At 41.5% G+C, this 144,179-nt stretch overlaps 2 protein-coding genes and 2 long non-coding RNA genes across 10 annotated transcripts; 2 read left to right on the plus strand and 2 right to left on the minus strand.

The window, feature by feature from the left end:
- Window positions 1–739: 739 nt before the first annotated feature.
- LOC309366285 lies at window positions 740–7,359 on the plus strand. The gene is made up of 3 exons (XR_014166626.1): window positions 740–812; window positions 2,715–2,773; window positions 6,996–7,359. It is a non-coding gene; the product is annotated as an uncharacterized lncRNA (long non-coding RNA).
- Window positions 933–47,018, minus strand: LOC309365466 (mucin-5B-like). Of its 7 annotated transcripts, XM_081903513.1 has the most exons (46): window positions 46,606–47,018; window positions 45,798–45,912; window positions 45,012–45,099; window positions 44,179–44,315; window positions 43,618–43,843; window positions 41,831–41,956; window positions 41,419–41,536; window positions 40,556–40,694; window positions 39,454–39,555; window positions 38,849–38,918; window positions 38,598–38,735; window positions 36,898–37,062; window positions 35,871–35,965; window positions 34,903–35,029; window positions 33,795–34,047; window positions 33,493–33,545; window positions 32,047–32,147; window positions 30,850–31,001; window positions 29,704–29,842; window positions 28,723–28,833; window positions 27,437–27,616; window positions 26,403–26,639; window positions 24,609–24,765; window positions 23,581–23,709; window positions 21,475–21,559; window positions 21,233–21,270; window positions 20,208–20,273; window positions 18,982–19,077; window positions 17,856–18,121; window positions 16,080–16,254; window positions 14,867–15,117; window positions 14,287–14,470; window positions 13,495–13,702; window positions 12,684–12,862; window positions 11,197–11,266; window positions 10,939–11,063; window positions 10,491–10,522; window positions 9,165–9,342; window positions 8,257–8,361; window positions 7,479–7,519; window positions 6,934–7,056; window positions 5,629–5,724; window positions 4,748–4,876; window positions 4,266–4,305; window positions 2,866–2,989; window positions 1,019–1,369 (listed from the first exon to the last, which is right to left on the minus strand). In XM_081903513.1, exons 1-46 carry the CDS (start codon window positions 46,908–46,910, stop codon window positions 1,204–1,206), a joined length of 6,240 nt encoding a protein of 2,079 aa, XP_081759639.1. In that variant the 5' UTR covers window positions 46,911–47,018; the 3' UTR covers window positions 1,019–1,203. The 7 variants fall into 7 exon arrangements, with proteins under 7 accessions (XP_081759635.1, XP_081759638.1, XP_081759633.1 ...); XM_081903509.1 differs by lacking the exon at window positions 46,606–47,018 and having other exon boundaries at window positions 933–1,369; window positions 20,208–20,270; window positions 44,179–44,292; window positions 45,785–45,912; XM_081903512.1 differs by lacking the exons at window positions 1,019–1,369; window positions 46,606–47,018 and adding an exon at window positions 933–992 and having other exon boundaries at window positions 44,179–44,292; window positions 45,785–45,912.
- Window positions 46,628–48,101, plus strand: LOC309366301. Its single transcript, XR_014166630.1, has 3 exons — window positions 46,628–46,763; window positions 47,182–47,359; window positions 47,888–48,101. It is a non-coding gene; the product is annotated as an uncharacterized lncRNA (long non-coding RNA).
- A 6,197-nt stretch (window positions 48,102–54,298) lies between these two features.
- MUC2 (mucin 2, oligomeric mucus/gel-forming) lies at window positions 54,299–117,198 on the minus strand. The gene is made up of 52 exons (XM_081886299.1): window positions 117,125–117,198; window positions 115,569–115,833; window positions 112,969–113,083; window positions 112,079–112,169; window positions 111,231–111,340; window positions 110,740–110,956; window positions 110,214–110,339; window positions 109,976–110,093; window positions 109,314–109,452; window positions 108,694–108,804; window positions 106,670–106,739; window positions 106,069–106,206; window positions 105,421–105,585; window positions 104,733–104,827; window positions 103,375–103,501; window positions 102,224–102,476; window positions 101,460–101,512; window positions 100,822–100,922; window positions 99,871–100,022; window positions 99,544–99,682; window positions 98,773–98,883; window positions 98,339–98,521; window positions 97,742–97,981; window positions 96,827–96,983; window positions 94,929–95,057; window positions 94,348–94,495; window positions 93,792–93,835; window positions 92,289–92,492; window positions 92,019–92,054; window positions 90,692–91,456; window positions 87,468–88,178; window positions 83,459–83,887; window positions 80,985–81,437; window positions 76,672–79,137; window positions 73,889–74,280; window positions 71,685–71,859; window positions 70,302–70,549; window positions 69,516–69,699; window positions 68,981–69,176; window positions 67,802–67,980; window positions 66,613–66,682; window positions 65,461–65,561; window positions 64,543–64,574; window positions 63,396–63,573; window positions 62,246–62,350; window positions 61,818–61,858; window positions 60,591–60,713; window positions 58,788–58,886; window positions 57,198–57,326; window positions 56,218–56,257; window positions 55,422–55,560; window positions 54,299–54,629 (listed from the first exon to the last, which is right to left on the minus strand). The coding sequence occupies exons 1-52, from the start codon at window positions 117,192–117,194 to the stop codon at window positions 54,323–54,325; spliced, it is 11,469 nt and encodes a 3,822-aa protein (XP_081742425.1). The 5' UTR covers window positions 117,195–117,198; the 3' UTR covers window positions 54,299–54,322.
- Between the last annotated feature and the right edge of the window lie 26,981 nt (window positions 117,199–144,179).

Raw genomic sequence — 144,179 nt, forward strand, 5'->3', positions numbered from 1 at the left:
CTACTTGTAGGGCAAATAACTTCACCAATCTAACCAAACCACACTTTGCAGTGGAAGATCCCCATTCCCTCAAATGCCCAGTGTGACTGGCCAAGCTGAACGGTAGGAAGATTTCCTCTCAACCAAATACCAGTTAAGAGTATAAGGAAAACATCTACTCAGTGATGTGAATGAAATTATGCTAGGAACAGCTATTAAACAAACTAGTTGTAACTGTGTCCCAAATATCTCCCAGAGGAGGAAGTAATGTGGGGAGGGGAAAACATGAAGCTTATGTTCAGTGTGGTGGTGAATCAGACAACTGAGAGTTAATCACACAACATCTTATCCAGAAGAAGTTAGCAGAGTTGCGGTTAAACTGGTCATGCAGAGGTTGCAGAGACCACCCCCGCTGCTAAATACCTGTGTCTGCACCCTACCCCTGGCTCCATATCAGACCTTTGCCCACATTCAGCATCTTAGCAGCTCCAGTACTGAACTTCTACCCACATTCCACATCATTTCAAGGCTTCTCAGTGTATTTACCTGAATGCAGCGAGAAGCCCCCCTCCATCCTTTGTGCTGGTCAGTAGAGACAGTCGGGAAAGAGGCTCTGGAAGTGGTGCATGTGGCCCCTACACCAACTGTTTAATTCCAATGATAATAACACGCGAGTAGGGGCTACCCTCTTTCATAACTGTATCCGACTCTTACTTTGAATACAGTAATGTTCTTTGTTTCTACAGATCCAGAATGCTACACTCCCCCCCCCCGACTTCCACAATGAATTTCCAGCCAAGTCTTTCACCAATCTTCTTGCAAAGATTTTAACGGTGTGTGTTCACATTGTGAATGTTTACACTACTAATTCTTCTCTGTCAGGTCTTTGAGAGTGAAAGAGAAGAGGATATACTGTAGCTGATCTAGATGAGGTTATTGCAACAGAAAGCAAGTCAACTTGGAAACATAGTTTATTTGACAAATATCAACATTGTTCTTTGTCATTCAATTTCCTGTAGCAACTGGAATAAGAAACATGATTACAGGGATGAATCACTTTGTAAAAAAAATCCTAAACATCTCATATTACAGGAGTAAAAATGGATATGTGAATGCTTGCACACACACACACACAATTGCACACAACTGCTTGAAGCAATTTTTAAAAAATGAATAATTCAAATAAAGACAAAACATTTCGCCAACATTTTTTGGTTCATGTTTCTATGTTGGGCATTTAGTTTCGACACAGCTACACTCATCTACATGAAGATATCTGTATTTCATATGCCTCCTTTTGCTGCAAACCAGTTCCACTCTCACTTCATGGTATTTTGTGGCATGGCAACATGTGCATCCATGCTTCATTTTGTGAGTGTCAAAGGAATATCTGAGGGAGAAAGCACAGGTGAAACGTTTTGATTGATGTTCCTCTTTACACAAAAAGCAGCCAGTGGTGTAAGCCAAGAAATAGTTTTCTAGCATTTATTCATTAACCAAGTGCACTGGTCTGTGTTTTTGGTTTAGCCTTCATCAATATGGTGCCCTCCACATGTTTTGGACAACAGTTCCCACCATCCCTGACTGTTGGTCATGCTGATTGGTGGGGATTGTAGTCCAAAATATCTAGAGGGTGAAAGTTGGTTTAGGTCATTATGCTCCACTTTCTTCCCTCCCCACCAGTGTTCCATGCTAAAAACATTGAAGGAAAAAGGATGGAGACTGTGTGATTTTAGATCTCTGGGAAACTCTGCTTCTACTTCCGCTTCTGTTGTCCCCCCAGATCTGTGCACAATGTTAACTTTCTTTGACTGTGGCTTGTAAGCCATTAGGTGGCTTATAAAACTCATAAATAGTGTCACTATCAGCAGAAAAAGGCAGCAGCAAGGTTTCCTAATCGATATCTGCTTCCATTGCTAATAGAGGGGTGCATGCTGCTTCTCCTGCTGTCCAGCTCTACCAAAACAACAGGGGAAATACAGAAAGAGGAATTGCAGAGTCCCACTGAGTTCTTGACAGGTTGGAGCCTGATCTATAAGAAGACACTGGGTATATACATGTGTCTCTCACAAAGGAGAAATGCCCATGTAGATCACAACATTCAGTGCTTTTGTACAGTGTGACAGTTTGAGTCCTGATTATCAGAAGCTTTCCGCTATATTCAACACCTGACTGATTCTGAAATCTTAACCTAGGTCTTGCTCAAGCTGCTTAGATACCACCTACACTTTGGGGGTCCTACCCCTGTGCACTAAATTAACAGGCTGTTAAAAGAACTTGCTAAAGGCCTCTCAGTGCCTATTCTTTTGGTGTAACACCCTTGGAAAATAAGGAACATGTTACCACTACTTTTCACTGGGGAGAGGAAACACATTCTTGTTTAATTTATTGGAACATCCAGTCAAGTGATTGTGTCATTATACCAAAAACCAGCCTTTGGAGAATAATTTGACGGCCAGTTAATTTGTGTTATCCTGGACTCGTGGCAACATGCCAGACAGGTTGACCCATAGAGACCTTGTGCACATACTAAAGCAGTTGTGCCATTGGCTCACCTTATTTTCCCATAAATCTTGCAGTAAAATGATAAAATGTTGAAAGTCTCTGCATGTGTAGTGAAGCAACCATATGGTAACAACATATCTGTGTGTGCAAAGTGGGCAAATATGAAACTCAACTACTTGTTACAAATCCAGGGTGACTTAATAGTGCAACTATTATTTGCTATTTTACAGAGGGTGGCAGTGGCAAAAACTGAGGTATATTCGTGCTCCCGGCTCATTTCCAGAAAATGGTAAGCAAAGAGGCACAAAGAGAGAATGCTGTGTCTGTGTTGTGCTGTAGAAGTCAAGTTGACTGAGACAGGTGGAGCAATCTTTTACTTACACAGAGTAGGTGTTGCAGGATCCTGCACAGGAAGGAACGCTGATAGGCCTGGCTGATTTACAATTCTTATAAACAATGAATTGCCTCTTCAGGTTAATTGTACAATTATGTGACAAGGGGGTACCTGAAAATGAAAGGGAAACTCAAATAACTTGACCTGATTGGAACTTAAACTATCAGGAACCAGCAGCTTTGAACTTAAAAGCAGTTTTATCTATCATTTCAAGTGTAGCTGCTCATTCCACACACACACACACCCGAATATATGCATTTCTGTAGACATTGTTTGGTTGCAGGGCTACATTGTAAAATTCAAATAAGTGTGCATTTCAAAGGATGATTCTGTTTTGGTTCTCATATTGTTATGGAAAGTGCAATTTCGATAGATTCAGCTTTAAACGCAAACTGAATCAAATATTTTCCCCTGCCCTAGATTTAACAGGCCTCTTTGAAGAACTTTAGATAGCTCTTCTTTTTGCTCTAATGCTATTGTTATTAATCAGCTGACATCACAGAAAACAGATTAGAGAAATGGATTTTTACTGGTATTCCATTGTGGTTTTGTGGTTTGGTTTTGTGTTATTGTCCAGGGGCTGTCAAGAGACTGCAGGTTCTTCCACAGGTTTGGAAAAGGACTCGAGACGTGAAATGCAAATAGCTTTTATTCACAAAAGTAAAAGCACAACCAAGTTCATCTAGGCTAGTCTCCCCTAGTTGAAGACATTGCTGGAACTGGCATCTGGCCCCCCTTCCCTCACTCTGGACTCCTCTCAAGTAGCCATAGACTGCAGCAAAGGAGAGGGATTCCCCTCTGGGCCCATCTGGCCCGTTGCTCAGCAATGGGCAGGACTCTTCATGATCTGGGTGTCAGTGGAGGAGGAGAGCTAGCTGGAGCGGGACTGCTGAGCAACAGAGGCAGTATCTGGCTCTTTGCTGTAAGTCTGAGCTCACAGTGCCCAGCCCTGTCCTGGAATGGCTTTCTTCTTCTGACTCTCCATGTTCACGCAAACCTCCTGCTTCAATGACCTCCCAGCTTGCCGCTTCTGCAGACTGGTCCTCCATGTCCTGGGCCCAAGTCTCTTTCCTCTCTGTCATCCCTGGGGGGGCTCTTGGAAGGGCAGCGCCCCCCCCTCATCCAGCCAGTTCCTGACAGTTATGTGCAGTGCTTTTTTTCTTAAAAAAATGTTTAGGGGTACTCTCATTTTGAAAATAAAAATTTTATAGTTCAAATCAGAAAAATAAATACAGTAAATGGACAAAGGTACAAAGATTCACAAAATGTTTTGGGGTATGCGTACCCCTGCATACCCTCAGAAAAAAAGCACTGGTTCTCTGCAAACTAGGACTTTATAAAAGCTCTTTCGCTTTCATTCATCAACTATTGTAAAGAACATACTCACATATCTCACAGCATCCATCAGCAGCAGTTTGAATAGTTGCCTATTTTGAAAAGAAACATGAGAATATGTCACATTATAATATTAGTGCTTCACATCTTAATATTTCTTTTTTTTTTTGCATGTCACTCCTTTTCCTCCTTTATGTATAGATTATAAATCTTTAAATCCATCCATTTTGCACCTGCTTTGTTCCTTCCTGCTCCTCGCAGCTAACTCTGGAAGGCTAACCAGCGATGATGGTTTATTTCACTCGCAACCAATCATAACCTGAAGTCAATATTCAGGAATATGCAGCTGTTCCATACAGGTATTGAACCTGCAGCCTTGGCATTATGAGCACCCTGCCCTAACCAACTGAGCTACCTGTTAGTGGGTTAGTGACATAGATCCCCAAACACAATCCAGCCGGCCTCCTTCTGTCTGGCTCTGGAAGCCAAATGAGTTGAACTGATAAAAGCAAGCACTGCTATAATAATACTCACTGGGACACAGTTTGATCGATCAAACACTGGGCAAGATATTATTGTGGTACTCAGTATAAATTTATCTGATACCCTGGTGCATAGATACTGAGTACAGTTATCCTGTGGATCCTTGTAGGTCTTCCCAACCTGTAGTAGAAAATAATATCCAGAAATAGGTGCTATTGAGCAAAAGAGCTGATCTTCATCTAGACTTTCCTACATTCCCTACATTCCTACACTCATGCAAGTGTTCATTACATGAATGGTGCAATGCCTAGTTGGGCTTGATAGTGGCTGACTACAGAAATAGAATAGGGAGTTATGTTTTAACCAAGGCATTCACTGGTGGTTTCTCTCCTGTTCTGAAGATCAGGAGGGTCAGTTCAAATTCCCTCCTTTCCCAAAGACATCCTGGGTGAACTTATGTCAGCTGCAAATCTTTCTTCCTTAGTGCCTGTCCTATCTGTATGAAAAGTTGTTTTCTTCAATACCTGCATTTTGGAATGTATAGAAGTATCTCACTATTGCTAAAATCTAATTTCATGAAGGCATTTTATTCTATTGTTACACATGAAGCATTCAAAGAGAAGTCTCCTTAAAATTGTGTTTTTGAGCTAACTGAGTAATATGTTCACAACAAAACAATTACAGTAGTACCTCGGGTTAAGAACTTAATTCGTTCTGGAGGTCCATTCTTAACCTGAAACTGTTCTTAACCTCAGGTACCACTTTAGCTAATGGGGCCTTCTGCTGCTGCTGTGCCGTTGCCATGTGATTTCTATTGTCATCCTGAAGCAAAGTTCTTAACCCAAGGTACTATTTTGTGTTAGCGGGGTCTGTAACCTGAAGCGTCTATAACCCAAGGTACCACTGTACTCATAAAGAAGGTAAACAGATACCTCAATGGTCACTATCCCAGGTGAAAGCTTTCTCACACATGCTGTCTGCACACATTCACCACAGCATTTTCCTTCTTTCTGGACATAGTGGAACCCCTGAGGATGAAAAGATGCTGATGGAAGGGATGGAAGGAGCTGCCAATTTCAATTCCCCCAGTTTCGCCTTTTTCCAGTCTTAAATTCAGTGGTCCACATTTTGCGTTATAAAGAAAATCCTCATGGAAATTCACCAGCATTTCTCCTTATAAACACATTTTTCCATGCAGTTTTGACTAACGTTCACATTTTTGCAAGTTATTTTTAGATTTTGGGCAACCCCTACTTCAGATTCTGATGGACCTCCCAGTTTGGGGTGGAATCTGGAGTTTTGAATGGAAGCCCAGAAACTACTTTAATCCACAGAATTGTCCTTCAGGCTTCCTATTCTGTCTAGCTCAAGAAATATCAGGCTTAGTATCTTAACCAAACGTGATCATTATATAGCATTTTTATTAACTAGCTGGTGTTAATGGTAGGCATCACAGCTCTCCCCTATATTTACATTCTGGTGTTATTTTACTTAACCCCCATCTTTTGGAATCACCATGTGTTAGTCTGTTATATGCAGTGATGGATCATCTTCAAGGTGCTTTGCCCATAATGTACATAAGATTCATCAGATCTTCTGCTTTTCTCTCTTTTTGTGCTTTTCCGAGCATAATTCAAAGTGTTGGTGCTGACCTTTAAAGCCCTAAACGGCCTCGGTCCAGTATATCTGAAGGAGCGTCTCCTCCCCCATCGTTCTGCCCGGACACTGAGGTCCAGCTCCGAGGGCCTTCTGGCAGTTCCCTCACTTCGAGAGGCCAAGTTACAGGGAACCAGGCAGAGGGCCTTCTCGGTAGTGGCGCCCGCCCTGTGGAATGCCCTCCCATCAGATGTCAAAGCGATAAATAACTACCTGACATTCAGAAGACATCTTAAGGCAGCCCTGTTCAGGGAAGTTTTTAATCTGTGATATTTTAGTGTATTTTTGGTTTCTATGGAAGCCGCCCAGAGTGGCTGGGGAAACCCAGCCAGATGGGCGGGCTACAAATAATAAATTATTATTATTATTATTATTATTATTATTATTATTGAAAAGCAACCTTTTATGGAAGCTTTCTCCCAGTGCTTCTCTTGGGAATTGTTGTTGTTGTTAACTACTGTAGTAGGGAAGCCATTTTCCAACCAGCTGCTGTTCACTACATTTGTCTAACCACAATAACAATGGCAAGGTAAGCTGAGTCAGCAACAGAGGAGAAGTTAGTCATCAATGTGTCTACCTACCTGTTGACATTCAGTAGAACAATTAATTGGAGTGCACTTAATTTTATTGGTTTGGGTTTTAGGATCCTGTGTTACAGTGCAAAAGCATTCATCACAAGAGTCTGAAGGTACCACTGATCCAGGCTTAAACGAGAGATGGTAAAGCAGAAGGGGAAGAATCTGGTAAGTAAATCCAGCATATTAACACAGAAATGCTATTAAGCAGCATGGGATTAGTGAAAGGGTGTATTTAAGTCATACTCAAACTAGACCCATTGAAATCAATGGACTTTAGTTCTAAATCCACTGCTTTCAATGGGTCTATTCAGAATAGCTGGATATAACTCAAAGACTAACAGCTAGCATTAAAATAATTATTAGATTTTCAAAGCCAAAGAAGACACTATATTAAATTTCAAATTTCATTTGCATATTTTAAAAAGCAGCTGTAAAAGTATTAGCCCATTGAGGGCACTAAAGAGCCCACCCTTTAGGTTAAAAAGTTCTCCCACCCCTGAACTAAAGGAATATCATAGCAGTGAATTAAAGCAAGCAGCAGACCTTACCTGATACTCAATTCCTTTAGATACACAAACATTTTTTGGTTCTGTAAGTAAAAGAAAAATAATGCTCAGAAATGCTGAGGTTTTCTTGACTTCTCTCTTATGGATTTCCTGGGTTCTTTTCTCCTTTTTCTGCTATATTAGTTGTAGGGAAGAATCTCTCACAAATTAGTAACAACGCATTTTGATCCAGATAGTGAAAATACACATAATATCCCCTTATAGCCAAATGTGTTTTTAGCATTTTGTGACTAAGGCTGCACACATACACAGATAGCATGTTATTCTAAAATCATGTTTTTTCAACGTGGTCAACACTCAGTCTAGATCTATTGTGTATATTTTGCCCCAGAAGAGTGCTTCTTCGGAAACTAGTTTCATTCCAAAAATAAAAGCTCATTACAGATTGATTCTGCATTTCCCCATAGGGTGCCCATTTGAAAATAGGTGTAGGTGTTAGCATCCACACCTGCCTAATAATAATAATGAGGTGGATGAGTGTACACCATGATCCCTTTTCATTTACCCAGGGTATGTAGAGGTAGAAAAAGCCACTCAAGGGGAGGGTTTTCAAACAAATACCAAGTAACAACACCTACCTCCTTGGGTGGCATTATGTAAAATCAATCTAGATTTAAAGCAGCATGTACAGGATGAGCATGAATGATTCCAGATTGGGGTGTGTGGACCTATATTTTCCCCTATACACATAGGGTAGTGTGTATGTTGCTTAACTGTGCTTCCACTCCAAAAATGACATGTATGTGATTTTAGTACTTACTACAAACATGAATGGGACAACAGGCACCATCAGAAGTGATTGCTACAATTTGGAAGCCTGGATTGCATATCTGTTTGGTTAGAGGACACAACCTTTCATTACATTCTGTGAATGAAGAAACAGATAAAATATGAGGCATTCACTTTTTCTTGCATTTTGATAATGTTGTAGGTAGAGAAACCCTCTATTCTTCGTGGGCTGGCAACAATCTACTGCTGCTTTTTAAAACAGTATTCACCTATAACCTTTATACCCCACCCCCTGAGCTCAAGGTGGCATACATGGTTCTTTCTCTACACAACCCTGTTAGATAGGCAAGGCTGAGAATGACTGATACATGTACTTCATGGCTGAGTGGGAAACTGAACCCAGGTCTCCCAAGTCCTTGTCCAGCACTCTATCCAGTGCACCACACTAGTTGGTGGTGATGAATATTTTTGAACAAAATGTCCTGGATTATTCATGCAGAACTGGTGCAGTGAGGGCAGCATGCATTCTCTGTACATTATTCCAGAAAACATACAGTCTTTGTTCTGCATTAGTAAATACATCCCTAAAACTTACTGAAGTAAATAAGAGAACATACATTTAAAGAAGATTGGGCAATATTTATTGTGAATATATGGGGGGCAACTGTGTACACTTGATAACGCTGGCAGCATTAAGATAAATTCAACAATGTAAATAAGTTTTGATGGATGTAATAATGGAATACTGAATGGTTTAGTTTATGTAAAATATGCAGGGATTTATGGTATATAAAATGAACCATGGAAAGAGAAGAAGGGAAGTCACTGATATTTTAAGGATGTTTAAATGAGTATTTAAAACTGTAAAAGAAAAAAATCTAATAAAAATTCTATCTATCTATCTATCTATCTATCTATCTTACTGAAGTACTTGCTTACCACACACTATCTCTGTGCAGCAGGGATCTTCTGGCTGTATCCGCACTATAGGTACAAATCCTTCCCTTGTGCAAGTGATTGGCGGAGATCTTGCACAAATGTGGGGGGAACAAGAAATATCCAGTGTGTCCTTGCTACAGGTGCAGACCTGACAATCTTTTTCCCACCTCTCTCCTGGCTGTATAATAAATGTTCAAAAAAGGAAAAAAATGTTGACCAGAGTAATTAATCATTCTGGGGCTGAGTTTCTGCTAGAGTTTTTGATGGGGAAAGACCACAGCTCAGGGGCAGGGTACATGCTTTGGTAAGACTGGGATGGACTCCTATCTGAAATCTTGGAGAGCAAATGCCAGTTAGCATTGACAGTTCTGAGCTAGATAGACCTGTGGGGAAGTGTGTCTACTGTAGGGTTGTTTTGAAACTACTTAGTGTTTTTGTACACTTTCCTTCCTCAAACAAAGGCATAGTGGGTTGAATCTAGCACAGTCACTGAATGAGTAGAACAACTTCCACTTGTGCAGTGAAACTTCCTCTCATTCTCCTTCCCTGTACACCTCTGCCTTAATCTGCTCTAGAGGTTTGGGTGATACCTCAGAGCAGATTTGGAGGGAGTGCTCTGAGATTTGGAGGGAGTGCAGAGGCATACACAGGGGGAGGAGAGAAAAGGGAAGTTCTGTTGCACTTGTGCAGTAAGGTAAGGTAAAGGGGACCCCTGACCATTAGGTTCAGTCATGACCGACTCATGTGGCCAGCATGACTTAGCTGCTTCTGGAGAACCAAAGCAGTGCATGGAAACGCCGTTTACTTTCCCGCCGGAGCGGTACCTATTTATCTACTTGCACTTTGACGTGCTTTCAAACTGCTAGGTGGGCAGAAGCAGGGACCGAACAACGGGAGCTCACCCCGTCACGGGGATTTGAACTGCCGACCTTCCGATCGGCAAGCCCTAGGCTCTGTGGTTTAACCCACAGCGCCACCTGCATCCCTTACTTGTGCAGTAACTTCACCCAGTTGTTTCTCAATCTACCGTTAAGGAGCCTTTTCTCATTCTTCTATGGATAAGTTAACTAATATGAAACCATGACATGTGAGTTCCCAACCTGCTATAGAATGTGCATGACAAATAAACTCTTGCACTATATTGGCTAACCATAATAAGCACAGAATGCTGTGATAGTTTGTCATACAATTGCTCTGGTTCTTGCATTATATTTGATCTGTGCCAGTGTTCAGCAATTTTAGGCAGTATTAGCTTGTGGGCAGAGTGCAAAATATTATTCTGGCTGTATATCAGCTGTAGAACACATCTTCTGCACTCCTCCTTACCTGTCTCAATAGTCCATCAGTTCCTGTGCAGCCTACAAGTTAAAACAGTTGGAATATGAGACAAACCATTTCAGAAATAAAGTTAACAACACTGAAGATACATTCATATACAAATCAGGACCCTGAAAGAGTGTATGTCATATGAAAAATCATGAGAGAGCCACAGCCGAAAAAAGCATTGCTCACATTTCTAAATTGTGACATTTTCCTGCTTGCTATATCATCATGCAAGGATTGTTCTAAGGGGGCATTTTATCCAAGCTAATATAGCTAACTTCCTTTCCCAGTTTTTCTTTCCATAGTGCTTGCTTCATTGCTTCCTGATCCTTTCTAGGTTCCACTAATCCAGCATGCAACCTACATGCTGCATAGGCAGCTGGTGTGGGTGGGCAGTCTCATATGGGCATCTTGGGCCAACTGTATTCCCAATTTCCCCCAATTTCCTTACCACAGACAGAAACACAGATACTATCATGGTGATTCAATTGGATCATTCCATCCGGACAGAAACATCCTTCAACAAGGATTCCTGGAATGTCAACTTTTGCTGGATTTGCACCAACAGCATTTTTTCTGTAGGATTGTGTTAACAGGATAAAGGAAAGGTCACTGAGGAATTATTGAGTTATTCACACACACACACACACACACACACACACACACACACACACACCATTTGATAAAGATTTGTCTTGCAGTTACTCACCCACTATTGCAAGTGAGCCTTTCCATTCTTCCACATGGCTTATAGACTTGATCCCGAGAGCATCTGAGTTCTGTGAAATATTGACAAATTTCATTCAGAGTGCATTTACATTCTAAAAAGCTAGAACAAATTCTAGGAAGCAATTCCACTGAAAATATTCATGCAGATTGAGCGGGGTAGTTTCATTCACATATATTTTGATGGATGCAGGGTTGTCCTGCTCTACTGTTTTTTTTGGGGGGGGGTTCTTTGTGTACTAGCCATAATCTTGTACGGATGAGCAAATGGATGTGGCAGTGGCAAACAACACTTGCCACTACTTGGTAAGGATGAACACATTGATCAGCTTCAGTTCCATGTCAATTGTGCATTTTTTCATTCATAAATCCAATCTGTCCCATTTCCACATTAATTAAACAAATGTTTATTATTTAAATATGTATTTTATCTCAGTGAACACATTTCTATTTTATCCTAAAAATCACATTTAAGTATGTATTTTGATTTTTTAATACAACAACTGTATTGTGAAATTCAGAGAAGTGTAAACTCTGAATGAAAATTACATTCCAATTCATACATTTGTCTGAGGTGTGTGGATCAAAACGGTCCACGTAGGAATTCATAGAAATATATTTCCTCACATGATGCAGTGCACACACACCATTTGAATGGCAATGCCCAACAACTTTGGGGGAGCCTGGCCCTCTCAAATATTTTATTGGGGGGCAAGGACCCCATGGCCCCTAGGAGTTGGCTCCTCTGTGTCTGCACAGTGAATGAGGAAAGGTAGTAGAGGATCTACCAGTACAACAGTTGATAGTATAGTACCGAGTCGGGGGGATCCCATTTTCTCTGTAGAAGAGAGAGAGACCCAATCTTCTAAATCTCACTGCAACTCAAAGAGGGTAGGCTGTTGTGGCTGTTGTTGTGATGCAGAAGTCAAGGGTCATCTCTGGGTTAAACTCAAGCCACTGAACCTCAACAGCTGCCTTATAATGTCAATGGCTGATGCTACCCTTCAAAAATTTGTTGTATCCACAAAACTAGTACATTAGGAAGAAGCCTAGCTTTCCCTATTTATTTATTTATTTATTTATTTATTTATTTATTTATTTATTTATTTTAGTGTGAACATTCAATCATGCAGCCTTCTGACTAAAATGGTATAGCCCTCAGTGGAGTCTCTCTCCACTTCAAAAGATAATCTGTTTCATATTCTAATCCTTACAAGTTTTCTATATCTAATGATTTATATCATGTTCAATTGGACACAGATTTATAGGGATGAAGTGCCCTAAACTAGAAGACTGCAATTTGGACCTTCTTTTCAAACTAACATTATACTTTGGGAATTCAGATCTCAGTGTTCCTGAGAGGAGCTTATTTTAGGCTCGTAGAGCCAGCAGATAACAGATCAAGAACATGTCAGCTGATAAAAAGGAGTAACCCTCAACAACCCTCTCCTGGGATGTCATTCAGCTCACCACACTTCCTGTTGGCTTTGCTTCTCCAGTCTACACAGATCCCATGGGACCCACACAAGGCTGCATAGGCCTGGAGACTTCCACATTCCATGTTCTGCTTTGGTGAAGAGCAGCCATCCACAACACAGGCATCATAGTACGGCCGTGGCGGAACATCATTGTGACATTCTGTAAAACTCCTTGTTTAATTTTAAAAAATGAAGTTTATTTACAGAGTGAACTAATGTGTTCCAAATAAGAGAGAGACAAAATAATTAAGGATGGAGATCTGTTATTATTCTAAACTTGCTGACTGTAAGACTTACTTAAGAGAACATCTATGGATTCTGCCCAATACTAGTCAGACTCAGACTCACTGAAATGAATGGATTTGGTCAACTCAGCTTTCTTAATTTCTGAGTCTACCATGAGTAACACTTACTTGAATACTACCATACCTTATACTAATAATCCAGCATAAAATACATGTCTATTATAATTACAGCGAACCGTGCTTTGCATCATTACCAACACACACTCACTTTGAGCTGGTGCATAACCTTCCTTAGCTAGTTTTTTCTACAGCAACTTAATGGAGTTCACATGGGTATTTCTACTTCAAAATTAAACTTGAAAACATGCATACCTATTATTATTATTTTTAGTTTTTCAGCAAACTTAAAAGCAACAACCAAATTTAATTGCCTCAACACTTGGGTGTCCATCTTAAGATGGCTACCCTGGGAATAGTAAATGTTGCTGCGCAGGATTTAAGTGACCAAAATAAAGAGGAACCTCAGTTTATGTAACATTCATTAAAAGTGTGCTTTACCAGATAAGTTTACATAGGGGAGGCACTACACAGGCGGCCATTTTGGATGGTGACATTTGAGTCTGAAAAGGTGCCAAGTGTTGCCCTGCATCACAATGTCTAGTGATGAGGTCCATCATTTTCCAGTCCATTGCCATTTCTGTGAAAGAATCTGCAATCTTGCCATTCCTTTTCATTGCATCATCTGTCTTTTTGTTGGTGCACGTACCTGGTCAAGATAAGAAGGTCACTTCAAGCAAAGGCTAGGAAGGCACAAGCATCTATAAACCGTCTAGTACAAAGGAAAGTGGCAATTGCTTACCCATTGAGTCTGTAGAAATAAACATTGCTTGCCCCCCCCCCGCCAATGCAAATAGCAATAGGGTGGAAAGGCATGGCAGTGGGTTGGAACAAGTAATGTGAGCCTGGTAACCAAGGGACAAGAAGGCGAAAGACACACAGGGAATACTAAATTTCACATACTGATTTAAAGTAAACTAGAGGGCCTCTTTTATTGATGCTCTGGATATTCTCCTCTGCATATATAACCAAGAGGAAAGAAGAAATAAAGAAGGAGGGAGAAGTCCAAATATATGGACTTCTACATATAAAAAATTGGTGAACAAAGCATGAGGAGAATGAAGGGACCTCGGCTCCTAGAAATTGGCTCCTATCTATGGAACGCTGTTTCTTTCTCTCTCCTTTGTCTCTCTCCAGTACCAACAAATATTTAAAATCAAAAGTAATGACTGAAATAAAAGGCTATAAACATAAATCAGGTGCATTCACTCTTTAGTTGTAGCCAATACTTACCACATAGCCCTTCAGTATTGTTATAAAAAGTGCTGAAAGGCAGGTTTACTTGAAAAGCAAGGCGAGTATAGGTGACATTAAGGCCCATTTCAGGTATTTTCACCACAACGTAGTGTCCAGAGTTGGTGATGTCAATGCCATCTTTTGAAAAACTCGGTGTGATTTCTTTATTGTTATATAGAACCTTAAGAAGTAATTAATTGGAAGAATCAGAGCAGGTCAAACATAGTATGTGAAATAGCCTTCCTAGGAAGTGCTATATTACCTTTCCAGCTGATGAAAAGGATACACACATATATGAGATGCTTAGCACTATGTATATTTACACTAGCACTAATTTACCCACAGGATCACTATATCTCAGCTCTGTTGCCCTCCTGCCGCCGTGTGCAGTTTGCTACTTCTTTGATTTTCTAAGAGAGGTGATTTTTGTGCTCTAACTCTGGTGAGGGGAACACAGCTTTAAAATGCTACTTCATAAACTGAAGTAGTATTGCTGGGGGTGGGACAGGAAATCTTTGTTTGATACGTGGTCATATAATGTCATGTTTACACACAGAGAATCTGATCAATGTTTTACCAGGTTGCTTTCTTCTCCATTTTCAACTCCTCGTGTCAAAATGACTGTAGAGTGGTTGTAAAATATGAAAAGGCTCATAGAGCATAGAGCTCTCTCTCTGGCAGCGCAATAGTGATTGTCCAAGTAGATCCAGAAATTCTGAGAGCCAGGTATGATTGGTTTCATAAGCAGATAGGTGCAATTCCCATGGAAATTATAATAGGATCCATCAAATGTTACATAGTGTTGATTTCCCCATCCATTGCAAGCACCTAAAAGGAGCAAACACATACGATTAGAATGAGAAGGCTACAGGCTCAGAGAGGTAAACCAAACAGCTGTCAAATCCACCTGTCAAACCATCCATTCAAGTTGGGGAGCATCCATTCATTAGCCTACCACACATATATCAAAACATAAAATCAAAGGGACAAGAACAAAAGCCTCAAAATGTACTATAGCAAGGAGCTAGAAGAGCACAGCTCCAGAAGGATCAAGGAAATGTAGCAGCTGGGCCTGCTGTGGGTCTCATGGATGCAGTAAATGTGGACCCTTGTTCTTCACCCAGCACTTGCGTGTCAAGACCCCATAACCATCCCCTCGTCGAAGAATAAAACACAAGGACACAGATATTAGGTTAATGTTATTGGGCAAATTTTGGCCACAACTTTATTGGTTACAGCATGTAAGTGGTACTGGCTTACGCATTGGATTGACCCGACTATATCTGACTCCTGCCCGTCAGTGCATGCAAAAGGTCCCAGGTTCAATCTCTTGACATATTATGCTAGAGTTGGGAAAAGACTCCATCTGGAAACTTGGAGGACTGCTGCAGTCAGCACAGACAGTACTGAACTAGATGGTCCAATGGTTGGACTTGGCAGAAGGCAGCTTCAGATATCCCTAATGTTTCATTGGGCTTGTTCTGATATTACTTTAGGCTGCATTTTGCTCTTGTGTGAATCTTCCCAGTGCCTACAACTGCATGCACAATGTAACACAGGAGCTCAGCTGGGGCAGCTTCTGTGATCTCCATTCTGGACAGCCAGAAGATCACAGAAGTTAAAGGGGTGCTGTGATGCTTGTGTGCTCTGTATCTTTCTACCTACCTACCTAGGTATGAGAGAAATGTTAATCTTACACTAATTTATAATTGAATGGAGCACATGACCTCCTAGATTTTTGCTTTTGCTTTAAAACAATGGAATTAGTACTTTGTTCGATTATCACTTACATTGACACTCCAGAGCCCAACAACAGCCTGATGCATCATAGTTTTTCACAAGTGGCAATCCATTGACACAGATCTTTGACTTTTGAGGTGGGCAGCGCACATCAGATACTTTAATATGTTTTCCACCTAAGCAAGTGGCGATTTGGCAGTTTTCAAATTTCCATAATTCTTGATACTGTTGATGTATAAAAGAAAACCGCAAAAGGAATCAGTACAATTTGCTCTGCCTTGGTACTCATTCAATTCAACTTAACTCAGTATATTTACTGCACCATAACACAACACACAGGTGGCGCTGTGGGTTAAAGCCTCAGCGTCTAGGACTTGCTGATCGAAAGGTCAGCGGTTCGAATCCCTGCTGCGGGGTGCGCTCCCGCTGCTCGGTCCCAGCGCCTGCCAACCTAGCAGTTCGAAAGCACCTCCGGGTGCAAGTAGATAAATAGGGACCGCTTACCAGCGGGAAGGTAAACGGCGTTTCCGTGTGCAGCTCTGGCTCGCCAGAGCAGCGATGTCACACTGGCCATGTGACCCGGAAGTGTCTCCGGACAGCGCTGGCCCCTGGCCTCTTAAGTGAGATGGGCGCACAACCCCAGAGTCTGTCAAGACTGGCCCGTACGGGCAGGGGTACCTTTACCTTTACCTTTTTAACACAACACAATCAGTAAATCACTGAGTCTTGTCTATTTCTATGCAATACCATGCTTTCCTTTAAGAAACAATTTTTAGATCAGGCTATAGACAGCTGCTTTGTTGTTCACACTATATAAAATATATATGTTGGTGAGGAAGAGGTATTTGCCTATTGCTTTCATAGACCTTTGATACTATTGGCAGGGAGAAGCTGTAAATACTAACTTGGGCTGTCAGCTTTTTCAGCTGGTTAAAACTCTGATTTTTCCAAACACTGTATCATTTATTTATTTCCATGACTAGAAAGTGCAACAGATTCTATAAGTAGAAATAATAAAATATTACAACATCAACAACTATACGAGATTATTGTGCCACTTGGCTTTGGTACTTCCCTAAATGTTGGCATGTTTCTCTGTGAGTACTGAACCAGCTTCATCCCGATGTTTAGTAGGTCAGTGGAGGCATATCCTCGCTGCCACTTCAGAAGGGGCTTCACTCTTGGGGCACAGCTGCAAGATTATTCCCAGCGACAGTGCCACTGCCACTTTCCAGAAGGGGGGGGAGAGGCAAGGCAGCCAGGAGGCTGGTGCAGTGCAGGTGCAGAAGTGCTCATGCCAATACACTCAAGCCAATGCACGCACATTACATTAAATTAATATAAATATTTTATCTCTAATTTGGTCATTCTAAAACTGGATGAATAAGGCTCATTTCTCAATAAGTTTTCATTATTATTATATATTTCATTCATTTTGTATGTTAATTTTAATCATCATCTCCCAAATTTTCCTCTCTCCGTGTCGGGGAAATCTTATTTATCTATCACTGAGCTATTCAGATTTTTGACATTGCCAGAAGAGTAGTTAGTAGCTGTAAATGTTCGAACATTTTTACACTAATGTGTTTGATATTTGAATCAATGTGTCTAATGATATTTTGTGAAATGCTACACTGAGCTATATATTTTCTTTTATGTGTACAGCAGCGCTAGGCATTTGTAAATTATATTGTCATTTTGTTATGGCCCAGGACTGAAAACAAACTATTATCTGTCTATTTATTATATGCTTCTCAAGAACAAATATGTCAGCAACAAACACTTTCCATTCTACGCTTGTAGTATCAGCAGCGCTGCTTGCTCACCTTTCTAGGAGGAATGAGGTCAGTGCAATCACTCCCAGGAGTAAATGAAGAAGCAGCTTTAACTTTAGAGTAAGGAGGCGGCTCTTTCTCACAGTTCTGATTATTCCCCTTACAAGGTCTGCTGGGGATCATGGCAGGCTTGCTTGGGACAGGAGTGGTATAGAATGAGATACATTCTCCATAGTTGAATTCAATCTGGCATGATGTATTACAAAAGGCATAAATACACCAACGTGAAGTATCCATTGTCACAAACTGGCTACTGCCTAGAAATCAAGAGGAACAGTTAGAACAAACAGCAACATTGTGTGTGTGTGTGTGTGTGTGTGTGTGTGTGTGATGAGGTACACACATTATAAAGCAGAGAATCATCCACTTAAAAAATAAAACACCAATCATCACCCAATGCCAAGAATAATTATTAATTTATACAGATTTTTCCTGAATATATTCAGGAAAAATAAGGGTGCAGTTCACGCAACAGGAAAAATGTAAAAGTCATGAAAAAATCCAACAACAAGTTATTCAAGCATATACCCCAATCACAGAGTGATGCAAGATTCCAGGGGTTCCAGATGCTGACCCAGGGTTTGGTTTCCTTGGAATGAGGTACAGTGGAGTCTGGGATGTCTTTATGATATATGGGAGTTTTTTTACACACATATACAACCTGAGCCTAAGACGGATGGGCTCACAGCATTAATACCCAAGAAGGTCTGACTTCTTCCCTAGGCACAGCCTTGGATTCAAGCAGAAATCAAGCATAGCCCTGTCTTTCAGCTGCCCAGCCTGCAGCTTCTACCTCACATATGGAACTCAACTCTTTGTCTTTCTAACTAAGAGACAGTTGGAGGGAGGAACCCATTTGTCCTCTGGCACAGACCATTCCCTTTGTTACCTTAACAACCCATACTTGGGCCATTACCAAGTAACTTGCCTGGCTATTCCAGTGATTTGAATCCCTGCTGGATCCAGGAATTGGAAGGAACTCAGACATACAGCCTACCCCCCACCACGCAAACTCACAACAATATGTAGCTGCAAAGATTGCAATGATTATTTGTGAAATAAATAGTACACACACAAAATAAGTCCATGGAAGTTATTTCAAATATGTCTGCCTTACCACTTGTTATGAGCTGTCCATTTACATTACAGAAGCATGGTGTGGTTCTCATTTCTGATTTTGCTGGTGAGATGGGGAGAGCCACTGTAGTTTTCCCTAAAACAATAAGAAGCATGGGACATCCAGTTTCTTACTGAACATTTGACACCTTTCCAAAATAAACAGCAGCAGCCATAGTTGGCAAATGGCACTGACATTGAACAACATATTCCCTTCCCCTTACACACACCATGAGCAAGGAGTGGAATCCCACCATACTTAATCTGACATCCTCCTCTTGCCCACAAACTGTTGTTGTCTATCTCAACAGGAATGTCCTGTTTTTCTTTATCTCAGGATGTGTGAGAAAAAGAGTTGTGCACACACACTACTATTGCCACCTGATTGAATGAGAGGGAGAGTGACCAATATGCCCCCACCACTGTGAATCTACTACACACTGGGCATTGTGACCTGTTGCTAATGTTGCCTGGTCATTGAAAGACTGGTCATTATGACCTCATGCTTATGCTGCCTGCCAGGAGACTGGCTGACCCATGTGCCCTCATACTGATGCTACCCAGCCAAAGGAGAAACCGGACAACTTGTCCTCCCAATACTACTGCACACCTGAAGGAGGCAGCAACTTATATACCTGCATATAACTGTCCACTTTAATGAGAATTGTTCCCTTTGTGGCACATATGCAAGATGAAAATATTTTGTAAGTATTCTTCTCAGATTTATAATAAGATCATTTCATTTTTTGATGTCCGTGACTACAAATTGGTCAGCATTTGATCTTACTCTATGGCATGGACTCTAAGTCATCTTCAAGTAGTTCCTCAGTTGTCAACATTCAAATGTCAATGTTAACTTTTAGTACAGACATAGGCAAACTCGGCCCTCCAGATGTTTTGAGACTACAACTCCCATCATCCCTAGCTAACAGCACCAGTGGTCAGGGATGATGGGAGTTGTAGTCCCAAACCATCAGGCAGGCCAAGTTTGCCTATGCCTGTTTTAGTATAATGATCATCATTTTTACTGATGCTGCTGTGTATATTGTTATTGTAATTATTTATTGATTTCATTTATGAATCACCTCCTACAAGGCATCCTAAAGTGATTTACCGTCCAATACAGTAAAAACAGGCATAGAACAATTGAATATATTAATTTCACTTCTCTGCCCAGACACACCCCACTATGCGTTTTTGACCTTTTAAAATCCCACACATCCTCACCTGCTCTTGGCTTTGAAGGGCCAACAATTTCCCTGCCTTGAGGCGTGATCTCCAAGCCTTGCCCTGCTGTTTCGAATATATTATGCAGGTTAGTGCTTTGAAGTAATCCACACGCTACTTTCTTATCAACGGATGTAATAGCCAAGAATTCTCTTTATATTAGTCTTGTAATGAAATTGAGATCTACAAAGCTAACAAAACCCAGATTAACTCAACAAATACTCATTCAGCCTTGCCTCTTATTCCTGATGAGTAGCAAAATTATTGGATGCAGCTCTATCATTTGTGCCTAATCTAATGTTTAAAAAAAGCTAATGAAAAGACATCAAGACCTCCCCACCTCCTTCCGTCCACTCCCTAAAGCTGTTCTTAGGGTTCCCCCAATTCTCCACAACTGATTTGGTGAGGGTGCAGGACACGCATCAAGGGAGAGGAAGGAAGTCCCATTGAACAAGAAGAAGTCTTTGTGTTGATGGGAAACCTTAGTTGGATACCACCCACGGTGTGAGTCATTGATGAGACCAAAAGAAATAATGTTCTCTATGCTCAAGAAGAACTAGGTGTTAAGTCAAGAACTCCTTGGCTAACTTCAAGGAAGACTGTGGATATATAGTTGATTCAGTGTCTCTCTCAAAGTTCCCACATGCTGGTCTCCACACACTGCACAGCTTAAACTTTGCACATTTGAGTGGAGTTTCCAGCAGAGATTTGGCAGGGCCCTTTGCTGCTAATGTAGATGTCTCTCAAATACCTTGTATGTTGACAGGCATATGTTGTTTAAACCTTTTCAAGATGAGCCAGATGATTGTTTTGAGTTGTTTTTATGGTATTTTATGCTTTATTTTACTTCCATATTTTGTTGTACACCACCTTGATATTTTATATGAGGGGTGCTCTCTCTCTCTCTCTCTCTCTCTCTCTCTCTCTCTCTCTCTCACACACACACACACACACACACACACACACACACACAAATAATATTCTCTAAATACAGTTAATAAGAGCTTTACCATTGGGCAACTTACCATTTGATTTGTTCAAGCAGAGTTTTTCTTTTGGATCACTGAGGGGAAACATATATAAAGTATTGTTGATTCTTTTATTGCTTAATTTGTACACTAAAGCAAAACAAAACACCAACACACAAAGTAATCCACACTTCTCTCCCTCTCTCAGTTCAGAGTCTACAAAGATGTGACTACCACAGACTAAAGAAACCTTGACAAGCATATTTGCAGAATGGGCTATGCTGTTAAAAATGACCTACCATGAGGTACACTCAAACACTGAGACACATTCTCTTTTTTTCTCATCATAATATGGCTTCTCAGCACTGCATTCTGGGTAGCAGCCTAAAATGGGAGCAAACCATCAAAATATAATCTCACTTTTCAATAGGGGCTGGCTAATAGGTGATATAATAATATATATATTACATAAGGTATATTATAAGGTATAAATCTGAAATTGCAATAATTAGAAAATAGAAGAACAAAAAATTATATATATATATATATATATATATATATATATATATGCTTTCGTAGATTTTCACGGGTACAGGAATGCAGGTTTTGGTGTCCTCGGGTGTCTTCCCGTGTAAAAGTTGGGGTGTCTAGGCGACGTTTCGACGAGGTCTCACTCGTCATCTTCAGGCTGGTGCTTTCGGCTTCTTGTTACTGGAACAGAGCAGGATCTCAGTGTTTGAGTTCCTATAAATACTGTTGAGGGGGTGTGGTGTATAGCCTCCAATGTTCTGGGCAGAGAGGAAGTTCCCAGGCTAGTGTGCCTTTTCTTCTTTTGTTCCTTAATTACTTGAGGGATATCTTGAGTGATTTCTTGAGTGATATCCTGAGTACCACTTAGGTGGGTCATTAGGTGTGGATTGGTTGCTAAAGTCTTTGTGTCTTGACCTCTTGAACTTTGTGAAGAGTTTTTCTGAGAAGATGGCTGTACTGCACTTAGTTGTGCTCTGGCTTGGCTTCGTGTATAGGGGCGAGCTGTGGTTTTGTGGCCTGTGTCAGCCAGATCTGTGTAGGGATTGCAGGGGGGTGCAGCATCCGGAGGTGCCACCATGGTTTGGCTACTGGATGGTGTCTGTAATTTATCTGTGGAGAGGGTCTGGGTTTGGGTTTGGGTCTGGTGTGGTTGATTGGTGATGGCGTTCTGTGTGCCTCTGGATCTGGTGTCAGTTTTTGTGGGGAGGGCTAATTTCCAGATGTCTGGCAAGCGGGATGTGTCGTCACGCTTGTTCATGTTGTGAGGGTGTTTCTCTATCTCGATGGCTTCCATGATTATTCTCTTGTGGTGATGTTCCATGTTAAAGAGCAATTTGGAATCTGCAAAATTACTTCCTCTCTTTTCCAACACATGAAAGAAACAGGACACGAAATTAATTTTGCAGATTCCAAATTGCTCTTTAACATGGAACATCACCACAAGAGAATAATCATGGAAGCCATCGAGATAGAGAAACACCCTCACAACATGAACAAGCGTGACGACACATCCCGCTTGCCAGACATCTGGAAATTAGCCCTCCCCACAAAAACTGACACCAGATCCAGAGGCACACAGAACGCCATCACCAATCAACCACACCAGACCCAAACCCAAACCCAGACCCTCTCCACAGATAAATTACAGACACCATCCAGTAGCCAAACCATGGTGGCACCTCCGGATGCTGCACCCCCCTGCAATCCCTACACAGATCTGGCTGACACAGGCCACAAAACCACAGCTCGCCCCTATACACGAAGCCAAGCCAGAGCACAACTAAGTGCAGTACAGCCATCTTCTCAGAAAAACTCTTCACAAAGTTCAAGAGGTCAAGACACAAAGACTTTAGCAACCAATCCACACCTAATGACCCACCTAAGTGGTACTCAGGATATCACTCAAGAAATCACTCAAGATATCCCTCAAGTAATTAAGGAACAAAAGAAGAAAAGGCACACTAGCCTGGGAACTTCCTCTCTGCCCAGAACATTGGAGGCTATACACCACACCCCCTCAACAGTATTTATAGGAACTCAAACACTGAGATCCTGCTCTGTTCCAGTAACAAGAAGCCGAAAGCACCAGCCTGAAGATGACGAGTGAGACCTCGTCGAAACGTCGCCTAGACACCCCAACTTTTACACGGGAAGACACCCGAGGACACCAAAACCTGCATATATATATATATATATATATTTCCACTATTTGGTCTGTAAATTTAACCATTAAAGCCTCTGTGCTTTGCTGAGAGAGTGGGTTTTTGGCCACTGCAAAGAAATATCAAATATAATCCCTTTACATTTTATGAATTTCAGCAGAAACCTTTTTCTCATTTCATGTCATGTTTTGTGGGAAGTGAAAAAGCATTTACCTTCAAAACTATAAAGCAGATTGCCACAGTTTCCTGCTGGATTCCTGCAGGTCCTTAAACAAGGTTCTCCACAGGGCTTATACCGCCATTCTCTTTGGTTGGGTGAATTATAGTGGTCACAAAACACAGCTGGGTAAGAAGACATGCTAGCCATAAGTGATGAGATCCATGTTTTCAATGGAATCCCCTTCCTTCCTTTCTCCCTCCCTCCCTCCTCCTTCTGGCTACCCCTCAGTCATGCCAGCTACCACTTTTGATGCAATGTGAAGAGATTCATCTTGTTATCCTTGCCTTTGAAAATTGAGGAATTGATTTTGAGGTTCTCCCTGTAATGTGTTGTATGGATCACTGATTTGGGGATTGGATATTTCCCCCCATTTTAATTGTGCTTTTATATGCTGTAACTTGCTGTACATCAAGGAGAGGGACAAGTAAGAACGACAATAAGTAAATAAATAATGGGAGGCCTGTACACACACACACACACACAGCCATGCGCATACCCTGGAAATAATGTCTATGTTAATCAATGACATGCTGGACATGTGCAGCTTGAAACAATGAAATGCTTAGTCATTGGTGAAACTTCTAGCCACTGGTTCTGGTCCCATGCACAGCAATAATTAGCTGAACTACATGTGAGGTGTTGGTCCCAGATTTATCTTGTGGATAAAAGGAACACTTGTTCCAAGTGTACTCTTGTAAGCTTCACTTGCTAGTAGTTTTAAAGTATGACCTCTTGTTGAGAACAGTTTTTCACTATTATTTGTGATATTTTCCGTCCATCTTCTTCTCCAAAGTATCATATTGTTCAAAAGGTTATAAGGCTATAATAAAGTGTTATGTTTTTGGACAACGTGGAAGATGTGAATCACAAAGGGGATTCTGAAGAAGAAAATTCCTTTATCAGTCATACACTCAACTGTGTCATTAAATACCATTAGCAATTAGTATTTCTCACCCCCTCAGATAACATGCAGCTACACAATCATTGCTGCTGAGACTATATTTGCTTTGTAAGTACTTACGGCAATTTTTAGGATTTCGCCAGTCAATACAGATGCCAACTCTGCCACAACTCCTTGCATATGCTGCTACAGCAGTACAGAAACACTCACAGTCTCCCAGACTGTCACAACCACAAAAATCAGATATGCAGGATTCATAATAGGGGGTTGGGTTGATCTAACAGAACCAAGAACAGCCAGAAATAATGAACATTTCTTCCCAGTATGCTATTTAATCAGCTTAAAATAGAAAATACAAGACTGCCTAGACTGCCTTCCTTGAAATATTCAAGGAAAACTGAATATTTGTCCTGGGAGGCCGCCCTATCAAATTCCAGCTTTGAAGAAATAGCTATATCGCCACCATAATATTATGCCCATGGGATCATGGATGCTTTTGGCCTAGGAAAATGCAAGTTTTTAAATTATCTTGTCTAACCTCCATATGATTAGACAACACTAATCCTTTATATTTAAATTTATATTTATATTGTGGGAAGGTTCATTTTTTTCTCTCCTTTCCCTTTGAAGTCCATCTGTGCTTTCCTATCTGATTGCAACACTAATTAGGCTAACCATTTTCTTAAATTGTAATTTTCTTTCCCTGGGAAAGTATAAAACCAATTGCCTAAATGTTTCTTATCAATATTCTGAAGTATCTGGAAACAGGGCAGATATGATAATCTGTTTAAATGCAAGATCACTGCCAATTAGGTGGCCTGGTTTTGCACACACACACACCCCATTCTAGTCTATAGGAACAATTCACTTGTGGCATCCCACTACAGTGCTATCTGTACACCAGACAAATCCCCAAAATGGTACAAATGAAAGGCATTTAGTTCATGGAGATTCTGCTCCCAAAATTCATGCATCTGGGGTAGTTCTATAATGGGGTGCCTAACCCCAGTTGATATGGACTCTCAAGCAACTGTTTCTGCCTGACTCTGCTAATTTTGGCAGCAATTGCAAAAGGGGGGAGGGTAAAATAGATGCAGCGTCAAAGTGGGCAGAGCCAGTATTCTGATGGTAAGGGGATCCATGTGCCTCTATGTTAAGGTTGCCATCTTTCAAAAAGTAAAAAGCAGGACAGCCCTAAGCTTAAGCTTTTTTAAGGATCCCCCCCTTCTTCTTCTTCCTTTTTAGGAATCAAAGGCTTTGGCTATGGGAGGCTGTGGTCCTGTCCATCATAGACTCACGTTGTATATATGTGTAAATAAGCCATACCAGTCTCTGCTGTGCCTCATTCCAAAGGAAACACAAACCCTGGAGCCCCTGGAATCTTGCACCACTCAGAGACTGGGATGGCATGCAACAATACATTATCACCAAAACTCATTTCCCCCCCAATCCAGGACAAAGCACCGCCTTTTGGAAATCCACACCCCACACCCCGGACATCAATTGCACCTTTGAAATCTTGGCAATGTCCAGGAAAATCCAGACATATGGCATCCATACTCTATTTTTGTGTGCCTGATATGTCATGCGTATGTATGAGCACATAAGAGTGGCCATAGCCACTTTTGGCCATGCCTCTCACTGTCGACATCTCTCTACAACACCATCCCTAGGAATGGGAACAAATATCTCTGGAGGGTGCACTCCCTGCTATTCTTTTAAATGCCTTCAATAATTATGCCCTCTCCCGAAAATATTTTTCATATGTTTAACTTTTCTTGTTTTGCCAGTAAAATTAATCATAATTCTTGCCACCCATAACTTTATGAAATGCTAGGAATGCTAGGATGGGAGGATGCAAGGAGAAGGGGAAGAGTCTCAAGAAGCAAAGGGAGAGACAAGCAGACAGATTACCTTACTGTGGCAGGCTTCAAAAACGTCACTCTTGAGAATGCTGCATCGCTTTTGCCCCAGTATGAGTTTGGAAGGCTGACTTGCACATAGGTCAACCTTGTTTCTGTCTGAACAGCTAGTGGTGACTTTCCAGCTGCTTCCAAATGCCTGTGCTTGCATCTCCACAGACTGCCCTCTCGTCGTGAAGTCATTGTTGCCACTGCTGTCAAAATCACCACAAAGACCACAAACTCTGCCCTAGGAAATTGGAGCATGGCATTTTACAAAGACTTTACTGACAGAATAAAAAGCAAATAAATAAAACTGTCAAAATGAAGTAAATTCAAATTGTATTCTAAACATGCTTTGTATCAACCACTAGTCCTATGGGTTTCTCTTGATTCAGAACACTTTTCTCTACTAAGTTGTTAGACTATTTTAGAAGAATGAAAACGGGGGCCAATTAATATCCACATATTTTAAAAGATAACAGTCTAAGAATTTACAGCACACAAAAAATGTGTTGGATTCACTTGAGACAAAGAATATTGTCTGCATTTGCAGCATAAGCCTACCAATATTTGTCTGATTTATGGCGATTCTATCTTTACTAGTTGCAGGAAGCTATAAAAAATAAATCAAATGCTTCCTAAATATGAAAAAAGCAAATAGGTTTAGTTTAAGGCATCTGATTGGTACATGTTATGTTTACAAGTATAACCAGAGAATTGCAGAATACACTAGCTGCAAACTGGGCAGTTTATTAGCAGGTAACTGAGGATCATTCTACTCACAACAATTTCTATGCACACTTAGCTATGACTTGTTTATAGGCAGGAAATGTACATGTATCAGGTGAGATGAACACACATACAACTTATTCCATGCTGCAAAACAAAGATGTGTCTATTCTCCACTTGTGACAGTGTAGATGTGATGCTCAATTCCCACCTCCGAAGTGGAAGTGATACCTTGACAGGAAAATTATTCATTATATGAACCAATTCTGCAAATAGAATTACCATGTGCAAATCAGCGGTCATGTTTGCACCTACCTGAAAAGAGGGTGCGAGTTGCACCATGATTGTTGTCTTCTCATCCCACATGAAGGTCATTCCATGGAAAGTTTCAATTATAATGTAAATTCCCATGAGATGGATGTTATAGTTCCTTTCAGAAGGCGGCATACTAGTTATCTCCTCAATTTTCCCCTCCTGAAGTCTGATTTCACTACCCTAGAAAAAGACATAAATAATTTGTAAGAGCAAGGATGCAGCTGAAATACAATGACAACGCAACCACAACCCTTTTGTAGATAATAATTCATATGCCATCCCATCAAGATGTGCAACTGCAATATATACCCACATCTCTTCTTTCCCCCAAGATGATGATGATATTTATTATTTATTAAATTTGCATACTGTCCTTCATCCATAGACCTCAAGGCAGTTCACAAGATATATTCCTTCTTACTGTGATGTCACAGAAGACATGAGCTCTGCCCCCACCTACTGTAGTGTCATAGGCACAGAAACATGATAACTAATGAAGAATTAAACTTCAAGACTACAGAAGGGCGAAAGAAGCTACAAACTGCTGGTGGGGTGAAGAGGAGAAAGCAATACTGCACTAATGATCAACTTTTAGGCTGAATGTGTGAATGAGGCAATATGAGTGGTTTACTCAAGGATCGTCAATTTCCATAAGTGATGTGCATCCGATGGGTGTGGTATGGGAGATTCAATGGACGGTGTGTGTGCTGCATGTGAATGAGGGTGAATGTGGTCTCTGAGATGTGCACATGTAAATGGGAGCATAAATTGTGTGTGTTAGTGGTATATGATCAAATGTAAAAGCCTCAAAGGGTCCTGTGGCACATCAAAGGCCAAGAGGTTTGTTGTAGTATAAACTTTCTTGGGCTAGATACTCTGGACCATAGACGTTTATGTCACAATAAACCTATTTCAAAGCCTTAGCACATACTCAGAGATGGTATCACTATAAACTGCCAAGGTCCTTTCGGACTATCCCAGACCCTTTCCCAGATGTCCAGCTAATACAACCAGATATTTGAAGTAGGTAATACATAAGCACATTAGGAGTTGGGGTCCCTCAAATCCAGCTAATAATCCAGTTAATTCTGAAGTCTAATGGCACCCATATCTAGTTTTTCCTTCCGTCCTTCCTTCCAACAGATTAACACAACTCCTCTTCTAAAATATGAATTAAGTTTATGGGGGGAAAGGGTATGAAAGGTGTAGATTAGCTACTGTAAGCAAAGAAACACAAACTGTCAATCCAGTTTTGAAGTTCTCCACTTATAAGGCTGTGGACTTACCTCCAAGATGATGCGAATGTTCAAGGAACAAATGCTCAGGGATTTACCACATGCCATGTTCTGTGTTACAATTCGAAAAGTGCCTGGGTCAGGATTATCAGGGCAAAAGTCCTTGGGAAAGGGAACAATAATATGTTTAATGTTACGTTCTCCATATTCAAGCCACAATGGCAAATATTCTGTAGAAGGAAGTGCATGCCAGCTAAGGCAGTTTTCTTTATTAAATGTATGAATTTAACCAGGTCGCAAACTTAACTGTGCCACTTCAGACTACAGGTAAAAGAGGCTGTAATTTTGAATACTCACAACTATTCTTTTTATTAAAAAAAAATAAAATCAAAGTAACAACTCCTGGCATGTAGAAAACTATAAGGAGAAAGTTAGTCAAGAAATTGTCTTCCTGTTGCGATTTTTCTTTTTCTTTTTATTTCATAAAAATTATATACCACTTGGTCATAAAACAAAAACCTCAAAATGGTAGGGAGTTTTGGCACTCACTCAAATATGAAACCCTTTAGTCTGAAATGTACAGCCCTAGATGGACTTTTAAACATTGTTTGGCTGAAAATATAACTTGGTGTTAGCAAAATATGGTGTGCCAAGCTCATTATTTTCATCTATGGGATTTTTTGCTTGGAGGTACCTGGTGAATTAAAAGGGACATTCCACAAGCCATAGTCTGATGTGATGAGCCGTTTTCTTACATGGCAAACCCATGCAACATTTGCAAGAGTCCACAATCATAGATGAGAAGTGGAAAAAGTACAGATTCTGGCCCTCAGTATGTCAATATGAAGTTTCTGAAAATCCCTTTCAGCACAACCCTATGCATGTCTATTCACAAGTATACCCCAAGGAGTTCAATGGCACACACTGGGTCAGTGGGCAACGCACTACAGATGGGTAAAGCAGTGAAATCACAAAATTTCCACTGGGTTCCACACTAAACAGCCCATGAGGCAAGTAGTAAAGATTAAATACCTGGGCTAGGATATAGTCACAGCCTCCCATGAAATCAAATTTTCTTCCATCAAAGCTGAAATAGTGGCCATTTCCATACACCATGCAGGCTCCTTGGCAGTAGTTCTTTGTACAGTTCCATTGCCTCTTGTAGCACATGCTGGGAGATTAAACATAAAAGATCACAACTTGTCCCCTCAAAGAAAACTGCAAGTAGGCAGGGTAATTAATAGTATAATGATAATTCCTCTGGATCTGTCAGCTGAAATGACAGTATTACTCTCCTTCTTATTACAATGTATAGCCTTCTATACAACAGGGGGAGTTACAGTAAAGAGCTTGTCTGATGGGTGAAAAGTTGCTGCATCTGAAGCAACAAAAATAAATAAAAGCCCAATAATGCCAGAAATTAACAAGCCTAATTACCAGGGGGTGATATTTTTGGGGTAGGGAGAGTTTCTCATCCAAGCATCAAGTTTACAAATGTTCATGGTTAAGGGCATGGCAGCCAGAGAGGCTATAATTGCCACTGGCTGCAAATCTAATTTGTACAAAGTGATTGTTGTCATGTGTGATCTTACCGCATGGGAAACTCTTCCACAAAACTATGTGTTTATAGAGGGGGGAAAGTTACTTCCAAAATGGTAGCCTGAACTGGTGCTCAATTCTTCCATACGCTGCATTGGGTACTCTTTGAATAAACTGCAGTGCAGTTCATAAAAACACCCCCAAATGAATGCAGAGACTTACATCAGGTAGATCATTCAAAGGATTGAAGTATTTATATTAAACTGAAAAGATTCTTACAAATGTCACAGTTGCTCATAAAATTGGCCTGGGGCTATTTGTAAATACCCAAGATCAAGCACACCACAAAACAAAAACTTGATAGACTAGTTTATCTGGTCTAGAGGGGTTTGTTTTGTGAGGGGCCTCCTAAAGCCTTTGGACGCCAGCAATAACAGTGGATATTTCACAACCAAACCCTTTTCCAAACTGCTCTCTACAGGCTGGCACCTCTTTTCCCTTTTGTTCTCTTTCAGCTCCTCCCTATTTCACCACATAACTAAAATACTTTCATGCCCCCCTCCTTTTCCTCCTGCTCCCACATTTATTTGCTACAATTTACAAATGTACTGGCTTTAAGAACACTGAAGAATACTGTACCATGTATTGCAATTTACTGTGATTTGTGTGCCAGGACTGTAGAACTTCCCTCCATGCATGCAGGGGCACTGCTCCTCCTCAATACAGTTGCCATGACCATCGGACACCAGCCCATCAGGACACATGCATCCAGAGACACATTCTGTAGCATACTTGGTTGAGTGCATGGAAACAAAATGGAAATCGATACGGAAGGGAAGAAATATTGGGGGAGAAAATAGAGGCAGCCCTTCATAAAATGCTGTTGTCATGATACTGTTAGATATTCACCAGCACCGTTAGATGGTTTGGTTCACAGGGATGCAGGGACTGTGAAGACTATGTGCAGAGAACGGTAATACAGCAAATCAGTGAAATTATCTGGATGGAAAGATGGTGGTGTATTTACAAAGCAGAGTCAACAGGTCGCAAGCCAGAAGTTAAGGCTTTACCATTAAATCTGACGAAGCAGGAGATGCCACAGCCATGGCTTCCCCTGCCCACTCCTTCCCTGGTTGCTTTGTAAACTTTATGGCACCCCTGGGGTCCTGCCACCACCACAGGTGGAGGATCAGTGAAAGAATGGGAAAAGCTACAATTGCTCTTTCTCCCCTTTCATCTGTCTATTTAATGGTAACACCTCTATCACAGATGAGATAAATCTGCTCTGGCTTGTGCTTATCCACAGTAAATAAGGCTGAGTCACTGAAAAGTGAAAGCCACCCTGTTCTAACATGAGGAGGTGCTCATCTGCCTGGCAAATAATATCCTGCATATAAAATGTCCATGGGTGACATTTTAACACAAGAGAGTAGCAGTATCATATAGAAGAGATGCATGGCCTGCTGCTTTTCTTGGAATTATGTCTGATTAAGAAGAAGGCAATCAAATGAATAAGGCATTATGTTCTTCATATGTGTTCAGGCACCATGTTTGGGTCTCCCAAAATATTTGTTTGCCCTTATAACTAGTTAATACTCAATTGAAATACTCTTAGAGGCCACTTCATGTTAATTTCTTTTATATCAGACAGGCAAAAGAAATATCACACTATCTAGAAATCCCCTTGAAAAATAACCAGCTTTGCTCTCATGGATGCCAGCCCAGGAGGCTTGTGTGGCTAGGGCCAATACACTTCCCATTAGCACTCATGAAGCTCACTTGAACGCATGGAGTGGTTAGTGTGCATACATCACTGCCATGAGCTTAAACCCTTACACATTGCATGTCTTGTGTTTCACAACTCTTCTGGCATTCTGATCCAGTTGCACTTCGGCCAGCAGAGCTGCAGTCAAAGTAGGACATTGGATAAGGGCAATCTGGAATAAGGACACAATTACCAAGACAAGAAAGCAAGACAGTGTAAAACTATGCATAGCACTCAGCAGATTCCAGAACCCCAGATGTCTAAAATGTAAAACCATTCCAACCATCAAGGGCATAGATATATGCTTATAGTTTTCCTTCTCTACAGAAGCCTTATTATCTCTGTCTCCCAATGTTAGTGACACAATAGATGAGATGCGAGTGATCTGTTGTCAAATCCCCCAATGCTTTTTTCTTTACTTGAACTGGATTGAGGGGTGAGTAGCAGCTTAACTCAACTCACGCTCCTTTACAAACTTATTCAGAGATGGAAATAGAGATAGAACTTGTCCTAAAGCAGATAGAGGCAACTTTAAAAGCTACAGACAAGAGCTGTAGAGATTGTGTCCTCCCTAAAAGAGGGCACGTGTTGGAGTGAGACCTGGAGACCGATCCCCTGTGTTGTGGGTTGGTAAGATTGGTCAGCCACAACACCCGATTGGTAGGTCTCTCGATGTTGGGTTTAATCGGAGCAATGGCGTGCAGTCCAAAGGGATTGAGGGACCTATACATACCCATGCACATGACCCAGAGCTTCCTGTTTCAGCGCGTGCATTCGGAACACCCGCCCACCTCTCCTTGTTTTTAGGGCTTGTGCACTTGACCTTACTATGCCATTTTGTGTCATCTGTCATTGGGACAGGGGCACAGCAGGAATTTTCCTCACTTGGCTGATTGGCTGTTGCCACTTGGGTTTCGCCTGCTGCGTAGCAAATCGTCACAACTTGTAAGGTTGCGGATAGGCTCTGGTTCAGGTGATAGGGATGGGGGAACACTCTCACCATCCCTATGTGAAGGGTATTCCGTTAAAGGAATCCAGGGACTCAAATGATTTGGACAACCCCTGAGAGGGGGTTGTGCCTGTGCCTGAGTCCAGGGGGACATCTGGGTGGTGGACATAGTCTGTTCCTGACTTTTCGCCTATCCAGGTGTTTCACCCTTGGCTGACCTATGCTGGAACCCTGGATCAGCGCTACCTGCATGGCAGGGAGCCAGTTGAACCAGAGCCTATGCAACCAGTCACTTTCTGTAATCAATAAAGTTGTGGCCTAAATTCTGCCAAAAACCAAACTAAAATTTGAGTCAAGTGTGAATTTATTCAGGGGGGAGGTTTCTGGGTCAGAACACAAATGCAGAGGGGGCGGGGTTGGATTAGATCCCTAAATCTAGGACTCTCCAGAGGATCAAGGAGGATCAAATCCTAACTTGTGCATGTGGAACGCGACAGTAGTTCAAAACAAATGTCAAATTCCAACATCTTGGTTTAAAGTGGTATAGTAAGTAAAAAAGAGGTCTTACCTTTCTTTGTTTCTGTGTTTTCAATGCAATCTAATTGTCCTCGAATGCACTTGCTAGAGATATTAAAACACAAAAGGGAAGTCTCACACAAATGCATAAAGAAGGTGTGTGGAAAACTACCCAAGTTCCAGTCATGCAAATACACCCATCCCCAAGATAAGCCATATCTGTAATCTATATCTTGCCCCTTGGAAACAAATGCCTTTTAAAATCAAGGTACCTTTAATTAACAGTCTGGTTCTTTTGAGGATTTGCAACAACCTTTTACAAATGTGTTTTGACTATTAACTAAATAACTTTACCACACGAGCTCATCCTTTTGAAATGAACTTCTGGGTTGTATCAGCAGGCCCTTGTGGTAACATGGACAGTCCTCTGGAAGGATACATTCTTCCTCATTCATTAGGTAAGTTCCCTCAGGGCAGCTGCAGCCATCCACAGGGATGGTCTGAACACTGCATAGCACATCAGGCTCCCTCAGGGACCGGCAAGAGTTGTTGCAGAACTTCACTTCATAGTTGTATACCATATTCTTAGGGCACTCTGCTGAGGCATCTTTGCAAAAGAAGAAAAACAAGGGATAGAATGAGCAAAGTGAGTATCCTTATCTTTGACTCCAAAGAACAATAGTTTATTTCACAAGGGAAGCAGCAAGGCTCCTTGCAAGAGGCCCTTCAAAGCAAATGAGACAAGCTGCAATCCCAAACATAATGGAAATAATTTCCCTTGATTTTAATGAAGCAGGTTGGTTGGTGAAGTCAATGTGATGCACCTAAATTATTAGTTTGTTTTCCACATTTTGCAGGAATTTGCAATTGGGGGAAAAAAGAAATTTCATCAGCCTTTTCCTGTGAATTTATGTTAATGAACACATTTTTTTATATGCAGTTTTGACTATGTGCAATTTTTGTGCATACCACATGTCATTATTTTTTTAAACAAATATATTCATTTATGCATGCTTTCCCCTAATATATGCAGTTCTGTTCGGAGAATTGCATCGCAAAGTTCAGATAATGTAAGTGCAAATTTCAAAGAATGGCTGTGTTTTGGTTAGCATATTGTTTTAGAAAGCGTAAATTTGATGGATTCAGTTTTAATTGCAAACTGAATCAGATTCCACCCCGCCTCCAATCACTATTGGACAAACATTGGTTCTGCCCCTGCACACCCATCACTGGGATGGAAGAGAAAAACTGATTTGTGAAGCTGCCCTCTTACCATCATTACACAACCATTCTGCGTGTGGATGCCATTTGATTATTTTTTTTTTAAAAAAAGATCAGTCCTGAAAGTACTATGTACATGGCAAAGAGCTCACCGAATGCGTTCAATATTACTTTAAGTGTATGCTACTCTGAATTATTAAAAATGGCTTAGGAGTACATAAGAATAACCCACCACACCTACCACAGACGCTGCCTCTCCATCCTTTCAAGTGAATGCCTCTTGCGGCACAATCCCTGGCATAGCCAGAGAAAACACTGCACAGAGCCTCTTTGCTCCTCTCAGCATTGCAAGTGTCGTAAACGCAGTTCTAAGTAATAAAAGCAGAAGCAGATACAAGAATCAGTGCTCGAAAGCAGCGTCACATTCACCAACAGTTAAATGACAGAATGGGAGCGGGCTCCTCTGTTCAAAGAAGCAGCATGGATCGCTTGTGTTTCTGCCTTGACCGCTTCTTTGCATGTATAAACAAGTTCTAATTTCAGGAGAAAACTCTTTGTCAAAGAATGTCCATTTATGACACATATATATGTCATTGCAAAGGGGAATTAATGCAGCTCTGTGACTAGAACATCCTCTTTTTCCTCAAGTAAATAATCAGGATATTTGATCTTGCAAGGTTGAAATCATATTCCAGAATTCACTTACTCTTTCTTTCTCTTGCTTTATTTCTTTTCACCTTTTTATTGCTGTAAGAAAATGATACAAAAAATACCCCCAAAAATGAATAAAGAAAAAGGAGATTCATCCTTATTTCTTTGGCTCAGGCCTCATTTCCAAGAAATTCATGTTACATTTCTTGAGATATAAGGAAAGCGGTTCACTGTTCCCAGACAGGCCACCAGAGGGCAACTGGTCACTATACCTACCTGTACAGCTTATCTACCAGCTACTTAAGCTCTAAAGAGCTGCTCTTTCATACTGTCAGAAGATGTGATGATGGCTCCGCTGGCTTATTTCATTTTACTCACAAAAGGTAGAACACCCCTGTGGCAAAATAGCTTTCAGAGCTTCCATAATCGATTCAGCATTATGGGAAGCAGACATGGGCAAGCTGAAACATAGCAACTACTTAGATCGTTGCCTATCTGATCAGAATGCACCTGATATGAGAGGAGATGTTTTAAAATAGGAATGAATCCATGCCTTACCTTGATATAAGGAGCTGGGTCATTAACAGAATGGCACTCAGCAAATACCCCCTTTGCATCCAGCAGAAGAGCACACCAACGCTGCCCAAATTTTTCTATCAGAGAAAATGAGGAGTCCCAAAGGTTATTTACAAAATGGGAGTCATTCAAATGCCACATCAATGAGTGAAAATATCACCTGCATTTAACAAGGAGCTTGCTATTATTATTATTATCATCATCATCATCATCTGGGCTGCTTACAGCATATATAAAAACATAATCAAACATTAAGAAACAGAATACCTTATACAGACTATAAATAAACCAATAGAAAATAAAATATAATAATAATAATATTTTACAGTTATACTCAAATTAAAAGAGCTGCCAACCCCAACTAAACACTTAACCAACCCCAACATAACAAAACCAAAACAGAGGAACCAAAATTAAAACCATTTTAAACATTTTAAAACATTTTAGCCAGCAATGTCCCTCCGGCCTCCCAGGAGCCTCTTTTGGTTGTTCAGGGTGAGTCTGCGGCCCAACAGCAATTTGTAATAGTTTATCACATATGTGTTTCTGAAAACACATTCTAATTTTGATCATTCATTTGGAAAACGAGGGAACTATCCCATTTACTCAGGCTAAAACTCCTAGGCATACACTTTTACTTGGGTGTAGGACAATGAACTAACTAGGACTTAAATCTAAGTAAATATGAGTAGAGTTAGCCACAGCAAGGGGCAAATAAAATTCCCTTCTGGTTGTAGAATGAATTGTGTAAGCTTTTGCTTACATACCAGTTTAACTTGTCAATTTTAGCTTCTATTTTAATCAACGTTTTCTGGTTGTAGCATATTTTCATATTTACGGTTGTTATTGGGGCTTTGTAAACCATCATAGAAAGACTGCTGGAGAGTGGTACATAGGTCTGACAAACAGAAAAGTTAATAAAAATAGAAGAATGGCTGTCATTCCTCTCATGGTGGAAAACAAAGTGCTGGATTTAGGGAAAGCATGAAATGAGGAGAAAATATAATACCTTTATCAACACTTTTCTGACAGGGATCCTCAAAGCTGTCTTGAACATCAGCACAGCTGGCCATAGTTTTCCATGAGTTTCCAAACACTGAAGCAGAGTCTTCTACAATCCCACTGATGGTTTGAAAATCATCAGCCTGATCATTGTTGAAATTTCCACAAAGGCCTAGGTAGGTATGGGAAGGTACAAAACAAAAATCCAGACAAAGTCTTTGAAACAGCCTATCTAACAAAACAAATTCAGGACCCTGCTACAGAGCAGAAAGAGAGCCTCGTTTGTGGGTAAAGAAAGGACAGACAAATGGGTGAAAAGTAGATTTAGGCTCCGAAAGTCTAATGATACTTATTCATGAATGGGATGTAGATCAAAATGCATAAATGTAACAATATGTAAGGATCTTTATGAAAGCCAGGTTCCCATTATTTTAACTATAGTTAGAAGCAGGCCTCATACTGTACTAGACTATACTAGAACTGATGTTGGTGGTATGATGAGTCAATCCCAGAATAAAGTACCAGTAATCCTAACTGAGTGCACTTAATCAATCAATGTAAGACTGCATTTTACAATGCAACAGTAAGAACACAATAGGAAACTAAACACAGCACACATATGTGTTCATTGGTTCTCTCTCTCTCTCTCTCTCATTTCACAGAGCCTGTTGCCCCCAATCCTGCATCTACCTATCACCTGAGGGTGGTAGTAGCAATGTTGGAGATGGCAACTGCATCCCTTTCCTCCATAGTCTCATCAATGACAATTCAGATACATGGGCAAACAAGGGAAGGGGCATTGGCCAACCTACTTAACTCATTTCAGCAGCATCACACCTGACAGAGTCCAATGGAAGCAACATGCTTGGGATGTTTTGTCCCCAGAGACACTTTTGTTGGGATCCATCGACCATCCTCCCCGATGTGCGTCTGCGACTCAAGCTGCAGAGCAGGCCTGAGCACACATTACTCAGCAGAGTAAACTGCACAACAGATGAGGCTTGAGGCGTGGACACGATACTAAACTACACATTTCTTCTACATAAATCAAGACAAAGAAAACATGGCTTCTCTCCTTGCCGTCTTCTCAGAGAGACTAAAAACAAAAGCAATACAGAGCGGAAGTTCCGCTCACGCCAGCAATCTGTGTTGGAATGTAAACAGACATGGAACATGTAACAATCCACATATCTGCAGCAAAGGGTGGAATGGAATTCCCAACAACTTTGTCTCCCCAGTTCCTTGATAACACTTGGCTTTCCAAGCTTCATATGCTCCCCAGAGAACAGGAGAACAGGACGTGTCAGACAGAAGCATGGGAACTAAGGAAAATATCATTGGCAAGATGTAGATTCTTGATATCAATTATTCCAAACATTCCAATATGAGACAAACATATCAAGATAGGACTAAGTTTCTTTTGAATAAAAGATCGCTTTAAGTAGCTTTATCCAGAGGTGGGTGACCTGCTTGGCTTCCAGATGTTGTTGAACTCCAGCTCTCATCATCCCTAGTCAGCCAGAGCAAATGTCAGGGCTGATGAGAGTTGGGAAAAACTCCAGATTCCCCATCCCTGCTCTAGACATTTGTGATGTCAGTTTATCCTTGAGAAAGTTTGCGAATATTTCATGAAATCAAAGCATCTCAAGGTACTTTTTACAATCTACTAAAAGACAGTAAGAGTTCATGCATGGGGAAATACTATACCAGAAGTATGGTTTTGATACGTTTCGTCTACTGTTATGAAGATCTGCATAATGGGTTTCAGTTGTACTTGAATTTGTACCCGTGAAGGAGTCAGGATGTTGACATAGAATGTAGATGGTCTGAAGAGTGTGACACCATCTAATAAAAAAAACCAGAACTTGCCTTCAGCTAAAAACTATATCCATGTAGGAGCAACTACCTTACAGGTACATAGCTTTCATTGGAAATTTGGAGTGAAACTGAATGCTGACCTTTAGTTACAGGCAATACCGCAATGGCATTATTGACATAGACATCTCCAGTGGAACAGACTCTTATACTCTGCAAAGAAAGGAAAAATAAAGAAATGCATGAACACTGATAAAACACTTAGGGAGCAATCCAAATCCAATGTCTGTCAGAGGTGGAGTTTGAAATAGGTGAGTCTTTGGCTAAACTGATTCAGTCAAAGATATGTTGGTGTAAGTCTCCACCCCAGCTCATCTGGTGCTGAGTCGAGGCCAGGATAAGTTCCCAAAAAGGGGTATTCCAGGAAACTGGCAGGGGCAGGATGGCACAAGGGGAGACTTAGCCCTATTCCAAACTCTATTCAGCTTGGTGATATGACTGACAAATCCAGTGGAAGTTACTCCTGCAGAAAGGGTGGCGTATGTCAAACTTTGTTTTAAAGGCTCATTTTCCTTCTTCTGGGCTCAGACCATCTCAGCCAGCAGTAGCCCCACTCCTGAACAGAGTTTAGAATAGGGTAATTATCCCAGTATAATTTACTCTAGTGTCTTTCTTGAGTTCAGATTGTTCTGCATTTCTGACAGGTGGTGGCAGCATGTCTAGACATACTGTAACTCTAGCAACTTACAAGGGCTCCTAAAGTGATTAAAGCATTCTTCAGACAAGTCATAGTCTTGGAAACACCACATTGAACAATCTCTCCAATGACCACAAAGGAACCATCTGTGTCCTGAAAATGAAGAGGGAAATACACCATTAATGCAGGGGATGGGGCCAGCAACCAGGGTGTATGTTCATCTGACACATTGCAAATCTCTTGTAGAGGAGATGGGCAGTGGATGCTGAACACTGTCTATATGGCCTCTTTTACCCCTGCCTAACATGGAGTCAGTGCTGTTATAGTAACACGGAAAAGTTTTGCACACACCTACTTGCAAGACAGACAAAATGGGAAAAGCTAACATTTTTCCTACATATTTTCTCAGATGTAGACCCTTCCAGTGCTCTCAATTTAGACAGATTAGACACAGGTGTAACTTTCAGCATATATGTATGACATAATATTGAGTACTGCCTAAGTCCTGATGAATTTAGTGGGCCTTATTCTGCAGATGGTGAAAACACTTCAGACGTATTTCACAAAATGGTTTAGACAAGATTTTTTGCCCCAGCTGCAAATCCATATTTCATGTGGCATGCATGATTGCTGTTTCCATCATCAGTAGCAAAGCTGGATGACAGATGCATTGCATAGTGCATGCTGTGAACACATGTGGTTTGCTTGTTTGTTTGTTTGTTTGTTTGTTTGCTTAACCATGATCCACAGACACATGGTCATTAAATCCACATGTGACACACACATGACATCAACACATATTTTTGTTTTGCTGCAGGAACAACATAGTGTAATTTCATTGTTAAATACCGGTACATGACATGTTTGCCATGTGATGTACAGACCTGCACTTAAGACCTCCCCCCCAACCCCCCCCTCCCAAATTTGTCCTTGTCACTCAGGAGTTCTGCACAATCTGTGTATTTTTCTCAAGTTTGTGATTCAGGTGTGGAGAAATCACATTTTCCTCATACAATACAGTTTATCAGTCTCCTGGAACAAAGCATTTAACGAGATGCTTAATTTGAGGTATGTTATGCAACCTCAGTGCACTACTGTTGGTGTCTATTTGCTGCTCCTAGAACGTCTCAAACAATCTTAAATAAACCCCTACCTTAGCTAAGACATAGTTGCAGTTGCCATGGAAAATGAATTGCTTCTTATCAAATGTTGTTATGTGGAATCCACCTTCTATTTTACAGTTTCCAGAACAAGGCAGCGATGTGCAGGACCATTTTCCACTCATGCAAGTACTACAAGACCAAAAGAGTAGCTTAAACCTCAGTAACAATAGTGCAGAAAACACATGTGACATTTTCCAGAATCAAGAAGTTGAAGCTATATATTATGTAGTCAGCTTCTCAGCTCAAAGCACTTTAAAGCACAGCAGCTTTTTTCCTCTCCAATGCTGACTGAAACAGCATGGAATATGGGCCAGGAGTGGAAAGTAGGGATTGCTGTTTGGTCAACCAGCAGTGTCCAAACATTTTTTAAAGAGAACCAGATTTGATGAAGTGAAGGGCCGTGAGGGCCAACCAAAGGGACGACCAAGGTTGTTACCCTTTTTTTTTGGGTTGAAGTTGTTGAGTTGTTGTTTAGAATTTTACCCCAGGAAATAAACTGCCACAGAGACTGGATTAGGCCCCCAAAACAGACTTTGGTCAAGAAGATGCTTTGCTGCCATGTAATTCTTTCTGCTCTCTCCACAATTAGCTGGAGCTGAGCTGAACTTTCTAAGATGACTTTTTTACTGAGAACGTTTCTGGGGGTTTTCAGTTTTTCACCCCAGTAAATGCAGGGGGGCGGAACACATTTTACATGCAATGGGCATAGATTTGTTGCATTTCAAAGTTTTGGTTCTTAACTTCTGAAAGAGAATCTCCTCCAGCAGCAGACTTAGATTTTAACATAGAACAACCAGTTCTCGCAGTTCTCCCTCAAGCTGACACAGCATTATTAGCAAGCCTTTAACAGTACCAGTTTTGGCAGGGGGTGGCGTAGGTGTCTCCAGCTGCATGGACCTTGCCTTGAAAGGTGCAGGGGCAGCTGCCAATTGGGATGCAATTTTTGCCCTTGATGTCATCGAGAATGCTTCCTGTTCAAACACAGTGCTCAGTTATGCTTAGAAGGGAAAAAATAAATGCTACACATAATATTATTATTGGTAGGAAATATGTGAAAGTTCTTGCACTTGTTAGCAGACATCACTTAATAATATGATGAAAAACAAAACAAGCAATGTTATTGGTCCACACTCCGTAAAATGGGCATATTCAGTGAGCTGTTTCATAGGAGTGTTGACAGGATGCACAAGGAAAGTTTGGAATACTACTTTGCTCAGTTAAAATGCCGTGCAAATTATGGATAATAGATCAGGTCGGTTTTCTACCTTTAGGACAAAAGCATCCATCAGTACATGGGGCTTTACAAATTTTGCTCCTTTCTGGGTTGAAGCAGGTGTCAGTACAGGAGTTTCCACATTCTGCATATTCCAGGTTGTTTGGACATTTCAGGACTACAAACCCAAGCAAAGTAAAAATAATGTTATTGACAGTTTTCAAATTAATAATATGATTTTAAAGATAAATAGCATACTTCCAGTTCCAGTCATTCTTTCCATTCTTATGACGAAGTTAGGTTAGATGTCATTTGTTGAAAATGTTTTGAGGTTGTACCATTTTTACAAGATTCCAAAGCATACCAAAGTCTTTCCCTGAGCCTTGAATCAACAGGCACAAACCACAGCTGATTTGTAATAAGCAGACCCCATTCACTTTATAGTGAATTAGAGGTTCTGATATAAAGTGCAGAAACTCTGGTTCCAAAGTAGAAAACAATTGGGGAAAGTACTAGGGCAGGATACTGGCAGAAGGGGAACTTGTACGTGTTCCTTTCCACTCCAAATGTTGGGGAGGATCAATGTATGTGCTGTAGGGAGAAACTGAATTCAGTTTGCATTAAAAGCTGAATTTAGCAAATTTGAACTTTCCAAAACAACACGGAAAACAAAACACAGCCATTCTTTGAAATTCGCAGTTTTTGCAATTCAGCTCTTCAACCAAGCAAAAACGCATGAATTAGGGGAAAGCATGGATAAAAATGAATAAATTAGTGAAAGATAACATTAAAATGCATATCATGAAAAAAAATGCCAGCAAAAATGTGTACAGTTTCACAAAAATGTGAAAACCGCACCCAAATGCTGGTGAATTTTCATGATAATTGGTTTGTTTGTTTTTTAAGGAAAACATCAAATATGTTTCAGAAAATCAGAGAGCTGAATTTAAGATTGGAAAAATGAAAAACCGAGAGAACAAAAATCAACAAAACCTTCCATCCCTATCTTCAGATGGGTATTATCTGCATGAGAGCCTATGAATTAGTCACGCTTTTGGACAGCAACACCAGATGGCTGCCATTTCGGGGGGGGGGGGTGAAGTTAATGTTGCATTAAAAGGATGGCAATATAAAGCTGAAAACCTCTCCACCAAAGCTCCACTGACTACTTACTTCCGAGTGCATTAAATATCTAGAATTGCACTCAATATCTAGGTTGCCGTTCTTGAATATTATGCCCAGGGACAGCCCTACCAATCTCCTCAGGCAGCAGTATCACACTCCCTGAGCCCCCTGTTGACCAGCTGTGCTGTGTATGCCACAGGTCTTTTACACCCCTTCAACTAGCCTACTGCCGTCAGATGCACCAGAGGATACTATCCTGTTGCCTACGCTGAAGTATGATCCAGCTCCTAGTCCAGTCCACTTTTGTACATGGCATGTGGGGTGCAGCAGAATCTGGTCCTTAGCCTCAGCTAGCAGGATATCATAGGATCACCCTGGCTATGCTAGTCCTGCACTTTAGTTCCTGTGATAATGAAAAATGCCTGGAGAGGACAAAAGGGCCATTGTGACCTCATGCTGATGTTGCCTACTTCATGAAGAAAGACTAACCATTGTGACTTCATACTGCTGCTGCCTGCTTGGGAAAGAGAGACCGGTTATTAGGAACTCCTTCTGATAACCTATTTGTTGTTAAGCTGACAGATAAATCCTTTTTTTATTTAGGCAAGTCTACTCAGACGTGCAATTTTAACATGTTGTTTCAGTGTGTGTGTGTGTGTGCGCGCACGCGCGCGCACTGTTAAATAAATTAAAGGTCAATCTTTCTTTACTTACAACAGAGTTCCTTGGATCGCCATTTTCCAGGGTCTCCACCTTTGCGGACACAGTCCCGGGAGTACTGACTGAGAGTGCTGCATACACAGCTGGCAACCAGGTCAGAATGAGAAGATTTCTCAGAACAGCTGCACATATCTTGAATACAGTTGCCTATATAATCATCGATAGCAACCACCCTCTTACAATTCCCAAAGCGGGATAGGGCTTCCTTGCACTTAGATTTCTGTCAAAGAGAGAAAGTGGTGGGGAGATTGGAGATCTTACATGTACAGCATCAGTACCATAAATTTACTGACTTCTGTGGGGTTGCTTTGATACTTAACATGTGAGGTTCTGGCTCCCTGATCAAACTATGTGTATCTGCTACTGAGAACACTTGTCACCTCTGTTATCTTCATTGAAGGGGGGAAAGTTCCATGTATATAGCTTTATGCATGTGTGGCGCAATTACCTTCACTAAAGTGAATAGGGAAACATTTGCAGTGAGGAGCTGCAGCCCTTAGAGGGATCAAATGGAAAGCAGGGCAGGGTCCACATACCATGAACAGTGCAACTTACGTATCTATTTTTGCATTTATCTTGCTGTTGATAGTTGTCTTGCTGCTTTCTTTTGTCTCCAATAACATCAGAACACTTCTCTGTTGGATCATCTACTTTCTGAAGGTTTCCAAACTGCCATGGGAATAGTGGATAGCCTGTAAAATCCCACCAGTAATAGGACTTTACTGTGCAGGGTCAATGTACGAGTTTAGGATTACAGCCTTACTTTCAGTTTTGAACCCAGCAATCACCCATCCATGATTTAAAGCATATAGTTTGTACCATTATAGTTGAATTTATTTTACAAATGAAGAAACAAACAAATAGTTGCATCTGTACTCACAGTGTGTACAATTGCTCTGCATAAAGAGAAATAAGGAAGCAGGCATTTATCTTCCAGTCAGCCTGTACATAGAAGGTATTGTTTAGAATGCCAAGAGGAATACCTTATTACATGTGAAATAAGAGTTCTGAGTGACAAATTCACATCCTCCTTTGTTTAGTTCAGATATCAGCCCAGATTCACTCAATATTTCACCCTAAGCTACCTTACCAAGGACAGTGATTAGATTTTACCCCAAATGTATGTTCAGGAGATTGTGTGGTGGGCTAGGATTTTTGAGTTTTTGGCTCAAATCTCCACTCAGCTATATACGGTAGCTCACTGCTGGGGCCAAGCATGATCTCTGTTGTCTTGAGGGTAAAATGGGGAAATATTTCCACAAATCCAGCCACAATTCCTGCGATCTTTTGAAAATGGTTAGGATACAAATGTGATGGTTTCTATTATTATTATTATTATTATTATTATTATTATTAATAGCCAGTTATATATATTTAAAAAATCCTACCCTGCAGGAATAAATCATTTTTGTCATTGCCGTCATAGTTCCCACACAAACCACATGTTTTCCCTTTGTAAGTATCTTCTAAATCCAGCTAAGAAAAAATAGGCAAAAAGACAAACATTTTAAACACACATATATACAGACACCTTTATAACTATAACACATAGTACTGTCATGAGGTCTCAGCTTGAGCTGCCCTCAAGATAGAACTATATCTCCCATCAACCTCAGCCAGCATGGACAATGGTCAGGGGTGAAGGGAGATGTAGTCTACAACATCTGGAGGATACCATGATGGCTTCCCTGCTGGAAACTGAGCACAATTGCTGCAGTGGTATTACCACACAGAGGCTAGTATTTACTTCATTGAATTCTCTTTCTGAACAAGGAATTAAATACCCCTCTTATTTATTTTTAAACAAAGCAACGGGAAAATAAATGACTGTGCCACAATTAGGCCATAATTAATCAATTTTTAAGCACACAAGCTGGTGTTGGGTTGTGTGGCTTCCTATACTAGTGATAAAGTCAGAGATACCAACTAAAACTCTGCCATCTTCCTGACATTCTCAACAGTAGAACCAGAAAGGAGCTGTGCGATTGTCTTACTCCAAACATAATTCCAGGGCTCACAAAATGATTATTTATATAAAGAAATTAGCTTTATGTGTATCCCCTTTGTTCATTATATCGCTAGAAGAAGGCAGTGTGTGAAAACTGTGGCTACTCAACACATTTTACATGTATTAAAATTCACTAAAACAAATCCAACTAACTGGAGCTTCATACTAGGAGAGTGTCACCCCAATTCCACTTGAGAGTCAGGCCTAGTTTGGAGGTAATTAGGAAATAAGGATAAGTATCTTCTACTAGGACACTTTTCAGACTGAAGGGCAGAAGAATCCTAAAAGAAAGAAAAAGAAGAAAACTAAACAAAACAAATGAACAAGCATCCTAGTTGTCTTATGATTAAAGATATCCCCAACCCAACCTATTAATTAAGCTCAATTGGCATTTCTCAGCTTTGATCTCTCCCCTCTCAGACAACCCCTCAGACAACTAAAAGGATGGATGGGAATGATGGGAAGCAGAGGTTGGCTGTGCTCACATACTTCTGCTTTGGCCAGGTCCCACCCGTGTGTGTGTGTGAGAGAGAGAGAGTGCTCACATATTATCATTGTTGTTGCTGCTGCTGCTGTTGCTGTCTTTTCAGTGAGAGACGGACCAATATGTCTTGATATGCACCATGCCAATATGCCAATATGCCTCCATATGCACCCATATATACCATACTGATGCTGCTTGGCTGAAGGACACAGAGTGGCACTTGTGACCTCATGCTGATGCTGCCTGCTGGGCTGCCTGCATGTCAGAGACCAGCCATTGTGAGCTCATGTTAATGATTGCTGCCTGAAGAAGCATGAGAGCTCCTGATGTTGGTCCTGAGTGTAGGAAATCACCCTAATCTGGGGCCACCACTGTATGACATTTCTCAGCATTGGCTCTCTGATTTCAGACCCAAAAAAACACTGTTCCTGTTACACAAGAGCATTCATGAGAAAACAGAAGACTGTCAACAGATGTTGAGCCAACTCACGTCTTCCCATCTACTGTGGTGCCTGATTCTTTGACCTCCAGAAGCACTCCATCTATAGTGGCCGTGAAATAGATGGCAGTCCCCTTCTTGATGCTCCTCATTATCTGGATACTGAAGTCCTGATGACTGTCTTTGCAGTGTGAAGCAAAAACATAACGGCAAGTTCCAGTGAAGTCAAATTTGGCACGGTCAAATGTCTGAAAGTGGAAATTACCCCAAGTAGAACATTCACTTGTGGTGACAGCAGGACGCTGAACTGCAGAGAAAATAAGGATGGTGGCAATGATAAAATGCCCTGCAAACATTCATTTATATGGTCTGGCAAAATAGTTACATATCTTTAGGTATGAGGGGGAAACATTCCTTTTTCATCATGGCTTTTAATTATCCATAGCCTCTGTGAGTAGGTGGGATGATTTAATCTACAGTAGTGTAAAAAAAAAAAAAGCTGTCTTTAGATTTTTATTTGTTTTATTTTATCCTGGTTTTAATCTATCTGGTTGCTTGTTTTTACTGTATGTTGCTTAGAGTTACCTAGGTTAAAAAAATGACCAATAAATTTAATTAATTAAACAGAGTCTGAACTTTTTGAGGGAGAGGGTGAAATGAACAACACAGATCTTCAACGTGAGCAAACACGTATGTGTCCATCATGCTTTTGAACATCACTCTTCCTGGCTAAGCTGGGTCATTAGATTCACAGAGCAATCTTGTGGGGCTCTCGTAAGATCTCCTCAGAAGCTGCACGACCCTGGTAAGTGAGGCTTTAGCAAGGGCGTCAAGAGGGGGTAGGTGGCATGCATGCAGGGCACCACCTTCCCATTTAGCCTCAGGCAGCGAAATGGGATGGGCTGCCCCTGGGTCAATAATAATTTGTTTTCAGTGGCACTTGGTTGCAGTTGGGTGATCTAGTCCCATTGATTTCAATGAGACTTAAATAAGCCTAGCCTTCTCTCGATTAGACCCAAATTCTTAAGTATTAGGCTGCCCAACACAGCCAATGGGCATGCTTTCAGTGAATTTTTCATATTTGAATAGAAAGACTGCTTTTGGGTTACGGTCTTATTTGCCAACCTAGCAAGCAGCAGTGGGATGTGGGGCACAGAGAGGACAGAGGACATGGCCTTGTAACATACTGATGTGACACTTGTAGGAAATGCCAAGAAAGAAGGCTATCGCAGTTCACATCACTTCTTTCATGTTCAGTGAACTTTGCAGTATTATGAAATACATTGGAATTTGGAGGGTTTTGTTAAAGATTTATTTTCTCCCCATAACACAGAATTCTAAGCTATGCTGAAGTGCCTGGGAGTCTTCATAGAAACAGGGGTCCCAGGAATTGTGACAGATAAACAACAATGGCTCTGTACTTTTTTAAGCACTTTGTGTAATATATATATAAAGAGTTTGTTGCCAACACTGAGTTTATAGATATATCAGCCCAACATTGACTTCTGATTTTAAGTCAGTATTAAATAAAGCTGACCTAAAGCTAACTATTTTTCATGAATATCTTAGTCTTCCTTTTTTTCAACTGGCCATTCCATGTGATATAATTTTATGTAATTATAACATTATATCTTGCTTATAATTTTGATATAGTCAAAAAGTCTGGGAGTATTTGGTGAAAGGTGGTCTAAATCATTACTACCATCTCATCACTATAATCTATTGATGTAGATCTTATATCTCACTTTTCAAGGACAAGGCCTTTGCAAAGCATCTCACAACCTAACAATATGAATCTGAAAAATATAACATCCAATAAAAGCTAAATTCTTTTGACTCAAGGACCTTTCAAAAGAGAAATACCGGTAAATGAAGCCTCTCATGAGTAGCCACTATGGGATGATGATGATGGTGATGATGATGGTGGTGATGGTGGTGATAATAATAATTGCTTGTTTGTTTAGATTGCTCACATTAGCTCTCACATTCAGTTTGGCCCCAGTTCTGTTCATGCAGCCAAATCTGATTGATGAGTTAGCATTGTGATATCACTCATTCCATGCTCCCATATTGGGTGAAATCTCTCCTTGTGACTCATGCAGATTGGAGAAAGAAGACACAGCCAGGGAAAACTATTGTGCCAAACAGGATCAATGTGATTAATATCTACTCAAAAGAAAGCCTAATTGAGTTCCATACACCTTACTGTCAGGAAAGTGTGTGCAGGGTTATAGCGGGGTGACGGGGCTGGGGAGCCAGTCAATCACTATTTCTTGTTTGGACTCAAAATCAAAAGTAGAGACTATTCAGTTCAGTTCTAAATAAATAAATAAACTTCAAAAAGAGATTATTTTCAAATATACAAATCTGAAAATATTGGTAAAGAACAGGAAAAAGGTAGTATATGAAAGAACTGATCCCTGAAAACTCAAGTCTTTTTTCTCATTGTTTGCCAAGTCACCTGTGAAGACTGAGAACTGTAGAAGTATGTGACATTGTTTTCTTAAAAAAACAAACAAAATAAAATAGCTACTCTATCTTGCAATATAAATTATCTAAACCAAGTCTCTTCTCAGTACTCATAGGATAGCTAGTGAAGAGACACTCAGGGACAAAAGACAGGGTGCATGTGTATTGCTTAGTGTTCTACCTCTATCTGTGTGCGCTATGCAACTAGAAACACAGGGTGGAATTCAACATCACACTAATATGATATTCCTGTCAATGCAACCACTTCTGTTTGCCAGACAGAATTATCTCCCCTCTCCCTGCCCCCTGTGTGTGTTGTTCTGGGGGTTCTCTCAAACTCCATAACAGATTAGGGGAAGGCATGTTGCCACACGGGGGAGACAATTAGGAGTTACTGTGCCGGCTTCCACTAGTGCAGCAAGTTAGTTGAATCTGGCCTTAAGGGTATAACTGAACAATAGCTGAGCAATTTTACATCCACTAATATAAAAGAGGGATAAACAAGTGCTTAATTTTTCTAACTGAAATTAATTGAATTTGCCTAAACTTATGGATTTGGATTTGATACCCCGCTTTATCTGTAGCCTAAGGAGTCTCAAAGCGGCTCACAATCTCCTTTCCCCTCCTCCCCCACAACAAATACTCTGTGAGGTGAGTGGGGCTGAGAGACTTCAGAGAAGTGTGACTAGCCCAAGGTCACCCAGCAGCTGCATGTGGAGGAGCAGGGAAGCGAACCCGGTTCCCCAGATTACGAGACTACCGCTCTTAACCACTACACCATACTGGGTTGTTAGATTATGCCCATAGTTATTTCCTTTGTTTACATGAAGATCAGATCAGACATAAAACAATGGAATATAATTAGTAGTAGACTTTTCTTACCTATCTGCACCAAAGTTTTGCCCTGGCAGCAATTGCAGAGTAAGAACAAAATCCATAACTGTACTCCCTTCTTCATTCCCATTATCTTATACAAGGCGGTAAGCTGAAAAATATCTGCCATGACAGGATTTCTTTCTTGGGTTTAGAGACACGTTTATATGGTACAATTATTTTGGCATTAAAAAAGTGGAGCCGTAAGATTTCCTCCTTGCTAATTCATGAGGACTGAAAGAAAACCATTTCCCCCCTCTCAGATATAAAATGACAAAAGGAATTTGGTTCCTGGATTCTATAATCTCAAATTTAATCTTTGAATCTCAGGTTTATTCAAGCTTGGAACTCTAGGCAGGTGCCAGGAAGCAGTTCCCTGCTGGGTAAAACAGAGTCTTGATCTCTACGAAAGGCTCCCCAGGCTCCCCATCTCAGTGGGGTGGGTTCCTGTGGGCCTGGAATCTCATGAAATCTGCCTCTAGGTAGTAATGCATGCTCCCAGTTTCCTGGGTCAAGTCATTCAGTATTTTTACTCTGTGAGAAGGAAGTTCCCATGATCATGAAAGGACTTTTCTCTCTTCTATTCGTTTCACTTCTCTTGCTTCTCAGGTGAGAGAGGAAGGCGGCCAGCAAGTTACTTTTAAGCTATCTCCTTGGCCTTTGACGCTTTTCTCCTTCCAGACTAAAAATAGTGAGCCTCTTGATCCAACATACTGTGACTGTGGTAAATTGCTTCAATGCACACCTTAGGTGATCAAGGCCTAAAGGACTGGGGCAGTCCACAGAGCATTTGACAATTGGCAAACTCCTTTTTACCCAGCTGGAAAGGATTTCTTGGCACCTGACCAGAAGTGGAAGAGTCCTGAACCTTAATAATCAAAATATGGCCCTACACCAGGGGTTGTGAACTGTCTTCAGTCCACGAGGTTCATTCCCTCAGCAACCTCTTGGGGCCTCTTTACACAGCCAGTGGTGCTGGGGCTAGCCAGTGGAGCCCCCAGCCCCCTCGTGTTTATGAAGCCTCCTAATATCAGTACTGATTGATCATCTTCTTCTTCTTTGGCGATCACTCGTAGCCGAGTAAGATTGTCTTCCATAAACATGGTTTTAACAATGAGTCCATAAGGGACCGTAGAGGCCAATTCTGGATCCACGTGTCCTTTCACAGTGGGGACATTGGTTTCCAGGTGGGAGTTGATCATAGCACACCCTTGATAACAGCCTTTTCCTTTTGCTTGTAGGACAACGGATTGAGCAAAGCTTATCCAGACTTATACATGCTTGGGCTATCTCCAAATGTTTGTGCAGTGCTTGACGCCTATATGCAAGAGCCTGCATCATTTACATATAATTACTGTGCTTTTCAGTTTAGGAATTGCAGTAATTATCACCATCACTGGAATTTCCTATAGTCAACAGCATCTGAATAGACACTATGACAGAGAACTAATACCAATGATGTTTCATAAATGTCTTTGCCCTGTAGATTGACATGTCAAAATTTATGACTTTTCACCTCTGGCCTACAAACCAGTTAAGGTATAAATCCCATTTGTCACAGAGCTATGGTCTTTGGAACAACATTTTTCATGGATCATTTGCCACAGAGTAGTATTTGGTTTCGGTTACTGAACAGCTTAAAAATTAACTGTATGATTTACCTCATGAAGGCAGTAAATTGGAGCTGATTCACCACACCTAAAAAACAGTAGGAGTTATGAAGGTACTGCTTCTGTTACGAAAAGTCTGTGGCTGTTGGTTAACTTTTGATACATACATAAGGAAAGGAAACACAGCTTTCCAAGCACAGCAATAACAGCTTTAAAGCGTGCCGCAATAATATCCACAGTGGGGTCACGGTTTCTCATATGGATTTTATCAGTGTTGTTGCAGCACAAGTCTTTATGCTATAGCCTGCTGATTGCAACCTAGAACATGCCACAAGGATAGCATCATCTGATGACATATACAGAAGTACTGTGTTGAAAATCCATTGGTTGTGTCATTAGACTTCTCTCCAGAGGGCTGTGCCATGACAATAGTCTGAAGTGACCCAGGAACTGTGAACTTAAAGTCACTGGACACAGGATAGTAGTCAGGACTGAAGGGCAAACTAGGTGGTGGGAACAAGGAGAAAACCAGAAGTCATGACAAAACGATAACCAATGATACAGAAACATGCTCCTTAAGTTTGAACAGGAAGCCCTTTATACACCTTTCCTCTGATAAGGATTCATTAGTCAACCTGGATGAGTCAGTTCAGTACAGGAAGGTTCTTCAATGAGAACATTGCCGCCTGCAATTCAGTGGTTCACCACGAGGCTGTCACACACAAATTGCAGCAACTCATGTCACAAACTAGCACTTCCCTCAACTTCTGCTTTTTTAATCCCCTCCCAGATCTCCAATGACCTCTCTTTATACCAGAGCTCTCTTGCTGCCATTGCTCAATATTCTGTAAGTGTGTGTGAGTGTGTTCTGTGAAGTCTTAAGTAGACCATTGTAAGCTGATTAATAGGCCCTCTGCATGAGAATCTCCCCTTTGCCTTTCATTGGGTTAACAGCTCTGATGTCATAAATAGGCCACATCACCTTGGGGTAGGTAGTTTAATGTTACAAATCTAAATGGCTTTCAAAGTGGAAATCCAGGGTTAAGATGTAATGCTTGTTAAATCTAAGAAATATTGGCTATATGCCATGCTTTTAAATGATATTTTGCTACAGTAGTTGAAACCTTTGTCTTGTGTCTGATCCATTTATTAGAAAGCTCTTGGGCATGAGTAGACTGCACCTACTACCTATGGTATGTGATTATCACATTCACGGCTCATAAGTTGCAAATGGCTAATTATTTTCTCTGCTGTCATACTGTGTCTCCACAAGTGAATTTTAAATGAGTTAATTTAAAGTGTTTTCTTGGACGGCTGCTGACACTGACAACTTATTCATTATTGCACCATGCTATGAGCATCTCAGATTTTAATTTTATTATGTATACTTCTAAATAATTGAATTTTGCAGACAATATTGAAAAAATACATTCAAAGTACAATCCCATGCAAGTCCTTGTCTTTGTTTTTAAACTGAAACTCCACACCTTTTTACATGTTCAGCCATAGACTGCCCTGTAGTGGTGAAAACCATGACTTGCAATACCAGCAAAAAAATTAAGAATGTGACTACAACTATCCTTAACTTTCTTTTAAAATTAAAAAAAGAGGAAGTGTAAAAATTCTAGATAGTTATGATGAGGAAAAATCTTCAATATAACTTTCGTGTAGGATGCCCCATGGCATACACGAGGTAAATAAATGACAACAGTAATAGTTTAATATTCATTGATGTTTCACTTTTATTTCAAAAAAGCTATGCCTAACTACTATGGTTTTGTACGGACGTTGAGTGAATCAGCTGATGTTTTGGAACATATACATCCTATTTTAAAAATTAATTTCTGACTCCCAAATGGAAAAGCCCGAAGCTTAGGAAGCTTAGCTTGTAGAAGCTCTATAACCCTTGGGCAGTATCCAGTGCCCAGCCTGACTCTTTTATCCATGCAGGATGCTTTCAGTCAAGCCTTGTGGGTTTTCTATTGGGTACCGTATCCCTATGGCCATTTGTTTATATCACAATGTGGAATGTAATTAATAATATTTTAAAATATTGCCTTGGCATTTCCATTATACTGAGATAAATGTATGTTATGACTTAGACTGAATAGCAGCCAGCAAGATGAATAGCAGTATTTGGGTGAAACTGAACAGCAGCAGAATGAAAACAGTGCTGCCTATGACAGAAATCACTGCCCTCTTATATATCTATTGATGAGACACAAATCACAGGCAGCCAGGCAGTTGGAAATGCAGGGCTGGATTGAGAGGGAATGTTCTAGGGGAAAGCTAGTTATCATCAGCATATAGCTGCTACTGAACTCTTTAAAGGTTCAATGAAGCCACCCAGGGACATTGAAAAGAACAAAAATACCAGGGAACTAAACCCATGGAGCACAAATGGTGTGTGGACAGGCCATTTGTTGTTTTAGAAAATGTATAGATTTTGCCATTTTCTCTTGGCACTCCTAAAGCAAAGCTCCTGCTCACACAAGCTTAGGAAATCCAAGAGTACAGGTGTTTACCAACAAAACTGGATGCGGAGACTTCAGTTTTTAAATGTGCTTTTAATTATTTAAAGAAGAAAAGAAAACGATTCAGAATTCCAAAACATAAAACTTTGTTACACTCAGGGAAAAACGACTTGCACTTTTTTTTTTGTTTAACACAAATAAATAAAGCGATCATAAGGGGAAACAGTCAAAGAGGGCACAGATTTAAGAGGCCCGTGGAAAGTAAGGGCAAGCGCAGAATTATTTGTGAAAAATGAAACCATAGGTTGTCCCTGTATAACTTGTAACCTGTTGATTAGCTCATTATATTCCCATCCTTCTCTTCACTGAACTAATGGCCCTCCTGACACGAGCCACAGCATTCAGTTCATCTTCCTGTTCATCTTCCTGGGAGTCTTGCCTGCTATTTTCTTCTGTGCTCTTCTGGGACTCGTTTGAGGAATGTGAACTGTTGCAGTCAGTGCTGAGGCACTCGCAAGAGTCCACCTGAAGGTATTTGTGTTTCTTGTTCTTCCCGTCAGGGCACACCAGTGTTATTTCCTTTTCGGATACTTTTGACTCCCTGCAGCAAGTGCACTTGTGTTCCATGGAGTTGGCTTCAGAAGAGTATCTGTATTTGTAGCACAAGAAGGTGAAAAAGAGTTACTCTGTGCCACAGATTGAAATTATGAGCAATTTTAGTGGAGGGTGATATTAGGAGAAACTCGTGTTTGCTCAATTCATTTGCTAAATGACAGGATTCCGGTATTTCCACATAATATTGAATCAAGGATGATGCACTTTAAATAATGTGCTGTCTCTAATTATGCCACCATAGCTAGTTGGTTGTTCTGGGTTTTGTTTTTTTAAGATGGAGGATCAAGAGACCAAAGTACCAGACCCTCCAAGTGTCCCTATTTTCCAGGGACGTCCCTGATTTAAAGAAACCATCCCGGTTTCTTATTTGATCCCAGAATGTCCCACTTTTCCCTAGGATGCCCCTATTTTCATTGGATAAATGTTGGAGGGTATGAAGTATTGAAGTCAAATTGGCTCTCACAGTAGAAAATAAGTTTTGAAATTGGTGTAGCATAGCAGCTAAAAGATTGGGGTTGCAGTCCTATACATATTTACCAATTACAGATGGAGGAGAAATTTGATTCAGTGTGCATTTTAAAGCCAAATCTGTCAAATTCACACTTTGTGGAACAACACGTGAACCAAAATATAGCTACTCTTCAAAATACGAATTGATCTGATTTTTTGTGTGCATAAAAGTGAAGATATTAATGAAAACATACAGAAATGCATTATGTTAGGAGAAATTACTTGCAAAAAATCACATTAGTAAATTTGATTACATTACTAAATTTGAATAATTAAACAAATGGGTATAAATGCATTGCAATTTGGCTTTACATACATTGAGGAAGTTCCACAATGTCCTTCACACTGGGCCACAGTGACCATGTCTGTTGAACGGCAACCATCATGAACGATATAGTCCTTCATTTCAGAGAGAGAGCAAGGTAGCACTGGTACTGGGTTATCTTTGGGCTTGCCTGCAGGATAAAATGTTTTAAAAAACCTTTATTCAAATGTTTTCAGGAACATCAAGCTTTTTTGCTCATTTGGACTGAGTCATGAGTAGCACCAAATTACTTGCATGCCATAGTATGTAGCTATTCAAGAAATGTAAAAGTTCAGCCCATATTTAGCCCTAAATGCATTTTGGTAACACAACTGACACAAAAATCCTCTATATGTTTACTCAGAAGTAAGCCCCATTGATTTGAATGGGGTTTACTCCCAGGAAAGTGCAGCCTTGCAGGAGTGCAGCCTGAATGGCTCCTAGCCATGTGGGAGAGGAGGCTAGGGAAGGATGTACTAAGCATCCCCTCACTATGTGCTAGTTTTAAGGTTGGAATCGCCTGCAGGACAAAAGTACCATATTTCAGGAGAGCCCAGATATAAAGCTGAGCATCTAAACCAAAGCAAGATATTAAGAGTGCAGTTACAGTAAAAATATGCAAACCCACTTCTTTTGAATACAGTTTGCAAATCAAAGCAAACTGGCCCGTTTTATTTTTTGTTTGGGTGATACTCAACTAAGTCATACTCAGAGATGACTCATGGCTGTACTCAGAGTATGATAAACACTGTGCTTATTTATTTATCACATAGAGAGATGGCGTAGATATATAATTTATGATACTTACAAGTTTTACAGCAGCCACTGGGCAAATAGGCAATGGTGCCCTAGGAAGAAAAATGTATTATTGAATTGCATATCCAACTAGAACAGCGCAAAACCCTCAACCTGACAATGAAGTAAGGTTCAAGAACCAGTGGGGTGAGACCTTTGGTTTAGAAGTCTATGTGTGTTGAATAGTTTCTTTTTGTTCCCTTTAAAAAAAAATTTAACCTTTAATCCTTAACAGTAGGAACTGTTGACTAAAAAATTTTATTAAGAAAGCAATTTATGCATATAACTGAAGATACACCAGATATTTTCTTTACACTACATCAGATTCAGACGAAGAATGTAGCTACACCTACATTAGTCATGACTTTGATTTCCATGAGAGCTAAGTGCAGCTAACTTGGTCTGGATCCAATTCACGGGGAGTAGAACATGCTTAATGCAGTGAGTAGGTGGCTCTGTGGTCTAAACCACTGAGCCCAGGGCTTGCCGATCGGAAGGTCGGTGGTTCGAAACCCCGCGGCAGGGTGAGCTCCCGTTGTTCGGTCCCAGCTCCTGCCAACCTAGCAGTTCGAAAGTACATCCAAGTGCAAGTAGATAAATAGGTACCACTCCGGTGGGAAGGTAAATGGCGTTTCCGTGCGCTGCTCTGGTTCGCCAGAAGCAGCTTAGATGTGCTGGCCACATGACCCAGAAGCTGTCTGTGGACAAACGCCGGCTCCCTCGGCCTATAGAGCAAGATGAGCACGCAACCCCAGAGTCGTCCATAACTGGACTTAACTGTCAGGGGTCCCTTTACCTTTACCTTACTGCATTTATATGACACTACCAACCATGCAGGATCTTTTCTTTCTTTCACAGCCATCACTTTAAAATGACAGATAAGCCAAGAATTCAACACAAAATCCAACTGTAACAGCTCTTGCTCATAGGGTGGGCTAATCAAATTAAAGGAGTTTTCACAAGATGGAATGTGTATATTCAGTATTTACTCACCGGCTGACATGTTTCCTCGTTAAATGCTGGGCAGCTTATTGAAGAGGTGGAGGAGACCAGCTGCCTATGTATGTTCACACAGCTGTAAATAGTGCAGTTGTCGTGTGGAGCACTCCGTTGCTCACCAGGCTATTCAAGAAAAGAAAACAAATTAAATACTGGCAAAACATCTTCCTGTTTTCTAAATGTGTATTTTCCTATGAAAGCAGAGCAGCCAATGTGGTAGAAGGGCCCATAAGGAAGGTTAAAATATTGGGGTTGGAGGGAACTTGCAATAGAAAGATAAGACTCTTTACCCAAGAATAGTCCCAGTCAGGACTGAGGCCAGTTTTGTGGGAATGAAGGAACAGAAAATAAGTATGTGAGGGAGTGATTAAGGATGGAGTTGCAACTAAATAGGCACTCATTTGTTCACCTGTAGCAAACCATAATCACTCCCTGGTAACTAAGCAAGGAAGCTTTTGTAAACTGTCAGCATCAGATATGTGGAATAAGAAGAATAGGGAGCTAAGGGAAAGAGAGAGAAATTTGAAAAGTGCAAATGCCGGAAAATGTTTTTGTTTTAACTACTAAAACCATATTTGTTTCATTTTATCTGCTTTTAACTGCTTTTGCTTCACTTGTCGATTTATTAATTTTTCACAAAAAAACTTTACAAATTTTAACATAAACCATAAGTTACGTTATCATTGACTTCCCGTCTTCAGCTTCCATGCTGCATAATTCGCCTATACTATTCAATACATCCATTTTGACCTATCCGTCCTAATAATTCCCACTGTTGCTCATATTTCAACTCCTGCTCGTGTTTTCTTCTCACTATAGTAGTTCTTTAAATACTTTTTGTCATTTTGATCTCTATTCTTTGCTGTTAATCTTGCCAGTTCCATGGACTCCATCATTTTCAAGAGCCAATATTTTTCGGATTTTAATTTTATTTGTTTTTATTTTCCTGTTGCTCTCGGTGAAGAACTTTTGCTCGGCGAAGAACTCGGATGCCTGAACTTTTGCTGCCTGTAGCCTGATGCTTTCCATCCAAATGGCATGAAATTTGCAGAATTTTTACTACCCTCTGGGGGGTGGTTGCTTTGCCAAATTTCAGTTTGGACAAAGGATATCCATTGCAGAGGCAGTTAAGAAAGAGGTAGCAATTAACTCCTTGCAACTTTGGGTGGTGATCTTTTGTTTTTGCCTGCCTATAACTTTGCTGTCACACAGCCACTAACATTTGTAGGCAGCGTACTGCTCTCTCAAAGGCACCATCCCTGCCATTGTTCATGCTGATTGGACATGTCAAATTTGAAAAATGATAATTTCAAAATAAAAACGAATGTACCCACAAAACAAATATAAAATAAATGGAAATGCATTTGATTCTTTTTTCATTTGTTTTTAAAACTAATACACATCACTAGGACCTCACACAGATACTTGGGTGCCATAAGGGTATGTGAGATTTATTTATAGATTTCGACGTTTGCAGCCAGTCTCTTTCTCTGAATGCTAGTTGCTTTTTCTCCTGCATCAGAAGTTCAGAATTACAATAAAATCATTACTGTTTGAGGACTCTTTAAAACACAAAACACTTACTCTTAAGATGAAAACATCATTCTCAGGTGTTCGTATAACACAGCTTGTCTGCACACACACCCCACAACATTCACCGTCCTGATGAATAAGAGTATGTCCCTAGGGAGAAAGAGATGCACAATTATGCTATGGGATCTGCAACAAAGCTTTGCCATGTGCGGTGCTCCTGCTCAGGCTTCTTAGTCATCCGACCAACTATACCACTCTTGCATACTCCATCCTATCCTCCCCCTACAAAAAAATCCAATGCCCCACCTACAGATATGTAAAATCCAGCCTATAGATCTACAAAATGACAATGTTTATGGGCCAGTTCAGATAATGACAACTGCTATGGATCCTACATGTGCTGGCGTATATAACCACTTTGAGATGAATAATGGAAGATCAAGGTTTCAAACCACGAAAAGGCTCCCTGCTCCAGAAATTCAGCTTCAGCACATGGAAGAATGTGGGAGCGGTGATGGTGATGTGAGTGAGGGGTTGGGGCCAGGGAGGGCACACCTCTGCTCTCCCCCCCCCCCTCACCTCATGTGATGGAGGGCAAATACCTGGGAAGGGCTACCACTTTTTTGAAATGTTATTTTTATTGAAACTTTTCAGCATAGAAAGCAAAAGAAACAGATGAATCTAAATGGAAATGAAAAAGGGAAATAACTTTAAAGTGGGGGTGGGGAGAGAAAGAGAGGAAAAAGTAAAAGAATACAAAAGAAATACGAAGCCCTCTGTCAGAGGTAGATCTTAACCCTTGCCTCACACAAAAGGGTATGGAAGGGAAGCCTATCCCTGAACATGTTAACTCACACCAACTTCAACAGGTATGTACAAAGAAGTTGTATAAAGGAGGCCTGAGTCATCTTGATCACTTAAGGACACCATTGTTCCATAAACCTTTATATTTATATTTATTTATTTTAAAATGTATATGCTGCTTTTCATCATGTAGTCTCAAGGTGGCCTACAACAATGAAGCATATAATATATATAACTTAAAATTTAAAACATACAATAGACGCAAGGGCAGCCTCGCATAGAGTGTGTTACAATAATTCAATCTTGGGATTTACCAACGCACGGACTACAGTCGGTAAGTTATACCTATCCAGTTGCATACCAGCAGAAGCTTGATAAAAGGCACTCCTAGCCATACAGGCCACCTGAGTGGCAATGATGGTTCAAGGAATACCCCTAAACTATGTATCTGCTTCTTCAGAGGGAGTCTTAGCCCATCCAGGACAGGCAACTGGTCTATCTCCTGGATCTGAGAACCACCCTACCCACAAGACCTCTGTCTTCCCAGGGCTGACCCTCATCCAGTCTACCACTGCATCCAGGTACTTGGTCCTGGTCTTTCACAGCTTCTCCTGAATAAAATATAATGGAGAAATAGAGCTGGGTATCCTCAGCGTCTAGATGACACCTTGCCACAAAACTCCCAATGACTACTTCTAATGGTTTCATATAGATGTTAAATAGCACTGGGGGCCAAAGAGTGCTCTGTGGGAATGTCATGGGCCCAAGGAGCAGTCTCCCTGTGCCACTTTCTAGATACAACCCTAAAAGTAAGAATGGAACCACTGTAAAACAGTGCCCCCAAAGACCGGATCCAGCAAGATAACATGGTCAATGGTATCAGAAGCTGCTGAGAGTTCAAGCAAGAGCAGCAGGGTTGCACTTACCCATCTCTTTCCTATCAGGGCAACCAAGGCTGATTCAGTCCCAAGCCCAGAATGAACTAGATCTAGGTAATAATAATCATAGAAACTAGTTTTCAGATTTGTTCTTAAAGTGGATGGTGCTTACTTGGTCACACGTCGTTGGGCATGGGATGTAGCTGCAACTGATCAAATTCAGCGAAGTACTGTTGTCTTTTTCCTCTGTGCAGACACATTTCTGGCACTTATCTCCTAAGATCTGAGAGCCAGGCTGGAATAGGGGAGCAAGAGATAAACTATAAGCAAAGCAAAGCATGAAACAGACCTGTTTATATTACTTTAGTACAAAATGACTACCAAAAAAATTATAATGGAATAATATGAGAATGACCCAGTGGCAATAGTTGGTTTAGATTTAATTTTAATTTAATTTAATTTAATTTTAACTTGTTTCCACCTCTTGCTAATTCCCTCTTGAATATCTATCCTTGCTCAATTCACACTCTTGTTCATTTGATCGTTACCAGCAAAGTGTGGGGGGTGCAGATGGGTGTGGATCAGCAGCACTGACCTCCCAGTGGTAGAGGCACTTCATTCTCCCGGATGCAGATGAGGCAGTGAGAGAAAATGGCATGTCTGGGGGAGGTCTGGGTTTGGCGACATCCATGTTCCACAAATACATGAGGACATGAAGCACCACTGCTACCAACCCGGAGTCCCACTTCAATCTCACCAGCCCCTCATCTTGCCCTATTCTGTGAACAGCGGTGCTGCCAGTGGAAGGCTACTTCTGCTGTTCCACCCACTTCATACACTGCTACTGATTTCACAGTACAGTCCCACCTTGGTTGCCAAACAGAATCCATTCTGGAAGTCCATTCAACTTCCGAAAATGTTCGACAACCAAGGCGCAGCTCCTGATTGGCTGCAGGAGCTTCCTGCACTCAATTGGAAGCTGCGGAAGCCGCGTTGGGCGTTCAGGTTCCAAAGAACATTCGCAAACCAGAACACCCACTTCCAGGTTTGTGGCATTTGGGAGCCAAAATGTTCGAGTCGCAAGGCGTTCAGGATCCAAAGTATGACTGTATAATCCTATGCTACTGTCTACTCAGAAGAAAGTCCCACTCTGTTCAATGGGGCTAGTTCCTTGTAACTGCAGCCTAAGGCAGCCATATTTTCCTGTGAGCAAACCCTGTTGAACTCAAGTCTGACTTACTCTTGAGTAGATGTATATAGAAATGTGTTATTAAGTGTTTTGGAATGATGTCCTTTTTTTAGAAAATTGGATGTGCAACTGGGCTCCAAAAATGGACAAATAGACAAATCACTTCATGAAACTTCTGTTAGCAGAGCAAGGAAGAAAAGGAAATCTTACCGTGTATTCATTACCGTTAGCCACACAAACGTTTTTGGGCTCTACAAAAAAAAAAAAAAAAGGCAACATGTAAAATATTCTATATTAAGCCACTGGATATTTTTTTTTAATGTACTCACTGTTATATAGCTCCCCACCATGCTTCCTTCACCAGCAGGGATGGCAAGCATGTGGCTCTCCAGATGTTGTTGGACTACAACTCCCATCAGCCCCAAGCCAGCACAGCCAGTGGTCAGGGATGGTAGGAGCTGTGGTCCTGCGACCTCTGGAGGGCACCAGGTTGGCTACTGCTTCATTAGACTGTAAGCTAAGGATACAACTGGGAAGCAAATTCCACTGACAACAGCCAGATTCACTTCTAAGTACGCTTAGGACCAGAATGCGATGTGTCAGGCTTATCCTTTCATAATTTGTTAAAACAGACTTACCACATCGGTGATCAGGACAGCAGTGGCCTTCAGGAACTTCAGAAACTAACTCATACCCTGGCTGACATCTAGGAGGCTCTGTTGTGCAGTCAGTGGCATTGCATACTGTAAAGAAGAAAGGGCAAAATGATATTGCAGAAGCATGGGGAAATTCCTTAAACTGGGTTCAGCCAGGAGTACTGAACAGTGAATTAACCAGGCATCTTGCAAATTAATATTGAACAGTGAAGTAATCATGCATTGTGCAACAGGAGTTCTCCCATAGTTGGGGAAACTGTAGAATCATAGAATCATAGAATCATAGAGTTGGAAGAGACCACAAGGGCCATCGAGTCCAACCCCCTGCCAAGCAGGAAACACCATCAGAGCACTCCTGACATATGGTTGTCAAGCCTCTGCTTAAAGACCTCCAAAGAAGGAGACTCCACCACACTCCTTGGCAGCAAATTCCACTGTCCACTGTGTATTGAAAGCATTTATTCAGTTCTTAGTTTTCTGGCTAGTGGGGCCAATCCACCACTTCCATTGTTGTGCCTTCACTTGTACTGAGCTCCCTGCTGCTTCGCTCCTTCTCCCACCTGTAAGGAGCAGTAACCACGAGGCATTGCAAAGCCAGGTGAGCAACGCTGCCCTTCCCTGCCCTGCCCACACCACCAACTGCTACTGCTAGAACATGCTTGTTGGCTTTTTTTTTTTCAAAAAACAAAATAGCATAATAACAACTAATCACCAAAACAGACCAGTGAACTTACAGGGACTTTCTAGTCTGTTGTACCTCTGCTGTCTGAAAATTGCTAGCACTAGGAAGTGAACCTATAGCCCTATACACATCATGGGCTGTATTAAACCTTTTGTGCTAAGGCAATGATTAGCAGTAGCCGATTTCCCCTTTCTCCTCTCCCTGTGCATGTCCCATATCATCCCCAAAGCTGTTCCAAAAACCTTGGAGAAGCTCCAGGGCAATTTTAGGGGGCACACAAGGGACAGGAAGGGGGTGAACACTCTGGTGCACAAGGAGGAATCCTTGCAAAGACGGAACCTTGACCTTAGCACTATGCTGAATGCAACCTCATGTATTTGCTCTACCATTGACCATTGGTTGCTCCAAAGCAGGTATTTGAATTGCAAAGGGCTACCAAGATGGACTTACCACAAGTGGTTTTAGAGCAGCATTTGTTATCAGGGTTGACTTCAGTGATCGTGTAGAATCCGTCTCCTTCACAGTTGGCATCATCATCTGATGGACATTTGAGGGGCTCACAGGTAATACCGCTGCCTCCTTCCAGGCAACTGCACTTCTTGCAGTCAAACTCGAACACCTCCCCAAACTATCATTCAGGAAAGGTAAAACACATGAAGTTTGTGCATGTCTACAGGGTACAAACTGTAATAAAAAAATTCTGTCCATGAGGTTTGTGGAATGTCTGCTTTAACTTCTTCTGGGCAGCACCCTCTGGGTGAATGCCTTCTCCTGACAGAAGCAGTGGGGAACCTTCAGTCTGTGCACCTAATTAGACCTGCCATGAGGCCATTGGGGTATAAACACACCCACCTGTTCATCACTTGACATCATAGCTGTAGCACCAAAGTCAAAAGGAAGAATTGGGTAACTCTAAGAGCACTCCCATTTCTTTCTTTTCAGCCATGGCTTGAGGTGCAAATAAAGGATCTTCCTTACAAGTCCTGGCTTGAAATAGGCACTTTTAAAATTTGGCACCTTTTTTTGTTCAGCAACAGAAAAGGGAACCAAAATCAAGGAGCATCTGTTATAAGCTGTGGCTGCAAATAAAGATCATTTCTTTGCACTTCCAGTCATGGGTGCAGAGGACAAACCTTCCCTTGCATCTGTGGCTTGAAGGTTAAATTGTCTGATGTCATATAACATCAAGTGAAAATCAAGCTGTTTTATTTATGGTTATTCTGGTTTGCTTTGTTTTTGCTTGTGTTTTGTTGTTGTTGTTGTTGTTTTTGCTACAATCCATTCTAGTATTGTTACCAAGGATGGGCAGGCTATGAACTTTTAAAATAACTAAATAACTGACATATATTTTGGAAAATAGCAGAAGGGAGCTAATTTTGGTAGGTCATTTTATTACAGTCCTAATTCTGCCACATTCCAAAAACTGTGTATCATGATGGATCCCTTGATGAGATTATCTCCAAATAGTTGAAAGTGCAATAGAAAACAAAGTTGTTGTGATTTTGCACTTCCTTTCCCCAAAGTAAAGCAAACTTTCAACTGAATACTTACAATTCAGCAAAAAAAGGAACACAAAACAAACAGACTTGCATCTTACCTTCCTTGGTATATTATCTGGCCCAACACATCCTGTAAGCAGAATAAAGAAAACATCCATTACTAATAAGTTCATTAGGTCAGAGTTTTCAACCTTTTTGAGTCCATGTCTCCCTTGACCAACTACATTCTTTCTGTGGCACCCCTATGGGGCTCAGGAGCCCAGTTACGTCATCCCTTGCCTACAGAGCTGGCAGCCTCTTATGCTTTTTCTAATATCCTCCCTTGTGGAGTGTTCCCTCAGCCTCCTCTACTCTCCCTTCCCCTTGGGAGTCCTCTGGTCTCTGAGCTGCCCCCTCCCCGCTCCAAAGAGAGTTGCCTCCTCACACTGCTCCACAACCCCTGGCCAGCACCAGAGGCACCATTTGCCTGGGGAGCTTGTAGCCAGGGCTGCTGCAACAAACAGCCGCAGAAGCCTCTGAGAGGCAGAGACACAATAGGACATCAGAGGAGGGAGGGAAGGAAAGAGGGCCAGAGGCCAACACAATGGTGGTGGGAAGGAGGAATATGCGGACAAAGAAGTGCCAAATCCTGAGGCCTGTTTCCTTTTGTGCCAGCCAGGGCAGAAGAAGTGGCAAGGGCATGGGGGTGGGGTGAAATGAAATGCACCAGCTATACGGTTGGTGTACCTTTCTTTCCCAGCATACAGGGGAAAGGGGAGAGTTTTGGATCCTCCCCCATCACACCCATAACATGCCTGTTTTCCCCTCCTATGCCAATCAGCAAAAGAGGGACATCTGTAGAGGTTTCTACAGCTGCAGTGAGGAGGCTCAGACCTCCTTCTCCACCCATGGATTTTACTCTCCACCCACAGAGAAGGAGATACACAAAATCCTATGGCCCATGCAATACCCTTCCAGGAGTCATAGAATTGTAGCCTAAATTCCTGGGGGAAAGAAGAATCAGAATGAAAACTCACCACAGGTTTTCACACAAACATCCACACCAGCATCATAAAGTGTTGTCCCTTCAGGGCAGAAGCAGCCTTCAATTTGTTGGGTTTGGTTGACTCCTATTAAGCTACAATAGATAAACAGTTCAAAAAGTCAAGATTCTTCTCATACAGCATAACAGAAATTTATAGTTTAAGCCAATGACATTTCAAATGATAAATCTATGACATATCTATCTATATCCCTTTATCTGTAGATATACAGGTATATAGCTGAAGCCACAACTTTCTGATGTACGAGTGGAGAAAATAACTGTTCTGATTTTGGGGATGTTCTGGATTATTGTGTCAATATTGCACTGTATTCTAGACACCACATGTGGATGTCATATATTTATTTGTGTTGCGCGATGGAAACAACATATATTTATAGGGGTCTGTGCAAGGATGACAGGGTGGGCTCAGGGGAAGTAGGCAGAGAATTCCACTGTCTTTCAGGTAACAAAAAAATCATACATAATCCAGCCAGTTACTGGAGTTTGTGGAGTTACTGCAGATTAACTCAGGTAAGGACAGAGTTGCATGCCTTGCACCATCTCTTATGCATGAAATAATCCAGAGCAACAAAAGACCATGGTTAATGGGTATATGAACACAATGCATTCCAAGAGAGGTCCTTTGCACATTGACCTGAGAGTCACCAAATGCTGAGTAAATATGTCGTGAAGAACTGGTTAGTGTTTGCCCACATCCAAATGTAGACTGTATTCTCATACAGTGAGATAGTATTTGAACAGGTCTGATTCATGTGAGCTTCCTACTGAAATGGAGAGTGAAGTATCAAACAAATTGGGAGTAAGGTTGTAGAACTGTATGCATATTGCAGCACCTACATCACACGTATGGCATATATGGCTTGGGTGCTCCCTGTACCACCCTTGCCAAGTGTATGTGTGAGCTGCACACTGATTGGCATGCACTATGAGTGTGGAATTTCTAGGCCAGACAGTGATGTTTGGAGGATTTGAAGGTGTTGTGGACTACGAAACCAAGGATAGGAACTTTACTTCATTATATACAATACACATATATTATACTAAGTAACAGTACCAAAGAGCTCATCACATCAGTTCATGCAGACAGACGGTACTGAGATTGGGCTGGTGGGAAAGTAATTACCCTGATTTGCAAGTCTCCTCTTGAGCAGGACCACATGCTTTGTAAACTCTGTTAGATGGGCAGCTGACACCTAGAATTTTTTTTAAAAGGGAAAAATTAATGAAGCAGAAGGATCAGCAATATTAACCATGATGGTTTTTTCCTGAAAGATAACAGCCTATTTTAACTCTATGCATTTCTAAACCAAGAACAAAAAAACAAAGGGAGGATATGGGCTCTCCCAACAAACAAAGCAGTGAGGAACACAGAAGGTGGGATAAACTGATTGGTGTAGACTTTCTCATCTCTGTGCCTTCTTCTCTCTTATTGGTCAGTGATAGTATCTAATGGTGCCTTCCTTATCTGGGCACACTCAATAACCTAAGTAACATAGGCTACTTGCATGCGGAGAAAACATAGTTGTCCATCCTGGCACAGCCCACCATAAGGTGCCATCATGAACTGGCAACAAAAAGAAGAGAGAGGGTGGAGAATAACCCATGGTGGCCTATCTCCATCCTTCCCGCTCATTCACCAGCTACTCGTTGGGTGCTAGCTTCCTACTTGCTTTTGCCCGGGGAATTTTAAGCTCAATGAAATAAAATCTCTGTGTAAGGGATAGCACTTTTAAACTGTTGGATAACTGTTTTTAAACAAAAACATCAAAAAGAAAAATATATTTTCAGAGTTGCATTTTCTATTAGAATCGGAGATATCCAACTATTAGCAGGGTTCATAAAAGGATTTCAGTAAGCTGTTGGAAAACTGTATCTGCGACTAGATCTAAAAAATAACTTAAATAACAGAATGCATGTGTGCAAATGTTTGGATGCATTCATGTGAATTCATGCCCTACAGAAGCTATGGAGAACCATGGGCTGTACAGTCCACACAGGGAATCAGATGGGCAAAATCCTATACATCATCCCTTCACTTCACCTACAGTGTGGTTCTTGAGTTAAGACACTCATGGGAGAGTGCTAATGGGCTTTTGTGAAGGCATACCTAGTAATTCTACAACAGGGATGGGGAACTTGTGGCTCTGCAGATGCTGCTATACTATAACATCCATAATCCTGATCAGTGCCTATGCTGGCTGGGGCTAATGAGAATTAATAGTCTAACAAAATCTGGAGAGCGACAGGTTCTCCATCTCAGCTCTACAGTTGTCCCAAATAATTCCAGATGAATTTAAGAAATATGCACTTACTACATGTGCCATTGGTAAGCCCTCTCCAATCAATGCAGACACCTTGGTCTGCACAGGTAAATGCATAGATCTGAAGACTTGCACATTCCATGCCACGGTTGGGAATCCTGCAGTTATCAAACACGCAGGCTGCATAGTAGTTTTCATAATCAACAGCATCATGACACTTCTTGAATTCACTAGATGCAGGAAGAATAAAAACAGTATTAGGTACTGATGATCCATGCTTCTCTCATCAAGGAACCTGTTCATTCTACAAATGCATCATTACACACACACACACACACACACACACACACACACACTTTTACTTATGTATGCATTTATAATCAACATCATAAAAGTATAACAAGGTGCTATATAAAATATCAAAAATAAAACCAACAACAGGGTCCATAGAAAACAAAATTAGAAAAATCAATCTGGGTAGAAAGAGAAAATTTATCTTGCAAAGGCAATTTTTTAAAAAGATGTCTGAAATAAGGGAGGGATGGTTCCTGCGAAACCTCTGCTGGTAGGGACTTCCACAGTGCAGGACCTGCCACACTAAAGGCTCAGCCCTGAGTGAAGGCCAACCAAACCCCAGGGGCTTGATGAACCACCAGAAGTACCCTATCAGAGGATATCATTGGCCAATGTAGAGCATAATGAATCAGAAGATTTGTAAGAAATATATAATAGACCAGGAGTACATTCTCTATGGGCAAATAGAATGCAAATTGTCATTTGTCAACACTATGATTAGAGAGGGCAGGGAGCTTCAGTGTAATGAAGGGGATGCAGGGGTGCATTTGTGGGAAACAAATCCATTATAAAGATAAAACACTGTAAAGTACTTTCAGCACAAAAAAAGAATTAAAAAAGAATAAAAGTGCTCAAAATGTTTTGTTTTGTTTTGTTTTGTTTTAAAAAAGAAGCATATCAGAATCCAAAAGTTGTACTTGTGCAACTGGATTAAAAACAGGAAAACTACCATTAGTTTTGGGTGACTCCATTACCCCAGAAAAATCCATGCAGATATAGGATGAATTTCTAAAACAAAATCACTCTGAAGAGCAGGCAAGTGTAAGAAAGAAAGAAAGAAAGAAAGAAAGAAGCCAAACTTTTAAGCAATGAAGACCAAACACCAAACTAAACAGATACAAATCCCAAAGTGAAAATTGGTAAGAGCACATTTACCCCTCAAGTAAAAGTTTACAGAGCGGAGATGGTTCGCAGAGCGGGCGGGTTGTTGGTTCCTGAATCGGGGGCAATCGGGGGCAATGGGGTTTGGAGTCATCAGTAATAAACCAGTCATCTGCCATTTGTACACAGTTTTCTGCAAGTTCTCCATTGCGCAGCCGACAGTCGTCTGCTGTATTATTGGTGCATGTACCTAAAATTGACATAAAGCAAAGGAGTTCAGGCAGCTGTACATCATTTGGTTTCCATTATGTTACTAATTATTATTTTTATCAATACTAATAATACAAGGTCTGAAGATGAATTCACAGAACTTATAGCACATAACTTTCTAAGTATCATTAGGTGTGTGTTTTTGAAAATAATTTCCATTAATAGTAAAAAGCTGCTTGCACACAATATATTACTATTACTGTTTAAATTACTTTTGTTAATGTTTTCCCATAATGGTTCACCTTTATATTTCTGATATTGTTCTTATTATTTGCTTTTCAGTGTATCATTTTAGAAGAAAAAATAAAATAATCCTTACCACACTGGCCCTGGGTGTTGTTGCCAAATAGTTCATAGGGCATCCGAATAGTGAAAGATACGCCGTTGAAGGTTATATTTATCCTCGATTCAGGAATTACCACCATGTAATTCATACCTAACTGATGAATTTTCACTCCATATTTTTGGTAAGGTAAATTCACAACATTCCCATTTACAAGTACCTAATATCCAAAGGGTGGGAAAGGATGGAAAATAGTTAGAATAAAAAAATTTATCTTTTCAAACAGCATTTTTAAATGCAGGACTATGGCATACCAGAGAAAAGGAACAAGGAATTGTTTTAGTCAATTTGCTGGTTGGCTTTTAAGCATATAAATCTATATCTGTCTGTCTGTCTGTCTGTCTGTCTGTCTGTCTGTCTACCTATCATCTATCTATCTATTGGATGAAATCTAACATTGTGTGGGTGGACTTCGCTTGCACAATAGGACATTTCTTTCCCTTGGGTCCCTTCCAACTCTATGATTCTATTATTCTCTCCTCCCCATAGCCTCTTCAAAACTCCCCTCCTGATGGATAGGCCATTTTGCTGACAAATAGGCACAACTGGATCCTAGGCTGTGTTAAGAAGCCAAATCACTTATTGCTGTCAAAGTGTTAACTCAACCCAAAGTAGCATGTAACAGTTTATAGTTTAAAACTTTACACAATGTCATCAAAAATGAGTCAAGGGAGATAGAGTACAAACTAATTTTCAAATCTGTTATTAATCATCTAGTTAACAGAGTGTAGCTTTAAATCATAAAAGGCATTTGACTCATACCTCTATTTTGATAGGAACAGATGAGAGAGTGTGTATGCGTATATCCTGAGTCTCATGCTTTATAATGAGAGTACGTGGACAGGACACTGGTTCCCTTGGGTCACAGTGATAGTTATCAATGTACACTCCAAAGTTGTCGATGGTTTTTACAATCTCTTCCACCAGGGTGTAGGTACAGTTGCCTTGGTAACTGTAGTAGAGGCCATCAAAGGTCTTATAATGTGGGTCTCCCCAGCCGGTGCAGTAGCCTTTAGAGAGACAATAAAATTAATTGGTTGGTTTTTGTTTGGCAGCGCACAGAGAAATATGAATAACATTTTGTTTCAGGAAGGGGGAAGAGAGCCTAATGGCTCTTGCACTGAGAAAATCTAGATGGAGTTTGTCACAGAAACTGTGACATTGAGTAAGAGACTGTCAGCCCCACTAGCAGCACTAGTGGCTCAAGAAACTAGAATCTCCTTCTTGTGAGGTATACAATAACATCAAAACACAGGATGGCAAAGAAGCAATTTGTTTTAGATCTCCATTTGTATTATCAGGCATTAAGTGCTCATTAGCAAAACATATATTTTTGATATTAGGGGCATGGCTTCCAGGTGCCACTCCACCCTTCTCCTCTACCAACCCCCATTCCTTCTCCTCTTGCGCCTCATCCTCACTTACTGTAACACAAAACATATTTTTTCTTTAACACCACTGGCACTGCTACTGCCACTAAGAGGAGGATGGGAGCAGGGTGGCACATTGAGGAGAATGGGGGTGGGTGGCAGCGCAAACCCCTTGTGCAGGACCTACTTAAAAGTGAAATTCTAAAAATAAGATACAAATCTTCAAGCTTTTCTGGAAGCTGTCTTTTTAGACCTGGAAGCCATGCCTCACATTGATTATTTTGTTACTGTGTGTGATAAGGGAAGAGCATTTCTTGCATATGTTTGCAGGTTCCTTTCAATCCTTGCACCGAAAAGGGTTCAGAAGGAGAGCCATGAGTAGAAACTCCCTCACTCTATGTTCAAACATACGAAAGATACAAAATAACTAATTGCAGCTCTACACTGATACAGGTATTCAAAGGGGAAACAAAAAGTTATATGATGCACTTATACTGCCATACATCCTGAATTTCCAGGACACGTCCTGGAATTCACCTCCGAAAATGGCATCTTGGATTATTTTCAGTAATCAGGCAAATGTCCTGGAAAACTGGCAACAGGGGCTAAATTGTGCCAAAAATGCCTGAGAAAGCTCCAAAGCTCAAAAATTATTGCAGTTTTTACTTGAAAAAGCTCAACAAATTTGAAATATGGCAGCCCTAAACTACACCTTTCCCCCTGTGCATATGGATCCACTGAGAGAACACCTAACAGGTTTCCACTACAAACTCACAGTCACATTCCCAGTGCCAGCAGCATTTGTTCTCATCCATCACACGGACAGGAGCAAGCCCATTGGAACATGTGGGCTCAGGCGGTGGTTCACACTTTATGGGTTTTAAAATCCAATCCTCATTTGAAATGCAAAAGGCCTGGACACAGTCACAAATCCACATAGATTCTCCAGGCTGTATTTGAGAAGACAGAAAATAAATGACAGTTTAAATAGAACAACATTCATAGCCAAATATACTTTATATATAAAGGGATCAGAAGAGTAACCAACCATTTCCTAGTCCAGTGTTTCCCAACCCTTTTTGGGCAAAGGCACACTTGTTTCATGAAAAAAATCTCGAGGCACACCACCATTAGAAAATGTTTAAAAAATTAACTCTGTGCCTATATTGACTATATATAAAGTAACTCTCTTTAATAGGAATCAAATAAACACAAAGAAAGTATTTTATAATTACTTTATTATGAAATAGTAAGTAAACAGAAATATGAAAAATTATAAAATACTTTATTCAGTGCGCCTTTTGTCCCTCTCCTCGAAATGCTCCAACTCAATGTTCCTCCGCGGGCTGGCCATTGGAGAGCCGTGTCGCCCACACCGCAGCCCAATACAATATGAACCCTCCCCTCGCAAGCGGCAACCCCTCCACACTCCCCACCTTAAGCCTCCACACGCGCCCTGCCCAAAGAGATGCCCGCGCGCGCACGAGGGGATCCTTTACCTCAGCATCCCGCCCCCCCCCAAAAAAGGGCAGGAGACTGCGGTCCCTCAGAGGCTGGGCGTTAGGAAGAAGCAGCCGCCTTCATCCAAGCAGGAGCAGCAGCAGCTGTAGCTGTAGTAGCGCCAAGCTGTGCCGGGGACTCCGTGCCCATGAGGGGAGGGAGGGGAGAGAGAGGAGAGGCAGCAGGTCGCCCTCTTAAGTCACGCGCGCAGGCACCACCACGCATCCCTCGTGCCCTCTCGCAGAGCCCCTGCTCAGCACCTCCCGCCTCGGGGACGCCCGTCATGAGCCGCTGAGAGGCCGCCAAGCCTCCAGGCTGCTCCCATTCAGCCTTAGGCGCGCGCCCGCCTCAGGAAAAGCGGTGCTGGGAGGCGGAGAGAGAGAGAGAGGACGCCGCTGGCCGCGTCCCACCCTCAGTCAGTCGGCTCGGAGCTACTGAGGAGAGGGAGGTGGGGACGACGGCGCGTCTGTTCCGCTCGGGGCCAGCGCGCCCCCGCCCCCCTCTCCAGAATCCCCAACTAAATACGATGCGCTAAGGGAGGGGGGAGAACCCACCCACAAAGAGGACGCCTTTCTGCAGGGCGCCTAAGGCCTCTCGCCGCCCGACTCGCCCGCCTCCCTCCCACGGCACACCAGGCAACGTCTCGCGGCACACTAGTGTGCCGCGGAACACTGGTTGGGAAACACTGTCCTAGTCAACCTATGCCCTTGCAGTTTCATTCAAGTAATTCAACTGCAGGACTGAAGATTATATTCAGCGGTGTCTTGTATGGTTTTAAGTGCACACTGAACATTTTTGTGCACGCTCATGGCTCTATTTGTGTTTTAAATGTAAAAGTGTAAAAAATTAAAAGTACAATATTCAACACTAGGGCTTTGCATACGATTTGGGGTAAGACCCCAAATAGGACCAAATCAAATTGCTTTCTCTGAGGTTAGCACCAGATCACAAGATGCAAGAAACAGCCAAGGTAAACCTTCTAACCTGTATGTGTAAAAGCCAGTTGCCAATGTTCTGCTCTAGCCTGACATGTCCAAATGAAGACTATATGTAGTGATATTGCTTTACTTTTCCAACATATTACATGACAAGCCTACCAAATGTGGATAAAATCCACATTTATTTTCTTTATAACTCAACAGTCATCAGAAATTATTTTGTCTTTTTTCTTTCATATGAACAGATAACTAACATTGGTATTATCTCTCTTTAAATTTATAATTTGGACAACAGCAAGTAACAGTGGTAACTCACCCTTTTCAAGAGAAAAGAAATATATGAAATTAACTTCCAAATAGGAAACTCATTGAACACATACTGATTCTAGCTTCCCTTTCAGTAAGACTTTAAGCAACTTTTTTCATTTGAAAATGATAAGAGAGCAGTTTGAGTTTTGAAAAAGGATAATCAAGAAAACTACTCAAAATAATTCAAGAAGATGTTCCTGTATTAATTTACAATGCATTAAAGAATACTTACTAGAATAGTCCCATTCTCGAATGGACATGGTGCGGGTGTGGGTGTTGGTCCGGGTGTGAGTGTGGGTGTGGATTTCTGTGGACTATGACTTGGAGTTGTACTAGTAGGAGTTTCTGTTTTTATAGATATAGTTGTTGTGGTTGGCTCTGTTGTGGTTGTAGTTGTGGTTGGTGCTGTTGTGGTTGTGGTTGGCTCTGTTGTAGTCGTTGTTGGCTCTGAAGTGGTTGTAGTTGTGGTTGGCGCTGTTGTGGTTGTGGTTGGCTCTGTTGTGGTTGTAGTTGTCGTTGGCAGTGGTGTAGGACAATCCCAATACTTGTAAATTACTTCACAGCCCCAGGAGCAGTTGGCCTGATAGCACACACCTCTGTGCATGCCCACTTCTATTATATCACCTAGATTTTGAGAAATAGAGGTTTACATAAATAACTGAACCAAAGCATAGAAACAATGGCTGGGCTGCTTTCTGTTCAGTTATACCTTCTCAAATTGCTTCAGATGAGGGATGATGAAGGCAACTGTAAAGTTGAATTTCTGAATTGAAAAACTGAAATTCCAGGGCTGCATTCCTGCTGAAAATTACTCAGCAGATTCCACACTTTGCTCTCTAAATGGAGCCATTCAACGCAGCAAGGAACATTATTATTATTATTATTATTATTATTATTATTATTATTATTATTCCAATCAATGAAAATGCAGTAGAGGAACACCATGCAAAAATGTGAGCAGCATAAAAACAAAACAAAAAAACAGCTTCCTCTTTGCCAAGGTGAAACCTCTAAGCCAAACATAGACTAGACTGCTCTGTGCCCAAATTCACTGGAACGGTGATGAATTTCACTGGGTCTTCACTGAAATTCTACCAAATCCATTACCAGGTAGAAATTCTGCAAATCCATTATGAGGAATTCCAACTTCATGTACAAAAGGTCACAAAACTAGTAAGAACCAGTTAGAGTGAAAAACAACTAACAGATAAGATGCAAGGAGGCCTTGGCACACAGGGGGAAAAAAAACCTGGGCTAAATTAGTGTTTTTAAGAGATGAAGAGAGGGTTGGGTACTAGGGTGAGAGAAGGTGGCAGAAAGCGGTTGGCTAAAGAATAAACAGCCACAGTGACACAGTTTTTGCTAAATAGGAGTGTGTTAATGGATATCGTCTCAAAGTCTCTTTTGGACTCTGTCTGGTGATGCATTGATGAATTAAATGTCTGGCTAATTGGGAATCTGCTTTGATCTTTCCTATTGAACCCCAAAGGGATTTTTTTGTCCCACAGCTTTCAACAAAAGACTGGTTTAAAAGATAACACTTCCCCCAAATAAAGGCAAATCAGTGTTGCTATTGCATTTGTTTTCTTATATTTTCAAGCTTTCCCACCTCACCCATGACTGCTGATGCATTATTAGTGTGTGTGTGTGTGTGTGTGTGTGTGTGTGTGTGTGCGCGCACACACACACACACACACACACTTTAAATTTAAACTGGAAAGTTTTCTGATCTCCACATCTGATGTTTTGAAATTGTAGCATTCAGCAATACATTAACTCAGAGATCCTCATGCTTTCCCCCTAGAGATCATTTGGAAATTGCTGGGGGTCTTGGAGGACCACATAATAACTGTTTTCCTGTTCTATAATTCAAAGCATATGCATAACTTATCCTACCAGAGTTCCCGCCCCCCGTCAGTGCTGGAATCATCTTCAAAACCAACACCTTATTATACAAATCAACAGTGGAGAACCTCTAACCCTTGAGCCTAAGCACAGATCCCATATTTAATCCTTGAGGCTGTTTCCTACAAACTACACTCACCTGCTCCACAACAGATGTCATATTTGACCTCAGGGTAGAGAAGGTACAGGCTACAATGGAGCAATTGGTGGCTTAAAAAGAGCTCCTGTTTGCTTCTTTGTGACCTAGGCTCATTGTCAGAACTGATCAGCACTGACCGGCAGAACTACCAAGGGGGCCCCCACACCTGATCTTAGCACCAGAGAGGGTCTGTGGGGAAAGAGGTGGTCTTTCAGATATTCAGGGGCTGAGTCATTTAGTCCTATAAACACAAATTGGGCCTGGAAATGAATTGATAACCCATGCAAAGTTTGTATGTGAGCTAAATGGAGCCCCGGCCAGTAAACAGTGCATATTGAACCAACTGAAGTTTCTAAGTTATCTTCAAGTTATCTTCAATGTACTGTATGCCCACATACAGTGCATTGCAACAATGCAATCTGGAAGTTACCAGAACATGGACTACAGTAGCCTACTAACATTCATCTCCTTGCTATCTGTCAATATTAGGAACCAGCACTATGGGGGTAAGCCTTACTTATACAGCTGGCTTTATCAAATGTATTTCCCGTTTGTATTGAAACCTCATTCCCTTTGAACCACAGTTTGCCTTTAAAATACCTGTTATTTCACACACTGTTTCCTTTGTGTTAGATATTCTTGGGAATGCCTTAGCAATGCAGGGTGGGATAACAGATATCTAATACTTTCTCTGGAGTTTGGGGGTGTAGAACAGATTTCCGAGATCACCTTAATTAAATATTAGTTTTTAAAATAACTGTTTCCTATCTTATTCTATAACATTTCTGAAAGGAAACAAGCAACAACAGCAACAACATTTTTATCATCTGCGGGACCAAAATAACATAAAAATAATAAAATAATAATAAATGGAAATAATAATAAAAATAATAATAAATGGAAATTTAACATTAAAAGGGACTTTTCATTTGTATCAGTGTAACTTATTGGATCAAACCTAAGATATTTACCTTCGAAAAATGTATTATCACCCATTATACAGGTGCAGCGAGTTGAAGATGTTGGGCCAGTAGTTGGTGGTGTGGTTGTTGTGGGGGGCGTCGGTGTCGTTGTAGTTGTACTCAGAGTGGGAGTAGTAGTGGTAGTTGTAGTTGGTTCAGTGGTGGTGGTGGTTGGTGGTGTCGGTGTTGTAGTAGTTGTACTCGGAGTGGGAGTAGTAGTGGTAGTTGTGGTTGTTACTGTAGGGGTTTCAGTGCTGGTGGTGGTGGTTGGTGGTGTCGGTGTTGTTGTAGTTGTACTCGGGGTGGGAGTAGTAGTGGTAGCTGTGGTTGTTGTAGTTGGTTCAGTGGTGGTGGTGGTTGGTGGTGTCGGTGTTGTAGTAGTTGTACTCGGAGTGGGAGTAGTAGTGGTAGTTGTGGTTATTACTGTAGGGGTTTCAGTGCTGGTGGTGGAGGTTGGTGGTGTCGGTGTTGTGGTAGTTGTGGTTGTTGTAGTTGGTTCAGTGGTGGTGGTGGTTGGTGGTGTCGGTGTTGTTGTTGTTGTACTCGGAGTGGGAGTAGTAGTGGTAGTTGTGGTTGTTACTGTAGGGGTTTCAGTGCTGGTGGTGGTGGTTAGTGGTGTCGGTGTTGTTGTAGTTGTACTCGGGGTGGGAGTAGTAGTGGTAGTTGTGGTTGTTGTAGTTGGTTCAGTGGTGGTGGTGGTTGGTGGTGTCGGTGTTGTAGTAGTTGTACTCGGAGTGGGAGTAGTAGTGGTAGTTGTGGTTGTTACTGTAGGGGTTTCAGTGCTGGTGGTGGAGGTTGGTGGTGTCGGTGTTGTGGTAGTTGTACTCGGAGTGGTAGTAGTAGTGGTAGTTGTGGTTGTTACTGTAGGGGTTTCAGTGCTGGTGGTGGTGGTTGGTGGTGTCGGTGTTGTAGTTGTACTCGGGGTGGGAGTAGTAGTGGTAGTTGTGGTTGTTGTAGTTGGTTCAGTGGTGGTGGTGGTTGGTGGTGTCGGTGTTGTAGTAGTTGTACTCGGAGTGGGAGTAGTAGTGGTAGTTGTGGTTGTTACTGTAGGGGTTTCAGTGCTGGTGGTGGAGGTTGGTGGTGTTGTGGTAGTTGTGGTTGTTGTAGTTGGTTCAGTGGTGGTGGTGGTTGGTGGTGTCGGTGTTGTTGTTGTTGTACTCGGAGTGGGAGTAGTAGTGGTAGTTTTGGTTGTTACTGTAGGGGTTTCAGTGCTGGTGGTGGTGGTTGGTGGTGTCGGTGTTGTAGTTGTACTCGGAGTGGGGGTAGTAGTGGTAGTTGTGGTTGTTGTAGTTGGTTCAGTGGTGGTGGTGGTGTTTGGTGGTGTCGGTGTTGTTGTAGTTGTACTCGGAATGGGAGTAGTAGTGGTGGTTGGTGGTGTCGGTGTTGTTGTAGTTGTACTCGGAGTGGTGGTAGTAGTGGTAGTTGTGGTTGTTACTGTAGGGGTTTCAGTGCTGGTGGTGGAGGTTGGTGGTGTCGGTGTCGTTGTAGTTGTACTCGGGGTGGGAGTAGTAGTGGTAGTTGTGGTTGTTGTAGTTGGTTCAGTGGTGGTGGTGGTTGGTGGTGTCGGTGTTGTAGTAGTTGTACTCGGAGTGGGAGTAGTAGTGGTAGTTGTGGTTGTTACTGTAGGGGTTTCAGTGCTGGTGGTGGAGGTTGGTGGTGTCGGTGTTGTGGTAGTTGTGGTTGTTGTAGTTGGTTCAGTGGTGGTGGTGGTTGGTGGTGTCGGTGTTGTTGTTGTTGTACTCGGAGTGGGAGTAGTAGTGGTAGTTGTGGTTGTTACTGTAGGGGTTTCAGTGCTGGTGGTGGTGGTTGGTGGTGTCGGTGTTGTTGTAGTTGTACTCGGGGTGGGAGTAGTAGTGGTAGTTGTGGTTGTTGTAGTTGGTTCAGTGGTGGTGGTGGTTGGTGGTGTCGGTGTTGTAGTAGTTGTACTCGGAGTGGGAGTAGTAGTGGTAGTTGTGGTTGTTACTGTAGGGGTTTCAGTGCTGGTGGTGGTGGTTGGTGGTGTCGGTGTTGTTGTAGTTGTACTCGGGGTGGGAGTAGTAGTGGTAGTTGTGGTTGTTGTAGTTGGTTCAGTGGTGGTGGTGGTTGGTGGTGTCGGTGTTGTAGTAGTTGTACTCGGAGTGGGAGTAGTAGTGGTAGTTGTGGTTGTTACTGTAGGGGTTTCAGTGCTGGTGGTGGTGGTTGGTGGTGTCGGTGTTGTTGTAGTTGTACTCGGAGTGGGAGTAGTAGTGGTTGTTGTAGTTGTGGTTGTTGTAGTTGGTTCAGTGGTGGTGGTTGGTGGTGTCGGTGTTGTAGTAGTTGTACTCGGAGTGGGAGTAGTAGTTGTGGTTGTGGTTGTTACTGTAGGGGTTTCAGTGCTGGTGGTGGTTGATATGGGTGTAGTTGTACTTGGAGTTGGGGTGGAAGTGGTAGTTGGTGGTGTTGTTGATGTGGTCTCCGTGGTAGTTGAGATCTTGGTGGTAACAGCAGTGGATGGTTCTGTAAAGCAGGGATAAAAAGCAGTGATTAGAGTAAGGGTTGCTATTTTGCTCTTTAGTGTATCCATTGATTGAGTTAAATGATTAAAACCCTTTTATTCAACTGCAATGGTGCCCTGTTTAATCAAGCCACAACTTTTTTTCTAAAAATAAATGAATAAATCTGTTATTACACAGACATATATTTTCTAAAGATTGTAAATGGTTTTCTTCAAAACTGTTGCTAAAGAGATCTAAAGACATGTGCACACTCTATCAGCAGAGTATAGCAGAAACGATCGTAGAGCGTGAGTAGCATTCTAAGTGATTTATTAAGCAATATATACAGGACAAGCAACCATGGCGTCCTCTCACATCTCACGAAAGAGAGAGCAAAGAAGTACAAAATGCAGTACAAAACGGAAGAGATAAGACTAGCTTCCGTTCTCACACTTTTCCAAGTAAACACAGACATGTGATACAGCAATCACACATCCAGCAACGGAGGAGTGGAATGCTAACACCATGTGCATTTGGGCTCAGGAGTAAGCCTTACTGTGTTCAGCGGGACTTACTTCATGGTTAACTATGCACAGGACTGCAGCTATCCGATGGACATTTTCTCTGTTGTTTATTTACAGCACTATACCCTCTCATTTAACCAAAAAGGCTCACAGAGTGGGTTACAAAATTTTTAAGTGGGAGTAAGCCTAATGGAACACAGCAGGAGAATGCATAGGATTGTGTTGTAAAATTAGTTGGGTCACAAATTTGAAGTTACGCTGCTCTCAAAGCAATTGGCTGAACAGCTTTGTGTTATACATCCCAAATGATCATTTAAAAATAACTTAAAGTCACTGACTAGAGCAAAACTTGCCCTACTATCCAGCAGGATGAAGTGACCTTCAGGCATCACAATAAGGGAGGGAGGAATAGATCACCGCAGGAATTGGAACATGGGGTTCTGGATTACATTGAACCAGACCATCCATTGTTCCATCTAGCTCAGCATTGTCTACACTGAGCGGTATGGTGTATCAACACTATATTTTTATTATTTTTAAGCTTTGCGGGGCAGCTGGATTTTGCAAAATGGCTGCAAAACGTCATCAGCTGGCACTGGTCTAGAGAGTAACTACTGGTGTTGCTATTTGCTTCAAGCAGCAAGCTCCTGATTTTATTAAATGACAGTGTGCTTTTATGCTTGCTATGCTAAAAAAAGGGCTGCAGCAAGTCTTCAAAGAGCCATCTAACTGTTTGTCTGTTTGTTTATGTATTTATTTTTCATTATTATAAAGCTGCCTTGTACAACAAGATGCCCCACTAGTTTCTCTCCAGCTCTAGTTTGTACACAAAGAACATTTGCAACAACCAGTGGGCCCTGAATCAAGTTGGACACCCCAATGAAAATATTTAGCCAGCCCGCTGCATATCATCCTTTTGTGGATGCAGATGTGCACCTAGGTTTGCTCCTGCATCAATGTCAGCGACAGCACATGGGAATTGCTTCTCAACCGAATTTTCATTTTTAGACACACATTAATTGAAGTTCCATAATGAGAGACAATAATGGAGCTAAAAGCTATGCATTATCTGAGCAACAGTTGTAGATGGAACTTTTGGGGAAGCTATGGTTAAATTCAGATTCATATCCACACCAATGATTACCTGGAACAGTGCGTCAGCATTATCATTTCAGAGAACATGTGCATCTTAAAGCATTTCCTAGCAATATCCCAACACATTTTTAAAAAGTGGAAAGAAAAATGCAACACCAAAGCCGGCAAATGTGGTTTCCGGAAGGCAACTGCAGACTTCACCTTTGGACCATATTATTGTTTCGTACCAAACAGTTTGTTTTGTACTGACCTGAAGTGGACCATGGTTCTGTTTCATCAGTTGTGCAAGGTACTGTTGTTGTTGTTCCTGTTTCTGTTGTTGTTGTTGTGACTGTCGTAGTTTTACTTGTACTTCCAGTGTAGGGAGTGGTGGTTGTAGTCAAGGCTGTGGTAGTAGAACAGTCTCTGCAGCAATAAACACTAATTTCGTAATCGAGACAAGTTGGGGCCACACCCACACCTGGGACTTGGTCAGTGTTTTTACAGATGAGTCCTACAGAAGCGTCACATACCAAATTTTGTCCCAATTCCTCAAGTGAAGTACCAGGGAAATCTTTTGCTCTGCATGAAATGTTGGATGGCTGAGAGCAGATGTCTATACCATGTTCTCTGATTTTCTCATAAGTTTCATTGTCACCACCATCCTTGTCACCATTTGGGGAATCCGTATCAATCCAAGAAGACCAATCACATATGACACACTCTGCAATATATATATATATAAAAGCACATTTAGAAAGCATGTAAATGTGTGTATTATATAACACAGGTACATATTTGCTCATCGGAAGTTAAAGAAAGGACAAGGTCGTGAAGATGAGTTCTAATCTCTCCAAGCCAAAGAACTCTTATTTCAGGTATTAAAAGCTTAACCTTTTGAGTCTTAAACTGACAGCGCTTACAGATTTCGGAGCTGTTCACACAAATTCATCAGCATTTTGATCCATGTACAGGTTGACCAAAATGGATTGTTGATGTTGATATTAGTTTGGCAAATGCCTTTTGAGCAAATTTTCATCTTTTTAGACTTTCATGAAGGCCATGCTTTCCACGAAGTCCCGAGCAGCCCCTTGTAAGTTTGTGTCGGCATGGATGTTAACATCCCCCAGGACAACCAAACTAGGTGTCTCCAGGAGCACATCTGTCATGACCTGAAGCAACTCAGGCAGGGAATCCTTGGTGCAGCAGGGAGGCCGGTACACCAAAAGGAATCCTGTACTGCCCCTATTGCCCGACTTCCAGAACATGGACTCAGAAAACTGGGTCTTCTCAATAGGACGCCTGGTGCAAACTAATGACTTCCTAAAAATCACTGCAACCCTCCCTCCCTGCCCACACGACCTGGGTTGCTGTGCGTAAGAGAAACCTGGTGGACAAGCAGTGACAAGGACAGGCCCATCTGCTTCATCAAACCAAGTCTCTGTCACACATGCCAAGTCAAATCCTACACCAAAATCAGGTCGTGGATGGCAGTGGTTTTATTCATCATTCACCTGGCATTGCACAGCAACACTTTCAGGTCATTTGGGTTTCCCTTGCTGATTTCAGTATCCTTCTGGTCAGGACCAGACCTGGAGGCTGGGATAGTCCTCAAACAATGACTAAGCCTGCCTCCTCAGTAATGACATGGTCTGGTCTTAGTGTGACTCCTCCTCCTGCCTGTGATTACTGAGATCAGGTGTCCCAATACATCCCCCCCCATGGAACCTGCCCCAGCCATTCTGTTAGCTGAGGCCCACTCCAAGGCAGTCCTGACCCTTTCCCCTTAAAAAGCAAAAACATATCTCTGTTTCTATGGAGAAGCTACTTGTAGTGCTTGCTGTGGTTGTGGTTGTTGAATGCACAGCAAAGGAAGGCAGAAAAGATAGTAGTTAATGCATGCTCATTTCAGATGAATAAGCTTGTGAAATATTTGCAACAACATGATGGCTTATTCCAAGTTTCCAATTAAAGAAGTGCTAAGATTCCTACAGTTCAGACAAACCAAGACATTTTGCTGTCTGAAGTAGAGCTCAAATTCCCTAACCATAACGCTTCAAAAAGTCTTGCTATGCCAGAAATGGGGAACCTGTGGCTCTTGAAGATGTTGGACTACACATCCAATCAGCCCTGGGTGATGGTAATTGTAGTCCAGCAGACCACAGATTCTCCATCCCTGTGCCATGCCATGTAGAAACCATTTCCTGCCTTCACCTCCCCACTGTGATGCCCAAAGCAGGGAATTTCACAATGCCTGCAATGCTAGACCTGCAATTAGAGAAACAACAAATACTTTATGATGTTCCACACATCTAACTATTATATTTTTCTAGATTACTGGAGTCTTTTCCCTTCCCACTCCAATTATTTATTTTTTAAGGAGAATTTACTTTTCTGATGGAAGCTGCTCTGACCTTTCATACAACCCTGGCTACTTCATAATCCTATTATATGTATATTCTGCCCAGTACACTCTACATGAAAGTTACACCTGCACATTCTCTGTAAACATAGGATAGAGGGATAGCAGAAAGTCAGGCCACAATCCTAAGAACAGAAAGTGAGTAATTATGTGAAAGAGGCAACACTCGTACCTTCAAGAATCAAGTAAAATGAAAAAAGAAACATGATTAGATGTGCTGATGCAAACATGCTCTCATAATGCATTCAGTATTTTTCTCAATTTTATGAGTAATTTGTTCATTCCTACAAAGCAATATCAGGAAGCAATAATACATTCACTACCTGTAGTTGTAGAGATAGTGGTAGTTGGAGTTGTGGTAGTTGGAGTTGTGGTAGTAGTTGTACTTGTGGTGGTAGTAGTAGTTGGTGTAGTTGTGGTTGATGGTGTAGATCCGCAATCAATCTTGCAGCATACCCTGATCTCATAGTTGAGACACATATCTACAGGGTACAGAGGCCCGGGAGTCTGATCTTTATTGTGACAAATAAGTCCAGTCGAAACATCACATTCCACTTTTTGCCCCAATTCCTTGAAGGAGTAATTAGGAAATTTCACTGCTCTGCATGATATGTTTTCTGGCTTTGCACAGATCACTTTGCCGGCTGCCCTGATGTTGTCATAGGTTTCATAGTCACCATACTGTGGACCATAGTGTGGGAAACTGACATCAATCCAGTCAGACCACTCGCATTCTTCAGTGGGGATACAAGCTGCAGTAAAACAACAACAGATAGAAATAGCTCAGTGATTGCCCAGATTATTCTGAAAGTGATATATAGCAGGAAACAAGTTGCTCTCGTTGTGCAAACACTGTCATAATAAATACAAATCTGAAATAAACTGAGTGCTTGTTGTTGCACCAGCACTGATTTTATTAAAGTGTTTTCTTAAAACACTTGTCCACACAATGAAGTGTGCCTCTGGGAGTGAAGTCAAATCACTGTGTTAGCAGCACCAAACTGACCTCCTTGGGAACAAGCCTGGACAGTATATGGAGGTCCCAGATGACAAGATCCCCCTCTGGGCCTCGCTGATGTGGTCCAAAGGAAAGTAGATCAATATTTTGATACAAACTTGACTAGAAGAGTTGCCGGAAGGAGGCATACAAGGCACCATCCAACTGTCTTAGGGACTCCACTCCACATTTATGTAGGGTTTACGCCTTAGCCTTTTCTTGTCCCGAAGATATCCCACAAGGCAGTGGAGGTTTAGGACCAGAGTTTTCCTTCTCCAAAATAGGCTAGCTTCCCAGCTTAGCGAGTCCCATCTGCCCCTCATTTCCCTTTACAGCACATGCAGAGACCGCCTTCTTGACTACTGGACCCACTATTGGTCTCGTCCGATCAATCTGCTGGAGCCTCTCTTTACATGCAGGGGAAAGTCTCTAACTCACCTAGGGTTTGAGACCCATCGGGGTATATGGGGTGTTAGGGGAGGGGTAGTGCCTGTGGTGGGGAACACATCATGCTCTTTCTGGGATAGTCTGCCCACTTCTGGTCCCCACTCCGCACTCTTCTCTCACCTGTGGCTCTTAGAAGCTGTCAGCATGTGACAGCGGCCACACATCAGGAAACAGCTTCAATTGGCCAGCTAAACCATTTTGTAAAGCAAGCTTTCCCATTCTGCTGGTTGAGAAACTAAGACAAAAATTCTCAAACAAATGGACTTTCTGAGCTTGAAACATGAAAATTTCATTAGGAAGAACTTCCTGACAGTAAGAGCTGTTTGACAGTGGAATTTGCTGCCAAGGAGTGTGGTGGAGTCTCCTTCTTTGGAGGTCTTTAAGCAGAGGCTTGACAACCATATGTCAGGAGTGCTCTGATGGTGTTTCCTGCTTGGCAGGGGGTTGGACTCGATGGCCCTTGTGGTCTCTTCCAACTCTATGATTCTATGAAATAAGGCTGCTTTAACATGTCCTCATGAATTGTAACATCGTCAAAGATGCCCATACCAACATTGCAGAAGCTTAGGAGATAGTTGGGTTTCTTATGGCATGAACTTGTGTAGGTCACTAGGAGCCCTTCATACAAGAAGGGCATATTGAAATTCGCCATCCTGTTTGTGAGCAAAGAAACTGATGGATTTTTCACCAAATTCTTCCAATGAAAGGAGAAATTCTCCAGCAATTCCTTGGAGGGTGGATCTCCCCATTAGCAACAGCAGAACCATTTCTTTTTCTTAAGGGTTTTTTTCTGCTGCTGCTGTTACTGTAACAGGAAAATGCAGCTATTAAACTGGCAGTCTGTCCACCACTTTGCAACCTCTGTGTTGCTCTAGAGCTAGTATTGCTCTTGAGCACTGGGGATGGTGGTGGGAGGTGGAACTGGGCCACCAAACACCCATGGTACAGGCCATTTAATGAAAATTGTGCAAAGTGCCCTTTCCTGTTCTGGGGAGTTGAGAAAAAGAAAAATCTATTTTAAAAAATTGTTCATCAACAGATGAACTGGATACTTTCACTGAGTGAAGAGGTGTATTCTCAAGATACTTCACACTGTAAAAAGGGACTACTTTTTGCTAGCTTAAAGAGCTAGAAGTGGCACATGCTCAGTTTTTTCAGAATCTCATCAATATAAATATGCAAGATACAGTAGAAGATTAATTCCCTCTAGCTTAGTCAGCTGACACTTCCTGTAGCCTCAGCCTTGTAAAATGAGCCATCATTATATTTTTGTAACCTTGTATTTTCTGACTTCATTTTTTAAAAAAACAAACACACAAACAAATGCCTTAACTTATAAACCATCTTGCTTTTGTACTTACGTGTGGTGCCTGTTGTCATCGGCAAGGGTTACGGTGGAAGAAAAGAGGAGGGGAGAAAAGACAAAAATGTCAAAATCATCCACCAGTTCCTAACCAAATTGTATTCTTATAAGTCAAATTCCCACATGTGATAGAAGGTTAAGATAAAATATTCTGCCTTCATTCCTTGAGACTTGATGTTAAAATTTATGCAATATGAATCTTAACAATAACAACAATGTTATTTATACCCCACCCTTCTGGCTGGGTTTCCCCAGCCACAGCACATATCGAAACATACTAAAGCATCAAACATTAAAAACTTCCTGATACAGGGCTGCCTTCAGATGTTTTCTAAAAGTCAGATAGTTGTTTATTTCCTTGACATCTGCAGGGAGGGTTTTCCATAGGGAGGGCACCACTACAGAGATGGCCTCTGCCTAGTTCCCTGTAACTTTGCTTCCCACAGTGAAGGAACCAGCAGAAGACCCTCAGAGGAGGACCTTAGTGTCCGGGCTGAATGATGGGAGTGGAGATGCTTCTTCAGGTATACTGGGCCAAGGCTGTTTCGGGTTTCCCATAGGCATCTGGTTGGCCATTGTGAGAACAGAATGCTGGAACAGATGGGCCATTGGCCTGATCCAGCAGGGTATTATTATTATTATTATTATTATTATTATTATTATTATTATTATTATTATTATTATCTTAAGCTGACTTACAGAAAATTGTGGAATTCCCTCCCTACAGAGGTACATCTTTACTGCACAGCTTTCAATGTACGCTAAACAAGCATTCTTTTACTGCAGCATTTGAAAGTTAAGCTATTTTGTTTTCTAAGACCCACCTCCTTTGCTGAATTTACAAAGTTATGGCTCACTTGGAATGATTTTATTGGTTTTGTCATTGTAACTTATTTTTTTTTTTAGAATTTTATATTCTATTGTTGTAATCTGCCCTGTGATCTTATGGAGAATGGTGGCAAATAAATATTATAAATAAATAAGCAAACAGATAAAATTCCATGCACCCCTGAGAATTTCTGATCTTCTGAGGGTAAATGTTCACAATGACAAACACAATGCCTGATCCAGGCAAAAACAGTCAGGACCAGAAACAGCTTTGGTGAGTGCAGCAGCTGTAATTAAATGCCAAGGCAATCATCACCATTCCTGAAGGACTGCATACATGTACGCAAGTATGCCACAGAAAGGTGAGGCCCACTCACTCGAACAAGGAATTAAATATGGAAAAGGCCTTTAGCCAAAGCAATATTTTAAATAATTAATAATTCCTAAAATAAACAAAAACGTTATCAGGTTGATTTTAGCAGTCAATGCAGGGAAAATTAGGAATAAAAACAAAATAAGTTAAAAAATGCGTAACAAAAGTTCTACCGCTATTCAAGTATGCATATTAATGAGGTTTAGTAATGTAAAGCTGGTTTAAGAAACTTACTGTGCGATTTAAGCATTCAATGTATTTAACTGATCCATGAGTGATTAGTTCATTCAAGCAAAGCAGAATCATGAAATAAAAATTCATTACCTGAAGTGGATCCTGTAGTAGTGGTGGTGGTTGGAGTGGTGGTTGGCGTAGTGGTTGTTGCTGTAGATGTAGTGGTTGGAGTGGTAGTTGGTGTAGTTGTAGGTGCAGTGGAGGTAGTAGTAGCAGTGGTAGTTGGCGTAGTAGTAGGTGGTGTGGGGGTAGAGGTAAGTGCTGAGGTAGTGGTAGAAGTGGTAGTGGTGGAAGTGGTAGTTGGTGTAGTGGTAAGGGTATCCCAAGGTGGTGTTGGAATGGTAGTAGTAGTAGTTGGTGGTGTCGTGGTTGATGGTGTGGAAGTAGTAGTAGGAGTTGTGGTGGTGGTAGATGGAGTAGAAGTAGTGGTAGAAGTGGTAGTTGGTGTAGTTGTGGTAGGAGTTGTGGTTGATGGTGTAGATCCGCAATCAATCTTGCAGCATACCCTGATCTCATAGTTGAGACACATATCTACAGGGTACAGAGGCCCGGGAGTCTGATCTTTATTGTGACAAATAAGTCCAGTCGAAACATCACATTCCACTTTTTGCCCCAATTCCTTGAAGGAGTAATTAGGAAATTTCACTGCTCTGCATGATATGTTTTCTGGCTTTGCACAGATCACTTTGCCGGCTGCCCTGATGTTGTCATAGGTTTCATAGTCACCATACTGTGGACCATAGTGTGGGAAACTGACATCAATCCATTCAGACCACTCACATTCTTCAGTGGGGATACAAGCTGCAGTAAAACAACAACAGATAGAAATAGCTCAGCGATTGCCCAGATTATTCTGAAAGTGATATATAGCAGGAAACTGTTGCTCCAGTTGTGCAAACACTGTCATAATAAATACAAAGCTGAATTTTTTAGAAACATTTTTTTAATGTACAAAGCTAAAATAAACTGTGTGTTAGTTGTTAACAACAGCATTAATAATCTCACAGCCTATTAAAACACTTGCTCAGTAATATAATTGATTTCCTCAGAAGCAAACCAAATTAATCCTTTTTATTTTGCTATCTTATCCTGCCATTTTATTCGGAAATTTACAGAAACTTGTTTGGAAAAACCTATTGTTATTTTTTGACCGGATGCTTTAAGGCCTCATTTGTGACCAGAAGACAGTCACAGACCTCCAGAATCAAAGTCCTTCTGGTGTCCTTATCCCCTTTCCCTGCATTCCTATGCACCCATGATTCTCCTCCTTGGCCTCTGCCCCTGCTTCCTCTGAAGGCTCATCTACACTTCTGCATGTCCAGAGATTTCCAGATACCGGTCCAAGATGCTTTTCTTTTCTCCTGCTTCTTTCCCCATGAAAACCTGGTGTTTATGCTGAATCGGGACAGCCGTCAATCAGGTTTTCTGCAGATTGATGTTTGCTCTGATTCAGCAGTAAACAGCATGTTTTCCCAGGAAAAGCAGTGGGACAACAACAACAAAAAGCCTTTCAGACCCATGTTTGGAAAACTCGGGACAATCGGAGGAAGTCATGGGACAAAGGGAAGTGTGACTAAGCTGACTCTCCTGCCTTCCCCCTACTTTCCCCAGGTCTCCTTCTCCACCCCTCCTCTTACTCAGGCTCCTTTTGCTCACATTGCCTTACTGTGCTCTCTTCCTTTCACAACCCTGGCTCTTATTTTTAAGCAACCCTCTGTTTATGACATCACCACCATTCAGCCTCTGTGACATCACACTGCTTGGCAAATTGGGGCCAGGTGCTTCATCACTACTACAACATTCCAAAGTGAACCATAGTACAGTGGTACCTCGGAACTTGAACAGCTCCGTTCTCAAACGTTTCAGTTCCCGAACGCCGAAAACCTGGAAGTAAGTGCTCCGGTTTTTTAACATTCCTTGGAACACAAACGTCCGATGCAGCTTCCGCTGTGCAAAAACCTAGCTGTCAGCTAATCGGAAGCTGCGCCTCAGAACTCGAACGTTTCAGAAGTTGAACAGTCTTCCGGAACGGATTACGTTCAAGTTCCAAGGCACCACTGTATCATTGCTTCTGGTTTCAAAGCTTGCCTTTCTAGAACACGTACAAGAGAAGAACTAAGTAGCTGCTTTAAAATGTTCTCATGTACTGCAACATCTGCAATGGTGCCAATGTTGCAGCACGTTAGAGGCTTGTTGGTTTCTCCTGGCATGAGTTTTTGCAGTCAATGACTTGCCATATTAGCAAAGCAGAGGGGGAAAGTGGGCAAGCCTATATTATGGGTTTATAGAGCCCTTTACAGACAGACTCATCAACAGGTTGAAGAACACAAAAGGTATGCATTGAATAATTTCACTGTAAAGGTTCATTGTTAAGAGAGCATATAATGTAAAAAATGGCTATTTTCTCCTAGCCTGGAGAGCTATAAATAGCAATGAAAAGACTTGCTCTCCTCAGAATCGCCTTCTTATAAATATGCAATATACAGCAGAAGATTAATTCCCTATAGCTCAGTCAGTTACCATCCACTTAGAAAATATTATGATGGAGGAGAGGCTAACTTCCTTCTAAAAATAAACATATGCCATAAGTTATAGCACATCTTTAGTTTTTGTACTTATGTATAAAGACTGTTGTGATTAGTGGCGAGGTCAGTGCAAGACACGAAAAAAGAAAAAGAGTGTTGTAACGTTATTCAGCCATTTCTATGTGAACTGTATTTTTGCAGGTTGAATGCCCACTTCTGACTGTAGGTCATGGTAAAATATTCTGCAATCATTTCCTGAGACCTGATGTTAGATATCTGCAGTATGAATCCTGTCTTAGGGGTTGGTTCTCAGAACACATTCCTTCTGCATATGATGATCCCTGGGCTTTTGAGGGTATACCACATGCCAGGACAAGTGTGATCGCAGAAGGCACAGCTATGGCCAGCAGTCACTTCAGTGATTGCAATGGGTGAAAAAAGGCTTGAGAAAACAGGCATGTTCCTGAAGCCCTTTTCAGGATTTCCTGCATCACGCAAGGAGGAAGACATTAAAACCAGGCATGGGCCTTAGTCAAAGCAATATTTCCTGTCATTCTTAATTCCTAAAAATGAGCAATCGGGCTGATGTTAGCAGCCAATAGGAGCAAACTTATGAATACACTGGTTTAAGTAAAACAAATATCTATCAATTATTATTTTTTAAAGTATGTATGTCCTTTTTAAGAGTTGTATTATTAGAATTCATTAGCATTCAGTATATTTCACTATTCTGTGAATGAATGGTCACTCATTCAAAATAATGTCAAAAAGTAACATTTAATGCATTACCTGTTGGCGTTGAGGTAGACGGCGTGGAAGTAGTGGTAGGAGTGGTAGTTGTGGTGGTAGATGGTGTAGGGGTAGTGGTAGTTGGCGCAGGGGTAGTGGTAGTAGTGGAGGGAGGCATGGAAGTAGTGGTAGGAGAGGTAGTTGTTGTGGTGGTAGATGGCGTAGGGGTAGTGGTAGTTGGGGTAGTGGTAGTAGTGGAGGGAGTAGTGGTGGGAGGCGTGGAAGTAGTGGTAGGAGTGGTGGTTGTTGTGGTGGTAGATGGCGTAGGGGTAGTGGTAGTTGGGGTAGTGGTAGTAGAGGAGGGAGTAGTGGTGGGAGGCGTGGAAGTAGTGGTAGGAGTGGTAGTTGTTGTGGTGGTAGACGGCGTAGGGGTAGTGGTAGTTGGTGTAGTGGTAGTGGTAGTAGTGGAGGGAGTAGTGGTGGGAGTAGTGATGATAATAGAATCACAAGGAATGATTTGACAACAGTTGACGCGTATCTCATAATTATAGCAGAGGGTCCAGAGACTCTGATCTTGGTCTTTGTTTCTACAAATGAGTCCATAAGTGACGTTACAGTCCACTTTCTGTCCCAATTCTGCAATATCCACATTGGGTGCATTTTTAGCCCTGCACTCTATGTTTTGCGGAGCTGATGGACAAAAGTCGCTTCCGTCTTTAATTCTTATGGCATCATATGTCTCAAAGTCACCACCTTCTGGTCCTTCTTCGGGTACACTGACATCATACCATTTACTCCATTCACAGGCAAGCATTAAGCACTGAGCTGCAAGACAAATTTGAAAGTCATTTTCCTGAGCTTCATTGGCAGTGGGTCCACATGAATGACCTCATGATCTAAAACCATCATTTCATGGTGGAAAAACAGATCACTGGGCAACCATCTACCCTCCCACCCCTACAGATCACAACAAAGAACATCCCAAGCTAGAAGCAAGCATCTTTATATCCTGGGATTGCTCCACTCCAGTGCACAAGGTCTTGTACACAAATTCTTTTTTCTTATTTTTGAACGCCCATCACAGTTATGTGTGCATCACTTTATTATACCATGTTCCTCTCTTTTGCATTGGCAACTTTACTACCACTATCAGAGCAGTGACCTTATATAGGGACATATCAATTTGCCCTAATCGAGTCATACTATTTGTTCATCTGACCCAGTATTTTCTGCCCTGGCTGGCAGTGACTCTTTTGGGCCTCACACAAAAATCTTTGTCCTAGTTCTTAAATGGATCCAGGGACTGAACCTGATTTTTGAGTCATGCAAAGCACATAGTCTACCACTGGACTATGGGCTTATCCCCAACTTCTTTAACAACACTTACTTGTTGAAGAGAGTGTAGTGGAGGTTGTAGTGGGAGCTGAAACAGGAGAGAGAAAAATATGATGAGAATCTTACTTTGCAATCTTACAAGTTTTGGATAGGATTATAGATTTGACATAGAGAAGGTTTCATATCATGTTGAGAGCATCAGCCTTCATTAAAGCCATTTAGCTACACATGGAGGTATAAAACAAACTTGATGTTAAGTGCAATTTTCTCTAGTAAGATAGTTAACGAATGTACATTACTATTAACAATGCTGCAAGCTTACTTGTGGTAGTAGTAGTGGTGGTGGTGGGAGAAGGAGTACTTGAAAGAGTAGTTGTGGGAGGGGCAGTTGTACTGCAGGGTCTCATGTCTTCGACTACCCAAGTGCCATTGATTGTGCATTTTATGTCGAAACAAAAAGATCCATTTCTCTCATTTATTATTATTTCTCCTTCTTCGTATTCTTTACCATCATATATGCAGCAACCTAAAGGAAGGAAAGCAGTGTGTTTAAGTTGTTCTGCTTGAATCATAATGAAAAAACAGCCAATCAAAATGTAAATGAAATAACCCGGAGTGGAAATACTGTGTTATTCCATAGGAATGTTAACTGCAGGTAAACACTGTTTATCTAAGCTGCTTATATTTGGAATATTATAAAGATGTTTTTATGTGCTTCTGCTTAGAAGGAAGTCCATTGAAACTTATGGGACCTACTCCCAAGTAAGTGTGCTTAGGCTCAAGGTGTTAGAAAGTTGAATAAATCTGTTAAGTGAGATGCATGAACTTAAGCCTCATTCATATTTGCAGCAAGCACGAAGGAAAGCTTAACTGGTTCCCTGTGGTGAGATCTCTCACCATTGTGACAGATATATGCATATTGGAATTACATGGTCTATTGATGTGGGTTCTTCCTGTATGGTCTCATTCTCAGCCAGGCAGAGGCCGCATGGATGTACACACCTGCTTAATTTCCACCATCAGCTGTTTCCCACAATAGGATAGGCTTCTTGCCACTGGGAAATGTGGCCTTAGTAAGAATACAACTAAAACACAGGGATATTAAAATAGCCCACCATGTGCTGTAGGATAATTGCATCAGCAGGGCAATCCAAAGTCCCAGCCAGGTACAGTGGATTGTGCTGGTCAGGGCAGAGGGGCTTTGGATGCTGCAGATGCAAAGCCTGCAGTGATCCACCCCGCCCCGTAATGCCTCATTTCAGGGTTTTCCACTGGCTACTGCTGGCAGTAGTTCCCCATCCACCATGGCAGAACTTGGATCCTCCACCATGGCAGAGTCCCACCATCAGCAGCGGAGAGGAAGTAATGAGTCATCCCAACCCACCAGCCATCAACATCAGGGTGGTAGCAGTAGAGTTCTGCCCTAAGGCTAAGAAGTCATTTACTTGGTGGTAACCTCCATTGAACTCAACAGGGCCTTACTTTTAAGTAAACATGTATAGAATGCATTTTAAAGTAAGATGGGCATTACGGTCTGTGACAAGTTATAAGATGAAATAAGTGCCTTATAAATAAAAACAAAATACAGGCTTACAGAAAAAATGTTTAGCCACCCCTTAGCTACTACCCTTCTTTGTGGAACAACTGCAAAGTGGGAAAAGGTTGTCCTTTTATTATTGTTATTTTTCAATGATAATTTTAAAAAGAATACAGTGAGCAGGGGACTCATTTGAAATCATTGTTCAGTCCCCCAGAGAAATGTATGGGGGAAAGTGTATGGTACTATTTTGCTTTCTGAATGGAAAAACAGCAAGATGAAATATACCTCTCCGGGGTTCACATTTCGTTTCTCCAGCATAAACACAGAAACTGAAATTTAAAAAAGAAGTTTTTCAGAAATGAAATACTTGAAGATTTGTATATTTGTTTGTTTTGTACTTCTGTTCTGTAAATGCTCAGGCTATAATTGCTCCTGCATTGTAACACTATAAATTCATTTAAAATAATATTTAAATGCATATCATTAGCAACAACATTTAACAATGCAGAAAATACAGTAATCTCTATATCCTCCTAAAGAGGCATATTTTTGTTAGTCACCCAGAAGGTTGCAAATAAAGTTGGCCAGGTGTACTTTGTCTGGGGTTGGAATTCTGAGAGAGGATCTCTGCCCAAGGAAGGGGGGAAATCTAACCTACTCTTGGACACCATGGACAATTTCATTTTAGACTTTCATAAGAAATAGTTTCCTATTCAGAACAGCACTCTCATTCATGAAAAAGGCTAGTGTGTCAGACCAAGAAACCAGCAATTTAAATATCAACACATGTACATATGTTTCCCTGCCACTGTTAGTCCATCAGCTCTCCATTCTCACATACCAATTTGTACACAGATCATCTGTGGGTATAGACTGTCCAGGTCTATAGTAAACACCATTAATATAGCAGCCACACATATCACTTGTCCCACATGTGTTGGTCTCTTCAATGTAGATAGGATTATCCGGAGGACATCGTGGGTAGCAACCTAGAACCCACAAAAATGAGATTCGTAAAATTACATTGCAGCAATGAACTTGACATAGTAGCAAAATTTGCATGCGAAAAGGGGAGCCAACTGGTGCCTTCCAGATGTTGCAGAACTACAACCATCCTTGGCATTTGCCATGCTGGCTGGGACTGAGGGGACTTGGAGTCCAGCAACATCTGAAGGGTCACAGAGTCGCCATCCCTGGCATATGGGAGGCAGTCCTAGGCTTGTGGTGTCTCAGTGTCTCTTTATAGGCTGTAAAAATGTTCTGCAAAACCTGTATATACACAGTTTCAGAGAGGCATCTAATGCATTAAGCAGGGAATGGGAGATGGGGGAAGTTGCTTTGGCCCAGTGGGTGAACTGTATTCCAAACTGCACTAACTAGAGTCTTAAAGACCAAAGCTATCGGTAACTGGCAGTTTCTTACCTTCCAGATATGGCATTGAAAAGTTGGTGCTGACTTCATTAAGGATCTTGCAGGTAACAATGTCACTTCCGCAAGGCTCATAGTGCCATTCACATATATCTGTAGGATTCCAGTACTCACAAAAGATTGCTATTGGAACAAAAGATAGATAGTTGTGATAAAAACAAGTCACAGACATATATTTGCACATAGGTCACTTAACCCATAGCTGTCAACATTTCCCTTTTTTAAAGGAAAATTCCCTTATTCTGAATAGGATTCCTCGCAAGAAAAGGGAAAAGTTGACAGCTATGCTTAACGTGCAACCATTTCTATCACCTATGGAACTGAAATTCCACTTCACTCTGGTTTAACAGAACATAGACTTATTTGGACACCTCCCTCTACGGGATTGCAATCCTATGGAAAGGGAGAGGAAGGCTGTGCCCACTGGACCCACCCCTACCACCACTCCTCCTGCCAATCTTGTCCACCTGCCACCCATGAATTGGGAAGGATGTCTGTAAAGGGGAACTTGCTGTACACAAACAGGATCTCCCTGGGATTGGGAGCCTTTGCTCCCTGTGAATGGGGCCATCATTGACTCCCACTGGAGGCAGCATTGGCCACCAATGTAGATGACTTTAAAAGAGGATTAGAAAGATACCTTGGGGTAAGGGCTACTAGCCATGACGGCTACACTCTGCATCAACATTTGGAGCTGTATGCCTCTGAATACCAGTTGTTGGAAACAACAGGTGGAATGACTGCTCTTGTGCTTGGGCCCTGCTTGCAGGTTTGCCATAGGCATCTGGTTGGCCACTGATGGAACAGGATGCTGGCCTGATCTAGCAGGTTTTACTTATGTTCTTGCATGATCAGGGCTTCAAATCATGAGAAGATCCTACATGCATACCCTAAATGTTTCCCCCTAATACAAAGCCAGTGGAGACAGTAATGATGGCTAGGTTGGCCCATGTCGAGGATGCAGGGCCAGGACTCTCTCCTCTTTGGCTCGGAGTGGTTAAGAGACTTTTTGCCCATTTGCATGCTCCCTGGGCCACTGCTCTGCTGCCCTGGGCAGCCAGGCATGAGGCCCAGGCTCCTCTGGGTGTCTCAGCAAAGGAATCTGGTCACTGCCATGGGCTATCGCAGCAGCCCTGCAGACTCCCTTCCCCAGTTGGGGAGTATTAGGAGGGTGAATAGAGCATACAGCCGGGCTTGGAGGAAAGAAAGATGGAGCGAGCTAACAGGGAGAAGGAAAAAAGAAGGAAGGGAGGAAGGAGACAGAAGAGAAAGTAGCGAGCAGAGGAAGGGAAGAAGGCAGGAAGGCAAATAGACAGAGCAAGGTGGAGGAGAAGGGGAAGTAGAGCAGAGCAGACCCGACCCAATAGCCACAGAGTAAGTCACTGACAGAGTGCAAAAGGTGCCAAAAAACTCTTTTTTAAAAAAGTTTCTGGTCCATTGCCTCTCCTGGCTTTGGAGGCACCAATATAACTCCTTGCCAAGTGTGCAAGGGAGCCTAGGTGTGCCTTTGACAGTGTGCCCAGCCCCAGTCTTGCATCATCATCACATAGTGTGGAGGCATCCCGTTTTTCTGTGAGTTAATGGACCCCCCTGGGATTCCTGTTGGAGAACAGCAAGTATAACTAACTGACCTACTGAAAACAGAATTTTATTTGGAGGCATATGTAAAAGATATCACAAAAGAACTCACATTAAAAGCCTCTTGGTATCACCTGAAATGGCTATGGGAGGAGACATTGGTACATCTCAAAATATACAGGGTGGGGCTTAGGGTTATAAAAACCAGTGCATCTAGAATTTGGGTCACTGAAAGGTATTAAGCCACTGTTTCTGGGTCATCATCCCTTTTGAATTTTATGCATACATGATAAATATTTTATCACAAAACTCACGGCATATGTCAGGAGTCCTCCAGTAGACACAAGCTCCAGCTTTGAGGCATTCTTGTGCATAGACAGCCACTGCAGTACAGAAGCACTCACAGTCGCCTCCAGAGTCACAGGCACAAGCATCATGTACACAAGCTTCATAGTACTGATCTGGAGCCACCTATTAGGGAGTCACAGAATCACAGAGCAAGGGTATTTCAATGGATCAACTACTGTATTTCTGCCATCCAATACCAGGATGCCTAACTCACCGCCATCTTTGATAATGATTCCCCTTAGTTGCCAATGTTCTTGGATGTTGCTGTACATGTACACAGCACATCCATGCCACAGTAGTATCCATCCCATTACACATCACAGCACTTCAACAAGGCATCATGAATCTATGGCCCATTTTACTTCAATTCCAATTTCAGACTTTTAAACTAGTAACATTCTGTATAGCAACAACAAATATTTGGTTTTCGGTGAAAATAATTCAGATGAATTTATGTGTTTTCATTTCAAACAGTATTTCTCAAAATAGAGTACCTGCAGAGAGTTCTGGAGAGGGAAATGGGAGCTCCATACCAACTCAAGACATGTCTAACCATGATATTTCCTTCTCCTTTTCTAGAGTTTATCCTAAGTCACATTCTCATTGGATAACATCTCTTTACAGTTAAAGTTGAAAACCACTCCACTATCCAGTTTGGAATGGAATGGGTGGTACTAAGTTAGAAATTGTCTGCAGGATATTATAGATTCATCTGATGTTGTATGTCAAGACCTTTAAAATCCATTGCACTACTTACGATCCCCCATGGTTTGCTAGGTATTTTATGTAAACTGCATATGCTCACATATGGCAATAGCTTGTTCTTTCCCCCAAGACTAGTATAGCCCAGCTTGTCCAAGTGATGAAGCAACAATACTAACTTTTGAATGACATTCTTCAAACACAACACTTTTGATGAGGCTGCATTCTTTCTCTGCCCAGGATTTGCGATGAGGTTTCTTTTCACAGGGCTCAGGGTCTACATCAACATCAGGGCATGCAGTATCCTTTTTCCATGAATTTCCAAATATCAGTGCATTATTTTCTTGGACCATGTCTCTTGCAGTGAAGTCATTACTGGCCTTGCCATCAAAGTTGCCGCATAAGCCACAGACTTTTCCCTAGAGAGAGGAAAAGTCAATACCTTAGGACTGGAAAAGATTTGCAATGGCTTAAAGTTAGCAGGAATTTTATTGTGATATATATTGCTTTGATTGTTTTGCCATTTGTTTTAGCATTACTAATTATGGATACTGTTGAGTTGGTGGGAGCAATGCCAGACCGTGGGGTCTCAAATTCCAGTGGTGCGTTGTATGATGCCACAGTTGGTGGCCCCTGTGTCTCTCGTGCCCCATTCTATTAATGATGCAGTAAGGCACACATGCTACCACAAGCAATAAAACATCTTTTTTGTTGCATTTATCTGTTAATAACAATTTTCCCATGGCATTAAAGGAATATGTTCAAGAATTACTCACTTTAAGATAGGGCGCCAGCTTGATGAAAATAGTAGTCTTCCTGTCCCAGATGAGAATAACACCATTGCTGGTTTCTATTATAATGTACAGCCCGACCGGCTCACGAATCCAGTAAGTCACAGAGCTAGTAGTATTCATCTCAATTGTTTCTATTTGTTTATCTTCCAACTTTATTTCAGTGCTCTAAAAAGACAGATATGTAACAGAAGCCCCATAACAAAAACAGACATTAGCATGTTAACCTGATACCCTCAGCTCCCCTAGAGTCAGTCTGGCTCTTTTAAACTGGATATCATGACACCAGTTCTCAAAAGTAAGGAGCCTCATTTGACTAAGAACAAATTGCCTGCACCTCCCCACGGCAACCTGATTGGATTATTTGCAGGCGCAGACCAAGCGCTTTCAGGCTTGTTCTCATCTATGTTCATACCTACCCCAAGGAAAACTTTAATGGCCTTGGAACAGGTGACTCCAGTGGTTCCACATGGGACATTCTCTGTGATGACACTAAATGTTCCCTCCAAATCGCTGTTTCCACAGTAATCCTAATGAAGGTGCGAGAGGGAAAGATGAACAAAATTAAGAAAAACCAAAACCAGGATACTTTGATTTTCTCTTGTGTTTTAAAAAGCTGCTAAAGCTGCACTGCATATTTGTATTGGTAGCAAACTTAATATATTTTCAAATTTAACAGTCCTCTTAATATATTTTCAAATTTAACAGTCCTCTGTGGTTCAGAGGGCACTTAATTCCTCAACACATTTGCAAAACGCAACAACCGAATGAACTGGAGAAAACAAGGCTTAAAAACTAGCAAATTCTGTTTGGATGAGTGTAAACTATTTCAGCACATATTAAGCAGCCTGGAGACACCCATACAATTGGGTTTCCATATGCACAATTGAACATCATCAAATCTTCTCCAGAGGGTTGAGGGGAAACCCAAAATTGATTTTTTGGGGGGCAGGGAGCAGAGAGGAAGGGGGTAGTTCTGTTGCATAACCAGAAGTCCTGGAGCTAATAGAACCACCTTGTTAGATACTACCATTTGAAATGATCTTAACAGAACCATTGATTACTCCACCAAGTAAGAAAATTTCACAAGATGAGATGTTGAGGAATGCCTGGGAAGCCAAACAGATAGGAGATACACACACACACAATTCAAAACAGTATAAAATTGCATGAGTATAGCTGAACATTACCTGAGTAGCCACATATTCACAGTTGCCATCAAAGTCATAGAATTTTCCATCAAATGTGATGTAATGGCCACTCCCATAAATGGTACATGTCCCAAAGCATGAATTAGTGGTGCACTTCCAGCTTCCTCTTTGACAAGTACTGGAGAGTACCAAAACAATTAAAGAAATTGTGTAAGGCTTAGTCTCTGTGTCCGAGCATTGCTTTTGAAGTACTGGGTAAATGATGTAGCTGAGAAAACATGCAGTCCACCCCGTACATTCTGTTTGCATAGTAGTATATTCATACATTGCTATGACTACAATAAGTGACAGTGAAAAAGATCCTACCATGTGTTGCAGTCCACATTTACTGTTTCTCCGGGGGAGTAAAAAACTTTGTTATGAATGCATGGGCAGTCCTGTTCCTGGACACAATTCCCTCTGCCATCATCTATCAATCCATCAAGGCACACACATCCTGAAACACACTCTGTCTGGAACTGTGAGGAGCAAGAAGAACATTGTGTTCACATTTTATGATAAGGTGAATCAGAATTCACGGGCCTTGCATTTGATAAGTTCATAAAGCCAAATTGGACTCAGGATTACCATTCAAAGTTTACCAAATTTCTATTTGCAAGGTAAGATAAAACCTCAATTTAATTTGTTCAGAAACTTGGGTGTGTTTAAAATAAAGTTGGTCTACAAAACAGAGGCACTTTGGGAGACTTTTAGATTTGGGTTACTTTAATAATTCTTCCAGAAGGTGGCCTTATCCTTTAAATACAAGACTGTCAATGGTTTGTTTCTTTTTCTTTTGACAAAAAGCAAACAAATAAAGACCCTTGCTACCACTTCAAACCATGACTTGGTTGCTTTAAGCAGTGTGGTCAACTCCCTGGAATAGAGTGCCCCTAGGAGAGATGTTACATTGCGAAAAAAATAGCATAATTTGCTGGGGAAATTATTTTCAGGGGAAAATATAGTTGCCCCCATTGGTTGGTGGCAGAGAGATTTCTATTGTTGGATACCAATATAGCATGCATTTATTTATTTATTTATTTATTTATTTATTTATTTTAAATGAAAGGTGAAACTTATTTAAATGAAATGAAAATGTTAATAAAGTTAAAAACAATCAGAACCAATGAAGGCAAACTGGTGGTAGAAATGTGCAGGTATTGGCTTCTGCAAGTTGCAGTCCTTTTGCTAGGAAATGCCCCACAGTCTCAAGGAACTCACTTGAGGAACAAGAGAATGAGGACATTAGGGTGTCGTCAAAATGCAATGAAAGTGTACCTGATCGTTTCCCAGTGTTTGGCAGCTAAGATGTACTGGTGTTTGGGAAGACCAACTGTCAAAGTTATTGCAGTCAAAATATGTCATGTTGGGTGAACAGTCTGTAAAATAAAATATAGAACACTGATAATATTATCTTGGATCCATTTTGATAATCAACAAGAGCTGTATATATATATATATATATATATATATATATATATATATATATATATATATATATATATAACAAAAAGGGGCCCAACAGACATCCCTGTTTTGTACCCATTGAACTAGGAAGCATGTCTATAAATAAAGGTTTTTAATTAAAATCAGTAGTCTCTTATCAATACTTTACATTGAGCAACTTAAACAAAGCAATTTAAACAAATCAAAGGCTGAGGATATGTCTATGAAAACTATATAAATATGTGGATTTAGAGGGGAAATTCTGATACATTTTAGGAGGAAGCAAACTATATCATGTCAGCTTGAAAAAATATAATTATTAATTGCATTTTTATTAATTATTTTCACAAAAATGGCTCATATTCTTAAGTACAACTTCAAAACAATTGCTTTCTTAAGCACAACTTCAAAATCATACAGATAACTCAAACTGGAAAAAGTCATAATGTAATATGAAATTGTACACCTACGTTCAGGGGTTACGTCCACTGGCACACAATGAAATCTTCCATGTCTGCAAACACTAGAATGGAATACACAACAGGGAAAAAATGGTAAGCCAGATATTTGAGCTTATAAGTGATTCCCAATTTATACAATGCTACTAACAATAACTAAAGATCTGCTGCAGAAATTTAAGAGTACCATTTCTGCTAAACATTACGTGAACACTATGGGTGCCCTACTGACAATGCATAAAACAAAGTAAGAGCAAGTGCCAAAGACAAAATGTCAGTTTCTTAATAAGATTTGACAAGATATTTCTAAGCTGAGACATATAGTTTTGAGGGGAATATGGAGGAACCTTTGGATTACGCATTAAATACTGGGGAGCAGGTGTTGTGTACACTTATATTACTGACTTCTCAAGTAATCTGAAGAATTCACAATGCAATATTTCAGCACCTCTTTGTCCTTTGAACACTATGCCTGGTGAACAACATAGATGTCTAAACTTTCTTAAAAACTAGTCACTCCACAATGCATTCTGATGCTTGTATTTCTCATGTTGATTTGGAAGGGAGATCCTCTTCTGAATTAGTATCACAAACCTCTAAATTGTCTTATGGTTAATGAAGAGAATGCTCATACACAGTCAACGTAATCCCAAGATTCCCCATCCCATTCCACCTGCAAACATTGCAGGATTGCAACTAAAAGAGAGCAGTTCCTGGTACTGAGCGTTGAGCTTCCCACCTAATGAGAAAGACCATAAACTGTTGTGTTAACATACCAGCGCTCATCCTGTTTCATTATAACATATCCAGGATTTATGGGCACACCCTTGTAATAGCACGGGCACTGAGCAATTGGCACACATTTGCCACTGTCATCCATATAGGAATTATCAGGGCAGCCACAGCCATCTACTGGAGTAAAGCCTTCCAAGCAGTACTTATGACCATCAGAAAGAGAGCGGCAAGTTTGCTGGCAAGTCAGATTGTAACGGAAGACTTGGCTGGCTTGGCAAGAGGATTCTTCTTTGTCTGAATGAAGGGGAGAAAGTGACAAAAAGTCAGAGAATATATTCTGCTCACCATTCCTAAATATATTCCTGCTCACCATTCCTAATCCATTCAGTGCATGCTGTCTGAATTCTACTTCTGTTAAGACCCCTATGAAGAAATGTTGTCATGCTTGGGTGAAACTAAGCACTAACGAGGTAGCAATTAAGACAATGAGAAGGGAAAACTATTATTGTCTAGCTCACAGATGGAGAACCTTTTTCATCTCAAAGGCCAGATGACCTTCAGTGCAACCTTCTGGGGGGCCAGTGGTAGGCAGCGCCAGAGATAAAAGTGGGTGGACCAACAAATGCAAATGTTTTCTTTGTACAGTACTCTAGCTTGTACACACACCCTTCTCTACCCTCCATCCAGGCAAGCAAAAAAGCATTATTAAGGATACATCGCAGTCACGCAAAAACACTCAATAAATATGCAAAACAGAGTCAGGAGGAGAGTGTGGTGTAGGGAGAGTTGTGAGGGCCAGGCAGAGAGGGCCACATTTGGCCCAGGCCCTGGGGTTCCCTATTCCTGGTCTAGCTGAAAGATTAAATGGCTGGAAGTAATAAATAGCATTGACTCATTAAGTCATACTGCAGGCACACCAGTATCCCAAATGGAATTGTCCAGTACTTCTACATTCATTGTATCCGTCCACAAGTATTACTGTGTCAATGCAAACAACATACATGGGTGCTTCCCTTCAACTTCAACAAAACATTTTGCATCTTACAAAAAACATATATTTTGATGAATGGGGTATGCTACGTTTGTTGTTATTAACCCCATTCTAGTCTCAAAACATTACAGTTAGCACACAGTTATTCAAAAGGTTTTACTCCATTTTGTTCAAGGCAAGGGTGGGGATATAGACACTTACTGCAGACATTCTTTCTCCAGCCCCATAACATGACCCCTTTGAAGGCACAGGCTCTTGCGTATGATGACAGGGCAGCACACATGCATTCTTCGTTGGCATTACAATTACAGGTATCATATTTGCAGCGCTGGGCAAGGGGAGGGGGGGAAAGCCAGTAAACATTCAAGTACATTTGTAGGAAGATGAATGAAGAGCTAGTCCTCAACAGTAGCAATGCTACACAATGGTACCCTGTTCCACAGTTAAAATGAAAGTAAAATGATAAATTGAGAGCTTTTCCTTAGCAATGCCATTTGTTCCTCTTCCATTTAAAAATGTTAGTAGTTTTTTCAAGATTGCTTTCTCACATGCTAAAGTGAACTTCTCCTATTATTTTGCTTAATTTGTTAAAAGCAATGAATGGGCTGTTTCCCCCACAGCAAGGTGATCCACTTAAAACAGGCAGTGAATCATTCTCAGGGGCCACATTCTTTTCTCAGCATGCTTTCAGGGGGTCACATGTCAGTGGTAGGCAGGGCAAAGCCAAAAGTGGGTGGAGCAACTAATGTAAATTTCCCCTTTGTACATTTCTACATGCATACCCTTCTCTGTACCAGACAACACCAGACAAACAAGAGGCATTGTCAGAGTTCAAGGACACATTCTGGCCAGGTAACAACATGGAAGCAGGGTCAGTCATGGTATGTAGCCTGAAGAGAGTTACAAGGGCCTGATAAGGAGGCCTGGGGGCCACATTGGGCATCTGAGCATAAGGTTCTCCACCCCGACCTAAAAGCAGACTGGCTCACCTCCACCATGTTGCCTGTCATCAGGGTTAGAACTATTTGGGGAATCTGGGATCTCCTCTGACCAGGATCCCCCAAAAGCTAGAACTAGTTCCACATACCCAAGGAGACTTTGTGCTGGCACTTCTTGAACTGCATGAACTTCCCATAGCAAGCTGTGTGTTTTTTACTGGTGTAATTTTTTCAAATCAGTTTCTCATGCTGTTGCTATTTTGTTTTGTTTTTTATTTAAAAAAGCTAGAGAATTTTTCTAAAATCTTGGGTGTAGCTAAAAGAGCCCTCTGGCTCATGACTCTCTTCTGGATAACTATTATTTGGCTCTTTTCACAACAATGGGTTTGCTCTAGTTCCTGTATTCCAACTGAAAGGGCTAGAAATTTGGCTGGGTTTGAAACTGGATAATCCATTGTCAGTAATTCTAACCCTCAAGCCCTCTGAAAAGCAACTGGGAAGAAAGCTGCAGAACTTGCTTTACCACCACTCTTTTCAGTTTATCATAATACCTGAAAGTGAACAACTCCATGTAACCAAACACCAAGCTGCGAGAATAAAGACTCAGAATAAAATCCATACCTTATAATAATCTGTTGGATCAATGACTGAGTGACATCTGGCAAAAGGAGTTTCTGTACTTTTCAACAAAGAGCACCAATGTTCAGCATACTTTTCTGGAGAGAAATAAAATGTTATTATAAACCATTCACTTCATGTATTTCTATGTAATGCCTATAGCCATATGCTAGAATTCAAATAACTATGCAGTACAATACAGCAAAACAAAATGAATACTGTATGTGTCTGGATGTTTGAACACTATGCAGCTTCTCTGTCATTTAAAGGCAAATAACTGGGCACATAACTGGGCAACAAAATCACCTGAGGACTGTACATGCTCAACAGTTTTGTCTTCAAAAGACTATAAAGCACAGTAAACATAAACAGAAGTAATACTATGGATGGAAACTGTAAGCAGGCTTCCATTTTCACAACTATAATAGAAAAAATGAGCATTTCTTCTTCATCTTTAGCAGTGTTGTATCCTATTTCTTTAGAAACTTTTTCTTTTGAGACAGTGACATGAAACTTACAGTGTATTCAAAGCCTCGGACCTAGCACAGATTTATACATCACAACTTGCTCTCCCAAGTAATAAAGAAAATTGGCCCCCCCTTCAGATTCAATATTTGATCTGAAAATTGGATATAGATGGCACACAGATATTGAAATCTGTTATTTATTTATGAAAACCACCCATCCTTACCATTCTCAACGCTAAGAGTACAAGGGTGGTCCCAGTTATCCAACATATCACTGCAGCTGGCTTGTGCTTTCCATGAGTTAGCAAAGGAAGCCCCTGTTGCTTCTATTAATCCACTTGATGTTTTGAAGTCATCTCCTTCTATTCCGTTGTAATTCCCACAAAGACCTATTGATAAAAGCAACAGATGTTGGCTGTGAGTTTCTTTAAAGGCGTGCCTTTCTTTTTTGTAAAATGGGAATAGTGAGCAATTTACTAAGATCCTCTAGTGATAAATTTCCACACATCCAATAAGCACATCACTTCCAATCAGCATGAACATTGTGCATATGTGTATATATGCCCCAGCATAATTGAATGCCTTTTGACAACTGTGCTGTTCTCTGCCCCAGCTCTTTTTAGTTCAAATAGCATGCCTGCGGAATTAGTCTAGCATATAATATATTATGAGCGTGTCACGATTTACAATTTATTGCCTTGAGACAATTTGTGGAGATAAAAATGTTTTAATAAATAAAAAAAACAACTGAACATGTTGTTGTTTTCTGCAGGTAGGTATTTGACCCCATGTATCTTTAATTTTTTTTAAAAAAACACCCCCTTGTTAGTGTTACTATTGGCGGAATCCTCTTCCCCGCAGTTCAGACTTGCCTTGGAGAGTTGCCTGGGCAGTCTGGTCCACAATGACAAAGAGCTGCATAACTGGAACAAGCTGGATCTCCAGCCTGAGGCCTAAGGTCGCCTGCACAATAATGTAGTTTGAAGATGGCTGGAAAACTGTGAAGCTGGCTGAAAAACAAAAGGAAGGCCAAATTATCACCTGCTTATTGTAATGCACTCATCAAATCAGAGGGGCAAAAACAGTATCCATTATGTATTATACCAGATTCCCATATCAGATACCTTGGCTGTTATGAAGAACATTGCCATTGGCTGAATAACCAGCCAGGAGAGCAAGTAAGGTTAGGTGTTGGCCTAGAATGGTTTCTCAATGTGGAGAAGAGGAAAGTGGCAGGGAGGGGGGCAGATATGAAAAAGGGAAGGGACAGGGAAGAGTCCCCAGACAAGGACAAGCAATCATTTGGATCATTCCCTGCCAAATAAACCAAGGAGTACATTTTCTCACCCTCCTTTCCAGCATATTTTATTTTGCATTTCATTTAATCATGCTCCATAACATCTAAGGATTTGTGGAACCATCAATTTAGGCTGTGGGTGGGGTGGGGTGGAAGTTGAGGGTTCCTTTCCTCACCTGTTACATGAGGCAGATGAATTTCTATTTCATTCAGTAATACGGTACCATCTGATCTGAAAACTACGACCTGTGTGAAGAGAGAAACAGCCTGTGTTAGTGTGACCTCAGGGTCTTAAAGGTGAGGAATATAATAGAATCATATCATTTTGGAGTTGGAAGGGACCTGGGGGCCATGTTAAATGAACATTAATAATAACGATTGGAATGCCCAGAAGGAACCCACCCTGGAAATTTTGAACATTGACACTTTTCTTATATCTGACAACAGGTAGTTGGTTAAGAGCTTAAGCAACCCAAAGAACTAAGCAATGGAACATGTATGTGCACACACACACATGAATGCCCCTTCATACACACTTATGCACAATGTTGTGCATGCACCACAAAATGCTCATTTCTTGGACTGGAAGGCAGTTTCCATAGGCATGAACCTCTGAGGGAACGTTGCAAAACATACTATAACTTTCAGAATATATGGATTAATTATGATGGAATTTATCTGACTTAGATTATTCTGGCTGCTTATTAACCGTCACATTTCCAAATCATCCAAAAATTAGATAAGAAGAATCAAAGCATTGTTTTCTTTTATCAGCAGTTCCTAATTATGTTGCTTTCAGCTTTGTTCTTTCAAGAAAGTACGGTATTAAAATCTCCAATTTTAAAAGTGATTGTATTTGTATTGATACATTTTCAGGTTTTGCCAGTTTGCAGCTGCACAGTGGCTGCAATCCTGCACCTGGGTACTCAGTCAAGCAGTGTGTCTCAGCCTACTTCACTCTTCCCCCAAAGTAGATCATGGGGAGTGGGGTCTGCATCCAGCTCTGGCAGGAAGCAGGCAGATCATAGTGGGCATTTGGATGCATATCATGTTTACAAACCAGGGCCAGGGAGAGGCATCCACTCCTTACAGATTCTGAATTATCTCAGTGCCCATAACCCTCCCTGGGTTCTTAATGTAGCCACAGCCAGTTGCTTAGAAACAAAGTAGGTTCTTATTTATTTTCCAGCTGACCAGATTGACAGATCGGGTTTTGGTGGGCAGATGCCAGCTCCTTATGGTTTTGGGACCTGGTGGAGAAAGGAACCCTTTTGGAGTTTGCTTGGATCACACACCCTTGTGTGTGTCTTGGGGCTGGGGCTGGGGGTCAGTGACTTCAGACAATCTCCAGATGCTGGAAATTATCTGCTAAGAAGTATTTCATAGAACTACACATTCAATGGCTTCCTAAACTGAAGAAAGCTAAACAGGATCAGATTAAATCTGCAGAGCAGGGGGCAGGGAACCTGTGGCTCTCCAATGTTCCTGGACTGCAGCTCCCATCATCCTTTGCCGCTGAGAACAGGAGTCCGTTGACATTTGGTGGGTCACAGGTAGCACCCATCCCTGCTGTAAAGTCTGCATACTCTTTGGCAATTGGCAGCTAAGCAGTCATGAGTGTACAGCACAGAACTGTGACATGAGGAAATAATGCTGAAAAATCTCTTATCAAATCTTTGGCAAGGATTTCTGGCCAATGGTAGCTTTTAAAATGTTTATAGGGTATATTTTACAAACATATTAAGTATGAAATATGTAAAAGGAAGATATGACAAAATAAATAGAACCTGAAAGTCATGGAAATGTGGGCTTGGATTTAAAGAGGATGTAAAAACACAAACGAGATAAGCAAAGTATATAAAATATAAAAAATGAAATGAGGATTTCTATGTTTGGTTTATTGTTCAATGTAATTCAGACACATGGATCAATGTTCAGAAGTTTAAATGTGAACCAGAACCTCTTGGAGTGGTATAATTACATATTACATAATTCTCTCCCCCCCCCCTTCCCGGTCATGAAGCTCAGCAAGAAGTATGAACAGAATACAAATGGAATAAAATGTCAATGGAAGGGGAGGGTTGGGAATCTTAGAATATTGTTGACTGGCTATATCTTTGAATTATGAAGAAAACCTTCATTTGGTATCATATTCTTGGTGAACTAGCACAGAGCCATACCATCATTACCCTAAACTTACGTTTTTCTTTTCGTCTATTAACAGAACCACCGTCTTTAGGCATGTCTGCTTGTCAGTAGAACCGCATGGGCCTAGTTCTCCCAAGAGGGCATGTGAGTCATTCTGTATGCTCTGCAATTACAGAAGAACAAATACAATCAAAGTGGTCAACTTTTGCTGATATGAAATGATTCCTTTCACAGATAGGCTGAAATTACCCATTCCGACAAAAAGTGCAATAAATCATTGACCTTAAGGATGTCACATTCCATGATCCGGGTCACAGGCCTTTCTTTTCCTTTTTCCTTTTTCTTTCAGGGAGAGTATAAGCCCTCCTTCTGGGAAATATTTGATATCTAACCTCAAATTTCCATTCCCCATTCCTTTCCAATTCCTTTTTTGAATTCCCAACCTCCATTTTAGCCCTATCATAGATTCAGCTGTATTGCAATACAAAGACACAGGCAAGAGTGGGAAATGACCCAGACAAAAGCAGGTGTGGCCACACAGACATACAAACACACTGCATCCAAGGCAGGAAGGCTAGCCCTTTCTCATTCACCTGCACTCTATCGGAAGGTTACCCTACCCCACTGTGGCATAATTCCTTCGACCAGAGTAGAAGAGTCTGGTGCACATACCTTGCTCAGCACATAGTAGCAGTCACCATGGAAGGTGTACTTCTTTCCATCAAAGGTAGTAATGTGAGACCCTCCCTCCACTGCACATTTACTGGGACAGGGTAAATCCTGGCATATCCATCTACCTGATTGGCAGGTGCTGTGAAGGCAGACAAGAAATCAAAAGCGGGATCTGGACATACAGAAATTATACTAGAAGTACCTGCACCACAGCAGTGGAGCCACTACAGCAGGTCAATTTGGAAATGAGTCCATAACACTTTTGGACCTTATAACCTCTTCTTTTTCCAAACATTCCAGATTCAGCAAGCCATAAAGGTGCTGATGATACATTGCAAAGTGGCAGCAGCAATCCCCTTTTCTCTACCCCAAGAATGTTGCTGCTGCTGCTGCTGAAATATGTTTTAACAATTATAGATTTAGGCTCATACAGCAATATCAGATGGGTACATAATTGGTAATGCTGGGGAATTTTTCACCGGGGCTTGCTAGAACCAGTTGTCTATGTTTTAGCATAAAATGATACGGTGTACTATTAGATATGAAAGCCTGTGACGGCACAAGGTGTTTGTCCAGACATTCACATCCCTACAAGAATCCTTTAAGTGACAACTCTGAAATAAAAAGCTATAATTACTCTCAGAGGGCATGGACAGGCTTACCAGCTTTCACAGTCATTGGTGATGTTTTTACCAGGGGAAAATAATTTCCCACGAAGTTTGCAGTAACACTGGCTCGTGGCCACACAGCCTTTCCCAGTGATATCATCATATACTGTGCCTGCAAAACAAAACAAAAAGATGCTCATAGTTCATGACAATCCAAGGCTGCACATCTGAACTTGGGTTTACCATTTCTAAGCCCATTGTTGTATCCACTAGGCCACACATAAATTGTTACCTTCAGGGCAAAAACAGCCATCCATGTAGTGTTCTTCACATAGCTTGCTGATCCCCATGTGTGAACAGGTGTCCATACAGGGTGAGCCACTTTCCAGGTAGATCATGTTTCCAGGACATGACTTAGCTAAAATAATGAAAGAAATAGCACTGACTATATGCATACATTGACATGAAATTAGGGTTCAATCAAAAGAAAGACAATCCAGGCAGCTAAAACCATAATCCTAATTAGTTTCAGTTGGATTTAAATACACAATTTCCTAAGTCTCTTGTTCTCTGTTCTTCTTGCCTCTCCAGCATGAAAACAATTATTCAGAAACTCTTTCCACCAAAATCAGTGGGAAAGCTTTCCTTGGCTACTATGAGAAAACAGGATTGGAACCCAAGACTGCTGTTTGGAAATTAACCTTAAGGATGGGGACCTTTCAAGACCATTCTGAGTTACGTGAATTTAAAGAGAGATTTCACCCTCCCCTGTTAAACATTCCTGGCTGCATCTTAGATGAACCCAGTTTATCACTTACGACACAGTTGTGGTGTCCTCCAGTTCTGAGGTTTGCCACCAGCGTGGGAACACTGGCGGGAAAACTCTGAGATGGTGCTGCAAAGGCAGAAGGAGTCCTCTGTATGCTGGCAAGCACATCTGTCCTGCATGCAGGCTTGGATATACTGTTCCAGATTCAGGCGGGACTGACAATCCGCAAAAGCCGGAGCAGTCAGCAGCTTCTCACACTCCTCACGCTAGAAATAGAGGAAAGTATGGTTTAACAGGCCTCCCAAGCTCAGTTTCCAAAGTGGCGCTACATAACACAAGGAAGAAGGTCCAGGCTTTTCACAAAAGTCTATGTTTGTACAGGATAATCCATTCTTATTCTCCTTTCCTCTATCTTATGATTCAAGAACTGGGAGCATCATAAAGTGGTTGCACACCTTAATACACACTTGCTATTTCTCTAACAGAGACGGGTATCTCTATTCCTGGTATGTACCGTATAACACAGTTTTCAAGACTTACATGTTGGTTGCAAGATTCAATAGGTTGTGTCTCATCAGGGTCTTCACATACTGTATTGGGTTTATTAATCTTCTGTAGGTTTCCAAATGTGATTGGATTGTAGCTCAGACCTGTGAGATAGAATGAGCAGCATGTTCTATTATTTCCATTAACCAGAACAAACAGCATCTTTGTTTTCCTCTCAGTGTCACAACCAGAGCTTAGAGGCATAATTTCACACCAGATGGTACCGTTCACTTACTATAGATTACTTATACCCATTAAAGTTTTAAATTGAACACTTTTTTGCTCATACATTCAAAGATTAATTGAAACACGCTACATTTTGAATGTTTTCTACATTTTAAACCTATGCTTATAGCAGAATTCATGAATTTCTGGGCTTAAATTTGGATTTATAGAAAGGTGTTGTGTTTTCACAATCTGTACAGTGAACTCCATCAATCATTTAAACATTCACATGTTTCCTAGGAGAATATGCTGCTCTTAAGCCGCCCTGATCTGACAAACAAACACCAGGTTAAATAGTGTTTTGGACCATCTCCAAATCTGCTTTTGTTAATTTAGGGTGATGTCCAACCAACATCATTCATAGGCAGAGCAGACCTTCTGAAATAAATGAACATGTTACATAATTTCAGTGAGTATAACATATTTGGATGTGTCCCACAGAATTCATTTCACATTTGTGGTCCAAGCTTTTAAAAATAGTATGCATTTTAATCTCTCTGTACTTTTCTAACCACCCAGCAAAGAAACCATTGCTTTGTTCTCACCTGTGCATTTAAACTCCTCATATTATGTAACTCATTATAATAATCATTTCTCTATAATGTTGTCCAACTTACCATTGGAGAGAAATTCATTGTAAACCTGCTGGCCATTGTAATCCCCACAAAGACCACAAGTACCGTTGTTAAACTTGGTGTCCAGTTCAATCTAAATTGAAAAAGGAAAACCCGAAGGAATATATCAGCTATTGTAGCAAATAAATATGTAAAGTTGCCTTATGTTGAGTCAGACCATTGGGATACTGAGCCCAGTATGGCTGCTCTGACTGACATTGGTGGTCCAGTGTCTCAAGCATATGATTTTTCCTTTCCTGCCACAGGAGATCCTTTAACCAAAGTTGCCAGGAGTTTGATTTGGGATTTTAAGGTGACAAGCAAGACAACTGCTTTAGAAAAAAAGAGGCCAAAAAGGAAGGGCCAAGTTCAACTAATGAGTTCTGCTACTGGAAGCCAGTGGAAGGACTTCTGCTAGCAGAATAGGGCTTTTGACTCCTCTCCTAGCCCACTCACTGCCATGCCTCCCCAAATCGGCTTGCAGGGGTTGGAGGAAAATCCACAAAAGAGCATGGGGAGAGAAATGGGGAGATCATTCTGTCTAGTAAACTGAAATGCTTGCACCGACAGAACTATCTTCTTAGTGCTACACTGAATTCTTCCTAGAGGATTGTATTCAACTAAGCCCTACTGAAATTAATGAGCCTAAGTTAGTCATGCCCATAAACTTCAATGGGCTTACTCTAAGCAGGACTAGCATTGAATTCCAGAGGAACTGTAGAGCAGCCACCAAGAATGGTTCTCTACTTTCCCTTGCAGTCAAGAGGGTTCTGTTGGGTGCTCTTAATCACAAGACAGGGACATAGGGCAGAAATTGGTCACTTGAGTGAGCTGGACCTGTACCATAAAACCTATACCAAAGTATCAAAATAGAAGCTGAAGGCCAAACATACCATCAAAGCAGCTTCTCTGTTCCATATCAAAACTAGGCCCACTCTGGCATAGAGTTTGGTATACATATCATTCTTCTCAATCAGAATACCAGAATGATAGTACGGAGTCCTTGCACTATAGGAAATAAAGTCATACAGAGTTTTTATTAGATTCCATTGCAAGCAACAGGTCCAGCATTAGATGAGAAAGCACACCTTTGCAGAATTTCTCAGATCTATTTTACAGCCCCTATAACATCCCAGTATGCTCCCCAAATTCCAATCTAAAATGAACACGAATACACAGAAATAAGCAGAATCTTATTCATGGCCTGTTAAAATCTGTGAGGTTTATCTCAGATTCTGCATTCAAATTTCAGCATTCATCTAAGAAAATGGATAGTCAAATTTTCCTCACCAGTTTAAGAGGGTGCTTATTTTAAATATTTTATTTATTTATTATTTCAATGTTTCCACTGGAAATTTCCTAGTCATCCTGTGCTTTAGATTTTACAGTGTCACTAGTGCTTATTAATACAGGTTCCTAAAGACTCAAGCCTTGGCTGAAGATCTTAGAAACATAGGAAGCTGTCCAAAGTCAGAAAATGAGTCTATCAAGCTCAGTGTTGTTTACCATGACAGGCAGTGGCTCTGTAGGGTTTCAGAAAGGAGTCTCTCTTAGCCCTACCTGCAGGTAATGAAGGCTGAATTTGGGACTTTAACCACTGAGATGCAGGCCTTTCCACTGATGGGTAAATGACAAAGTTTGCAACTGAAGGCCCAGAGTTGCAATGTGACTCCAAGGTAAACGTTTCCTTATGAGTAAAGGTACTCCTCAAGACAAAGGGCTCTTGGAACAATCTTAACCAACTGTAGGTAGGTTTCCATGTGGCCTGAGATGCCACAAGCTAAGATTACATCACCCCTTTGCTTGAGACTCCCAGTAGCTAGGAAGTCCCTGTGAATTAGCCTACCTTAAATTATGTTTCCTGTGTTACTGGTCCCTGCTGATGCTGTCCTTGGATCATGTTTGAAGTTAAATTGGTTCCCTGTGCCTGACCTTGGTTTGTCCTTGACTCTGCTGGCATGACGTCTCCTACCATTGTCTCGTGAGCTTATGTGCAGGTGTAGACTTTGTGGATCACAGCCTATACAGGTTGTATGTATCCAAAGTAGGGTGGGATGGGTGTAGCAGTATTACGTAGATGATTCCCTTAATATGGGACGGGGCTTGTGTGCCTCTAAATTCCCTTTACAATGAATGTGATTATGAGGAAATCAATACTTGATAGATTGACCACCTCCACCCAAACACACCTCTTGATTTTAACTGAAGTGCCCTTTAGACTAAGTTCTTGCTACACAAGAGTTATATTTCCAAAGCAGGATATTACTGCATAAGTGGTTTTACTCATTTCAGAGCCTTTGTTGCAGAGTAAAATGTTAGTTAACCTAAGAATAGTGGGACAGCTCACATTACAGGAAAAGGAAAATATTAACATTCACTATGGGAAAGAATATGTTTCCTTAAGCCAATTACCCAACATTTGGCATGGATTTCAAACACAATAATCTGATGTGGAATGTCCTTCTGACTACAAATTACTACTTTAAGAAGAAAAACCATGATCCATCTCAGCTATGATAGGTTTGGAAAAACAACGAAAGTTCACAAAGGCCAAACTGAACTAGCCCACCAGCAAGATAGATGTGTCATTCTCACATGGTGTTCGCATAGCTAGGAGAGCTGCTGTTGTGTCTCTCTGAGCTTCCTCCTTCATCTTCAGCATAAATAGGGTTAGGTAGTAGTAGCCCATCACTGTAACTGGGCACGTGGTCAGTGTGTACAGTGAGACTTAGGGAAGCCAGGAAACATAGCAGTCAATGCCTTGTTCTGGATGTCTTTTTGTTAAAGGAGATCACTGTATGTGAAGTATAACTAAAGAGGTGAAATATGCCAGAGATAGCCATGAAAATAATCAGGTTTTTTTAACAATCCTGGATGTCAAGTCTGTGTGCATTATAAAATGAAATTCATAGTATAAGTATTGATTTTCCATTTTTGTACCTTGCTTAAATAATAATTCCTACTGGGGGTTGTCTCCGGCAGTTTGTGCCTTTTCAGTTACATTTCAAAACCGGACTGTAAAATACTGCACATTAGCAGCAGTGCTGGGGAAATTGCTCACAATCTTAATGGTCCCCTGCTCATTTAATAAAATTTGTAGGTAATTATGTCATTGGGAGTTGGAGGCTGAATTCATGGAATGTGCAAAATCTCACTGAAAAACTATCAAAACTAGTTTGGCTTCCCTTGACACTTCTGGAGATGTTGTAGAAATGTCACTTGGTCTTATTACAAAAACAACACCTTTTTTTACTTCCTTGAAATTTCCTCAGATGTTTCACCTGAAAAACTCCAGGCTCACTTCGAAAAGGCAAGATTTCAGTGGCAGTACTCCTTAAGATCTATGCCCTGACTTTCTACACAATGCATTTCCCTCAAGTTTATTTTGAGTGGCAGGAAGTTGTTGCCACAATTTATATTATGAGCTTTTTGTGAAAGAACTGTGGCTAAACACTGGAAGCCTTAGAAGCATAATAATATGGGAAGAACTTACATTTGCCCATCCACCACCACCATCTTGTGAGTGAGGTAGATTGCAACATCCTTAATTGTGATAAGGACATATTGAATGTCAGGGTGCCCTTGCTCATTCAGTTCACGCTGGATATGGACAGAGAACTCCTGGTAAGATTCACGGCAGTCAGACACAAAGTTGTATTCACAGACACCAGGAAACTGGTAGAAATCTCCATCAAAAGTTTTGAAGTGGTTGTTCCCCCAAGTACTGCAGACATAGTGGCCATGGCTAGAAGTTCTTCCTGAAAAATGAGGACAAAGCAACCACTGAGTGAAATCATGGAACAATAAAGCAGAAAAATGTCACATAATTAAATAAAAACAAGCCATAAAATCCAAAGAGCTTCTGAAGGGAAAGGGGTCAACAACCAGGATTAAACGTTCTAATGCAATGTTGGTATTTCATTTTTTATAGTCACTGATGCAACATATCAAGCAATATGTACACTTATGCTCTGAGAAAGGCACACACATATTATTGGGCTTGCTGCTACAGCAAGATCTTTGCCATAAAGCTGTGAAACATAGGCACCTTGGGACACAGGTAAAGTGCTGCACACTACTGTAATGCAACATTTACATGATTTCTTTGGTTACCGTTTATTTATCCATCAGGATAATGCAAAACAGCCAAAGCACTTCTAGTAAAGGTTCTGCCAGTCACACAGAATCTCCTACTTTTTATTAAAAAATAAAATAAGTTCCTCTACCACATATGCTAGCTGACTCAACTTTATATCCATAAATGATGAGGCCATTTAGCTTCCATTTCCAAATAAGGTTCTACACCATCTGCAGGTCTTTGGTATTTATTCTCTCTGTGCAAAACCTGTGGATTCTTTGAATCCATAAGGATCTGCTGTTGCAAAGCCCAGTTGAGCACCTGAAGCTGGGCCTTGATTGTCTAACTAACAGATGAAAGCAACAGACCTCCTCAGTTGGTGGCCTCTCCTTCATTGGAGGCTTTTAAGCAAAAGTTGAGTGGTCATCTGCCATGGATGCTAAGCTGAGTTACCTGCATTGCAGGGCATTGGACCTCAGGGTCCCTTCTACAGTTCTCTGCTGTATGATCTATGAACTGTAATGGCAAATCAGTATTATAGTGCTGAAAGAGCTGTCAAGATAAACTAAGGCAAAAATTACTCCAGCCTGTGGTCCTCCACAGATGTGCTGGCTGGAGGTGATGGGAGTTCAACCCCAGAACATCTGGAGGATACCAGGCTGGTATAGGCTAGTGTACAACATCTTTCCCCTCCTACCACAAATTCCCTGAGGCAGAATCACCTATGCCTTAACTCTGCCAGCAAATTAGTTCACATCATCCAGAATATTATATATTATAAGCAGAGAGCAAAAGCACCCAGTGTTCATCATGCAAAAATAGTCATACAGACTACTTTTCATATACACAAAAACCTTATTGATTAGCCAAGCAATTTAAATATTTTACTTGTTGCACATTGCGCCAGCCAGTGAGTGTTCCCCAGGCTTCCCCACTGGACAATCCCACAGTATCTCCTTTAAAAGTCTTACCTTTTCTAACTTCAGTTGCATAGCAGATGGCCAGCCATAGTGTCAAAAGGCTGGTAAGCCTTAGCCCCATGGTGGCTAAGAGGGAAGGACAGAGGTCCCTCTATAGCCATCCTTTATATAATGTCCATTGGTGCTATTCATGCTACCATAGGGGAGGAGATGGAAGGTGAGGAGGAGTGGTCAAAATGGGTACAGTGTTTGCTGAGATTAGAAAGCAAACAGAGGTGAAATTTTCATTGTAATTCCTGTAATTTAGCATTCAGGAACATTGAGGAAATAGTATAATATTGATTCAGTTATCATGCAAGTTTCCTTTTTTATTGCCCTTTTGCATTTCTCTGAAAGGGTGTCTGTCTTCCTTCAGTCACACGCAATATCAGTGTGCAGCATCTCCTAGCTCTAGAAAGTACTTGAACAATGTTAAACTAAATGAAATGCAGCCTGTGATTCCCACAACTCTTTTTCCTAATTACCCAGGAACCTAATTAGGAATTACTTAGGAACTAATTGCCCAAGAGAGTATTCAGCAGTACAGCCCAAACTCCACTTTATCACCTCAGTGGGAACTAAGCTTCTGTCTCAGCAGAATGAAAGGGACGAAGGAAGGAGGGAGGGAGGAAGAAGCTGCATGTGGTTTCCACCCCTGTGTGAAGAAGGGACTGAATTCTCTCTGGACCCCCCTGAACTTGTGAAAGGGTACAGGATAAGTCTGCAGTTTGGGGGAAATTGAAATAGGGAATGACCTTCAATGTATGCTTCTCAGTTGCTTAATTTCTCTGCTGGACATTGACTTGTCTGTCCCCTATATGTGAAGACTATCTTAACCTTTCCATGGATGTCATTCAGGTGCCTGGGCCTACTTGAACTAAGTAATCCATGCAAAATTGCTGTTAACATGGTCAAAACTGACATTGCAAGCTCCTATAGGAACTTTTATCATTTGTAAAATCCTGCATCCCACTCTTTAGCTGTCACATACCAGATGGAAACATTTGAAGAACTGGTGGTTAACGGTTTGCTCATTCCTACCATCTTTTCTTTCATTAGAATGGCTTTCTTGTAATTTTCTTGGAAACATACTAATCGCTCTATAATAAGGGCTGTCCCTTAGAATCATGCAATTGTAGAGTTGGAAGGGACGACGAGGACCAACTATTTGAACCCCCTGCACTGCAGGAATCTTTCACCCAACATGGGGCTAAATCCCACGACCCTGGGTGGTGGTTAGGCATTGGGTAAACCTTTGTTTAGATGAAGGGGAGGTTGTAGCCTCTGTCTGCACCTCCTCACTAAGGATATCCTGTTAAAGGGATCCGGGGAGGTGGATTCTGTCCGATGCCCGGACAGAGTTCCTTAGCTACATGTGATGCAATTATAAAGCTGTCCAGTGTCAGAGCTAAGATAGGCCATTAAGGTCTTTATATTCCATCATTGTCAATGGGAAAGAGATGGTTGTGCCTATCTCTGCAGATGTACAGGTGTGAATTTTACCAAATATTCTGATTTTGAACTTTAAAAAAAAAAATCTACTGAATGAAGCTACTCATTTATTGCAGTTTAACTCTGCTTCATAGGTCCTGATTAAATGTGCTTTGTATCTGGATACAAGATTGGACATTTCAATTTGATATGAAATACTGTGCAAGCTTCTAATCAAGTAAACTCAATGGCACATTACGATGAGGTGCAAGTACTATTTGTGACTTTCCATCCCTGCTTACTAGAGTTAGGTGTTGTGCCCTGACACACTGCACTGACTCCCATAGGTAGATCCCACCTGTGGTCAGATATCTGAAATAAACTCAGAATATGTCATATTCAACATAGCAAGCCTATTCCAATTTAGCCCTGGATTGCTTGAGGTAATAATAATACACTTGAGAGCTTGCCCTCTCCATTGAGGAACCACAATCAATACCACAACTTAGGAGAATTAGCATGCTCAGACCAGAGAGTGCAGACTCAAGGAACATCACCACTCACTTTGAAAATCAAATTCTGCTTACTGGCACTCATTCCTTACATTTTCTCTAAAGGAGAGGGGAAATTATTTCTGGCTAGATTCCAGTTCCCCTGGGTATGACCTAGCAACCTGGAATTGCTTCCCATTGTTGCTGCAGTCTTCAACCAGGGATAGAAGGGAAGGTTCCATGCACTCACCTGCCCTACCCACAGATATTGATCCTAGGAAATTGCTTCCTACTTCCACTGCACTCTCAAGAGCACAGGTGAGCAAACGTAAAACCCAGAACTGGACACACATACACACAAAACCCTTATTTTTTCTGATAATTGTGAAAGGCTATCCTGCTGGGGGCACCGGTTTCCCCAGCTGACGCTGCTGGTTTCCTGTGCTGCCGGGAAAATCCATTCTGTCCACAAGTAGTAAAAGGAGGTTTAGTTTAAAACAAGTAAGGTGTCACTAGCTGCCAGCTAGAGATCAGCACTTTCACACGCCTCTCCATGAGCACATTGCTTAGAAGCTTGCGCAGATTAATGTTCATTTTGCAGACACCCTGTTTTTTTCTTGCCCCTTTTGTCATTAACAATATTGGAAACTTAAGTAGGAAACCTTTGTTACTTAGCAAGCTGAGCTGCAGCAATACATGTTGTTCTAGCCATTGGCTTTATGAGGGATTATGGATTGGGTGTTGCAAATAAGAAACTGGATCAGGCATCTGGCCCTCCCAAAGGGTATTTTCATTACTTTTAAAAAATGCATGATGCCATTATGATACCTAGTTCCAAGGAAAGGATATCACTGAGAATTAGTCATACAGCATGCTAAATTTATTGAAATTGTGCATATAATTCAGTAACTTTGTATCTGAGTGGGCCAACTTGCCTGTGCTTCCAAGGGACAAGTCTCCATGTTGCTCCCATTCATTGGTCTTGGTCTCATTCCAGACACCATATGTTAATTGGTCCGCTGCGCCTTAGGTTCAATACCTGAAGCAGATTGTTATCTGTCTACTTTGAAGCAGAATTTTCTACAACTGGAAAGACAAATCTTGTGCTAAGGGTCTTTGAGATGCATGGTTCTGCAGTCAGCTGTGCTACTACTGCTATTACCACTATTTAACAATGTGCTTCGATCAAGTCCAGGCCCACCTTAAGACAAAGGAAGGCAACCGTCCCAGGTAGAAGGTTTGGAAAGGATTTCCTAACCATTGTCTTGAGCTAGCTCTGGCTATGTCCCATGCAGACCACAGAGGTTGTATGAGCATATGGGTCCTACAGAGGCGGGCTGACTGTTTTAGGCTGCATCCCTACCTATCCCTGCTGCCTGGCAGGGCTTAATGGAGCAGCATCTGTGGCCCTGCTGCACAAATCAGTGCACTAGCCCAGAGTTGATGCAGCTGTCTGGTCCAGATCAGGTCCAATGCTATGATTCATCCTCCCCTCCCTCCCTGGAGTGCCCCATTTCAGGGCTTTTCATAGGCTGTCACTAGTGGGGAATCCTACTGGCAGTGCTTCTGCCCAGCAACTTCTTCTTTGGGCAGAATGCGAAGTTTGGTGCTGGTGGAGTAACACTGGTGTCACTCTGCAGACAGAAGCCTTTTGGGGGGGACTCAGATTTAAGAAAATGGGCGGAGATATATCCGTGTATAAGATGCCCCCTAATTTTTGAATACATGTTCCTTTCCCTTTCTAGATGCAAAATTTTATTACCTGGGTTTGCATTGTAATGTGTAGAGAAGGTTCTTTATTACTTCAGCCACTGTGTACATAGCTCACTTTGTGGTTTATACAGAGGGTGTGGGAGACAGTCGACGTCAAATCGCTACTAAACGAAGCTATGTTTAGTTTATATCTGTGCTTTCCAGCTGCTACATGCATTTCTTCTGAATTGTATTTGATTATTATTAATGCCTGAATCATAAGAAAATGTATCTCAGGTAAACACTAAAATATTTCCTTATCTGAAGAAATGTCAAGAGCTGTCAATCACATACTGAATAAAGCAAGAAATATGCAAGAACGAAAAATCTTGTGGTGAAACATGATGTTTGTATGTGCTTGGCTCCAGGTATGTGTTCTGGAAATAATAATGTCACGATGTTTTATGGGGTGAGTTTACTCGTGTAGTTAGGAATAATAAAACATGCAAAGTATCTAATGGTTCTTGTCATTCTAAAGAGCACTTTTATCATTAGTTACAGCTCATTAAAATATGATTCCTATAATTTTGGAAGAACTGCTATCTTTTTGTGTAAGCAATTAATTTCATCTGTACAGAATACCTAGCAGTAATATATCCAGTCATTGGTTGGTTTCCCTCTTGGAAGTAACAGCAAAGGCTGTCAATGAATTTAATTAGCTGTCAATCAGTTAATACAGAGCAGCCCCTTCTATATTTTAGAATGAGAATCAAAGTTCTCGAGGTCCTGTAGCTTTACAGTAAAAAGTTTATGGTGGAATTTTCCCAATCCACACAAGAAGTAAAGGTAGAAACTGATGACTTTACCAACAGCCTTCGTCTTCTCTTCCTCTCTCTTCTGCTGCCTGCAAATTTTTTGGCCATCTAACCTGATGGAGAGTTCTGGGGAACTTGAAAGCTTGCACATTATTTTGCAACATAAAGGTATTGTCCTTGTGTGGATTTTACAATGTAAAGGAATAATGCCTCTTGTTAGAAATGGAGTCATTCCTTCCATTTTCAGGTTGCTTTCCTATGGAATACCTGGATGTTAGGCCATCCTCACAATTTGTTTGGTTTCAAAAGAAAAAAATTAATACATTACCAAGTGTCAATCGTTCTGTGATAGTCATCTATTTATAGCTCCCTAACTCTTATGTGTCATGACAGAATTCCTTTGAAAGGTTACGACCAATTTTTCTGTGCAACACCCTCTGCACAAAGGACATTTTAAGACCTACAAAGCATAAGTTTTGTCAGAAGATTTAGCATCACCCATATTGCATCTCTTTAAGTGATGAAGGAGCTTCGGTACTAGACACGGAAAGTGTGTTGTACATGAGAAGTTTCAAACAAATGTCTGCTCTAGCGGTTTGCCACAGATCTTGAACACAAATAAGCTCCAATATATCTTCAAATGAAAGAGAACAACTGCACAATGATTGTTCAAACCTAGGCTTCTAAGCATGTCAGTTATTTAGTTTGTAACAAAATCGTCATGCTTACATGGCAAGCACTGCAGAAACACTTTGAATCCCTGTTCCACAGAGCAAAGTCCTTGAACAAACACTCTGTAACTCATGGGAGAATAGGCATCTGCAAAGGGGAGCAAAAAAATGTAAAATCAGTCTGCTGCGTGGCAGAAAGGAGCAGGCCGGCCTGAGCTAATTGCAGCTGAGCTGCAATGCTTGGCTCTTGTTGCTGGAAGAAATGAAGGGAAAGCTGAACCGCATTTCTCCCTCAAATGTTTGTTTTAAAATTACAAGTTAAGGGCATTTGCAGATGACCTAGTCTTAACTTTGCAACAGCCAGATACTAGTACCAAAAGAGTATTAGAACTAATTGAGACATTTGGTCAAGTAGCAGGATTCAAATTGAATAAACAGAAAACGAAAGTGCTGGAAAAAAACTTAACAATGGAAGAAAGAGAGAGATTTCAGAGTGAAACAGGTTTGGAAATAACAAAAAAAGTGAAATATCTGGGGGTGAACTTAACATCTAAGAATGTGAATCTATTTAAAGACAATTATGAAAAATGTTGGACAGAAGTAAAGAAAGATTTAGAAATATGGTCAAGATTGAGACTTTCCTTGTTAGGTCGAATTGCTGTTATTAAGATGAATGTATTGCCTAGAATGTTATTTTTGTTTCAGACGTTACAGATCTTAGACAAGATGGACTGCTTCAAGAAGTGGCAGAAAGACATATCCAAATTTGTCTGGCAGGGCAAAAAGCCCAGAATAAAATTTAAGATTTTAACTGATGCAAAAGATAGAGGGGGCTTTGCCCTGCCGGACTTAAGACTCTATTATGAATCAGCAGCTTTTTGCTGGTTGAAACACTGGCTGCTTCTTGAAGATACAGACATTTTGGATTTGGAAGGGTATGATAATAACTTCGGTTGGCATGCATATTTATGGTATGACAAGGCAAAGGTGTACAAAAGTTTTAAAAACCATATTGTTAGGAAAGCACTATACAACGTTTGGATTCGATATAAAGACTTGTTGGAAAGTAAAACCCCCAGGTGGTTGTCACCAATGGAAGCTAAGGCGGTGAAAAAACTTAATATGGATTCTACATGGCCAAAATATTGTGAAATCCTAGAACAAGATGGTGAGAAGTTTAAACTTCAGAGTTTTGAGAGACTAAAGTCCAAAGTTCGAGATTGGTTACATTACCGTCAGATAAATGAGACATTTAAGCAGGACAGGAAAATAGGTTTTCAGAAGGAGAGGTCAAAGTTAGAAACAGAACTGTTAGAACCCAATACTAAGAACTTGTCTAGAATGTATAATTTGCTGTTGAAATGGAACACACAGGATGAAACGGTGAAATCAGCTATGATTAAATGGGCACAGGATATCGGTCATGACATTATGTTTGCTGACTGGGAACAGTTATGGACCACCGGTGTTAAATTCACGGCATGTAATGCCTTAAAAGAGAACATAATGAAAATGATTTACAGGTGGTACATGACCCCAGTCAAACTAGCAAAAATATACCATTTGCCCAATAATAAATGTTGGAAATGTAATGAGACTGAAGGTACCTTTTACCACCTTTGGTGGACCTGCCCAAAGATTAAAGCCTTCTGGGAAATGATCTACAATGAAATTAAGAAGGTCCTTAAATGGACTTTTCCTAAGAAACGTGAGGCTTTTCTCCTGGGCATGGTTGGCCAATTGGTGCCAAAGAAGGACAGAACCTTTTTTATGTATGCTACCACAGCAGCAAGAATTCTTCTGGCAAAGTATTGGAAGATGCAAGAACTACCTACTCTGGAAGAATGGCAGACGAAGGTGACAGACTTCATGGGACTAGCAGAGATGACCGGCAGAATCCGAGATCAGGGGAAAGAGACAGTGGAAGAGGACTGGAAGAAGTTTAAATTATATCTTAAAAACTGTTGTAAAATTGAGGAGTGTTGAGATGTCAAGGGGTAAGAAGTAGAGAAATACAGCTGTAAATATTAAGTTTAAAGAAATTTAATGAAAGGGAACTAATAGATAAACTGATTAAAGGGTTGCTAAAGAACTTTGGAACAAGGATGCAGCAAAAGGGAGGTATGGGGAAGTCAGTATATGTTTAATGTGGTGTATGTCTTTGTTTTGTAAGGTGTTTGTCTTTTATTATGTGTTGGAAAAATTAATAAAATTTTAAAAAAACAACAACAAATGTTTGTTTTAAGCATTACAACCCAAGCGTCCCTTTCTATTCTGTCCTCACTCTGGCTCTGGCCAGAGTGCTGAATGTTGTAGGAATTGTGTCTTTTCTGATCACAGGAGACAGTGAAGGCCACAATACTGGATAGTTTTATATGAGAATTAGACCAAATAAGGCTACCAATGGCTACTACCCAGTGCTTTTTTCATATATATATATATATATATATATGTACTCTTATTTTCCTACTCATATTGAAATACTGCCCCACAATGAGGCCAAACTTAGATGTTTAGGGGTATGCATCCCCGTGTCCCCCCAGAAAAAAGCACTGCTACTACCCATGATGGCTATGCTCAGGTCCTGCTTGTGGGGTTCCCAGAGGCATGTGGCTGGCCATTGTGAGAACAGGACGCTGGAACAGATGGGTCATTGGCCTCTTCTTATGTTGAATGGTCAGCTATCTAAAATATTGAAGACAGATTACCCTAAAACTATATGCAGTATTTCTTTATATTGTTCACATTAAGCCATTTACACAATTAATTTCCTTGAAGGAAACATTTTGATAACCTTATCTAGCAATGTACACATATTTATCACCACCACTATTTCCTGGAGTTGTAAATTTTTACTTTTATGTAATCACAGGTAAAACAAATAGACATTACAGATGGGATTGAAAAAATTAGATTAGATTAGCTTTGCAAATCATGTTAATATTGTTTTGCTTTTTAAATGTGGATTTGCTTTTCCCATAAGGTTAACAATGAAGAAGAGCCCAAAACAACAAAATCACAAATTAAGCAGAAAAGGAAAACACAGATTATTGTCTTTAAACTGTTTTAGTCTCCTTGTAACATGATCATACCATGATAGGTATAGCATGATAAACTCATGAGACAAGGAGAGTAAAACAGCTTAAGGTGAACTTTTGTGAAAAGTAAGGCTGTGTAAATTAAGTGACTAAATAATGTAAACTGTAATCACTGGGATAAACTTGGGTCTGTCAGGGTGTCTGGTCTATATCAAGGTATTTAGAGAGTAGCTGCCAACTGCCTGCTCCCAGGGCATCCATCCTCCAAGAAATCTGACCAGAGCAGCAGCATTGCAGAATTTCAGTTTTGGCCCTGCAATACCTCCTTCTGCTTGCGGCTGGTAAGAGTTGCTAATTTCAGATTTGACTTAAGTTCTGACTAGGTAAATTTTCAATAACTAGTTCTGTTTTCTCACAACTTAAGTTCTGACTAGGTAAATTTTCAATAATTAGTTCTGTTTTCTCACAGCTAAAGTTGATAGATGAAGTGGAATGGTTTGAAATAAGAAAATGAGCCTAGGCATTCATACTCCTGTTATTCTGACCAACCTTAATTTATCCTGGTTTCATTTTTCAGTGTCAGAATGAATTAATATGTGCAAAGGCTGATACTTAAGTTTGTATCATTCCTGTACTAAGGAAGATATGTGAACACCCAGATGTTGTAAAGGGTTTGCTTCATAATAAAAAGCTTGTCTGTAATCATGAAGCAGAGATTAGGGTCATTAATACTAGTATTAGATATGTAAAGGACTATGTTGACTAGAAACAGGCCCACTTTTTGTTCCACTTGGCCAACTCATACGCCTTAAATAACCAGAGGGCTTTAAGCACTAACATGAGCCACTGGAATTGGAACTGGAAATGGATTGGCAAACAATGCAGCTGTTTTAAAACAGGGGTTATAAAAGTTCTAAATGGAACTACAGCTTGTAGTCTGGCTACTGCATTTTGGACCATTTGAAATTTCTGAGTTGTCTTCAAGGGCAGTTCCATATAGAACGCATTGCAGTAATCTAACATGCAAGTTACCAGAACATGGAGTACAATAGCTAAGTCATTTCTGCCCAAAAGGAGCCACAGCTGGCAAATCAGCCAGAGTTGGAAAAAGATACTCCTAGTCACCAAGATCACCTGAGATTTCAGTGACAATGTTGGGTCCAGGAGCATCTCCAAGCTACACCTGCCTGAATATTCAAGTCGGATCATCAGCCTACCTTTGCAAATCCTACTTTTTGAACATTTATATTGGTATGTCAAAAGTTGGAAACAGTGTCTATTTGCAGCTTAATAAAGCTACATATCCCTTCAGCATGTACATGGCACACCCAGCACACAACACATATAGCAGCTGCCTCATTCTTTTTTATGCTGGGAATGTTCTGGACACAAAATAGAATCTATATTGAATCTTTCTTGACTCACCTAAGATATTGGGTCCTACCCATGTAGAAATCCAGGTGAGGAATGGAACCTTCATGTGTACACTGCATGCCCTGGACAAATATTTAGAAGGAGGGTGTAAAGCTTTTAAGTCCACAAGAGCCTTTAAACACATATATCACCATGAGGTTTTGAGGAGTTATACATTAGGTAGTCTAGCAGCCATGGCATGTAGTCAAGCATATCCCTTTCATGCTTTGCTCAGGGATCAAATATTCAAAAACACTTTAATCTTATTGCCTTCCCTCCATTGTGGACAGAAACAGCCATGCTCACCTTCAACAGTGGCAGACATACAGTAAAATTCATTACATCAGGTGCTGTTGCCCTGTTGAAACTGAAAATAAAACCAGTGCTTAGCAATTGCAAAACACCTGCTGTTCACCCATAGGCTGTTTCATAGAAACTTGACATTGAAATAGACATAGTTTCAAAAGCCAAGCTTGTTCTAACTATTAATAAGCACAAACTTATCAATCATAGTTTCATATGGGCTGAGGCTGGCTCCCAATTTTATTTTTCTTTGGGGGGGGTACCCGATTTGAAGAGCCTATGGCCCTCCAGATATTGTTGGACTCCCAACTCACATCAGCCCTAACCAGCATGGCCAGTGGTCAAGGGTGATGGGAGATGTAGTCCAATGAACATCTGGAGGGCCATGACTTCATTTGTGCACTTGTTTTGGGACCAGAGGTCTTATAGACTGCTGGGAGAGAGGAGCTAGTCACAGAACAGAGATGTGAAGATACTACAATGTGGAGTTAAGACTCAGTATATTGTGCTAAAAGCATCCACATTCTTCATCAAGAAAAGATGTATTGGGCAGCCAGAATAAATTATGTGCTATAAGCAGATTTGTTTGCTTTGTGCAATGCTTTTTGCTTCTGTACGCCACCAGGAAGAGCAAGGCTTCAGACTGTGACCACAGCAGTTGCTCTTCATCCGCCTATTTTTGCTTCTGTGATTTTACGGTGCACTGACCTTCACACAGTTCTCTCTCTTCTCAGTTCAAAATTTTATAGAGCACAAAATTAATTTACCAATGAACATTAAAATGGCACCATAAAAAAATAGAGAAACTCAATAAATATTGGGGAGATGCAATATTAAGAGGATATTATAAACTAGGAGTTCGGAAGCTGTGGCCCTCAACTATTGCTGGACTCCAAATCCTATCAGTTCTAGAAAGCATAACCAATGGCCAGTAACGATGGGAGTTGGACTCCCGCAACATCTGGAGGGCTCCAAGGGCACTTTTAGGTGTAATTTATAGAGTGCATGGAGCTGAAGAACAGCAACTGGGGTGGGTTTATAAGGCGTGAAGCGCACAAAGATGTCAGACAAGAAAAAACTTTTTTGTCAAGTTGCATTACACAGAATATTATAACTTTTGACCCAGTACACCTGGGGGGTGGGGCAGGAAAAGCACAGCAAGTTCTACGCAGCTGCTGACGACTGCTTGTAAAAGCATGTAGGAGTGATAAAAAAGTTACATGGACAGAAGTATTGCACATGTACAGTAGGACCAAAAAGGATAGGTTAAATTCAGAAATCTTGTGACAGGTTCATACGGAAGAAATTAAATAACTATTCAGAGGACACGGAGGGATTCACAACCAACATTGGCCTGGATGTTCCTCTGGGTCAAAGCACTGAAGAAATGTCACTGGTTTATTATAGACCCTGAATAGTGAATCTCACAATTCCTAACAACCAAGATTATAACAACAGCTAGCATTAATTGATGTGTTTGCTATCTGTTGTAGATGTCTAAGAATTTACAGATACAGAGTCTGAACTGACCGTATTATCCTACATGTTTAGGGAAGTTTAAATGTTTGATGTTTTATCGTGTTTTTACTATTCTGCTGGGAGCTACTCAGAGCGGCTGGGGGAATCCAGCCAGATGGGTGGGGTATAAATAATAAATTTATTATGTTGTTGTTGTTCCCAAAATAGCAGGGTAGGTACTAGGGATGAGGGGGGAATTTGGTTTGGTTCATATTTTAATGCACACCTACCTCATTTGCACACCGTTGTGTACCCAGAAACAGAACATGAACCTAAATGCAGCTATCCTTCCAAGTTCCTACTTCTCCAAATTTTGTAATGCTGCTCTCCAACTAAATAATGTCTGCAAAAATATGTATACTGAGGGAAAATGTGCATGAACTTTCATAAGCATGAAATCACATGCTGAAACAAATTGTAAGTAAAAAAAAGCGAGACACTTCTCACTGAGAAACAATGCAGGTCTCTCATCTTCAGACAAGTGCACTGGCCGTCTTTGGAAGCAAGCCTGAATTCTGTGCTTTCATGTCTCCTATAGGAGAGATCAGCACTACCAAAGCTGACATTGCTGAGGACATGGCTGGTGCTGTAAATGCAATTCCAGACCAGTTTACAGCCCTGTGTTTTGCTCCAGGTGCTACTAAAAAGATAATATAGACAGCACTCCATTTGTATATGCTTGCATGAAATCCAACATATAAATACCTATCTACACTTCATCTTAGAATAATGGAATCAAAGAGTTGGAAGTATCTCAGAGGTCATGTAGTCTAACCTGGACGTGGGGAACCTTTGGCCCCCCAGATGTTGCTGAATACCTGGCTGTTAGCTGTGCTTGCTGGGGCTGATGAGATGTGTAAGGTCTCTCTGGAGGGTCAAATGTTCTCCAGCCATGTTCTAAACCCCTTGCTCACTACAGGATCTGCAGTGCAAGATGCAGTTACTGCATCCCTGACAGATAGCTGCCCATCCTCTGCTTAAATACAGTGGTACCTCGGGTTACATACGCTTCAGGTTACATACGCTTCAGGTTACAGACTCCGCTAACCCAGAAATAGTACCTCGGGTTAAGAACTTTGCTTCAGGATGAGAACAAAAATTGCGCAGTGGCGGCGGCGCAGCAGCAGCAGGAGGCCCCATTAGCTAAAGTGGTGCTTCAGGTTAAGAACAGATTCAGGTTAAGAACGGACCTCTGGAACGAATTAAGTACTTAACCCGAGCTACCATCGTACCTAAAACAAGTGAAGGAGAGTCCACCACCTCCTAAGGCAACCCGCCATACTGTCAAACAGCTCACACTGTCAGGAGGCCTCTCCTAATGTGTAGCCAGAATCAGCTTCCTTGCAGGTTCCACTCATTGGTTTTAGTTCTGCCATCCAGAGCAAAGGAAGACTAGTCTGCCCCATTTTCTTCAGATTTGTGAAGACTGCTCAAAAAGTACAGCCATTGGTATGGCCCAAACACCTGCATCAGTTCATTCAGTCAAATAACCTTTAACCTCATCATTAATCTTCTGGATGCCTTGTTATTGACTACTAGCCATGGTTACTCTTAGGTAATACTGTTAAAGGTAATAAAGGGCTTTCGCAACTGGGGCTTCTTGCTTGCTAGCGTAATTTTATTACAGTAGCTTTATGGCCCTTGGTAAACAGGTGGAGTTAGGAATGCAATTCTGTGTCAAGCTCCAGAAAGTTAAAGGAAGAAACAATAAATGTTCAGGATTCAGCTGCAAAAATCCACAACAGCTGCTGACCACAAGCTGATAAAAAGGTAGCCATGTTTATGAGGTCGTCTGGGTGTATTCTGTAGCTGAGTTTTTGTCATAGGGATTTCTCCGTTTTATGACAAGTTCCTGTTGTCAATGAACTCAGCTCCGGTTGGAAAGCCTTTATTTGGACTGCAAAAATACTTGCATGGAATGAAACTAGTACGAAACTGCAGCATGATAGATGATGATGATAGATGATAGATAGATGATAGATAGATAGATGCCATCCTCACATTGTTGCAAAGTCACTCTGGACTCCTTTGCTTTTTTAAACAGGTATTAACTTATTTCATGGGTATGCAATTCCCCTTTCATCCACAATGGAGGTGGTCACTGAAGCCTGCTGTGGGGTCTGCTGCTGTTGTGTGCTGCTTCTGATTCAACTGTTATCAGATTCTAGGAATCAGAATGTGGAACTAAAAAAAATGAAACAAGAAATTGTATGTCAAGGATTCCTGGTGTTTCATATGCATTGCACTGTTATCACCTTTGATTGCTTAAGGGAAGCTGTGGGGAACAATGTGCTCCTCCAGAAGTTGCTGAACTACAACTCCCACCAACCCCAGCAAGCATGGCTAGTGGCCAGGGATAAGGATTGTCATTCAGCAACACCTGGACGGTGAAAGGGTCCCCCTGTTTAAGGGGAATGAAGCAACATGAGACACTACAGTCCTGACAACCACTAATGCCACCAGTTGTGGATCGAGGGCCCGACCCCCGCGATGTGAAATAAACACACAAGGACACGTGATATAAGGTTAATGGGCAAGAAAAGGCCACAACTTTATTGATTACAGCAGTGAAAAGGTATTGGCTTAGGCATTGGATGACTATAGGAGGTGGGTTTATTCAACAGTAGGTGGAGCCTGTTGATGCTAATCCAACTATAGGCTCACCCCTGATGTCACCGAGGGTCGTGCCATAGCCTCCCGCCAAGCAGGCATCGGACGGAATACACGACCGCCAGATTCCTTTAACGGAATAACCCACGGTAGATAGCATAGGCGATGGCCACACCTAGCCCTTGACACACATGAATCCAATGCCTAACCTACCCACCAATACCACAAACGTTGTGACAATTGCTACGAGGTAGGCGAAAAAACCAAAAAGCCTAATGCCAAATGGAAAAATTCCTACCAGGCCCCCCAGACAACCGGGGCGACCAACCTAAGGTCCATAGCAAGGCCAAAAAACCTAGACCCTGAGCTAAATGGGAGTGGAGGGTGGGTGACTCGCTGCGGGATGACGAAGACTGAGGAGGAGGCGGAGCTGGAGCCGCAGCATTAAGCTGCTAAACACGCCCCCCGGAGACACCTGGTTGGCTGCCTCCGGTGGGCGTGGGCGCCAGCCAGGTGAGGAGGGGCGGGGGCTAAGGCCCCCGGCCAGGGGTGGAGCTCGGGCTCCCGCCCACAACCACTCCCCTCTCTTCCAGGGAGGAGAGTCTTTGTGAACATGCACTGAGAACGCCAGCATCAGATAATCAAGTATAGCCATCCTGGGTGCAGAAAAGTGGGGTGTCTAATAAATGAATTATGAGAATCTCATGAAGTTGGGGCACAGGCAAGACTCACAGATCAGTGTGCCCTTTGTCCAATCTGATCCAGGGAGATCATCAGATGATATGTTACACCAGCGATGGGGAACTTCAGGCCCAGGGACAAAATGCAGCTCTCTGGGCCTCTGGGCCCAGCTCTTGAGACTCTCCCTAGGCCTCACCCCCTCCCCAGACCATTTTCCTCTCCAGCCCTGCTTTGTACCCTCCTTGGGTGCTCTTCCTGGCTGGGATGAGTCCATGAACTTCAATAATGCTTCTTCCTGTTCTGGAGGGAAGATGGAGAGAGGTGCACATGTGTTTAAAAACCTCTGACGTTTGACAGGAGCATTGCCCATTGTACAGAGTCACATCTATTGCTCCACCCACTTTTGCCTTTGACTCTGCCCACTTTAGGCTCAGACTCCAGTCTGAAAGGTTGCCCACAAAGGTATGGCAGCCTTGGGATGAGAAAAGTTCCCCACCACAGTGTGAAAACAAAACAAAAAGAGTTACAGAAGATTTTTTAAAAAACAGTTAAAACAACTGCATAAGTGAGATTCTTCATGTGCTTTATTGTTGGGGGCTTATATTCTGCCTTTTCCCCAGGGCACACGGGTCTTTACACAATATGAGATCACAGAGAAGGGGCTATTGCAACTGAAGTCTTCCATGCCCTTCAAGGTCACTACAGGAGCTAATGGCAAGTCCAAAGCAGTCATACTCCTTTCACACTGCTTTACTGATAAATTGTCATGTTCTTTGGCCAGCAGCAACAGAGCCATGGTGTTAGAGAAGCAGTATTGTTAGTTCCTCAAGAAGCCCTTTTATAAAAACAGCAATATAGATAAAGTGTCAAAGGTAAGTACACAAATTATAGGGCTGAACACCTTGGCACTACAATCCACAGAAATGGAAAACTTCACCTCTCAGTGACCCATGAAGAGCAAAAGTAAACTATCAAAGGTGTGCCTTTTTCTTGTTTTTATGGACCAAATCTGCGTTGCTACAGAAACAGATATATTTCCATCAAAACTTGGATACCTTCATGGGACTTTTCCACCAACGTCATGATCCACCCTGCAGGTTATCTACTCTTTTGCTCAGTACTACTGGATAGACAGCAGAATGAATGAACTCTGGGGGCACTCTGACATATGCTTGAACCCTCCTGGTTCCTCACATGATTAAGGTGAACTTCTGTAGCAGGAAGCATTGTTCATCCATGGAGGATCCCCGTGTGATAGAGAATCCACAGCATGATCACATGGATTGGCCTGATGACTAGAGTCATCAAGTGGCAGGTAATAACCATCTGGGTTGGTTATTATGGGTAAATTTCAGCTTCTGCAGCCTGATGGTATGGATGAGCTCCTTGGAAATTTGTGGCCTATGACTTGAACTCTGGAAACTTTTCTGTCCTAAATCTTCCAGGGCTGGGCTGGGGACATTGCCCTCAGAGCTGGTAAGAGCTTCTCTGATACAGAAGAAGCTCCTGCCACCCTTAAGGAGGCAGTAATCCTCCTTAACAAAACAAAACTAGTTTTGACCCTATCATATATAAAAATTACCTTCTGTAACAGTGGTTCCCAATTGGTGGTCCACATAACCCATCCAGAAGGTCCATGGCACCATTCACATAACAAAAACTACCAAAGAGATATCAAAATCTTCAAAAGTAGGGGGTCCATAACTTTTGAAAAGCCCACAGTACTGAGCTAACCGGGAACAATTGTTCTATAAAAATCCATTATTTGGCAAGATGATGGATTTGATGGGAGCCTCAAATCCATGAGGTCTTGGGAGGCAATATTTTGATTTCAGGATGAAATCAATCATGATCTTTCTGGCTGAAAGGTGTGAGGAACCTTTGGCCCTCCAAATGTTAAGAAAATAAGAACCTAATTGCTGGAGGGGGTGCGTGGTCAAAGGTATGTATTTTCATGTGTGGTGGTTTTGCGACATCATCAAACCTTTCAGGAGTGCTATCTTCAAACAAATAAGCTTGCTTATATGACAAAGCAATTGAAATGTCTCTTGACAGTTGCCAACCAAACATCTATGGGAAGCACACAAGGAGGATCTGAGCACAACAGACTCTCTCCCCTCCTGAAGTTTCCAGCAAATGATATTTAGAAGCATACTGGCTACAAACTAAAAAAATTCCTTCCAGTAGCACCTTAGAGACCAAATAAGTTTGTTTTTGGTGTGAGCTTTCATGTGCATACACACTACCAAAGCTCATACCAATTACAAACTTAGTTGGTCTCTAAGGTGCTACTATGGGATGCGGGTGGCGCTGTGGGTAAAAGCCTCAGCACCTAGGGCTTGCCGATTGAAAGGTCGGCGGTTCGAATCCCCGCAGCGGGGTGCGCTCCCGTTGCTCGGTCCCAGCGCCTGCCAACCTAGCAGTTCGAAAGCACCCTCGGGTGCAAGTAGATAAATAGGGACCGCTTTCTAGCGGGAAGGTAAACGGCGTTTCCGTGTGCAGCTCTGGCTCGCCAGAGCAGCGATGTCACACTGGCCACGTGACCCGGAAGTGTCTTCGGACAGCGCTGGCACCTGGTCTCTTGAGTGAGATGGGCGCACAACCCCAGAGTCTGGCAAGAGTGGCCCGTACGGGCAGGGGTACCTTTACCTTTACCTAAGGTGCTACTGGAAGAAATTTTTAAATTTTGTTTCAACCACAGCAGACCAACACGGCTACCTACCTGTGGCTACTGTGGGGGTAGAACATATCTATCAGGGTTAGTAGTCACTGATATCATTATCCCCTATGAATTTGCATAATTCTCTTATTTTTATTTACTTCCTTTATTTTTTAAAAAAATTGTAGTGCTAAAACAGAGCCATCCCAAAGTGGTGTACAGGAGACCCAATACATTAAAACTAAAAATGCGTTGAAACTGTAAAATCAGAATACAGTCGTACCTTGGTTGTCAAACGCCTTGCAACTAGAAGGTTTTGGCTCCTGAATGCTGCAAACCCAGAAGTGAGTGTTTCGGTTTGCGAACGTTCTTTGGAACCCGAACGTCCGATGTTGCTTCCATGGTTTCCGATTGAGTACAGGTAGCTCCTGCAGCCAGTCAGAAACTGTGCCTTGGTTTTCCAGCGTTTTCAGAAGTTGAACGGACTTCCAGAACAGATTCCATTTGAGAACCAAGGTACGACTGAGCCACTAAAAAGCCTGCCAAAATAAAGTCTTCAGTAAATGCCAGATGTTCAACAGGAAGGGAACCTCTCTGACCTCAACTGGAACTACCACCAATTTGGACCCATAACACTGAATGCCTGGCTCCTTGTTGGTAACGAGCCATGCATCTGAGTCATGGAGTGCCACTAACAGTCACTCCTACAGAGACCTCCATGACCAAGCTGTGATATAAGTGATCATGTGGTCCCAGTGGTATCCTTTTTTTAAAAAAATATTTTTTATTAACCGACCAATCAAATCAAATCACATCACATAAGTTCCGAATTACAAAGCCGAATTTTATATTTTTTGTTGGGGGGACCCATATTTCAAGTTCCGAAGGGGGATTCCAATCATCTTCTTGCTGCTGCGTTAATATCCACAAATCTGTCCAAATAATATTCATAATTCTATCCAGTCCTATCTTGCTGTTCTCACGTCTCATCTTGTTCATATATTTTTCTTTTTTCTTTATGATCTCTTCTGATAATCTCCTTAAGCAGGTAAACACCAGTTATAATCCTGTGTGAATTTTCTGTTCATCCAATCATCATGGCGAGATGGTATCCATATATCATCACTTTCATAAATAAAAGCACTCTTTCCATCATCAGTCTCGCTATTCTGTCGCCTTCTTAAGTCCCTCTGAGGAGGCTCACTCACGGTATGAAAACAAAACTATTCCTCCTCCCAGACCTAAGTCTTTCAACAGAACTTGTCAAAATGGCGACACTATTTTTTGCTGCGTCATTCCAAAGCTCTTATACTTTCCACGGTCTCCTTAAAACATGCTTTGGTTAGAAAATTATCTCCACACAGTCTTAAATCATCAGCTTAAGTCATTTAAACGGCATTTCTGACTTGTGACTTGTGGGGGGGGGATTCTTGGTTAATCACATAGAGAAAAGAAAGGAAAGTTTTTTCCCTCCCCCATCCAGTCTCGTTGCCAAACATACCAAGCCTTGGTTGTCTTCTCATGATTTATTCCTGTTCCTCCGACCCGTCTTGTTTCTCAGAGATCTCTTCGGTTAGCAGTCTTTACTCCCCCTTCTTCCTTGAAATATGTGCATTCGCTTCCTCCTAATTGTTTCTTTTGAAGTTCCTGCAGCTAGGGGCGCGGATCAGAGACAGTGTCCAAGAGCGCCAAAGTCCGCACAAGGGCTTTCTGCCTAGTGCCCCCACCCCCTCAAATTCGGGGGTGGTATAGGTCACAGCAGGCAAGGGCAGTCCCCCCCCCCCACGCTTGGGGGGGAGGCTGTTTACTCCCATCATAGCCACTTAATTACCTCGTGTGGGTTGGAGAGATGTTATTGTCAGCCATCTTCCGATGTGCCCCTAGTGGCCCCTCCGGTCCCAGTGGTATCCTTGATCCAAGTTGTAAAGGGCCTTGTAAATTAATACAAGAACCTTGAACCTGGCCCAACAGCACCATCCAAGTTGGTGGCCATCACTGCCTCTTGTGGGAGAGAGTTCCAAAGTTTAAGCATGCGCTGTATGGTACCTTCTTTTTGTTTTCTGTCCCAAGCCATTTTCTTGGTGTTGCAAAGCTGGCTCTGATTTGTCCTTCTAGTTGGCTGATATGTAAAGAAAAAAAAATAGCCTTTTAAGGTGCTTCAGAGCAGCTCCACAACTGTGTGGCAAAATAATTTTGAAAATGCACCTAAGAAATGACTGTACATCATAACATGCAGTCCCTTCCTAGTGAATTGTACAGAATGTCCAACTTTTAGATTGTATCTGGACAATTGTGTTTTAGAGCAGCTTAATTGTTTTAATGGGCATGTTGCTGGTTTCTCTGCTGTTTCTTCTATTGGTACTATTTTATTGCTGTTCGCAATGCATACTATTATGTTGTAGGCCATCTTGCCAGGACATTGTCCTATATGGGGGCCTAGAAAATATTTTTGGGGAAAGGGGGCTAGTTCACATAAATGAGACCTCCACTCACCACTCAACAGCTAAGCAGTAATCTCAGTGGTTCTGCATGCACAATCCCATTTCAATTGCATGGAGGCCACTGTGTGTATGATTCAGCCTTCACCATTTGCACTGTGCTAATATTACATTCATTTCTCTAGCAGGACAGTCTCAAATATGTGTTCTCTCAAGGCCCCCTCCCCATGTTTGCACTCCTGTTTCAGTGGCATCTACACTGTCTTGGTCGTGTCCACAGAAAGGAAGATGGCAGAATTCCCAAGTATTTCTTTATGGCAACCCCCCACACACACACACACACATTGCAGCAGATTGATCTGTGGGGGAAAGGGAGTGCTTCATTTGAGTTGAGGCACATCAGAGCACACCAGAAGAACATGTTTACAATGGAAGACTTGGTCCTGAAAATGTGAAGTCATAATCTTTGTCTGTACAGAGTACATCACACCAGTGGACCACCACCATTAGCCTCTGTTAAGTCTGAGATTAGGGAAAACTTTAGACATTGAAATTGGGGGAGGATGGGGAATCAGTCAGTCAGTCTGTCTGTCAGTGTAATATCCTGACAGGCTTACATCCCAAACTTTTTAGTATAGAAATTCACTGAACAAACTCACAAGAAAGTTAGGCAATAAAAGCAAATTGCTGAGCTATAACCAGTAACAAAATGGATCAAATTATCCCACCCCATACCTCACACGGTGGGCATTATTCCAACATACTGTAAATACTTCCTTACCCTCTCTGCAACTCAGAGCAAGTTGCAACTCTCTTCCCAAGGCACTCCAGCTCATTTAAATAACATGGTCCAATTAAGGGTGTGAATACAAAATGAAGAAAAAACCAGCTAAATAGTAATAATAGAAATAAGTTCACACTGTGTACACCATTGCTCTCTCGCTCTCTCCAGCAAGATCGCAAAGCAAATACTAAGCAAAACAAAAAAGAATGTAATAGCCAGTTGCATATAAGTGTGTCCTTGAAGAAACAGCTCTGAACATGCTCAGAGCAGATGTATGATTCTGATAGCACTAACAGGTCCACCATGTCAGCACCCCTACTAATGTTATATGTTATAGTTGCTCTGCCATCATGACATTAGAAGGGAGGAAGAACCTGAAGAACTAGGGCTAATAAGTGTGCAGCTCCTGTAAAACATCATTTGACTGCATGATTTTTCCTGTCTGGAGACATATGCACCATAACAATACTTTTGGATAGGCAATGGATAACTTGTGCAAAAAATTCCTAGGCCAGAGAACAGGTGATTGGCAGAAATATCACCAGGAGTCTATGTTCAAATGGGAAAATATATAAGTGTGACAAGAAATAATGTAAATTTCAGAACTTTTAGGAGGGGGATGTTTGAAATTTCACTTGATAGGCTAGTGCCCCACAGACCTTGTGGCTCAGCCTCCACTGATCAGACTCCCCATCCCTCTGCTCAACTCAGATTGTACAGATGGGCTTGATAATGTATGTTAAAAGGAAACTAATCAGCTTGAAGTTGTATTGGTAGACTTGGTTATATTCATTGCACACGCAAACAAAAAAGGAGTGTAGCTTTTTATTGTGGGCTTTTTTTATTACAGTACCTTATAAACCAGACATAGACATGTTCCTGATACATCCAGTCTGTAAGAAAGGAAGAAATGGTGAGGAATGCCCTCTGTCCTATCTAAATGACGCACCTATTTATGTGAAACAGGACGTACTTTCAGCCAGGAGCCTAGTCATATACTAGAGTATATGATACTTTTAACACCAGGAGCCCTGGCACAATAACTTAATCTTTTCTTTTAAATGGGATGAAAAAGAACAGGAAGGGCATCAATTCTTTTTAAAAAGAAGAGCAGAAGCCTCAGACTGGTACTCAAAATGATATACAGAGATTGTCCAGAAATTGTCGTGGGGTAAAGCAGAGGGGTGAGGGGGCGGGTGACGCTGTGGGTTAAACCACAGACCCTAGGGCTTGCCGATCAGAAGCTTGGTGGTTCAAATCCCCATAGGGGGGGTGAGCTCCCTTTGCTCAATCCCTGCTCTTGCCAACCTAGCAGTTCAAAAGCACAAAGTGCAAGTAGATAAATAGGTACCACTCCGGCGGGAAGGTAAACGGCGTTTCCATGCGCTGCTCTGTTTCACCAGAAGCGGCTTAGTCATGCTGGCCACATGACCCGGAAGCTGTACTCCAGCTCCCTCGGCCAATAAAGCAAGATAAGTGCCACAACCCCAGAGTCATCCACGACTGGGCCTAATGGTCAGCGGTCCCTTTACCTTTAAAGCAGAGGGGTAGAAAGTTGGTTTTGACTTGAAAAATGCCCAAAAGAGGCCCCCGCATAGGGGCAGAAAAGAAATCCAGTTCACTTTTAAAGGTGTTGTTGTTGTTTAGTCGTTTAGTCGTGTCCGACTCTTCGTGACCCCATGGACCAGAGCACGCCAGGCACTTCTGTCTTCCACTGCCTCCCGCAGTTTACTCAAACTCATGCTGGTAGCTTCAAGAACATCTTGTCCTCTGTCGTCCCCTCTTGAACCATCTTGTCCTCTGTCGTCCCCTTCTCCTTGTGCCCTCCATCTTTCCCAACATCAGGGTCTTTTCCAGGGAGTCTTCTCTTCTCATAAGGAGGCCAAAGCATTGGAGTCTCAGCTTCAGGATCTGTCCTTCCAGTGAGCACTCAGGGCTGATTTCCTTAAGAATGGATAGGTTTGATCTTCTTGCATAGGACTCTCAAGAGTCTCCTCCAGCACCATAATTCAAAAGCATCAATTCTTCGGCGATCAGCCTTCTTTATGGTCCAGCTCTCACTCCCATACATCACTACTGGGAAAACCATAGCTTTAACTATACGGACCTTTGTTGGCAAGGTGATGTCTCTGCTTTTTAAGATGCTGTCTAGGATTGTCATTGCTTTTCTTCCAAGAAGCAGGAGTCTTTTAATTTCGTGGCTGCTGTAATCATCTGCAGTGATCATAGAGCCCAAGAAAGTAAAATCTCTTACTGCCTCCATTACTTCCCCTTCTACTTGCCAGGAGGTGATGGGACCAGTGGCCATGATCTTCGTTTTTTAATGTTGAGCTTCAAACCATATTTTGCACTCTCCTCTTTCACCCTCAATAAAAGGTTATTTAATTCCTCCTCACTTTCTGCCATCAAGGTTGTGTCATCTGCATATCTGAGGTTGTTTATTTCTTCCAGCAATCTTAATTCCAGCTAGGGATTCATCCAGCCCATCCTTTCGCATGATGAATTCTGCATATAAGTTAAATAAGCAGGGAGACAATATACAGCCTTGTCGTACTCCTTTCCCAATTTTGAACCAATCAGTTGTTCCATATCCAGTTCTAAGTGTAACTTCTTGTCCCACATAAAGGTGAAGCTACCCAATTCACACTTCCTGAAATAAAGTGTTAACTAAAATGCAGCCATCCTTCCAAATTCACACTTCTCCAAATTTTGTTATGCAATTCTCCAGTCAAGTAATGTGTACAAAAATGCATATACTAGGGTAGAGCGTGCATTAAAATGCAGACAGAAGTGAAAATAATGTACAGAAATGCATTGTATTGGGGTAAGCTGGTTGCAAAAAGTTGTATATTAATCAAAATTTCATACAGAACATGCATATTAGGATAAAATTTCTCTAGCATGCTGATGAATTTTCCTTTGGACTTGTGGAAATGTGAAGAATTGAGCTTAAGAGTGGAAAAATGAGAAACAGAGATAAACTGAAACAGATAAATTTCCCTGTCCCCATTCCTCTCTTCAGCTTCCCAGTCTCCCCAGGCTGCTAGTGATTAGGACACAATTTGTAGAAAGAGAGATTCAACTATGTCACATCTACCATGGCTCTTGAGTGTTAAAATCTGTTAGGACAAAGACTGCATCTCTTAAGAGAGAGAGATTTGTTTTATGGGAAAGACCGTTTGACAAACAAATATCGCCATCTCCTGGATTGTAACCACAATGACTGTTCAACCAAGCTTTCTCATTTGGTGATTGCTATCTGTCAATCAAAGGTCTCTCTCCATCTACTCATCAAAGAGGAACATAACATGGCAAAAGAAGGATTTTCACATTAGAATGAGCAAGGATGGCCCCAAGATTCACCAGTCATTTACATTTATTTTGTTCCAGCAAGGAAAATTAAACTTTCTATTCCACGGGATGCTGCCTTCTTCAGCAGGCACAGGAAAAGCTGAAAATATAGGCTGTTGCCTGTCAGAACTCATTCCACAATACATTAATTAATCTCTGTTAAGGGGACACATAATTTTGCCCACCAAGGGACAGAACCTCTCAGAGCTCCAGAGAAGCACAGGCCACTTCCAGCTTTTGAGGCCCCTGCCCACAATAAAAATTTAAAATGATGTACACACAACACACAAAAACAAATTAAGGCACCGCTCATTCAACAACCAGAAGTTGCTTCCTTGCTTACTTCAGACCCAGATAAAGAGATAAAAGGGTCCACATGACAGCAAGTCTTAAAACTAAATATACGGCTTAGAGGTATTTTTAATATATTAAGGGGTATAGAAATTAAATAAGCAATCAATAAGCAATCACTTTTCACCTTATAACCAGGAAATGGCTGGAACTCAGCCTATTAAAATAGTCCTATTGCTACTTGTTGCTGACTCCTCTATAGTATAGAAGCCTAAAGGAGCTTGAGTCAACCTAGCCAAGGGGATAGGAAGTTCCTTAGGCAGCCAGGGAGTCTGCAATAGCAATAGGAAAATTAGCTATCTGATGATATAAAGTAGAATATATTTGTATGTGTACATGTGGGGAGAGGGAAACAGCTGCTCCCACAGAAAACATGACAGATGCCAAACCCACACACTCCCTCAAATGTAGAGTTCCTTTTTTGCAGAACTCTAATGCTCCCAAGGCAACACTCATACTAATAAGCACTCTGTGACCTTTGAAACTCTGGCAGTGCCTTCTCTAAATCCCACACAAGTGCTCCTGGCTTGTTGGCCTCTTTATGTATCCCAAAGTTCACCAGAGAGAGCACTCAGAATAAAGACACAAGAAACGACTGTATTGTAAAGCCCGCAGCACAAACCGGGTCATTTACAATAAACTAGTTTGAGGGCACCGTAACTTATTAACCAATTTGGCATTGTTCAGTTTTGTAGTCACAGCCAGCAAGCCTGTTACAAACACAAACAAGTAGCATGCAATTGGAAGTCATTCCAGAGTGCCCTCCTTAAGTGATTCAGGCCCAGGGGAAATCAGTTTTACAGGAGCAGCAGGGTTAACATTTTCTTTTAGTGGCACATTAAACTCTATTTGAACAGGGAATCGATCCAAGGGTTTGTGGTGATCTAACAGCTGGACCCTTGCCCTACCCACTGAGCTAAATTTGAGTTCCAGAGTCCTGTTTTGAAAATCCAGCTGCATCTCAGATGTGGATTGATAATAAACAGGGTACAACAGAGTATGTCCAGAGGGCAGTCTGTCACACTCAGGGACATGTATATATCAGGAGTTAGTGCCAAGCTTTCCAGTTCACAGGGTATATCTTCCAGATCAATAAGGAAGTCTCTAACTCAATAAACCCTAGTCAGCCTGGCCAATGGTCAGGGACAATAGCTGGGGTCTAGCAACGTCTGGTGGGTCACAGATTCCCCATTCCTGTAGAACCCCAGCATCTTAGAAATTTAGCACCAGCCATCATTACACCACTCTGTTTTCTCATTTTTTCTCTGCCCAACAATGGCCTCTTATTGCATATTTTCAACCTACTAGCTCAATTTTGCATGAGTAGCCTAACATGCCAAAAACGAAACAGAAATATGCTTTCATGATAAGAGTATCACCTTACAACAAAGGAATCGTGGAAGTTGCCTTCTGCAGAGTCTGACCATTAGGCTATTTCAGCAAGCCTATCCAGACATATAACTTTTATTCTTAATTTTAAATTTTGTTGATTGTATTTTTTTAATTTTAAAATTTCACTATTTTATGTAAACTGATTAGGGGTCTTCTTCTTCTTCTTCTTCTTCTTCTTCTTCTTCTTCAGCCTATGCCGTTAAATACATAAAATTTAACATTCATTGCATCCCGTCTACACTAAGTGGCAGTGCCTCTCTGGGGTTTCAAGCTGGGAGCATTCCTAAGCCGATCTGGAGATGCTAGGGATTGCAATGGAGATATTCTGCATGCAAAGCAGATGCTCCATCGCTGAGTTTGGCATCCAGTGTCATGGTGGTATATGAAGGGTTGCTCATCTACAGGGCGGGGGGGGGGATCCTCCTCACACGTCAAAAACTAGAATGTCAAGCAGAAGCTTTGCTGTAGCATGTTCTGCTTGACATGAGGTTCTTTGTGTGAAAGGAATAGGGGCTTTTGTTTTTGCTTTGGAATAGCATTCAAACATGCATCATGAAGTAATATAGACTGGTGGGTGGCAGGTGGGGGAGACCAGCTGATTCTGTCCCTAAAATGCAGAGTGTTAAAGCTGCCTCATGGAGTTTGCTGGAATGCTCCACGTGGGGCATAATACAATTTGAAAGTTGATCTCCAGGTGGATGGCATAAATAGCCCTGCTGTCAGCACTGCATATTCTTGGCAGCTGCTGGAAGAAAACTCTACACAATTGGGGCAACCCACATGTTCCATGGCTTTCAAAAGTTAAGAGCATTTTGCATGGAGCCGCTTCGACATTTGCTAACCCTTAGAACAGTCTCCAGGGGAAGAGTGGTCAAAGAAGTGTTCTGTAGAACCCCAGACTAGAACTGACGGTGTCAGAAGTGTAAACTTGTGCCCAAGATTGAGAGGGCCTGGAGTGTGGCACATGCGTGACGTCTTGCACGTGATGTGCATGTGACGTTGCATCGTTGGGGCGATGTATGGCTTCAGTGGCCAACAGCTCCTCCTCTCTCACTCCCAGGTGAAGCTGGCCACTGAAGCCGCACTATGCTCGGCCTCCACCCCCTCAACATTGAGGGGATCCTGCCCCCCTTCCCAAATATACTGAGGAGGCCAAGGACACCTCAGCTCTATAGAATTGGCACCAGTGGAAGATGTCATAATCTTCCTTGAAGTATATGAGGTGTATAGTAAGTAAAGGTACCCCTGCCCGTACAGGCCAGTCTTGACAGACTCTAGGGTTGTGCGCTCATCTCACTCTAGAGGCCGGGAGCCAGCGCTGTCCGCAGACACTTCCGGGTCACGTGGCCAGCGTGACAAGCTGCTCCGGCGAACCGGCACCAGAACAGCACACGGAAACACCGTTTATCTTCCCACTATAAAGCGGTCC

This window comes from Podarcis melisellensis (assembly GCF_964234715.1).
Source record: "Podarcis melisellensis genome assembly, chromosome: 1".
NCBI lineage: Eukaryota > Metazoa > Chordata > Lepidosauria > Squamata > Lacertidae > Podarcis > Podarcis melisellensis.

Coding starts and splice junctions, on each gene's coding strand:
- MUC2 (XM_081886299.1), bottom strand. CDS start 117,194: ATGGGGCTAAGGCTTACCAGCCTTTTGACACTATGGCTGGCCATCTGC. Junction 98,884..99,543: donor GTGAATATGTGGCTACTCAG/GTAATGTTCAGC, acceptor CACCTTCATTAG/GATTACTGTGGAAACAGCGA. Junction 58,887..60,590: donor GCCCAACGACGTGTGACCAA/GTAAGCACCATC, acceptor CTTTCTCCCTAG/GGACATACTCTTATTCATCA.
- LOC309365466 (XM_081903513.1), bottom strand. CDS start 46,910: ATGTTTGCAGGGCATTTTATCATTGCCACCATCCTTATTTTCTCTGCA. Junction 31,002..32,046: donor AAACACAAGACATGCAATGT/GTAAGGGTTTAA, acceptor CACTCAACCAAG/TATGCTACAGAATGTGTCTC. Junction 29,843..30,849: donor ACAGTAAATTGCAATACATG/GTACAGTATTCT, acceptor TTAATCTCCCAG/CATGTGCTACAAGAGGCAAT.